Below are 102,830 nucleotides of genomic sequence, written 5' to 3'. Positions count from 1 at the left end.
CAACAACAAAATCTGTTTCCACTAAAAGTTGATACGCCTGTTTATTTTAACGATTAGACGATTAGATTATTTGCAAGTCTCATTGTTTTTGCGATCTGAACAGAGTTTGAGAGCAATTGAGACGCGCTGTTCCAGATGATGCAGATGAGGTAAAGCTTCGTGTTGTTGTTTTTTTTTCAGAGAACAAGGGTGGAAAGAACAGTTCTCTCAAACCGCTCCTGCCCCCTTTTTGCTGCCGACTGTTATTGTCGGTCAGCCACTTCCCAGGAATGTTCCTCTTCAGGCCAGGGAGAAGTCACTGCAATGGAATGCAGCGCGCGCCCCGCTAAACAACAATGTTGACTTAAAAAGGCCAGAAAACGGAATCGATCTGGAAGCGCGCGCGTCACGGCTAATTTTATGCTTTCTTTGGAGCGAAAATAGAACCTAGACAAATAAGTGTTTAATTATGTGGCTTTAAACACAGCTGCATCCCAAGCGCGCATTAGAACAGTGCGTATGATGGTACCAGGTTGTGGATTTGTCAACCACGCTGCGTCTGTGTGTGAGAGGGAGGGAGGGAGGGGGGCGTCTTTTTCAGCAGTCAGATTACTCTTTGTCTGTCCTTTTTGCTCATCCAATAGGAGCACAAAGACGGGCAGAGCTGGCAGAGTGGCATTCTAGCTCGCAATCCGCTCGGGCGGCCGCGCAGTGAGATTAGCCGGGGTCAGATTGATGCGGCGCGCCAAAAGGCGCTATTTGACAGCGCTCATAAGGATCAATAGCCGAGTGCTGTTTGACCCTCATACAGTGGGCGATGTGGTTCGCGAGCGTGTGCGGAACGAGGGGGGTTGGTTGTTCTAGCCTGTGACATTGTTAAATGACTGCAGTAGATGGGGAGAGGGAGGGGGGATGCAGCAGGTCGTGGGGGAGGGGAGCCTGTGGGAGGTGGCATTGACATCGATAGCGAGGAGAAAGATGAAAAAAGGCAAAAGAATCTCAGCACCTGTTTCCAGGGCAACAGGGAGCTGCTGAGCATAAGTCTGACTTATCCCCCCCCCTCGCACTGGCCGCATGCAGTGATGCAGGCACTTCAAACTCACGCGCACACACTAACTAATAAACACTCTGATATTTTTTTTTTTAGCTGGGTTTTTAAGCTTTAAGCAATAAAAATGTTACAGAAACGTCTATAATTGAAGGGATAGTTCAGCTAAAAATTAAAATTCACCCATTTATTTACACCGCTTGTTGTCATTTCAAAACATATTCTCATTGAACATTAAGCAAACAACTTTCTTCCATACAAAAATTCACAGTAAGTCTCGTGAAGTCATTTGACCGCTTTACAACAAATAAACAGGTGGAAAATTTCATATGTATGGATTCAACAAAAGTTTTAATTTCACTCTAATAATGGCATCTGTTTCTGTGAAGAATTGAGCTTTTCCGTTGCACTAAAGGTTCTTTACACTCTCAAAATAAAAGTTCCAAAAGGGTTTTTTTAACAGTGATGTCACTGAAGAACCATTTTGCGTTCCAAAAAGAATCTTTCCCCAAAGTTCTTAAAGGAACCTTTTTTTTTTTTCTTAGTGTGACGAACATTTGATTAAACTAAAGAATGTTTTTCCATTATAAAGAACCTTTTGTTCAATGCAAAGGTTCCATGGAATTCTTCATGGAACAAATAAAGAAGCTTTATTTTTAAGAGTGTAAAGGTTATTCAGATTATTCAAATGTTCTTCAGACTAAAGGTGCGGTCACGTTACTGAAATATCGTGGTTCATTCTACATTGCGAATAGTGTTGTGAACTCATATAGAAGTCTCATCTTTCTGGTGGTCAATGCAGAGAATTTGCATGACCAACTGAACCTGTTTCAAAATCTTCATGGGAAATCTTTCACCCTCTGCTGAAATTCCTGATTGTGTGAATTCCTATTAAAATGACTACATTTCGCTAGCAAAAATTCACTGAACACCAGTAAACATGACTGCACTGTGGAAAAAAATTAAGAATTGTTCCCTGAAAGGTTCACTATGAAAACCCTCTTTTGGGGCTTTTATTTTTGTGAGTATTTGTTTCTTTTGTGTTGTATTGAGATGGGAAATGAGTTTTGAGAGCCGCAGTGCTCTGTTCATCACACAAATAAAGAAAATTATATAATGCATAAGTCGTATGGACTGTTTCTACAATGCTTTTCGAGTGTGATCACAATGAGCATTCGGAAAACCATTGCTTGATGATGCTAAATAATGACAGAATTGGGTGAACTATTGCTTTCAAACTTTTAAAGTTTCCCTATTATGCTATTTTAAAGGTTCAGTATTTTGTTTTGGAGTCTCCTATAATAAGTTCACATGCATCAAAGGTAAAACAACACTTAAATTTTCTCATAATATACATTGTGTCTGAAAATGGTTCATTCGAAGACTCTCTTTAAATCCCTCCTTTCCGAGAACCTGCTTTGCTCTGATTGGTCAGACGGCCGAGTCTGTTGTGATTGGTCCACAGCTTACGGTGCGTGTCGGAAACAAAACGTCCATTACCATATCTGGATTTTCAGCTCCAGATCTTCCTCAGCACTTGATACACAGTGAACAGTATGGTGTTGGTTTTAGTACACTATAAAATGGTGCTGGGTTGAGCATTTTTCTTTGATTATTTTTCCAGTGTTTGGGTAGTTTTTGTGTTACCCAGCTCCGGGTTGAATTATTTATCGCAGGCATTTTGCGCCCTCTTCAGGAGAGAGCAGTGCTGCTCCAACAAATTGTTGCATGTCTTCGGTAAAATACAGGTGTATGTACTTTTTATTTTCTCTAAAAATTCATTATTGTTCTGTATATCATTTAATTTTTTTTAAAAGCAGCATACAGGGGTGTGATGTGAGTCACTTAAACGCGTAGTGCGTCTGTCTTTTCGCCTGATGCCTTGCATAAAATTTCATGATTTTATTCAAAAAGAGAATATAAGAATAGAAATACTAAGGATGTTAAAATATGTTCTCAAAATTGTACACTGATTATTTATGGATTAGTTATGGAATCAGTCACAGCATTTTTCGTCTACGAGTGAAACGCAGGGTGAAGTTCTCCCGCCAAACGTGAGCCATCTCCGGCACGAGATCCAGCGCCAACAGGTGGAAACAGAACAACAGAGACTGGTCGATTACACTTAAATTACTTCTAAATGTTTAATTTTTACTTCTAATATTTGTTAAACGAGCTTAAATGTATAGGAAATATGTATTAAAAACTATATAAAATATGCTCGAAAATAAAGGAATTATCATGCAAACCAGTGGTTGAGTGGAGTATTTAAAAAAAGTTTAGAGATGTAAGTTAAACCGAAAACATTAATTCATGTATGAATTTAAAAAAAACAAAACGAATCAACCCATTATGCTGGGTTAAATAAACAACAGAATTTGCTGCGTTAAATGAATCCAACATGTGTTCTGTCCTATATTTATCCAGCCCTTGGGTTGAAAACAACCAAAATTGAGTTATTTTCAACCCAGTCTTTTTTTGAGTTTTGATACACAGTGATAGAAACAGTAACGATGGCATCGGTTTTATTTATATCAATTCCAACGTGAGTCGTCATCCTTAGAAAGTGAACCAAAGCGACATTGCTTTCTTCTCGACATGAACAACATGAACCAAACTCTTCCAGTCTCAGATACAACTACAGTGTTTGAGGGCGGGGCAAAGTAGACATTGTTCACGAGCAGCCAATGAAGAGCATGGCATTATGCAAATGTGTTACATTGTTTCGTAGGTTTGTTTCGACAGTTCAGAATCATTCCTTTCTTTTAGGAGATAATAACTTTATCTGTCGTGCACTTTGATCTATTCTACATTCACAAACGGCTATATTACACACTATATGAAGGGAAATGTTCAAAAAAGCATCACAGGGGCACTTTAATGAAAGTGCAAACTACCAGAATGCTTAGAAATAATGTGTTTTTCACAGTGTTGGGGTCCGTCTCCTCATTACCTGCTCATCTGACTGTCTTTGTCCTCTCTACCTCTGACAAAGAATATTCTGTACTGTTTCCCTACAGCTCTTCGTCTGGCCCCAAAGCTCCAGACTAACGTTCAGTCATGCTCATCAAGACTGCAGATCTATTGTTCTTTCCTCAGCAGCTCCAGTCTAGCCCCGGCGCTCTCACTCTCCCCCGCCTTCCCTCCATTCTCTCTGCTGGATAATTCCCATGATATGTTCTTGCCATTGGCGTGGGGCGTACCATTCTCAGCGAGGGGTGAGTACAGACCAAACAAGGGCTCTTTACGCCTCCACACTGATTAATACAAACCTTTGCATTTCAAAATCATGCAGAGCTCCTATTGACAGAGATGCTTGTGAAGCATGGCTATAATATTAAGATAGTTTGACAACTGCGGCACTCAAAATGTAACTCCCACCCCTCTGTTGCACAAACATCGCCCGACCCCATCCCCTCACGGCGTAGTAAAGTGCCTGTTTTATTGACTCAATGTCTTAAGGGCAGTTCTCTTCCCGTTTTTCTCGCAGTACCCTGCGAGATCTTAACAGGACAGGAATGAGAGAGGAATAACAATTATGTCACTGCATGAAAGCAAGCGGTTGATAAACTAACAAAATGGACGACGTGAGCGCTGCCTCTTTCTGTGATAACATCACAGAGGCAAAAGAGCATCAGAATGAATCATAAACGTACAAATGTAGGGGCGAGAGAAAGCAGATGAAAGATCAGGTTGATGAACACCGTCTGTCACTTTCACCTCATGCCCAGAAGCTGAATTCAAACCTTAACATGACACCATCACTGCCAAACACAGCGCTGCTGACTGCTGCCAGATTGCAATACATCTGTTTCACAGCTAAACCACTGCTGTTCCTTTCTGCTGGACGCTCAGTCACCAAATTTACTTTTTCAATTCACATTCTTATTCATCATGCATGTTATTCCAGAGAAAATAATGTGACGAGATCATTAATGAAATACAGCGACAATGAGAGTTTGCATCTAAGTGTACGAGGGGTTGGGAGTTTGAGTTTGCCCTTCTCTGACCTCTCTATTGTGAGTTGTACAGCAGTCTGAACCAATCCTTTCAATGCCCGCTGCTTTTTAGAGGACACCACTGCTCTTCTAATTCAGGATTTAAAGACACTTTGGCTACCTGCCCGTGTGAAAAACACGTCCCTGAACACGTTGGGCCTCATTCATGAATTGCAAGGAATTTCTGTATAAATTGTTTAAACATCTAATCCAACAATTTAACAATTTAAAAAGTTTTTTTTGTGAATAAATTGCACAGATATTTGTTCTCTTTGTGTTTTGTGAATGAGGCCAACTCTGATTAAATGATTGTGCTAATTAATTAATCAATATGTATTAATTAATTAACTGCATTTTGATATATACACTTTTGTTCAAAAGTTTGAAGTCGGTAAGTTTTTTAATGTTGTTGAAAGTCTTTTATGCTCATCAAAGCTGCATTTATTTGATCAAGAATACAATAAAAACAGTAAAATTGTGAAATATTATTACAATTTAAAATAACTGTTTTCTGTTTGAATATATTGGAAAATATAATTTATTCCTGTGATCAAAGCTGAGTTTTCAGCATCATTACTCCAGACTTCAGCGTCAAATGATTCTTCAGAAATCATTTTAATATGATTTGCTGCTCAAGAAACATTTCTTGTTCTTGTTTCTATTGTTGCTTCATATTTTTGTGGAAACTGATTTTTTTTTTTGGAGTAAAAAAGTAAAAAAGAAAAGTAAAAAAAATGTTTTTTTTTTTGTTGTAACATTATATGTCTTTACTGTCACTTTAATTTTGAATTTAATGCATCTTTGCTGAATAAAAGTATTAATGTCTTTAAAATAAAAAATTACCAACTCCAAAAATTTGTCTGAATAAATAAATAAATGAGAAAACACCAGGTGTGAAACTGCAGTGGCTTGTCACTAAAATAATAGCATTAACATAGGCTGCCTGCCAAATGTTCTCTGACTGAACGTTTATATAACGCAGCAATGGTGCGCCATTTTGGCTCAAGCGTCTTCCACCCTCCCCAAAAATTCCTTTTATTAACATAACAATATGATCATCTAGAGCCACAATGGTGGCCGTTCTCGTGTCATAGGGTTCATCTACCAACTGGAATCTGGTCTGGTCTCCCTACAAATGTTTTTTAATAAAGTTAAAATGTTAATTTTTACATCTCTGCACAAATTTTATTTTTTAATAATAGCCTATGCTTTTAAAATACATTGTAAAAAGGTGAGAAAATGTACTTTTTGTGACATGGAAAAATTTTGATTCTTTAATACACTTTAAGATCTTACAGACATTTAAAAATGAACTTATTAACTTATGGGGACTTTTCTATAAAAAATCAAAGTATAAACAAAAAGTATAACAAAAAGACTAAAACTATTAAAAGTCATTTTCATTAATTGAAATGAATGTGAAAAAATTAAGATATAAATATTGGATGAAAAACTTAAAAACTTCAAAGAAAGTTTAATTTGAAGTAATAAAATTGTTAAAACTGAAATAAAATAAATTAAAACTTTTTTTCTTAAAAACAAATAAAATAAACTAACAAAAATGACAAAAGCACATAACAAAATTTGAAGTAATTTTGTTATGTGCTTTTGTCATTTTTGTTAGTTTATTTTATTCGTTTTTTTAATAGTTTTAATTTATTTTTATTTCAGTTTTAGCTTCAAATGAACTTATAAAATATAAAATTAAAAGATCATTTGAAATATTAATAAATATTATAATAGTATAGAAATGAAATAACACTTCTGGTTTTAAAGAAAATACATAAGGCCTACTTAAAAATGATTTAAACGTTTCATATAGCTCTTTAATGCATGTTATATATTTTAACATATATAAATATACAGGTGATTCTACAATGAATGGCACTTTATATTCATCATCGAGTGCAGCACAATCGTCACCAGCCTCGTTCGATCGATTCCTCGACGCTCCATTAATCGAGTCTCGCATTCGAGGGGAAGTCAGTCAGCTGGGGAGGGCGATGAGGGGGTGAGTGACAAAAAAAAGAGAGAAAGAAAGAAAGAACGAACGAACGAAAGAAAGAAAGCAAGCAAGAAAGAGAAAAACTGCCTCTCTTTCTTCCGACAGAGCACCTCCATCCCCATGATCTCATGAATAAATTATAGCGACTCATTGTGCAATAGAGGGAGGAATGCAGTCGAGCAGACTCGCGCGCACACATACACACGCACGCGCGCGCAGGAGCAGCAGCAGAAGCAACACGAGAGCAGCCGCGACTCTTTGGATTTACACAAAAACAATTCATTAAAACACACAAATGCTGGGAGATAGAAAGCCTAGGGACGTTTTATCTCACAACCTATGGATCATATAGAAAGAAATACGTAACGAACGGAAACATTCACAGATAATATGATCCAGTTTTAACGGTTTTAACGTACTCGCACGGCTTCCGATTTCTGAGGTAACCTCAGATATCCAAGAAAAGACAGAAACGGCTAAGTTTTTATCCATTTTAACCCAGCGAGGATCGAAATAGATCCTGATCTCCTTTTCCTGAACATTTCGAGAGGATTTTCTCACAAGGAAAGCCGAACACGGAATCAAATCCAGCCAACAGATCAACCTCGGGCAGCCGGAGTGGAAGGTGAGCACGGATCATTTGAGCTTTCTGTATGATCTATTTCACCTTATTCTCTTTCGATAAGTGATTTTGATTATTTTTGTATGCGCAGATGTATGTAGTGCTATTTAGTGTGATCCAAGACTCAGCTCTCAATCATGCTCGGTGATTTGAATGGCCCTGTACAGTCGTTTCCTGCTTTTCATTACTTCTTTATTCCAGCTGTCAAATCAATAATCTTCTTTTGTAAATATGTGTTGCCCTCAAATGATTAAATAGAGTAAGGATGGACCCCATGCACTTGAGCTTCCATTGTAAATGCCTCCTGCTAGACTCCAGAGCATGAATTGGGTGATCAGTCAGGGTTAGCTGTTTTAAAAAAAATGGTAAAAGGCATTAAATGTGTGTTAAAAGAAAGAAATGACACTATAAAATGTAATGCATGCATCCAGTCAGCATTGCTTTGGTCCCTGATGCATGATTTACTCTCATGCAATGTGGTTATTGTGTGAAATATAGAGCTAGACAGTGAATCTCAGTTTGAGCTGGTGCATTCTCAGTTTTTCTCAATGCAAACATGGTTTCAGCTCTGATCTGATGAGTGAAATGTGTGGCATTATATAGCACAGCTTTTATTAGATCAATCAGGATGCTGTTAAGTGAATTTCACAGCTAAATGCATCTAGTGTTGCCTGTCACAGTGATCTCTTCATTGTGGCTTTTTGGTTGTGTATGGTTTAAGTTGTTTGTTATGAATCACAACCTCTGAATTTTGTCATTAGAGACCACAGGATTTGCTCCAAGAGATGTTTCTACACGTTAGTATCGGGGTGTGTTTGTGTGAAACATACAAGATCTAATGCTTGTTTTCCTTGTTTCAGCCATCTTTTTGGGGATTTGAGCTGAAACCGAGTTGCTCCACATACACGGGGCAGCATGGGAGGGGGTTTTGCCTGTCGCATCACAATACCTTTTGCATTAGCATCATGATAGAGCGCTCCACCCAGATGCTTTACATATTGGCAGCACACCTACAGGCAGGTTGGTGTAGCGGGAGGCGTTTTAGGCCAGTAACTACACAGCAGGTGAGATGGACAGATGGTGAAGGTTGTGCACAGAACTCTGTGTTTGCGGGTCACAGACCAGGTAGGCGACAAATGCCGCGCTGCCCATCCCCAGGGGTCAAGTGATGGCCACAGACATCCCTCTGCTGATTTTTCTATTTTTTTTAGGCCCTAATTTGCATGTGGTGTCTCATTCTGAAACACCATCGGTGATAGATCACTTAATTATGATAAGGACCCGAGCCATCTGCTATTCTGGACAAATAGCATAGGGACTCTGACGTTCTTTGGGTTTTTAAAAGAAATGATGACATCATTACATATTGTCATGAATATTTAACTCAGGACGTTGCATTGTCTTTATATGTGCCCTATGTGTTGAGGAAATGTTTTCTAAAAGCACTTCTCGTCGTGAGGAGTTAGTCAATAATTGATGGCGGGCCGGCCTCGGCAGTGTCAAATAAAGCTTCGGTCCTAAAGATGAGAGTCATGGCTTTGTGTCGGCTCTCTCTGGGGATACAGGCCTAAGTCTAATGTTATTAAACGTGCTCAGAGTTTGTTTGCGCTTCTGTGGTATTATCAGGTAATATTTGCGTACATGAGCGTACAGAACTTGCTGCATAGAAGCTCAAAGGTTTAACATTTGAGAATGAAGAAAATAAGACAGCCATAGATATTAGTATTGTAAATTTTACTGTACTTTTTCACTTTTACTGTAAAATTTTGTTGTCATATTGATATATAATGAGAACAATCTCGCAGCCTTACAAGCATTTTAAATCAAAATTTTCAATCCAAGAAAAAAAAAATTACAGCATCCCATCTATCCTCCCCCTAAATTTGAATGTAAGCATCTGCATCATGTCATCTTCCTCCTTTGTTTTTATAAATTGGGCTGTGTTCGAAATAGTGTACTAGCATACTGTGTTATCTGCTGTATAATAGTATGTATACTGTGCAAATTTGAATGCACTGTGTCCCACAATGATCCAGCCACACTTGGTTGAAACTTTTTAATTTCTATATTTATAGCAGATAAATGACCTCTCTGACCCTCAAGATATACAAATATACATACAAAAGTCTAAACTGGCAAATAATGCCAATAAACACTTTAATTTATTTGAGTTTAGACTTAAAATTTGATTAAAAATATAGTGCATTTTTATTTTTAAGATGATAACTAGACAGACTAACACGGATCGAATAATTTTCCGGATTAGCAAAAAAAAAAAAAAAAAAAAAAAAGAATGAATGAAACTTTGTATTTCATTAAAGCTCACTTTAAGTGCTAGCTTAACTAATAAAGTTAAAACTGTATTAAAAAAAAATTACAAATAAAGTAAGAAATGTAATCATTAAATGTAAAATAACACTATAGTGTTTACTGTATAAATTGAATAGATTAATTGTTGTTAAAGCTGTGTTGTTGTTTGATTAACATTAACGACACACAGACAGCAGCAGGTATTTATAGTAGGATTCACAATACAAAGAATCTGGATCGATATTTTCTGATGTGTCGTGATAGTGAGTCTGAACCTTGTTTTTAACAGCAGATGGCACTACGTGCGAAACACCTGTACTTTGCTTGCTTCCATTTTACACACAACACTTAAACCTAAAATAATCATTTATAAAGTTTGAAAAGGTTGAAGCGAATTAAAAGGGTGTTCGCAGTGACCTGTTTACATTAATCTCATGTCATAAAAGCATTCTGAGCTGAGGTGCAAGTATATTTAACCACTTACATGACTCAGCCAAGCGCACGAGCGCTCTCCAGTTGTCTTCTTTGTGATCATTTGAGTGTGCAGTTAAAAACTAGCCTAGAGTGCCATTTGCTGTTAAAAACTAAGCTCAGAATCGATTTGAGAGAAAAAATATATCAGTATTTTTAGTTATTAAAATTAATTTTAATTACATAACATATTACATTTAATTACATACTAATATTATGCATTATTATGCATTGTAAATTATGCAAAATTACAGCATTTAAATAGTTTACGTTTTCCTATGTTCTCCTTGCTGTCATATAGTGTCTCTCTCAGTGAATGGGACACAGATTTTACTAGTAAAATTTAGCCTATGTGTGTCAAATAATGTTCTTAGTGTTTTCTTCCTGTGGGGGAGACTACAATAATTTACCATGAATTAAATGGAAATCAAATTAAATACAATTTGTGTAACCAAAATACCAATAATGCCCAAAAGAAAAAACTTAGCGTGTGATTTTTAATTATAAACAAGCCCGAAATACACCAGGACTCTTATTTTGAAATGTATGTACTATTGCAGGCTGATCCTTCAGATTCTTAGAATCGTCTAAAACATTTTATATAAAGGCCATAAAGTAGACATTGTAATAATTCATCAGCTTGAGTTCATTAGCAATCGCTTGGCATAAATCTGTGCTTTTCATTGATTGAGAATCACTTCTGAAGCAGTCTAAAGCCCCCTTGTGACTTTGTAAAATACAGCGCCTGTGGGAACATTAGCGGGAGTAATTAGCGTTCATTAGCGTTCTGATGCACACATAACGAGCAGGTATGAAACGACTAGTTAATCGATTGCGGATGGTTTCGTTATCTTGCGCGGATATAAAAGAGGATAAAAATAATAAAAGCAAAAATGTGTCTCCAAATATACTTGGGCGGCCGTTATTAAATGTGGGCGGCCCGCCCAAGTAAAGTCTATGTGTGGGAAGCACTGTTTTGTTTGTATGTGTCCGTTCAAGTGCAAGGAGATCCGAAAGAGAAGAGGAGTCAATTTTGTGTTCACGCGCTATTGAAATGTGCCTCTCTGTGTATGCGCGCTTTGGCTGCACATGAAACAGCGCTCGAGTAATGAATTAAGCTCTCTTTTGACTCTTCTTGCGCTGGAATAGTTTAAAACCGCTTAAATGTGTAAATAGGCAAGAAAAAACATGTGCAAATGATAAACTTTTAATCTATGATGCTTAACCTTAGCAATGAATCACAAGCGTGCCAAATTGTGGGGCGTGGTCCTTGATCCCTTACATGTGAACTAATGACTTTGTCATTGGCTAAAATGCATGCACAGGTTTCTTTACTACCCAAACAAGTGTGCACCCGAGTCTGAGTTGCTTTCACAATCATGTGAATCACACCACAGTTCCAGTGCAACCAAACTCAGACCACCTCCTACACTTCAAAAGTACTGACTTCGATACCAAGTCGGTACAGAAATTTTAAAAATGTGACCCTTCGTAAACGCCTCTGATTGGCCATTGTGTTCACGCATTCATCAGATGTGTCTGTGATTGGCTACAATGATCAACGCTTCAAAAACATGTTGTAAATAGACATAAATGATGCTCTTCACCAAACACTCAAACAGATACACACGGGAGCATTTGAAAGCAGGCATCTATCGCGGACCGGTCCATTGATAAATACCTGCTTTCAAATTCAAACACTTCCATGTGCTTTCAAACGCTCTCGTGCGTTGATCACTGTAGCTGATCAGACACATCTGATGAGTGTGTGAACAATGGCCAATCAGAGGTGTTTACAAATCTGCTCAACTGTGCTCAAAGAGTCGCATTTTTAAAATTTCAGTAATGATTTGGTACTGAATTTGGTACTTTTGACAACACTACCACCATCATTCGCCACATGACGACTTTCACGTTACCAATTTTTCATGCGAATTGTGCCCCGTTTTGAACTAAACTGCCAGTGTAAAAACACCCTTAGACTCCACGCGTTCCTGTCATATGTTTGAACTCTGTTTGAGTTGACAGTCGTGACTCATATCAGTCCTTTCATCTGACTTTAATTGACTTGTTAATGATTAGTAGCTTCCATGCACGTGTCTCAGCTATAACAATAAAGCCACATCCATTAGCATGCCATGTCTTTGAGGACAGGAGTCGTGTATTAAAATAGAGTCATTGCACCCGGAAACCTATCGCTTTATTTTTTAACCTTGGTTTGTGCAAACACTGTGCTTGACCTTGGCTCAGAGTGGGAGTGTGAAGACAGCAGTTTTGTAGGGGATGTGTCAACAGAGGCCCTTCTGTACGAACAAAAGGATGAGCAGGTAATTTAATCCAGGACCTCACACAAAGACAAATAAAAGGCCGTCCAGAAAGAGCGATTCCTTCACACATAAATCTTTTCCCGTTAGTTTAGTCTATTTATTTTGAGTCCATAAATTGAGCCCTGTTCATAATGGATTAATCACTAATAATGCTATTTTAGTATGGATACTGTACATTTATTTCTTATATTGTGCCATATTACATGAATGGCTTATTGCATGTGCTAAAATGTGGCGTGTACACCCAGACCACACTGCATGAGAGACTGTATCCCACAGTGCAATGCAAAGAGAAGCTTTGAGAGCCACAATAAAAGACTGATGAACATTTGAAAATGAAGAAAATGTACTATGTCACAGAAGTTAATGCTTTTGGACGGACATCAAATGTGTATGGCTGTCGCACCCGGAGGCTCGCTATTTTACTTTATAAAATTTTAAATAAGGATATTTGTCTTACACAAACTGTGTCGAGTACGTTTTATGATCGATGGATGCACTTTTTTGGACTTCAAAAACTCATCCCCCAATCACTCCCATTATAAAGCTGGGACGAGCCAGGATATTTTTAGTGTAACGCTGAAAAAAGAAAGTCATATACACCTTGGATGGCCTGAGGGTGAGTCAATTATGGGGTAATTTTAATTTTTGGGTGAACTAACACTTTAACTCAATGCCACTTGCTGAGTTAAACATGCCACGTAGTGAGATTATACGATGAGAGATGACAATGTAGCATGCAACCTTTAGAAATGGTTACGGTTGCATACTATGTTTAAAACATATGTAAACCATATGCTTTGCATAGTGTGCATGTATTAAATGTATATATTATAGCTTTAGAAATGGGGTAAAATCTTTAAACTAGACATGGAGCATGTTAACATTTGTCCTGCAGGTGGCTGGTAAGGTTGAACGTTGTTTGGCGCTTGCAAAGAGAGAGTAACGCTCCAGATTGCAGTCGTAAAAGCGCACACAGACAGATTCAGAACCATGCCCTCTCTTTTCTGTCTGCCTCACTGTTTCAGTACTCTGGGGGAGTTTCTTTTTATATCCGCGGAGTGAGCAACGCACGCAGTGTTGAAATCAATGTCCCTGCCACATGTATGGATCTAGCCAGGCTATATTTGGTGTTTTGAAACACAGCTTCAAAAAAAACCCTTCCGTTACGTCAATTTCCTCTCTTGAGTTCTGTGTTCTGCGGTCATCAATTGTGGCGGATTAAATGTCTGAGCGGTCCGAGAGACCGTATGAAGCGCGGACCCCCGCGGTCCGCCTGGGGAGAGATGTGGTTAAAGGGTTTAATGGGATCACATGACTGCAGAGTAAAGGGGGCTGCTTTGTGATTAAACATTAAGATGTTGAGGTACAGATCAATGCAATCGATGTTCGAGCAGCTCCGTGTCCGTTTTCCCTCCCTGGTGATGTCAATGGCTAACCGCTACAAGACGCAGATTAATATGGGCTCTTTGTTGTTGATCATGCTATATCATGGAGGAAAACACATAGGGATTTATCTAGAATTAATCTAAAATTAGTTTTTATATAGCTAACATGTGGAATGCAGTGGAGACGTGCATCAGGGAGGAGATCTTGCATTAACACCACTCAGGCGTTGCACGAGCGGCATGTTAACAGGCGGGTGGCGGCATTACAGAACAGCCTGAAGATCATCGGATAGGCCTGGCAGTAATCCGCCTGTGGTTTTGCCCCTGCAGACAGTGCATTAGAAGACAGGCGCAGAGAGATCTGTAACCTCTTATTGACTAGCTGTGTGCATGCAAGCACGCCGTAACGACTCGCTGCTTTATTAAACACACCTCTGCCTGATCAAAACAAGAGGGCAGAGGTCATAAACCTGGATAAATCGCCCTCTCTGGTGCTCACATTCTCCAGACTGACAAATTAGACGTTTCGCCTCTTTGAGGAACGCTCTGGAAATTGCTGAAGTCAGATTGCAGGCTGCCGGACGGGGTTTGCCAAAGTGTCGAGACTCTCTCATGGCCGTCCTCGGATGATTAGCATTCCCAAACGGCTGTCTGATATTGTCGGCACTGAGATCCAGACCACGTCACTGGAGGCTTCATACCTCGCTAATGCCGAAAGCAAAGCCTCTCCTTCAAATCCGTGTTGGAAAAAGAAGTGTGAAGCTGATGCTTTTAATAAAGCACTTAAATTAATTCTTCTATTTAAACTTGTGTATTATTTGAGCTCTACAGCTGTTTAAATCATCAATTTTACATTTTAGGGTTAATGGTGTTTAGTGTTATTTTATTATTATTTAGATACTAGGGCTGCAACTGATTATTTCGATAATCAATTAGTTGGCCGATAATTTCTTTGATTAATCCGATAAAAACACCTATTTTCTTGATAAAACGCACTATTCCTCATCCTGCCCAATATTGTTCTTCAAAAAAACGTGCCAAATGAATGCTGTGAAAACATATAGTGAATATATCTATATCTATGTTAAATGCAAAAGAGCTTTAAAGCAAAAAGATCCCAAAAAATCCCAACATTAAAAATTAAGATAATAATAAAGAAACAGATAACAGATAAGAGGAATGTTCTGCAGGAACACACACATTCACTCTGGACACAGTAACCTCTTACTGTCATTTCTTTATCCTGTAAATGAAAGAAACGTCTTACATTTATATTCAGTTACGCAGTTATCCCTTTACCGTTATCACTCTCAAAAAATACTTACATTTAAGTTTAAAATTCAACATGTAATTCAACGTCGATCAAAAGATATTTCAGCAAAATGAAAATGTTTGCGTTGAACATTAATTGTCTCCCTGTTTAATGCGTCCCATCTGTTTGATGCGCATATGCGCTCACTGATGTTCATTCAGTAAAGTCAGTTTAACAGATAAGTATATAACTATAAAACAAAAGTTTTGCGCTGAGGAAACCTATCACACACACATCTGTCAAAGCCCCTGACAGGGCAAGCCATGTTAAACATTATGTTAATACATTAGCTTGAAGCTAAAAGTAAAGAATTCTCCCGTTTTGGGCAGCTTGGATCACGTACCTTTCCTGCAGCAGCTCACTATGTTTTCCTCCACTGTTTTTAGATGCATTTTGTCCATAGAAATGCGTTATTCAGTGCTGTAATTTGACATGACTGGCTTTGCAAATTTATTTATTTGCAAAGATTTAAACTGCCACAGTAAGAGAAGGCTATATTCATAATCTATGGCAGAACTACTATTATAAATGAGGTTAGTGGATAATTCACAGCAAAAGTTATTCTTATAGTTATTATTATAGTGAAAAAAAAAAAAAAAAAATCAGTGGGGAACAAATAAAAGGTAAAATGTTCCACATTGCTCTTTGTATTGTTATAAAATACATTGATGAAGAACAAGTAAATGTATTTATAATGAAAAAACATTTCTTTTACATATATAGCACAGCTTTTTAATGAAGCGACAGCATATGATAGATTGGACAGAAAAATATGGTCTATTAATAATCTTTCATTGGGTAAAATTATTATAATATGAAAGGCTGCGATACAGAGCGGCAAAGCGCTGGATTCATGGAGTCACAGCGCGCAGCTCTTCGCATTGAAATGTTCAAACCACAAAGGGAAAAGATATAGATTTGTAGTGTATTATATCTATGCAACAGTTTAATGAGCCTTTTCTTTTAACAGTTTTAAATTTCAGTTACTGTGTGTATGAAGAGCAATGCATAGCACTCTCTACTCCAGTGTTGTGATCTAACAGACACCTGGTTGAAAGATGACGTGATTTAGAAACGGAAATAAACGCAAGATAAAGTGTTTTTATGCAAAACCATAGACCTTTATCAACAAATAAAGTATAATAATGGGAACATTAATCTTGGAGTGAGTTTCAATGTGTTACACTCGTAACCGAACGTGACGTGCTGTTTGAATGCTGATAGAGAATGACTGAGGAGAGATGAGTTTCCATTAACTTATATATTAATTTGTACCTCACATTAAGCTATCGAATGGTTTCAGAAGTCTTGTAATATAGTGCACAAAAACTTTATGGTTCTTTACAATGTTTTTATGCCTTTAGTGGGGCTTAACAATGACACAGAATAGTACGTACGATATCGGACGTCAGAAGCTGCAGCCGTGGATTTTGGGGGGATGAATCTCCTGAGCTCTGTCACTGCCTTTTGCCATGTCTTCTCGCACTAAAAAACAATGTTGCATGCTGCGGCTGCTTCAGACTGATGCTGCCTGGACAGGATATACTGTGAGTTTTAATGATAATTACATTTTAAATGATAATACTAGTTGTCAGGACATTTTATTGTGGTTTATTGTGAAACCGATAATCGTCCCATCCCTACAGTCCTTTTATGTACTTTTATATAGGGTTGGGTAAAAAAAAAATATAGAGATTTCTCGATTTTAATCGATTCTCATTTTTACGAACCAATATCAATTCTTAAATCCCAAGAATCGATTAGGCAAGTGTATCCTGTTTTCAGTTGATGAATGAATGGTACATTATAGAGTGCCTCCCATCTAATAAAACGGAATAAGCTTTGTGCATTGTTACTTTTGATATAGGGCTGTCAAACGATTAATCACGATTAATCGCATACAAAATAAAAGTTTGAGTTTGCCTAATATATGTGGGTCTACTGTGTGTAATTATTTTATATATATATATATATATATATATATATATATATATATATATATATATATATATATATATATATATATATATATATATATATATATATATATATATATATAAAATACAAACATCCATTTATATATTTGAGAAATATTTACAAGTATATGAATTTATTTATATTTGTATACAATTTATATTATATATAAATACACACAAATTAATGTATATATTTAAGAGAAATATGTTATTTATGTACAAAAAAATGTATTTATATATACATATTATTTACACACATTACTCACACATATATTATGCAAACTCAAACTTTTATTTTGTATGCGATTAATCGCGATTAATCGTTTGACAGCCCTATTTTGATATGAAACAAAGTCTTGGATTTCAAATTCTGCCTATTTTATTACGAAAATAAAAAAAATAAATACTGTTTTGGCACCGTTTAATGTGGCGTGACAGATCGCTGTAGTGCCTCAGTTCAAGCGCACATGAACTGATCATCTCCTCCGTTTTGATACCAGTTACAGCACAAAATAAACATTAATGAACATCTGATGGTATGTTAAAAGATAAGAGTACAACTTACCGAAATCTGTATCATGTCTCATGTAATCACTCATTTGGTGTTTCAACCACTGAAAGACGTCAATAAAACAGCTTTCAATGTCGCACAACGTCACACTTACCTCAGGAAAACCACATTTAGTGACCACCATTTAAATGTTTATATTTCAAAAAACGAATTGAAGATTGTAAAGTTAGTATTATAACTTTATTATTATAAAAATCCTTAAGCGCACTGTTAGTACAAATCAGCTAATCAGACTTACAAATCAGACTTCAGTATTATATAATAATGTAGTAATAGTTTACAGCATTAGTTGAGATTTTTTTCCTTCAGAAAATTTGCCATGTACTTTACCTGATATAGATCCAAAATAATCGATATTAAAATCAATCATTCATAATTGAATCAGAATCGAATCGAATCTTGAAATTTGTCAATACCCATCCCTACTATTATTAGTAATTATTTATTATTAGTAATATTATGATTGGATTTTTTTCTATAATTTCGTTTTTTCTGTTTAAGTTTTAGTAATTTTGTTATGTGCGTTTGTTGTTCATATACATTTTTTAATATTTCAATTTAGCGTTAATTTATCTAATTTTTTGTGCTTCAACTTTAACTTTATTATCTGATAACGTTGGCACTGAGATCCGGAGGCTTCATACCTCACTAATGGCGAATGTTGGTGAGATCCTCGTCCACGAGCAAAGCTTCTCCTTCAAAGGCCACGTCGGTAGTGGAAGCACATCTAACGGGATTAAAGGAGGAGAGATGATTCTACAGCCCATCATTTCAAAGACTCGGTGTGAGTAGTAAATTCCACTTTCAGAGGTGTATGGGGGTGGTAATGGACGTTGGGGATGGACGAGCGGAGTGGGGGGTGGACGGCGAGCGCTCTGAGGTGGGGGCAGGTAGCTCTTTCCCTTTCAGTGCAGCTGCCGTTTGCTCTGCAAATTGATGTTCTCCACTCCCCCCTGTATGTTTGAAAACGCAGGAATAGCTTTGATCTCTTTGGGACTGCAGGGTTTTTTGTGTTTTTTTTTTTTTTTTTTTTGACCACTCACGCAAATTGCTCCTGTAGGGACTGTGGCCTGAGGACTGTTTATTCGGCTGTAACTGCAGAGAAAGGTAAAGACACTTTGTCTCGGATATCAATGTGCAAGGGTCGCAGGGGTCACCCCAGAGTACCTTTCCACCAGCTGCTAGGAATCCTGGGAATGTCAGTTAAAGGGGTGCTCATCTAGACAACAAGCAGCTAATGGTTTCACTCACGTTTTTTTTTTTTTTTTTTTGGCCAATCTCATGATTCAGACACACAGTTAGCTGTGGTCATCCGCACGTCCATATGCTACACCCTGCCAGATTGTGCGAACACTCCTGTGAAAAGTCTGGTATTAATGCATCATGAGAGTTTGTGTGCATTTTTTTGTGAATCATTATGGAAATTTGTTAAAGGAATAGTTTGGTTTCAGTACAAGTTAAGCTGAATCGACTGCTTTTTTGCTAAAAAATATTGGTCTCTTCCTTCCTTTTCTTAAAAAAAACAAAAAAAAAAAAACGAATTGCAATGGAAGTAAATGGGGCAAAAAAAAAGTTTCTGGAGGATGTGAAAATTTAAATGTGAAACAATTTTTTTAAAGCACTTAAATTAATTACATTAATTCTTTTGTTTAAACTGTTTAAACTACAGCTGTTTAAATCATAATTTTTGCATTTAAGGCTCAGTGTTGTTTTAGTATTATTTATATACTATATATATTATTAATACTAGGTTTTATTAGTTTTGTTACATGCTTTTATATTTTATTATATATACAATTATATTATTTTATTATATTTTTATATCAGTTTTAGTTTAAGTAATTTTAGCACTTCAACTTCATTTAAGTTTTTCATCTAATATTCATATTTTATTTTCAGCTTTATTTCAATTAACAAAAATGATTTTATATAATTTTATTTAACAATAACTGATAGCATTTCATTTTGACAAAAAAGTAAAATTTATGTATAGCTTTATAGAAAAAAGGTTAGTAACAAATTTTAGCTACCAATTTTTTCACACTTTTATTGTTTGTTTTTTTACTGTTGAAAGAGTGAGTATTTTAACATTTATGGATTGGCCTCATTCACTTTCATTAAGTGCCTCGTTGTAACCCAGATTTTGTTTTTCTGAGGAGGGGAAAAAACATTACGAACTTTTATGCCACAAATGCTGTGAATTGAGCTTGAACACTTTTATTTGCTCTAGTCCACTAGTTTGTCTCAGTGTGAGAAGGTGTAAGGCGTTGATTTCCGCCTCTTATTTTTAGTAGACTGTGGTGACAGCTGGTACAGATAAGGAGGATTAGATGCTGTGTTCAATGTCTTGTAATACACACTCCCAAATACACTACTGTATTGGTGTTTGGCCACCTGAGAAAAGGCTTAGACACACTATGGCAGTTCAAACACCAAATAGTAAAGTGTCTCTCTCTGTAACCTCTTTCATCCTTTCCTTCAGGCACAGACGACCAAAAAAAACATATTTGTATTGACAGCTCTGAATGTTTCTAATCTTGTGCGTGTCTGCCAGAGGGATACTGAGTGAGCATCCTTCTTTTGATAAGTCTGTCTGTCAAGGGAGTTTTCTGACCTCTCTGAGCAATCTGAATGGCTTTCTCAGATTTTTTTATGTGCACACTTAATAATGAACAAGCTTGCAAACCAATAAAGAGACAGAACCATAGTAGTTTAAAAGTCATAATCCGGTATGGCTTGCTTGCTTCATCGTAACACAAAAGTAGATATTTTGAAAAAATTTTTTTTTTTTTTTTTGGGTTCGTACATTGAAAATCAGTGGGGTCCAATTTTGTCTAATCACTTTATATGGACAAAAACAGTTCTATGAATTCTAAATTCAAAAACATTCTATAAATATCTTCTGTGTTCCGCAGAAGAAACAATGTCAGGTTTGGAGCGACATGAGGGTGAGTATTAATTTTTAGGTGAACTGTCCCTTTATATTTGTAGGGCAACATCAGTGTTGTTCATGCCAGTGATGTTACAGGTACAGAACATTTACAATCCTCTTGTGTACTTGCTTACAACCATCAAGAAGTAAATAATAGTCAAATAGATCAATAAAATAACATGGAGCGTAAAACATGAGCTGTCGCTCTTAAAATGAGCCGCTCGAAACTGATAGCACCAGAATCAGATCAGAATGATGACGGTTGTGCGTTGCTCAGGCTTGTGCAGGAAAACCGGACGCTCTGTCAAAATGAATCTTTCCTGCGCTGTCATCTGCAATGTCAGCCGCTGTCTAATCTTCCCATCAGCGTCGCGCCGGGCTCTGACGCAGGTCCTCCACCGCTCTGCCCTGCCACAAGGCAACTCCCCAAACAGGCTTGTTTCCATCTAATCTGGCCACCAGAGAGAAGCGCTCTATGTCATCATTCACACCCTCCATATGGCACACCTCCCCGTGTGCGGGCAGCAAGGCACAATTTATCATTATAAAGACAAAAAGAGGGCAAGGGGGGTTGGTAAGGACCATTGCGTGTGAAATGCACACGATATTGTTGGCCATACAACATAATTTGACAAGATTATTCAGGGGGACTGTTCGAGTTGTTGCAAAACAGACATTAAGAGGGGTGAAATTCAGAATAAAACTGTGTGTAAAATATATATATATATATATGTATATGTATATGTAAATATACAAATGTATATGCTATTTAAAATAAATATTTAAAATAAATATGAATAAATATGTGAGTATATTATTTTCATATATTCATAAAAATATATATATATATATATATATATATATATGAAGAGTTTATTTGCAAAAACAGATAACTCCATTTTTATGAATTCTCACAAATCATGTTTTTTTTTATTGTGCATTCAAAGTAATAACAATCAAACTGCAGTTGGGCTGTTTTGATTAAGTAATGATAACTCTAAAAAATACATGTAAATTAAAAAATTAAAATTCATTGAAAGTATGTTTTATATATATATTAAAAGTTTGTTTTTTAGCAAAAGCAGATAACTCAAACATTCGTTTTTTGGCAGAAGCAGATAACTCCACATTTCATGTTTCATAGTTAAACAAAACCCAAGTAATTGCATTTAAAACACTCTCAAACACACATGTGCACACAAACACCCACCCACGCGCACACACACACACACGCTCTCTCTCGCTCTCTCTCTCTCAAACACACACACACACACACACACACACACACACACACAGATCGGCACACAAGTACACACACACGCACTCATCCACACACGCGCGCACACACACACACACACACACAAGCAAAAGGACAACCAATTTTTCAGCATGTAAGTCGTGTATGGTGTACAAGGACTTACAGGAGTCAAAATTTAAAAACCTCGATCACTTTTAGTCAGCTTTGATAAAACTTCCCTCAGCTAGCGCGTCTTTTTGAAGTGACTAGAAGCCTTGTCACCTGACCTGAACACTGCGCGCTGATTCGCTAAAACGGACTTATCGGTTTCTGTCTGTACACAAACAAGGGCGCTTGTCGGCTTCTGCTGTAAAACGTGAACTTGCGATGCCTGAAAGTGGGCAAAACCGGCTCTTCTGACAAAATGGATTTAGGGTACAGAACGTGCTATATATGGAGAATAATGCACAGCACTTAGTTCATTTTTTAAAAAAATGGCGTTTATCGGTTTTTGCAAATGAACTCTTCATATATATATATATATATATATATATATATATATATATATATATATATATATATATATATATATATATATATATATACATATATATATACATATGCACACATACATTTTTAATTTTAAATAGATAAATATATATTTAATATAAATGAAAATAAAGATTTAATCTAATTTTGTATATTTATATCTAAAATATATAATTTATTAATAAAAATATAACATAATTAATTTTGTGTGTATATATGTATATGATTTGTATATGTGAAATATATATATATATATATATATATATATATATATATATATATATATATTTTTATATATATTATATATATATATATATATATATTTTATATATAAATAAATATACAAAATTTGATTTTTATTTTAAAAATAAATATATATATATATGACACTGATATATACATTTAAATATTATTGTATTATATTTCTTAAATATTTATTTATTTTACTATATTTATTATTACTACTACTATTAGCTGTTTAAATTTTGCACTTTCTTTTCAAGTAAAGTGTTACATTTTTATCGACATTTACAACTTGAGAACCTAGAAACAAATAATTCACTGTAACTATGTCGAGTAAAAATCTATTTTTGACACCTTGGCTTCTTTTGTCATGCAGTTGATCATTTGCTTAGTAGTGCGCCACAGCTTTTGAGTCTGATTTGAATCACAGGCAAATCGATCTGCGACAATCCGAAATTCTCCTTTTGACCAAACCGCGAGTGCACGAATCGCTTCTCACAACCCTTCCCTACCAAGGCTGTCTTTCTGCAGTAATGAGCCGTTCCTCTGGTTCCTCCTCAGGCTGTGGCGGCACTGGTGTTGTCTGGTTACTGTGGAGTGGACACAACCCAGCAAGGTCACTTGGGTTAATGGATTCTCTGTTCTCAGTGACAGGGACACCGTGGGCCCTGATAGATGCCTCATTAGCCCTGCATCTCTATCCTGCTTCTCCGCTCGCCTTCTGTGAGCGAACAAAGCGGATGGTGAAGAAGTGAAAGAGTCTGATTGTCGAGACGAGAAAGTTGTTGTGCAACCGACTGCAGACTCGTTTACAGCAACAGACTGTGTGTCTTCATGGTTTCGCTTAATAATTTACTGATTGGCATCGGCTGAAATGGCATGTTTGTTCTTGCTTTTTTGTTAGTGAAGGTTATCGTTTCCCTGTGCACCCTTGCCAAGACTTTGTCCATAATTGATATGCAGCCCAACAAGTCATGGGTTCTTCATAGAGTTTTCTTAGAAAGCACCTCTGAAAGGAGCCATGCAGGAATGGTCATTATAAAATGCTGTTTTAACTTTCTCACCTGGATGAAAGTGCAAGTTGTGTTTTTTTTTTTTTTTTTGACAGCAGCACCACCCAGGAAAGGGACCTGCCTTAACTTGCATTTTCAAGTACTTTTCTAAGTATCCCGAGATAGATTTGTCACACTAATGCTTTTAACACTCTGCAATTTCTGGGTGAGAACAAAGGTGACTGACGTTCAGGCCCGTGCTGCCCTTAGCACCGGCTGGCAGGATGACAAGGTGAGAGTCCGGACAGCGACTCCCGGAGGCTGTTGGACCAGAACGGCTAAGCCAGCATCACCTCTCCATCTGCTCATCACAGACAAAACGAACAGAGTGTCGGGTTTGGCTGACCCCTAACCCCCTTCCTTCATCATAAGTTGACTGCATAATCCGTCATACCTTAAACTTTTTGACAGGCTTGTTGACAGTGCTGGAGCCGGAACTAGATCTGGGCTGAATAAAATCTGCTCTGCATCAGCCCCTTAAACCTGCTAGTCTTGAACCAAGAACCAGTACAGTCAGAGGCCAGGATCAGGAGAGCATTATTTATTATCATTGTCTGCATTTTTAGCACTTAGATCAAGTTCACTTGAGCATTAGCATCATTTTGTGCACATGCAATTTGTAATATTACACTTATGCTCTGTATATAACTGATTGATCTCATATTTATAGGATGCATTTGGGTGAGTTAAAGGATTAGTTCACTTCAGAATTAAATTTTCCTGATAATTTACTCACCCCCATGTCATCTAAGATGTTCATGTCTTTCTTTCTTCAGTCGAAAAGAAATCAAGGTTTTTGAGGAAAACATTCCCAGATTTTTCTCCATATAGTGGACTTCATCGACTACCAATGGGTTGAAGGTCCAAATGTCAGTTTCAGTGCAGCTTCAAAGAGCTCTACATGATCCCAGATGAGGAATAAGAGTCTTATCTAGAGAAACAATTGGTAATTTTCTAATAAAAAATAAAAATTTATATACTTTTTTTTATCACAAATGCTCATCTTGCACTGCTCTCGATGCGCCATGTATTAGGTAATCACATTGGAAAGGTCACGCATGAAGTAGGCAGAAGTACAGCTGTAGGGCAAAAAACTCCATCTCATTTGCTCCTCCAACTTCAAGATCATCCGACATTTTTGTTCTACCTTTTTCTTTTGTAAAGGCCGTTTGACTTAGTCTATGCACGTTCGCTCTGTAGACATTGGATCGGTACTTCCGCGTGACCTTTCCAACATGATTACGTAATGCGTGGTGCATCACAGAGCAATGCAAAATGAGCACTTGTTTTTTTTTTTTTTTTTTTTTTTTAGAAAATTTCCAATCATTTCACTAGATAAGACCCTTACTCCTCGTCTGGGATCATGTAGAGTTCTTTGAAGCTGCACTGAAACTACACTTTGGACCTTCAACCCGTTGAACCCCAGTGAAGTCTACTACTATATGGAGAAAATTCTGTGAATGTTTTCCTCAAAAACCTTAATTTCTTTTTGACATGAACATCTTGAATGACATAGGGGTGAGTAAATTAAATTATCAGGAAATTAATTCTAAAGTGAAATTATCCTTTTAGTTCTCAAAACTAGGAGAAAACTAGGAGACTCTAAAGTTCAGACACTGATACCTCTTTTACATCAAAATCGTGCCGTGCCTGTCTAGATGGAAAGAAGGTTTTGGTGCCTGAGCTTTTGAGCTGACGGGGGAATAGGGATGGTAACATGTCTATCACTCAGTTGATCTGGGATACGTTGGTTTGTATCTGTTGCCCCTGACAGCTTTAACCACACAGGTGCTCTCAGCGTCTGCTCCGTGTCTGGGTGAGTGATGGAGAAGCAGTACTCCTGGCTTTCCTCCACCTCAGATCTCTTATTTAGACGGCTTTCACACTTGGTGGTGGTGAACGCCTTGCATGCGCACCCAGTAGAGCTGTTAGCAGGGAGGCCGCAGTGTGTGTGCATGGTTAAGGGGGTGTGCGCGTGTTTGTCAGACTGAAACAGTGAGTCAGGGCAGGGGTGGGACACACTGACACACTCTTTACTGAATCTGTGTAAAGCCCCAGCAGAATTGCAACTGACCTGTTCCTCTGACGTCGTTTAACCACGTACACAAACAGTCACTGGCTCCTTTTACAGGCCTCAAAGTCTTGACCACAATACACCCACAACCTGAGAAAACAGAGGTGTAGTGCTGTTTCGTCAAACAGACCCCTCTGACTAACGTTGTATCAAATGTTTACTTTATACTAGGCTACTTGGATGCTCGTGCGCTGTAGCTTCCTGTTACAACAGCAGAATGTTCTTCCTGACTTCTGAGCATTGATATCCTCCTCTTCCTCTCTTTAGCTGATTAGTAGGTCGTACTCAGGAGCATAGCATACAGGGTTCATACACCTGCCACCGGAAGGACCATACTGCCTGATGTACTGATGGGCTGTATGCTTACAAGTGTGTTTGTTTGGAAAGCCTGTGTTTCTTGCCATAGAATCATTGCGTGGTTGAAGATGAAGTGGTGGATCTACTTGTATATAAATATTTGTTAACCAGGACCACAAAACCAGTCATAAGTCGCATGGGTATATTTGTAGCAAAAGCCAAAAATACATTGTACAGGTCAAAATGATCGATTTTTTTTTTTTTTTTTCCTTTAAGCCATCATATAAAAAAAAAATAATAATAAAAATATATATATATATATATATATATATATTGTAATTTCTTTTAATTCATTGCTAAAGACTTAATTTGGACAACTTTTAAAGACAATTTCCAGTATTTTTATTTTTATTTATTTATTGCACCCTCAAATTCCAGATTTTCAAATAGTTGTATCTCGGCCTTTCAGATGACTGGTTTTGTGATCCAGGGTCTCTCTCACACACACACACACACACACAAATTTTTATAGAATTTTTATATTTATTTAAAAAAATCTTTGTGTGTGTGAGATATATATATATATAATTTAAATGTTGGATTTATTTATAAAACAATTACATTATATACATTTCAGATTTCTTTATCTAGTTTAGTAGATTTTATTTATAGTAATAGATAAATATAAATAATAGATAAATAATATAGTAATTTATAGTAATCTATTATGAATGTAATTTTTCAGTTTTATTTATTTTTAATTATTTAAATATTTAATGACATTAAAAAAAAAAAAAAAAAATATATATATATATATATATATATATATATATATATATATATATATATATATATATATATATATATATATATATATATATATATATATAAACCACAATTTGTTTATTGGATATTGGCAAATTTGATAATGTTTTTAATATTCAAATCTATTTTGCAAAAGTCCCTGGATTTCATCAGGGCTTGGTGGTGTGACCATGCGAGTTTTGGGCTGCTGTTTTCTTCAGGCCTTTTGGTCACAGGGCAGGTGTTGTTGTTTTTTCCATTTCAAGCCGCACCTCACCATGAATGGACAAAATAAATGAGCGAAAAGGCAAATTGCTCAATTATTCACAAATGCTTTGGGGTGTGGACAAGCCTTTTCATCAAAAATGTTCTTTTTTGAATGCAGGTGTGATGGTGGTTTGTGGCGTTCAGAATCATCTTGACAAGGTCTTTGCGTGTTCACTCAGCCCAGACTCTGTGAGCTGTCTTTGTGAAGAGCCTCGTCATGATGAGCCCCATGATTGCAGCTAGTCATCAGCAGGGGAGCTTCTTTATGCGAGTGTGTTTGTTGCTTTGCATGAGTAGGGCTCGTCACATTCCTTAGAGTAAGATACGGATGAACCTTGCTCGTTTTCAAGTCCCTCAAATTGATTTGAGAGGCCACCCACTCATCTGTAGGAAGTATCGCATTATGCGAGGATTCGAAAGCCCTGGAAACACCGACAGTCAAAACACTGCCTTTAGAGTAACATCTCTGCTACGATCCAAGCAGAAGCTCTTTTACTGCCGCACGGCAAGCATCGCTCTCTGATAACGGAGCAGGGGGGACGCTGTTGGCCAGCAGAAAGCTGTCTGTATGCAAGTCTCCATCGAGTGGCTCTGTCACCGTTCATCAGCCAAACCATCAGTCAGTGAACCTGTTTTTCCCTCTACACCAGCGAGGGAGAGAAAGACACTGCTGTGTGCAGAGTGAGTCACGTTGCAGCGGAGAGCGAGCGAGCGAGAGAGAGACGCACACGCACGGAGCAGCTGAGCATTGAAGTCAGACAAGTTTATCAAGCGGAGGCCCTTGAACGAACCAGCTAGCTCTGCTTTTGTAAAGGACAGTCAGAGGCGTAACAAAGTCATTAAAGGAGAATCAATACAATGTGATGCAATTTGCATTCGGTGCTGCTTGATTCAAGCAAGCGCAAACGGGGGAAATGGGTTTTAGAGCGGCGAGGCCTGGGCTCTTATAGACCGTTCACTGATGCCCATGAAGAAATCTGATATCGGCCAAATGAATGTGCTCCATTGTGCACTTCCACTCAACCTTTTCTTGTCTCCAAGAATGACGATGCAAATTGATTGCTTTGCTAATAACCTATAAACACCAGTGCATTTTGGCTGCGTTCTTTTGTTTTTCATGTTTTAATAAAAATACAATGTAGGAAAGACTTTATTGATATGCTGAATTGTCTTTCCTAGTCATTTTCCTTTGGGAATGTCTTGTTAGAGAGCAAGTCTTTCCACCAAGAATATCTTTACAAGAGTTGTGATTGGCACTGGAGAATCCCGGTATGCTCCAAGCGGAGGGAAGACGAAGCAGACGCATGTGTGATAGTTTTATGGTGATGATGTAAGCCTCATGGCGACAGGCTTTTCCTCCTATCTTTGGAGCCAAAGAAATGGTGTTTTCAGGGGGAGATTGCTGAGGAACAGTACAGATTTTGAGCTAGAGAGACCCTCTAAATCTGCTGAGTGAAGATAGTCACGGCCTGTTCTGTTTTACCGCTACGTACTTGCTCTAGCCTGGCGCCTTACCGCTCCAGACACAAACAAACCGCTCGCAGATGTGTCTTGTGTTTGTAGCATTTAAAAGGATAGTTCACTCAAAAATGAAAATTCAGCCCACCATTTACTCAACCTCATGTCATTCCAAACCTGTATGAGTGACTTTCTTCTGTGGAACACAAATATGACATTTTGACCAAATGTGTCAGTTTTTTTCCATCTATACGATAGAAGTCAGTAATGTTTTGGTCCCCGTTGTCTTTCATAATTTGGACAAAAACAGTTGAAACAGTCTTCAAAACATTTTCTTTTCAAAATGTATTTAATTCTATACATGGCGCGTTTGTGTAACGCACGCGATTAATTTTTTCAGTTTAACGTGTTAAATATTTAACGCAGCATCCGTATTTTCCATCATATTTGATTAGCGTTACATTATATGATCATGCTCTTATTCAAGCAAATTCTTTTAAATCATTCAAGCACCACAAGACACACGAGATCTTCATCATGTTCGGCAGCGGTAGCTCTTAAAGTCACAGCAGCCTAATAAACCAGTTGCTGTGATGTCTGTCATTAATGTTAATCAGAGAACAGGTAACAGAGAAAATTGAAGCTTTAATAAGGATTCATCTATATTTAATTTATAATTTATGCATTGAAGACTGTAAAGTGTTTGATAACTTTATTCAGTTTCTGTGATGGCCACAGGTAAATATGACATTTATCATTGTAATGGGTTTATGTGAAAATTGTTTTAAGTTCACTTAAATTAAGTTATTTTTTTTAAAGCCTAAATATTAAAATTGATAGCTTTCAGTTATACTGTAATGTTGAATGTCTATAATTAATGTTAAAAAAAATCAGTTTCATAGAGACATCAGTACCAGTGTTAGTATCAGTGATACTGACCTTCATTCGTAAAAAGATGCCATTAAACAAATATTTAAATATACCGTCTTTTAGTTGTTTCTACATTACATTTTGAGAATAACTGTGAAATTATTACAATATAAAAATACTAAGTACTCGATGCAAAAAATGTTAATTAATTTTAATACATTTTTTAAACTGACACTAATAAAAAATTAAAAATAAAATGTTTTTTATATATATATATATATATATATAATATATATATAATATATATATATATATATATATATATATATATATATATATATATATATATATATAACATACTTTATTGTTAAAGAAATATTTGAATGTTATTAAAAAAAAAGTTTTATAAAAGAATGTTATATAAAATATATAGAGAGTGGATCTGTCCAAAAGTTTTGGGTGAAATATCCCTTTATGCTAGTTCTTTGTAGCATTATTAGGCTGCAACTCACCTGTCTTTGACTTCTAAGCAAACTCTTGAACTTCTTGAACTTTAAACTGACTCAGAATAATTGTGTTCAAAAACCTTCCGAATCTCTCGCATCTGGCTTTGCTCTCATAGGTGTACACCAGGACGAGGCCGTGTGCAAAAACCGGTTGTTCTTCACTTTCTGTTTGCAACTAATGAATTTATTCAAAGGGAGGTGGCGGACTGGCTTGTACACACTCTTTAAGTACTGTATGTGTTGGAGAAATACAAACAGCACCAAACATGGGCCTGGACACTGAACAAATAAAGCTGACCTACAAGGTGGCATTCGCTATGCACACAAACAGCAGCGCGGCCGGCGTCGCCTCGCAGCTATACTGAGCTTCCCACTCCTGAAAACAACTCCTCTATATCCATCTACCAACACTGGGATTCAAGTTACGTTTGCATATTTTTCCACGTCAGAGTGTTTGCTGTGCGCTGAACTAAGGTGGCAAGTCCTAAAGGTGGAGCAAGATTATTGGGAATGATGCAGGTATGAGTTTAGCTGGGAACATTATTTTTTTGTGTGTGTCTCTACAAAGAATTAAATTTCTGTTTTCATCAGTTATGCTCATTACAGTTTTGTGGATTGGTGGTGGATATTTGCAATGAATGCAATGTCAATTTATCTGTATTTAAAACTGACCCGGCACTCTGACTTCAGCTGACAAATCACAACACTTAACGGCATAAGCAGCGGCGTGTTTTTACATGTTTTTGTTGGAGTGATGCAGAAATGGCATTCTCAAATATGTATGCGTTGATGCATTTATTGCATCAATCAGGGCAATTTGTTTCCAATCTTCCTGATCTCTCAGGTAAGAGAGATGATCAGTGTTCTTCATAGCCCAGAGTCTGTAGGCGTATATGTATTGCGGCATCCCATTTTTCCCTCCGTTTACTTGCTCTCCTTGAGATGCATGTCTTTTTATATCCACAATGATCTTCATTATACTCTGTTCTTGCTTACAGTTTCAACCCAGCATTCTTTGCTGCAGCTCCGTTGCTGGTGTTGAGACACTTTTAGCCAGAGAGCGGCGAGTGTGTGCGCGTTTGTGTGTGTTTGTGTGCACATGTGTGGAGGAATGCGTTATCAGGCCCAGCCTTCCTGTGGTTCCTAATCCTCTGTCCCCTTCCCCAGCCCCCAACCTCTTTTTCTCTCTCTCTCTCTCTCTCTCTCTCTCTCTCTCTCTCTCTCTCTCTCTCTCTCTCTCTCTCTCTCTCTCCCTGTCTGTTTGGCAGCAGCTTCGGCTTCAGCTACGTGGGGGAGGGTAGGCCTAACCATGTGACCCAAGGCGCTCCCCCATTTGGCAGGCAGACGAATTGTGGATTTTTGGACAGGCGGGTCTTTAGCTACCACTGTTCTTACTGATGCACTGGGATTGTCCTTGGCTTGAAGTCACTGGCTTTCGGGTTTTGCAGATATGTCAACAAATGTTATATTAAATAGAAAAATGTGGAAAGAGGGTGTTCTGTTGAGGTTGAAGCTTTGTTTTTCAACAATTTTTTTTATTATTTTGTATTTTGCATAGATTTCTGTCATAGCTCTTGGATGTGTTTGTATACATTTAGCTGGAGTGAGTAATTTCTGGTAAGACCTTTTTGTGTATTCATTTATTTTCATTTTATAGTTTTATTTTCACTTTTGTTCTTTTCAGTTTAGTTTTTAGTTTTCACTCTGTAATTGTTAGATTTAATTTAGTTTTTACTTAAAGGGTTAGTTCACCCAAAAATGAAAATGATGTCATTAATGACTCACCCTCATGTCGTTCCAAACCTGTAAGACCTCTGCTCATCTTCAGAACACAATTTAAAATATTTTAGATTTAGTCCGAGAGCTTTCTGTCCCTCCATTGAAAGTGTTTGTACGGTATACTGTCCATGTCCAGAAAGGTAATAAAAACATCATCAACGTAGTCCATGTGACATCAGTGGGTTAGTTGGAATTTGTCGAAGAATTGAAATACATTTTATTCAGCATTGTCTTCTCTTCCGGAATCCTTTCCATTTGAATTGATTCCATTGAATTGATTCCATTGAATTAATCTGTCGGTGTTGGTGTTGGTAATGTTACGTTTTCGATGCTTCAAAAACTTCTAACTGACCCTTTGATGTCACATGGACTACGTTGATGATGTTTTTATTACCTTTCTGGACATGGACAGTCTACCGTACATACATTTTCAATGGAGGGACAGAAAGCTCTCGGACTGAATGAATGAAGATGAATGAAGGTCTTACGGGTTTGGAACGACATGAGGGTGAGTCATTAATGACATCATTTTCATTTTTGGGTGAACTAACCCTTTTTAACATATTTTTTTCAGAATTTTACACTTTTTATTATTTTTATTTTTTTTAAGTAAAAATAAATAAAACCATAATATAATAAGTAACAAATGTATAATAATAGTAATAATAGTAATAATTATTATTACTAAAATAAATTTTTGCCCATTTATATATTGTTTTAGTTAGTTTCATATTTTTTATTGTTGTTGTTGTTTAGTTTGTTTTTCACAGTTTAAATTTTTGTTTTAGTTTTGTTTTCATTTAGTTTTTTAGTTTTTTTTTTTAAGGCTAATAACACTGGTTTCTGTGACACTACTGGAAAATAATGCTCCTAAAAACTTGCCTTCCATTGTTTGGATAAACAGGTGCAAACTCCCAGTGCAAACTCAACACACCTTTGTGCCACAGGTGTTAATTCCAGTTGGTGCTGCTAGTGACGCAGAAAATACACTTTGTATAGGGAGCTATGAAATCATGAAAATTATACAATTCAACAACAAAAAAAAGTTTTCTGTTTTAAGTTGTGGATTCCATTCCATTTAATTCATTTTTAATAATCAAAAAGCATGTCTAATTAATTGAATTCATAAAAACAATTCAAAATCAAATAAAGAAAAAAACAACACATTCATTTCTATGATTTATTTATTTATTTATTTATTTATTTATTTATTTATTTATTTATTTATTTATTTATTAGAAACAATACATTCTGTATTGTGTAATTTATTTTTTCTGGCAATCAAATGAAAGCATAAACTATTAATTTAATTGATCTTTTAATATGAAATTAAACTTTTTGTCAGACAAAGTTCTGCACAACTGATGTTAAAATTAAAATATGAGAAAAAATGGATTATTCATTAAAAAACGTCTTTCTTTTTTTAATTATTATTATTATTAGTGTTAGTATTATTATTTCACTGAGACGTAGCTAAATTCTACTGTACAACAGTATTATATTTCTGTCACTATTTCTTCAAGTTAAAACAAACTTTTATTTTGACGGGTTGCCGTGAAGACCTTTTGAGTTTCTCTGTTTACGATATGACGATTTTTGGTAAAAAATGGTAAAATGCTGATGAAGTAACTCTCAGAGCAGCTCTGAAGATGAAGTTGATGCATTCATATCCTCATATAGTGAGGAAGCAGAGGCTGAAAACACCACGAGCGTCACATGCGCTTCAGTGTGTGTGTGTGTGTGTGGTAAATGAAACCACGTGTCTGCGCCATTCATTCACACAGAACATGCAGGATTCAAATTTAAATATCTTTTTGTCGTTTAATATTCACAGACAATAGTCTATATCATGATTTGATTCAAGTTTACTGACCTTTTACTGACTTATTTATTCATCAAAAATTACATGAAATTTTGTTTTTATGACTGGATTCAGCGATTCCGTACGTGTTTTCTGCATCACGGCCCTATTCGTAGCTTTAAAAAGTGACGGAAAATGTGAATTCAGGTGTGCTATAATGATGCTTTTTATCCCAGTCTCGATCGTTCCTCGAACTCTCCTAACCTGTGCTGTTTCAGGTTCTGTCCTCTGAAAGCACAGTCCCTGTAGAGAGCTGAATCTGCACTTCATTTCAAGAGCGCTGACACGCAGGCATTTCTCCGGCCTATCAGAAATCAAAGGCCTGCATGCTTTTGTGTGCTACTTGGCAAAAAAGCAGAGGCGTTTCGTACCCCGAATGATCACACCCCTGCGGTGCCGTCTTGTCCTACTGTCCCAGACTGAACGGTCCTGTCGGATGGGTGCAGGAAGAGACATAAGAGTGCTTGGTGTGGCGCAAGGGAAGTAGGGTAGAGAAAGTTACAAGCGAGGGAAATGGTACAAGAAGGAAAGGATGGTCCGTGTGTTGGAGGAATTGGAGAAAGGGAGGGAAGCCCAGCAGGAGCAGGTCACTGCAGGCCAGGGGTGGAACTAGAGGAAAAGAGAGGAGGGGGTTAGATGGAGCCCAGCAGTAAAGAACAGTGTGTTCTGTTCATTCCAGGGCAAGAACTGTTTGTGCTGTTATCCGTCACACAGTGAAGGGAAAGCAATAAGCAAAGATGCTGAGCCGTGTTATTTCACAGCACAAAATAAGATCTGCTGCTTCAAAAGAGTATGTGTGTCCTTTGCTGAAGGTTTGAACAAACCTTGGCTTGTGGCTGTGCTTGCCACGTGTGTGGTGTTAGGATGTTTACTTTGGTGTCCGGGTGTGTTTTAAAAGACCTCATGTTTGAAATTGGATTTTTCTGGCTTGAGGCCAAAAACACTCATATAAACGCAAGTGTTTCTCTACTAGGAAAATGAACTAAAATGGTTGATGACTCATCTTGCACTTAGGGTCGTGTGCAAATTTTTGTCCAATCAGATTCTCTCTAGAATGAGAATGTAACATTGTAATGGCTAGTAGTAAGTTATGATTTGTTTTGTTGCAATAGGAAATATGTCAACACAGGAAAGAAAGCCATCATGGGGTCCTTAACTGTGTGTGTTCCTCACATGCACCATATCGTGTTTCTAGATCAGATGGATTAGGTTGTCCAATGTTTCAATAGATGCTCCTTCATTGAAGGATTGTTGCAATATGAGAGATTAATGATTACAGGGGTGGGCTGAGCAGCACTGGGCTAATTAAGCACCATTAATGCTCATCACTCGGCTGTTAATTAATCTGGAGAGCTGTAAGGTAATGCATTTCATAGAGACAACCTCCAGAAATCAGTAGTAAAAAGCATTTTGGCTTAATACAGAGAACTGGTACTTATTAGTGGTCTTTGCTATCATATCGAGAGACTTGTGTTTGGCTATTTTGATTCTTGGTCCAATCCAGAATGACCTAGCAACTGCATAGCAACACCCTAGCATTCTGGCATTGAATTTTGCTAGGGCAAACACCATTAAATATATCTTGTAGCTGACAATCGATGTTATATAAATATTTTTTTTAAATGAGTAATCTGTTGAATATTTCTTGAATTAATTGGATTTTAAAATGCCATTTTTAGCATGTTATTGAGATTGAAATGTAATGCTAATCTGCATGCTAATTTTAGTCATTGTTTTCTTAGTATAAATATTCTGTGTGTGTGTATATAATATATAATATGTGTGTGTATGTATTAAATGTTTACATGTTTAAATAATTATACATATTTTGAATTAAATGAATTTTATTATATATATAAAAATAAAAAAATATAATTCTTACTTAAAAAAAATTAAAATATGAAAAAGAAATATATAAAAGTATGTATTAAATTTATTATTTTTATTTATATATATATATATATATATATATATATATGTGTGTGTGTATATGTATGTATTAAATGTTTACATTTAGAAATTATTATACATTGTATGAATTTTTATTATATATAAAAATGAAAAATATATAATTTTTTCTTATTGTATAATGACAGTGTCTCCATGATTCTCCATTAATCAATAGTTAATGTTTTAAATCAGCCTAATCAAACCAAAAATGACAACCAAAAAAATCTCCAGTAGATTTTTTTTTTTGTTTGTTTTGTACCTATATAAACTTACAACCAGATTACTTAATATATTCTGTGTATTTTAAGTTGGATTTTGTTTGTGGTGGGGGTGGTGGATGGTGGGGGTGGATGTCTTTTTTTGTTCGTAATCACCTACATATTATGCATCCCTAGTTGTAAGATGCCTATATGCACCTAGTTGCCTATATGCACCAAACACAAATAGGCAAATCCCTCAGTATAACATCACAAAGAGGCTGAAATCAGACGCAGGTTTAATAAACGGCTCTTTATACGGACGAGGCTGGTGTAATTGCTAATGAAAACGGCCACACGAGCATGTAAATATTGCTAAGCCTGCTTCAGTCAAGTGGTTATCAAAACACGACAATGGAGGATCTCATTTTGTCACTGCCGCCCACCTCCCTTTCTCATCCTCCGCTCGATCCTCTCATTATCCCTGTAGGTGAAGCTCTCTCTGATCAACTCTGTCACTCCTCTGAGTGACTCTTCTTCCAGCCCCCCTCGACTCAACAGCGCTCATCCACCTTTATTTTCCAGCTGTGGGGTGTCTGACCTAAATCTTTAAGGAAGGAGAAGAAAATGGAAGCAGAGAGGGATGTTGAGGGGAGTGTTGGAAGTGTGCCACCACTGATGTTGGTGGCAAAATTACTGATTTTAATTATTATTATTTATTTTTATTTATGCCATATAATGATTCTCCACTAATAATTAATGACATTTTTTGTTAATGTTGGTGTCTGACCTAAAGAGGGGTGTTGAGGGGAGAGTGTTAGGGGTGTGGGGCGGCTGACAGCCACTGATGTTGGCGGCAAATTAGCATGTGTGCTAATCAAGCTTCACCCCCGAGAGTGGAGACAGACGGGGAGGCGGTGGGGTGGGGCGGAGGGGGTCTTGTCATTATTAACGTTGTTCAATCTAAATGGACACGCACAAAGAAGCACCCTCTTTGCTCGGAACAAGCTCCCTGATCGCTTAAATAATTGAGCGGGGTTGAAGGCGTTATCTTTGCAGAGGGCTCGGATCTCAAAGTGGCGGCGGCCATGAGAACCTCAGCATTTTCCACATCTTTTCTTTTTTGAAATCAAAGCGCTATAAATAGCCTTCTCCCTCCTTCCCTCCCTCCCCGGCTTCTCCCGTCGACGCAGAGCGTGAGGATCCTGCAGTAAGACGTAGCGTTCAGGTCATCCACGAACGTACGGGTTGCGACCCGTTGCTCTGTTTTAAAGCTCACGCTTTGCACCGGCTTTTGTCTCAGGCGATGCAGTCTCGAGAATTCTCACACTGGCTGCGGTGCAGCAGCCCGAGAGATGCCACATGCTGTCAAATCTTGCTCCTTTGTGTGCGGCGCTGGCTGCTTTTTAAACTGTGATTGGTGGAAATGCTCCAACTCGAGGAAACGGTTGCAAAACCCACCCTATCAAAGCACGGAGAAAGATGTGCTGGTGCAGTCAGTTGTCGATTAACCCCTCGTGCCTCTGGGCAGAACCGCAGCCATCTGAGAACCCTCCGAATGAAATCGGTTAAAGCCACTACAGCGGCTTACGCGTCTGCCTCAGTGAGTCAAAGCGGAACAGAGCCTTTGTTTTGATTGAGTCCTGTCACTCTAACGTGTCTGTCTTTCTTTCTTTCTTTCGCAGACTGCCTGCTAGGTTGAGGAAATTCGGGGTGCCCCATAGACCCCTAGGTTCCTCCGATGAACCCCATCAACTCCATGAAACCTGCCCTGCCTCCAACGCCACACAGGTCAGTAGCTCCTGCACGTCAAATGCGAGTCAAAATGTGACTCGCGCCCACTGTTTCCTCTCTAACGACATTGTGAACTTTCAAACCCCCATTCAAACTGACACCTGCTTCCCTTAGCGCTGCATCTAACAGTGTAAACCCTACCGCTGATATTTTGATTGTTGATTTTGCATATTTTAACTACTGTTTGGTAATAGCTTCAGGGAAGCAATGTGTTTTAATTGTATTGCAGTCTTATCTGGATGAGATTAACCTTGGCGTGCAGTTCCGTTTATGAGTTAGGTTGTTGTTTTTTTGCACACTTTTAAAATGAAAGGTTCTCAGGTTCACTCTTCATATCAAGAACCTCATTTGGCTGTACAAGGGTCCTCAAGTTTTTGATGTTACACTTTAAGTTAGAGTCCTGCACGGGTCCATTTTTGGAGACCCGCCCGTACCCACAAAGTTCAACACCAGATCCGACCCGTCACCCGTGATAATATCAAAATTAAATCCACACCGGCCCAGACCTGTTAACATTTGTCCCGTTACACGATCCGTGCCCGCGATAAAATACACATGCTAAAATCATTCCAATTAAAGTGCTTTATTTTTTATCTCGCACTTCTCTCAACATCACAACAGCATCATGAATGGGCTAATGAAACGGGCGATTTGTTTTGCACCATTCAAACTTTATGGCATGTTTTGCAAACCACAACGCCGCTTATGATGTTATTTTCCTGATCTCGTATTACACCACACTTTCTCCACACATCCGATTTTGCCTTTAAAGACTCGTTGTCAACAATTTTATACTTTATATTTTTTACTCCACTCGCCAACTTTAATTTTACTTCATCCATAGCTACTCCTGCAACGCTCGCTCCAACTAGGCTACGAGAAGCATCAACAAAAGTCGCACTGTCGCAGTGGTGGTGACGTGATGGGTCAAATGTCATATCGTTGTTGCGTATGTGTTATGGTAATTTAGACATACAAATATTGCGCATATTTTTCATCCTCGCTACTACCCGCCCACAAGGAGTTAATTATCCGCCCGCATCCCCGCCCGTGAATTTTAGGAATGTCACAATCCACCCGTTTTAGCCACTTTTATGCCGACCCGTTGCAGGACTCTGCTTTAAGTTCTTCTAGCTAAGTACCAGTACATGGATGGTTATCTAAAGAACCTGAGATTTAAAAGTTCTTTGTGGAACTTTTTTTTTTTTAGTTCTTTTTTTAATCATCTTTAAAGGGATATTACACCCTAAATTGACTAATCTGGTTCTTTTTTGAATCATTATTTTTTTTTAAGTAATATTACACCCTAACTTGACTAATCTGGCATTTACTCACCGTCATGTTGTTTCAAACACGTATGAATGTTTTTCTTCTGTGGAACACAACAGGAAGTTTAGCAGAATTATGTCATCCATAAAATTAAAGTGAATGCTGAACATAAATAGTTTAATTATGTAAATATTTTATATATACAGTCAAACCAAAATGTATTCAGACACCTTGAACATTTCATTCATTAATACAGTTTATTCACTATAGTTAAAAAAATGGTTATGACAAGATCTTAGAGTTAAACTGTGTCAGAAAAAATGAATCTTAATTATGTCAGATAACACTTAAGCAAAACATGGTCAGGTCTGAAAGTCAGTGTCTGAATAATTTTGGTTCCAAATGTATCAATTTTACTGGTAGTCTAGTGTATGAAGAATATTTGGGTATAATATGTCACAGTTTACTTTATTTTGCTATCCTCTCTTACATAAATGAACTATAGTGTCCTGCGCCCAAGTTGTCTTAACAATATTCACCTGTGCTCAAAAATGTCTTAATATTCACACACACATGCATATATATGTTTTTTTTTGTGCATTCCAAGTAATATCAATCAAACTGCAGTTGAGTTGTTGCAGTTGAGTAAAGTTCATTGAAAGTATGTTTTATATATATTAAAAGTTTTTTTTTTTTTTAGCAAAAGCAGATAACTCCAACAGTCGTTTTTTGATAAAAGCAGATAACTCCACATTTCATGTTTCAGAGTTTAATCTTAATCTTTGTAATCTCCTCAATGTGCTGCAAGGTTCCGTGAAAAAGTTTTTATTTTCCTTTAATGCCCCGAAGAAGATATCACAGGTTCATCAAGTTCGTCAAAATTATCCATCCTCGATCACTTTTAGTCAGCTTTGACGAAACTCCTCTCAGCTAGCACGTCTTTTCGAAGTGACAAGCAGCCTTGTCACCTGACCTGAATACCGCGTACTGATTCGCTAAAACGGACTTATCAGGTTGTGTTCAAAAACAACAAGGATGCTTGTCGATTTCTGCTGTAAAACGTGAACTCACGATGCCTTGACAGTGGACAGTACCGGCTTTGTTCGAAACGGGTTTAGGGTTCAGAATGTGCTATATGTGGAGAATAACGGCGGCAGTCAGTTCATTATACGTAAATGTATGTATGGATTTGTGTGTGTATGTATGTTTGTGTGCGCGCCTAATGTCTATTGTGTTCCACTGATGAAAGGAAGTCGTACAGGTTTTGAATGACATGGGGGTGAGTAAATGATGACAGAATTTGCATTTTTGGGTGAACAACCCTTTTAAGTGTGCTTAATTCTCCAAACCAGCAAAGAGAAATTTACAACCCAATTGCTTAATGTGCTCTGGGTATTTTAAAGTAGATTTTAAGCTTTCATAGTAATTTGGTCCTTTAAATATTTAGTAAATGGTGCACTGCAGGCTCCCGTAGGTAGGTGTTTTTGGCACATTTTCATAAGTTTTACTGATATTTGAGCACATAAAGAGAATTATGTTACTTATGTTAGAGGCGATAATGAAGCAAACAATCTGAACATGTAGAAAAAGTCTAAGTTGTCTTTTCGCTCTCACTGCAGTACACTGAAGATAAATTGCCCACACTGGCACATGCATTGGGCCCCAAACTGAATCCGCACGCCCACATCTTCTCCTATTATTTGCTGAGCTCTCAATCATCTTGAGTGTCGTTTTTTTTCATTTTGATTGGCTGCTTCGTCTTTCAGCTGCTGATTGGCTTCTAGAGGGTTTGGCTTTGAAACCACAGTTTCCTGTTTCATAGAGAAGGGTATCTGGTGGTTTTCCTGCAGAGGAACTTTAAGAGAAACCTCTGCCTCTTATGGAATGTCTCTAAGCTGCCGATAGTTCAGTTTGTTTACTTGCCACAGCAATGCAATGACCAGCCTCAACGAGACACTCGCTTTGAGCCTTTGTTGGAACCTCAATATCCTGTGGGCCGCAGGCCAGCGGATACTTTGCCGCAGGTCGAAGTGGAAATGTGTCAAGAAGGGGATCTCGTCTTTCTTCGAGGGCTTTAAAGAGAGGAGTCTTTCATGTGGCAGTGGGGTTGAGGTGTCTCGGGTCAGTCCGGGTGAGAAGCTGTTCAGAGCCAGTTATCACTCGATAAACCCTTGCTGGTTTAATTTTCTTGATACTCTTGAGTTCTTGCCGCTTGGATAAGTCTTACCTGAAATGCTCCCTTTCGTTGTCCAAGGTTTTTGCCACTCTTGCCAGTGACTAGAGATAATTTACTGGCCACTGTATTTAACTGTACTTAGATTTTTTTTCCCCATTGAACTATATATATATTATACACACAAACATATATGTGTTTCATATATATAAATATACATATATATGCCTTTACATACATACTACTTTTACAATATATTGCAGTGCATCACAATATTGCAAGAGAATCACTGCTGAAACTTACAAAATTGCAAGAGAGACATTTTAGAGCTTATTTAGTGGATTCACGTTTTTGTCAATTAGACTAAGAAATCTTAGAATGTGCTATTATTGATACTTAGTTTTGATACAATATAATGTAAAGAAAAATGTATATTAGCTATGTATGACTAGAAGCAAAGGCCTAATATTGTCATTGTTCAGTGCATCATATACTAGTGAGTATATTGTCTTTTTTATGCTCACGTCTTTTTAAGATTTTTTTTTTTTAATTAAGTTTTGAAGTCTCTTATGTTTACCAAGGCTGCATTTATTTGATCAAAAATACAATAAAACAATAATATTGTGAAATATTATTACATTTTAAAATAACTTTTTCTATTTTAATATCGGTTAAAACTTTATTTATTCCTGTGACAGCAAATCTAATTTTTTTTAGCATCATTACTCCAGTCTTCAGTGTCACATGATCCTTCTGAAATTATTCTAATATGCTGATTTGCTCCTTAAGTAACATTTCTTATTATTATCATCAATGTTGAAAACAGTTGTGCTGCTTCATATTTTTGTGGAAACTGACATTTTTTTCAGTATTCTTTGATGCATAGAAAAATCAGAAAACAGCATTTATTTGATTTATAAATCTTTTGTAACATTATAAATATGTTTACTGTCACTTTTAGTCAATTTGATGCATCCTTGATGAATAAAAGTATTAAAAAATGTACTGACCCCAAACTTTTGAATGGTAGTGTGTATGTTCTGCTTTGGTTTTGAATTTAAACAACAAATTTTGCTTCTTGGATGAGCTTATAATGAGCTTATAAATTATTATAATAAGTTGTTTTAAAGATGCATATAGTCACTGATGTTTATGTGTATTTATTGATTTATTTATTTTTAATATGAGTGTTATAGTGCCGTTTGCATGTTAACAGTTTGACTATGCAATGTTACAGGTCATAAAACAAGATACCAGCCAACTCTGCTTTACCTCATAATGGTCATTTTGGGCTCTGTTCTTTTTTTTTTTTTTTGTCCTAATTGGGCACATTTCTATCCGTCAAGACCTTTTCTCTAGTTAGTAAGCACCCTTAAAATGCATGTTTAGGTGCAAGTTCTGTTAGAGCCATACATGTGCACATTTTTGCCCTTTAATGTATGGGTAGCCACCATATTTAATTTGACAAGAAAAAAGAAGAGCCTTTGTTTGAAGGGTAGATTACACAGCCTTAACATCTTAAACCATGACTAATTTTTACATGCTTTTCAGAATGTTTTTTTAAGATGTACATAACAGTACAACTGATTGAACATTCATCCCTTACAGCCTCGTTTTAATTCAAGTCAAAGTAAATATGGCGCCGACTCTAACTGAGGTACTCGTTTCCCTGTTCTAATCAGCGTGTGATGTAGTTTGGCTAATTATGGAAAGATGGCGAGCGATTATTGAGAGCGATCTGGTTTGATCCAGTTACACAGAAAACAGTAGATATACACACACACACACACTTACTCTCTCACCCCCTCTCCCTTGGCATCGTTACTCTTTCCTGTCTCTAAGTGACTGTGGAGTCGCCATGGAAACATTGTGCCGAGTACCTCCAGAGCATGTGGCTGTGGCATGTCTGAAGTCGCTGAAAGATCCTCTCTCTCTCTCTCTCTCTCTCAAACACACACACACACACACACACACACACACACACTCTTCACACCATATGCTGATATCATACCAGGACAAAAGATGTAGATGGAATAATATGGATCTGGCTGTGGAGAACACGAGGCAGATCAGTGAAAAGTGAATTAAGAGCATTTTCTAGAGGAAGCACTCAGATGCATTAATAACCCCGGTGTCTGTGTGTTTCTCTCGCCCCACAGTGACGCCTCTTACCCATATGATCCTGTCCCCTGGCAGCAAGGCCCCAATCAGCCTGCCGGCTCCCTCTCTGTGGTAACCACAGTGTGGGGGGTAACCAATCCTTCACCCAGCCAGGTAAGAAGGAATCTCCGCCGCGATGACGTCACCGACTTGTTTACCTCAAAGCAAAGAAATCACTGCATGTCCCTGGGATGTCCTAGTCAAGTCTGCTTCTCAAACAAAAAATTCTTGTTGTTGTCAATGAATCAGCATTCAGAATCATTGAGTTGTTCTTGGTTAATTGAGAAATACTTAATAATTATATAAATATAGTAAATAATAAATTCTTATAAATAATTTTTATAGTTACATTTATATTTTTTAATAACTAAAAAAACATATTAATAAAATAAACATCTCTTTTGATCATGTCCAACTCATATACTTATACCTACTTATGTTATTGAATGCACTGCTTATATTTAAAAAGTTAATTATTTAGTCACTTGTATTTGATTTATGTATTAACTGAATTGTTAAATTATTAAATATTAAAAGATATATTTTTAAAGTAATGAATATATTTGTTGGTTGGAAACCTCACATCACCAAAAACGCTACTTTTCAGCATATATAGTCAGACACTTGCATTTGTCACTAGATTATTAACATTTTACCAAAATCAAGCTCAAATAGAGTTACAAGGTTTTTGACCACCAAATTTTGAGCATACGTTTTTTTGTCCATCATTTGAATGGCCGCATCTGAGGCAGTAAGTGCGTTTTCATCAACTTACAGGTAATTAAGTGTACTGTACCTATGTGAGCACTCAGTTTTTTCTGACATTTGGCCAAAATCTCATGTTATTAAAGACGAAGTGCTACTCAAAGGCTATTTAAGACTGTATTGGCTATGATTCGACGACAAATGCTAGACTAAAATACACTTCTCTGCTCCTTGAATACATAAAACATTATCATTTTAAGGTTTGACTGACAGTTTGAGGAGCGAATAGAGTTACGAAGTTTAGTCACAAATTCTTTTTAATACTTTGCTTTGGTTAAATATTTCCAAAACCCACAGACAGACATAAAGGGTGACCAATAGCAATGATTTATGGGGAAAAGAAATAAAAATGACAAAATATGGAGATAAAAGATTTCTACCTTACAGCAACTATTTATATCAAAAAATAGCAAACAAAACATTCAATTACGTTTATGACTGAGCTAAAAATTCCTCCTGTTTTCACCAGGTTTTTGGTGCTCCCATGGGTCCAGGCGGAAACTCAGCCGGTGGTCACATGATGCCTGGCAACAGCCCGGGAATGAACTCCCCTCAGTTTATGAGCCAGCAGGGCTACCCCGAGCCCAACAAGGGCTACATGCAGCAGGGCATGTACGGGCGGCCCAGCGGGGGATACCCAGCCGGGCCTGGATATGGGGGCAGGTGAGGAGAAGCTTGAGAGGGAAAGTAAATAGTGTCCATGCGGTCCATGAGTGTCTGTGTGATTGTGTGGCTGTATTTAGACTCTGCTCCTTGTGGGAGTTGCATGACGTCAGGCAGCCGGCGGACGTCACCACAGTGGGGGATGTGTGCGCTGTAATGTCCCACCCCTGCGCTGACTCATAGAAACACACACTCACACGGTTGCGTCCCTTAAGATCAATTTGCATCGCAATAAATCTTTTGAATCACTGACTCGGAGCAGTCAGCATCCCCCTTGGCTCACCAGACCACTCACACAACACCTTGCTGCTACGACAACATGAATAATCAGCTCCACTTACGTCACCTCTTACAAATATGCCGGCTCACATTATTGAGCATTTAATAGCATGAATGGGATGCACTTCATATCCTGTTTGCCTTTTTGTCTATCCTCTTTAGTTACCCCAATAACGGAGGGGGTTCCCTCGGGATGCCGCCCCATGGAGTCCGCCCACCCACCGACTTCACCCAAGCGGCCGCCGCAGCTGCTGTAGCTGCAGCCGCTGCCACAGCGACAGCCACCGCTACGGCAACAGTCGCCGCGATACAGGAGAAGCAAAACCAGGAGCTGAACTATGGGCCTGTAAGTGACCTGACTTGTTTGTGTTGATGTTATGTGCGGTTGACCTTTGTTGAGGTGAACTGCACTGAAGGGAAGGTCATTGGAATACATCTCGACATGCTTAAATGTTTTGGAAATAAATCGTGTCCCCTTGTTTTTTTTTTTTCTCATGCTGTTAATCTGTTTTCTGATCATTTTTTGTGGTAAATGCTTTGCACTCCACTTTAGCAGTCTTGTGTGACACACAGTAACCTCTGGTTTCATTGTACTCAAATTGCCCCCTGCTGGATGAATGCGGATAAACGAGCCCTGATTCTAAAAACATGGCTTTAATTATTGCAACAAAAAAAGCTAAAGTATTTTCCCCTCATTTTTCCAGCAGATTTCACATGCCGCCTGTCTGCCTGGGTTTAGATGGCAGACATCATGGCCACACAGGATTTTGATTGTTTACGGTGGTGACCTAGTTGCCGTTTCCCTTTCATGCCTAGGGCCCGACTGCCATAAGTCATGGCAGCAGGCACGTCTCCAGCCATTGTTACCCAATGCTGGTTCTGATGGGTGTGGATCTCTGTGTTGTTTTGCTCTGCAGATGGGTGGTGCTTCCTCTTACAACACCCAGTTCCTGTCGCACTCCGGACCCCGTGGACCGCCCGGCATGGCCCCCTCTGGAATGGTCGGCTCCAGACCCCCTTCCATGGGACCCATGTACCCACAGCAGGGCCAGAGGTTGCCCCAGCATCCAGTCTACCCTGGAGGCCAGCAGGGTCCTCCACGCCACCAGCAGGGCTTGAAACGCCCCTACAACTCCGATGTGAGTGGAGACTCGCTTTCAGATGTCACAGTGAGCTGGATGATTTATAAGACATGCTTCTGAACAGTTCCACTAGGTTCTATGATAGACAAGCCAACATTTTCCTAATGGCTTTTGTTGGGGTCAATATTACAAACTAGATGTTAAATTCAGAATTAAAATATCTTACTCACCCCCATGTCATCCAAGATGTTTGTCTTTCTTTCTTCAGTCGAAAAGAAATTAAGGTTTTTGAGGAAAACACAGTATTTTTCTCCATATAGTGGACTTTAATTGTTACCAATGGTTTGAAGGTCCAGTTTAGTGCAGCTTCATAGGGCTCTACACAATCCCAGACGAGGAATAAAGGTCTTATCCAGCAAAACAATCTGTTATTTTCTAAACAAAATAAAAATCTATATATTTTTAACCACAAATGCTCGTCTTGCACTGCTTTGCGATGCGCCACGCATTACGTAGTGATGTTGGAAAGGTCACGCGTGACGTAGGCGAAAGTACTGATCCATTGTCTACACAGCAAACATGCAAAGACTAAGTCAAACGGCCTTTACAAAAAAGGTAAAACAATGTTGTTGTACAATTTTAAAGTTGGAGAAAATGAGATGGAGTTTTTCGCCCTACGATGAGCATTTATGGTTAAAATGTATAATTTTTTTTTTTTTAATAGAAAATGACAGATTGTTTCACTAGATAAGACCCTTATTCCTTGTCTGGGATTGTGTAGAGCCCTTTGAAGCATGTCGAGATCCATTCCAATGGCTGCACTGAAACTGCAATTTGGACCTTCAACTTGTTGGTAACTGTTGAAGTCCACTATATGGAGAAAAATCCTGGAATGTTTTCCTCAAAAACCTTAATTTCTTTTCAGCTGAAGAAAGAAAGACATGAACATCTTGGATGACATGGGGGTGAGTAAATTATCAGGAAATTTTATTTCTGAAGTGAACTAATCCTTTAAAGACAGTCTGTTTGAGGAGTCAACATGATAAAACCTAATTTAAAAATATGAACATAGTGCTGACAACTTGCTTCTATCCTAGAATGACTGTTGTTCTTTTCTTACAGGGATTTCCGGGTCAGCAGTACGGTCCTGGTATGGGAGCTGGGGGCCCGTACCCAGGCCAGCCCATGCAGTACCATGGTCCTGGGCCACAGCGGTCCGCTCCTTCCCCGTCTTACCCAACCCACCGAATGCCCCTCCAGCAACCCAATATGGCCCAGTATCCTGCAGGACCAGGAAACCCCAGCCAATACTACAAGGTACAAAGATCATCAGTATTATTGCTCATACATACAGTTAGTATTTAAAAAACCCTGCTACGGATATGTAAGATACTTCAAATCAATGTGCTTGAGCAGTTAGTAACCACCCTAGTAACCAAATTTAGGTACTTTCTGTAACGTATAGTCATATTTTTCAGTTTGAAATCTATCAGTAAGCTTTCACTTGCAAATTGCAACACATCGCAGGCTGCAAGTGGTATCATGTTTCCCAAAGAACAGGTTCCTTTTGTCCGTATTAGTGACAAACAAGCTGCCATTTTTAGAGAAACACACTGGCATTTGATACTGACAAATACGCCAGTGAACTTTAAAGAGGCAACTAGTCGTGAAAAGATTTTTTGGTAGTACCAGCGAAAGACGAACCAACCCAGGTGGTTTAAATTCCATGCTGGGTTTGGAATTACAGCGGTAGATTATCGCCTTTGTCATATCGCTGTAGTGTGCACCGCCTACGGTCCGTTCCAATACCTAGTGTGGCTTGCAATGCTTACAGATTTTAAATACAAGATGTAAGATACCTGTTTTGGCTAATTTCTAATAAATGCATTGCAACGAGCTCTCCAAAACTATGCTTAACCGGGGGATGGGTTGGCTCACTCTGGTTTTAAGTCTGATGTTGAAAGAGTTGTGTTTGCTTAACAGGCGGACCAGTTTAACGGACAGGGCAACAGCCACAACAGCCTGTCCTCAGGAGTGACAGCAGCTGGGTACAGCACCTTCAACCAGGCCACAGTCAACGGGGTTGGTGTCCTCTCTTGCATGCATGTGTGTTTGGTGAAACACGAGTCGGTAGGAGCTTCCTGTTAATATTTCACCATCTCGTGAGAGCCCCGATCGGACTTTGGCAGCCAGGGTCCAAACTCCACACAGCTGAATCTGTTTTGCAGAGTATCGGTTATGAAAATCTGACTGTAAAGATAATCTGGCTGCAGATCGTAATGCCTATGCATGTGTCTCGTCTTTTTCACAGCCCGGACGTGCGATGCCAGGATATCCCAGCTCTCCTCTCCCAGGAAATCCCACCCCTCCCATGACCCCTGGCAGTTCGATGCCGTATATGTCCCCCGGTCAAGACGTCAAATCGCCCTTCCTCCATGACGTCAAACCCAATATCAACTCTCTGCAGCCCCCTACAGGTAACACACAGCACTGCATATAAGGCAACACCCCTCCTCCTATCTCTGTAGTCCTCGTTTATAATTCTCTGTGATGTAAATGTAAATCTTTTATTGTCACATTAATAAATGCCTAAGACATGGGAAAAAAGTTTTCTCCTCTTTAACACTTGAAGAAATTAACAAAACATGTTTTAGTTAATGAAACATATTTACTCAACATTACTGGTTTTATTGTGAACTATTTATCGGTGTATGTTCTTATAGAGAAAACAGTGCATTAATATTCATAATCTTTTATCAAAATATAGTAATTTGCTCCACTTCTGAAACTATTTTAAGTTTTTTAACTCCTCCTATCCATCCATGTTATTTACATTTACATTTACATTTATGCATTTGGCAGACGCTTTTATCCAAAGCGACTTACATTGCATTATACTATACATTTGTATCTGAGTATGTGCTAACCCTGGGATCGAACCCATGACCTTGGCATTGCTAGTGCCATGCTCTAACCACTGAGCTACAGGAAAGCATAGTTATATAAAGACCACCAATCCAGTCGATTCCTGATGGATTCAAATAAAGTTGCACCTATGTTTTTTTGTTAAATATTCTATTGTACTCAGAAATCCTCACATTACCAAAGCAAAATTGGTTAAAAATGCTAAATCACATGAGATGAAAACTCAGTCATATAATGCTGTTTTATTCCACATAAGGGCAGTGTTGTGAATAGTATTATTATTATTATTATTATTATTATTATTATTATATGCTATTATAATATTTATTAATATTTATATTAGATATGAATTATATATATAATATTTATTGTATTTATATTTTAAGTTTTATATTAAAATGTTTAGTTTAGGAATGTTTTTGTGCTTTTTGTGCATTTTTACATTTTTATAATTTTATTTAGCTTTAACTTATTTTTATTTCAATTTTATTTTTAGTAATTTCATTACTTTAGCTTGATTCAATTCAGTTAGTTGCCAAGGCAGAATTTCTATGAAACATTTCAATAACATCACTGCATAAAGGGTGGTTCCTCTTATGGTGGCCTCCATCTTGAGATCACATGACCACCTGAGTACTAGTATCCTCGTCTCGGTAAGCCCCAATTGTCAGATAGTGTTGTCAAAAGTACCGACTTTGATACAAAGTTTGCTTTCAAACACTTCCGTGTGCATTGATGTCTGTTTACAACATGTTTTTGAAGCGTTGATCATTGTAGCCAATCACAGATGTATCTGTTGAGCGCGTGAACACAGTGGCCAATCAGAGGTGTTTATGAATCCGCTCAAAGTGTCACATTTTTTAAATTTCAGTACCCACATGGTACCGAAGTCGGTACTTTTGACAACACTATTTATTATCAGATGCTTGGTGTTGTGGAATAAATAATGAGCAACAAATGCACCTGTCAAATGAGGTATTATGACATTGTTTACTTTACTTTTAGTAACTGAAGATACTTCAGTAACTGAAACTCTGCTCTTCTGTCTGCAGGAAACCCCAGTGATGACCTGCGTCTGACCTTCCCTGTAAGGGACGGGGTGGTGTTGGAGCCCTTTAGATTGGAGCACAACCTGGCCGTCAGCAACCACGTCTTCCAGCTGCGAGACTCCGTATATAAGACTCTTATGATGAGGTCAGAGTGCAACATCTGTCCCTTGCAGTCTTTGATTTTGTGAATGTTTAATGTGTCGGTGTTGTTGGATTCAATGTTTAATCATCACGTGTTTAACAGGCCTGACCTGGAGCTGCAGTTTAAGTGCTATCACCACGAAGACCGGCAGATGAACACCAACTGGCCGGCATCGGTGCAGGTGAGCGTCAACGCCACACCTCTCACCATCGAGCGTGGGGACAACAAGACCTCCCACAAACCCCTTTACCTGAAGCAAGTGTGCCAGCCAGGACGCAACACCATCCAGATAACGGTCACAGCCTGCTGCTGTGTAAGTACAGAGACTCACATTGCACATTTTCGTGTAGTTAATTACAAACAGCCTGACTAATATTTGTTTTATATGGGTCAGTGTTCATTTCCTGTTTCTTTTTCCCCCGTAGTCTCATCTGTTCGTGCTGCAGCTGGTTCACAGGCCGTCTGTGCGCTCCGTGCTTCAGGGTCTGATGAAGAAGAGGCTCCTGCCAGCAGAGCACTGTGTCACTAAGAGTGAGTGAACGGCATGATCTTTTGCACATGCACTAAAATCCAGAAGTTTAGGGGCAGTAAGATATATTTTTTAAGTAATTAAAATACTTTAATTCAGCAAGGACACGTTGAATTGATCAAAGTGACATTGAAAACATGTATAATGTTACAAAAGATTTCTGTTTCAACTAAATGCTTTCTATTCATCAATTTTGTTTCCACAAAAATATTAAGCAGCATATGACTGTTTTTCAAATGTTTCTTGAGTAGCAAATCAGCATATTAGAATGATTTCTGAAGGATCATGTGACACTGAAGACTGGATTAACAATGCTGAAAATTCAGCTTTGATCACAGGAATAAATTACATTTTAAAATATATTACAACAGAAAACAGATATTTTAAATTGTATTAATATATCACAATATTGCTTTTTTTTTTGTATTTTTGATCAAATAAATGCAGCCTTGGTGAGCATAAGAGACTTCTTTTAAAAATGTAAAAAAAATCTTACCGACCCCAAACTTTTGTACATGGATTTCTCAATGACAACTCGTCTTTTTTCACAGTTAAGAGGAACTTTAGTAGCGGTACCATCCCAGGAACTCCCGGACTTAACGGCGAGGACGGCGTGGAACAGACGGCCATCAAGGTCTCGCTCAAGTGTCCGATCACCTTCCGGCGCATCCAGCTTCCTGCCAGGGGCCACGACTGCAGACATATACAGGTGAGGAGGCCCACTAACTTGAGTTTGAATCACATGACACCATAAAGTGAGTTTCTGTGATAAATAACGTCTTTGTTTGTCCATAGTGCTTTGACCTGGAATCGTACCTGCAGCTCAACTGTGAGAGAGGAACTTGGCGTTGTCCTGTGTGCAAGTAAGAACTGTGTTCTTCTCCTTTGCTTTCTGTCTTCATGCCATTTTTCTTATTTTAAAACTAAGAAAATGAGTAGGGATGCACTATATATCCATACTGTAGCAGTTATTTGCCGATATTACAGATTTTCGGGAATAGATGACACTGGATTTATAATTGTGTATGCATACTTTTGTCACCTTTATCATCATACAAAACTCACTAGAAGTTATTAAAAACTCTAAATTTAATAACAATGCTAAATCTAATCTTTAACAGATCTCAGAATGAATATCCTTTTTTTTTTGTACTATATATTATAATGTTTTTTTTTTTTTTATGATTTGAGTTTTTATTAGTTTTTATGTTATATTTAATTGTTATATTTATCTGGACAAAATATTATAGAACTTTAATATTTATTTTAACAAATATTTATTAATATTATTGTATTAATAATAATGTTAGAATACTATTTAATTAATCTAAAAAAACAAGAAATATTTTACTTTAATAATATTATTATTATTTATTATTATTATTATTATTGGTCATAACATGAAAATAGTTATTTGCTTATCGGCCTGTATAATATCATATTGCATATCGGTGCATGCCTAAAAATGGTATTCACATGGTATATAGCTGACATATTGTTCTTTGCAGTAAAACAGCTCTTCTGGAGGGGCTAGAAGTGGACCAGTACATGTTGGGCATTCTGATCTACATCCAGAAGTAAGTTTCTTTGCAATAATGTAACCTCTGTAGCATCTAAACTGAATTTACTAAATTATACTACTATCAGTTGTAATCTTCCAGTACATTGACTGTTCGCTGACCATGTGACATGTGTTGCACACAAAAATGGCAAAAACTGGGTGAAATAGGCCTATCCAGTTTGATTAGCTGGCCTCTACCCAATTTCCCAGAGTCAGAGTGCACAGATTGTTGTTTAGAAATTCCCAGGCTGTTTTAATGAGCATTTCAAAGGAAGCTGCATTTTCCAGAATTTTGTGAGGTTCATGGCATTAGTATCGCCAGTATTGTCCAGCTGTGCTCCATCAAAGGTGGTCAGTTGATTTATGTGGTGGTCAGACACCCACTTCCTGTCTAAGTTCAAGCTTCTTTGCCAAAATAAGCTGCGGTTGGTTCTGAATTTGTAGTTTTTAACTTCTTTCTCCTTGTGTTTAGTTCGGATTATGAGGAGATCACCATTGATCCGGTGTGTAGCTGGAAGCCAGTCCCGGTGAAACCAGACCTGCATATTAAAGAGGACCCAGACGGCCCTGCCCTGAAACGCTGTCGCACCCTGAGCCCTAGTCATATGATCTTGCCCAGCGTCATGGAGATGATTGCAGCTCTGGGCCCGGCCTCCTCGCCCTACCAGTCTCTGCCACAAGGTGGCAGCAGCAGCACACCTGATTATCCCAGCCAAGGTAGTTGTCTCATCTGGTTGTAAAGGCCTCATAGGGACCACAAAAGCATTTATGTGCTTATGAAAACGTTTCAGTAAGCATCTTATAAGTGAATACTCTGCTTTGGAGTCATAATAGATTTAGATGAAGTACATTTTGACCTCCAGTTGATTTATTGTTGCATATCTTTCAGGTGGGTCAGGATACTCTAACCAACCAGGCTTTTCAGACTTTCCCAATGCCCCCGGCACACCGACCCTTGGGGAGTTTGCCTCCGGGCCGCCCCCACTGTCCTACCAGCCTGACCTGCCGAGTGGGCTCCTTACTCCTGAAAAACCTGTGGGACACCCGATGTCAGGACAGGTGGGTTTGCTTGTAAATATAATTTTACCACAAGGGATTGATAAAGTCTGTCTATCCGTCTGTCAGTCCTTCTGTCTGTCTGTCTGTCTATCTGTCTAGCTATCCATCCGTCTGTTTGTTTGTCTGTCCATCTATTAGAGGTCGAACGATTGATCGTTTTGTCAAATAATCGGCACTGATAACTGATTGCTGGAACAATCAGTTATTGGCAAAAATCCATACCGATATTTTTTTGTTGGTTGCGTCTGTTGCTGGAGTGGCTGAGAAGGGTCCGCTGTCATTATACAGTATGAGAGCGACCTCTAGAGGCGAAATAAAAACGATCACAGACGCTTCGTGGAGTTTGTTTTGACACGTGAGACTGCGCGCTTCACGGAGAGGGACATTTCAGATGCAGATTTAAAGCATAGACATCAAAACGGTATGTATACAGTACACTACACTACATGTTTTCATATCATTATAAATTTGTTGACTAGATGCTGCATTAGTAGAGAAAGAACTGCAGTATGTTTGCCGTCAAGGCTAAGAGGACACTAATATTAGAAGTACCTCAAACAGTAAAACAGTGTTGCAAAAATAGATGCAATTCTGACATCTGTTTGCATTAATCTATATCAATATATTTAATGATAGTGACGTGAGAAAGCAAATTGATCTGTTCATGCTGCTGACAGAAACAAATCAGAAATGCATCCAATTACAGTTGTTGTTTTTTTAATCGTCAACTGTAACACATATTATTAGATAATCATCAAGTGTTCTAAATTAGAAGCAAGTAACGTGTGAGAGTATACATATGTAACTTTTTTTTTAATGCTATGGCCTTTGTGTAGATATTTTAAGATGGCCATCTTTAAGCATGACTGTTTGTTTGGATTTATATGAAATAGTAACAATTTACAAAAAGAGTCCATCTGTAACATGAACTAAGGTTAATAGATACTGTAGAAGTATTGTTCATTGTTAGATCATTCATTTCAGCATTTACTAATACATTTTTACATTTTAAAGTTGTATCTGTTAACATTTGTTAATGCACTATAAACTAACATGAATGATTAAGTACTAATATTTAACATTAATATTAATATTTCATTTAATAAGTACAGTACATTTTCATGGTTCAGTATCGGTTGGTTAATCGGTTATAGGCCAGTGCGGTCCAACCTAGTTATCATTATCGGTAAAATCCACTATCGGTCGACCTCTACCATCTCTCTGTTTGTCTGTCAATCTAACTATCTGTCTGTCTGTATCTGTCTGTCTGTATCTATCTATTTATCGTCCGCCCGTACATCTGTCTGTCTGTTTGTCTATCTGTTTCTCTATCTATCTGTCTATCTATCTGTCTATCTATCTGTCTATCTATCTATCTGTCTATCTATCTGTCTATCTATCTGTCTATCTATCTGTCTATCTATCTATCTATCTATCTATCTATCTATCTATCTATCTATCTATCTATCTATCTATCTATCTGTCTATCTGTCTATCTATCTATCTATCTGTCTATCTGTCTATCTATCTATCGTTCTGTCTGTCTGTCTGTCTGTATCTGTCTGTCTGTATCTATCTATTTATCGTCCGCCCGTACATCTGTCTGTCTGTTTGTCTATCTGTTTCTCTATCTATCTGTCTATCTATCTGTCTATCTATCTATCTGTCTATCTATCTGTCTATCTATCTGTCTATCTATCTGTCTGTCTATCTATCTATCTATCTATCTATCTATCTATCTATCTATCTATCTATCTATCTATCTATCTATCTATCTATCTATCTATCTATCTATCTATCTATCTATCTATCGTTCTGTCTGTCTGTCTGTCTGTCTGTCTGTCGCCAACTAGCTTGCAGATTAAACCTCTAAAATTAAATAATCATGTAGATCCATAAATTCATTTGACTATATGACTTGAAATGGCGTGGCTAGTTTGCTGCAACTATTGTGTTGAATGCATACCCAAATATCTTTTACTGGCATCTTAGTTTCTGTCATCCACGTATGTCATTGCATGTAAGAGCTATTCAAACAGCTCTGTGTACGACGGCACAGTGTTCCTGTCTGTCACTCGCAGCTGCTGCTTTTCACACCCGCTTTAAAAGAAGCACAAGACAAGTCACTTCAAATTACTTTGATGTGTGTTCCAGCTTCACTGACCATCTCTTTACACTTTCCCGCTTTTAATAAAGATGCCCCACTCTAGTCGCATGGACCCTTCCCACAATCCCCTTCAACAGCAGCAACAACAGCAGCAGCAACAGCAGCATCAAGCTCTCCATGGTAACTCCAACATGGGTGGCCCCGGTGGACCCATGCACTCCCGCAACTCCTCCCAGAATCCCCGGATGCACACAGACAGCTTTGGGCTGGGGGGCCCCGGGGGACCTGGTGATGTTCCAGAGCCGCCCCTTGATGTAAGTCAGAATCAATCAGCTATTCCAGATCAAACAGTCATGATTTTTGCCTACTTGAATTAGAGGTGTGCTAAGAGTCTCAATCGAACGCAGCATTTTACTCCGTGTACACCTACTACCAACTTGATTTCCTTGCCAACCGTTCCAGCTTAGGTCCCATTTCTGCAATTAATCATGTTTTGGATAGCGGTCATCCCTTATCTTCTTTGGGATGCATGCTCTGTTCCGCTGTCTCGTCAGCGGTTCAGTACCCAATCAATCGCTTCTTACTATTTACGATCGCCGTTATATTCTAGTCCAACAAATTTTCCTTGCAAATGGCGTGGTCACACTTCACTTATCATTCCATTCATACACATACGAATGCTGGAGACCGGAAACGCAAGTTCATGCAAAGTTGTTTCTTATTTCAGTGTCTTCCAAAGTTCAAGTTTGGTGAACTCTGACCTGCGAATTCGCATCACGTAATGATGTGTGAGCAATAGAGGATTGATAAGTCCTATCGGCTGAATTAGAAGAACAACGTATATTTGTGATAAGCCGAATTTATGTTCAAGCTGGAGAATCTCACGCAGCCAAAATGAGGATTGTCAGTAACTGTGTTCAGCCTTACATTGTTCAAACCGGAGTCGACACTGATGGATGCTGTTGTTTATGCTCAAACTCCAACACTACACACTAAAGTTGTACCACCACCCCTTTAAAGTGACAACAGCTTAATAAACCTGCTGCAACAAAATACAAAGAGAAAAGGAACTTTTAATGATATCTAAAATGTTTCATGGCTGGTAAAAAATATTTATGGCCGGTAAATTTTCTTAAGTCACTGGCCATTGGCGAGTGTGGCAAAACCGTTTTAGGCCCTGTTTGTTGGTATATATTTCATAATGTTTTTAAAAAACCAACTATGTTGTATTTATCATTACGATTATAAACTGAGAGTTTTGAGTGTCCTTGGTATTTCCATAGGCCGATTCTTAACCCCAGACTTCCCTTTTTGTTTTCCAGCTTCTCCCAGAGCTGACGAACCCAGATGAGCTGCTGTCCTACTTGGGTCCTCCCGACCTTCCCAACAACAGTAACGATGACCTGCTCTCTCTGTTCGAGAGCAACTGAGCCCCTTTTCCCGCTCATACATCAGCCGCGCATCACCGTCCAACAGACAGCCTCCCTAATCCCGCACACTCCCGGCTCGTCCAGGGGAGGTTTGGGAAGCGTAACAGATATCCGATTGCGTCTTTGCACTGTTTCCTCCTGAGACTGGAATGCAGTGACTCATGGGAAGGTGCAACGAAGATCTTTTTTTTTTTCTTTTTCCTCCTGTGACAATGTTATCGTTCGTCTGCTTCTCTGAACTCTGTCGAGATTTTATTGTGAATTTCAGTTTAAAAGAATATGAAATCCTTTGTAGAAAGACGCCTCATCTCACATCAAGACTCGTGTGGTGTAAATGACATTGTGTGTGTGTGTGTGTGTGTGTGTGTGTGTGTGTGTGTGTGTGTGTGTGTGTGTGTGTGTGTGTGTGTGGAGGGGGGTCGGGTCATTGTTCGTTTTTCATTGCAGCTCCTGTTTTAAATCTAAATTAGATGAGGGACTATCTTCAGTGCTGATCTAAAGTACTACACTTCAGAAAAAACACGGGGAAAGCCAAAAACAAAACCTAATTCTTTTAATAAACAGGCAAACTTATGTTTTATTCCCTTTTTTTTGCCCAAAGATGACCACAAAGCTAGCTCCATGTGATGTAACATGGTTTTAAACCACAAATGACTTAATCTAAAATGTTCTTTTCTTGAAGGAGACCTCAAGTGTAGCCTTTTTTCCTTTTGAAAGTGCTAATAGAGGCAATCACAATGTCAGACCTTAAAGAGTAGCATTAAAGAAGTGCACTATTACCTTTTGCACACCATGGGTTTGCCTACACACGAAGGAATTTAAAGGCAAAGAATCAGTCACCCAAACAAATACACACACGCACACCTCAAGCCACACTGCGAGTGTGTTTTGGCACAAACTCAGACTAATTTGATGCCACACCCTGCTCTCTGTTTTCGTCTGTCTCTTGTTAGTATTTTTTCCCCCCTCAATGTTCTTTTTTTTAAAAACGGTCTTCCTGCCCTGTGGATTTTAAGCCGTAGAGGTCTGTGGATTTCCACCATTACAAGAAAGGACTAGTTTCCTTGATCATTGTTGGCTCAAATCACACCCTCACTTGCAGACGCATTTCACTCGCCCTTAAATATGCAAGTTTGGGCTGTTATTTGGTAGAAAACAAGTTTTCATTGTCAACAAAATGTGTGAAACCAGACAGAGCACAAGCAGCCCAGTAGCACCTTGTAGACAGGTTACAAAACACACAAATGCACATGAGGAGTCACAACGAGGGCGTTTTTGGACAAATACCTTCCCGTAGTGAGATTTTGCTTGGACAAATCTGGGTGGGTGGGAGCGTCACAACAGGAAATGGACTGATGTTTATAGCCGCACTCATAATTGAGGAGGAAAACATTGGGATTCATGTGAAATATGTACAGATATAGTATTATTATTGTCGCAGATGTGAACTTTCTCTTAACCCCATGATATGGAAAAAAGAACATTTGAAACACTATGACAAGAGCTCATGTCAGACATGCGCTTCATTCCCCCCGTTTTCCATTCAGCCCTCGCTTTCTCGGCAGAGAAACGGTGGAGGGGAGATGAGTCTGCTGTCGATTCCTGTCTTGTCTGATTTTATTATTTATCATCGCTCTTTGGGCACCGTTAGCGAAGTGCAGTTTGTATATTAACAATACAGGGAGCATCATGAGTCGACGGATGTGCTTTTGTTCTTTTTTTCGTTTGTTTGAAGTCATTTGTGTATCATACAATTTTATCTTTGATTATATAATAATTGTTATTATAATTATAAAGATAATTGATGGGCCTGTATGCATCTCTCTTCTGTGTTAACTAGCAGAGTTTATGAATTTGTTAGAAAGAGAAAAAAAAAGAAAATGAATTCATCAAAATCTGTGACCATGATCATGAAAAACTGAGAAACCAGCATCACTTGTTAAACAAACTGTTCAAAAAGATGTTTGACTGTCATGTGTTGGTGGATCATTAAGTTCTATCAATTGAATTAAACATGTACAATTGAAATCGATTTGTTTTTCTAAAGATGTGAAATATTTCCATTATGTTTTATAAGTAAAGACTTAAGCCCCATTGAGTTTCATTGGCTTTATTTGGAGCTGAGCAGCACCGCATTGTGTCAAGACGCGGGAACGCCGCTCAGGGGGCGTGTCCGTTCTGAGGGGAAAAATAAAGCTTTTTTGACTCACTTAGTTCGCTTTATATCTTATTGTGGCACGTTTAAATGTAACTTAAGTTCGCATAATTACGTAATAAATGTAGAAAAATCCTTAATCTAATCTTCAAAACATTTATTAATCGTGATAAAATGTTGTGCAGTAATGGCGAACTCAGTCTTTGGCCACCGCCCTCGCGCCATGACAGATCGCTGGCACCGCCCTCGTTGCTCATTGGATGGAACGCAGTAACGTCATTTCTGCCTACTCTAACGGGCCAATGAGGATGTCAATCAAACGCACTCCCTCTGATCTCTGCGTTCGTGCGCAGCGGTAATTTATTCATCCGCGCCGCTTCTAGTTGGCTAACGCGCACGTCACTCAGCGGTTCCTCGGCTTCATAGGTTCCAATTGAAAAAAGGGTCTGCTGGCTGCTTCTATATATCCCGTTTTCGCACACATCCTACTTCCCGATGAGCTGCGGCATTTTGTAGGATTCATTCGGTGATCAGCTGCTAATACAAATTGATTTTTTTCATCATGGCCAAACCCAAAGTTTTTTTTGACATCACCATCGATGGAAACAGTGCCGGGAGGATTGTAATGGAGGTAGGTCACAGAAAGTGACTGGATTGCGGTGGTTCATGTGCGTTCGCCTCACATCGTCTTTTTAAATCTAACGAATTTTTTCTATTACGTTTTTTTTTTTTTTTTTTTCATAAAATGCTTGTAATCTGATCGAGTGTTTCAGCATCTTGAGATGGATGGATGAGGAAGCAGTTTTTTCCCCGCGCCGAACTGCAACAATGTTTCTTGCCGTTAATCAGACGCCACAGCGTTGCCGGTTGTGATTGATATGTAACGTAGTTCTTCATTCTGATGCTTAATGCATCTAAGAGCAGCAGAAAATGAGCTGTGCTGCTGTGTTTGACAGGAGACTGACAGCTGAGCGCACATGGCGGAGTTTTCGATGATTACAGACGCAGTCTGCGCGTGCGATGCGCTGCACGCGTTTTTTTTTTTTTTCTATACAGACGCCATTTTCACCATTTTTTTCAAAACCCAAGATGCCATTTTGAAAAGGGAGGGGTGAATGCCGGAGTTTAGCAGTCTAGCGAAACTTGTTCACCAGAACTGAATATTTACATTTAATTATTATAATGACTCTTTAAAATGTGCTCAGACTTGATTAATAAACGATTCCCATACGTTTTGATAAATGGTACTGCAGATATGTCAATAAACGCACTCGTGCAGTATCAGTGTCTCGCGCGTTCTTGTCAATGTTGCCAGAGAAACGCGGAAGTCATGGAATTCTAACCTGCTCGACGCGACGTCATAGCATCTTAAACGTCTTTTCCCCCGCTATTGTTCTAAAAGTTATGGTCTAAAAATTACTGTTACCTAATTTTAAAATAGAAATAGGCAATAGAAATAACAAAACTGCAAAGCCTTTAATCCTTTATTTGCTTATCACGACGCAGATATACTCTATGTAATATTATTTAGATAATGTTTGTCTCAGTATTTGATTTGCTGTGATTTTCATGGCTGCCTTTTATTTCAAAATTTTGCATTAAAGAAAGGTTATGGTACAAAAATAAGTCTTAGTCATGCATAGTGGATAAGTGTATTTCTGCACCTAAATTAAAGGGATAGTTCACTCAAAAATAAATTGTCATTTACACCCTCAAGTTGTTCCAAATCTGTGTAATTTTCTTTGTTCTGTAGAACACAAAGGAAGATATTCTGAAGAATGTGTTAAACTGAACAGTTTTGGGGCACCATTGACTTCCATATTTATTTATTTTTCCTACTATGGAAGTTAATGGTGCCCCAAAGTGGCCTGGTTACAAACTTTTCAAAATAAATTCCTTTATGTTCAACAGAACAAAGAAATTTATACAGATTTGGAACAATTTGTGAGTGAGTAAATGATAGAATTTTCATTTTTGGGTGAACTATCCCTTTAAGAAATGCAGACAAAACATGGAAAGAAGTTTTCATATATGTATATAAAATTTTGTTTTATTTTTTTATACATTACACATACTTAAATATATGTATAGAACGCACATTATTAGCAAGTGAAATTAATTTTTTTTTATATATATATATATATATATATATATATATATATATATATATATATATATATATATATATAATATATTTGATAACACCCAATTTTTCCCACACATATACTTTGCATATAAGAGCTTAATTTCTATTTTTTATTTTCCCCCTTCTATTTAAATAGCTGAGAGCTGATGTTGTTCCCAAAACAGCTGGTAAGCATTTTTCCATATTAAGTTTGTTTCTTATAAATAATGATAATATGTAGACGTTCTCTTTCTCGTTATATATTAATATCTCATTATCTACACAGAGAACTTCCGTGCTTTGTGCACCGGCGAGAAGGGTTTTGGCTACAAGGGCTCTGGATTTCACCGCGTCATCCCTAAGTTCATGTGCCAGGTAAGATCTGAAGCCGGTGATGTCATAGGATTCTGTGGTTGACATCACGATGATGTCATGCTTTTGTCATGCAGGGTGGCGACTTCACCAACCATAATGGAACTGGTGGAAAGTCCATCTACGGCAACAAGTTTGCGGATGAGAACTTCACCCTGAAGCATGGAGGGAAGGGAACCCTGTCCATGGCCAACGCTGGACCGAACACCAACGGATCCCAGTTCTTCATCTGCACTGCTGATACCGCTTGGTAAACTGCTTTTTTAAAATTTATTTTTAATTTGTATTTACATTTGGTGATGTTAGTGCCTAAGTATGGTTTCTCCATGAACAGGCTCGATGGCAAACACGTTGTGTTCGGGAAAGTGGTAGAAGGAATGGAAGTGGTGGACGCTATGGAGAAAAAAGGAAGCAGCAGCGGGAAGTGCTCTGCCAAGATCCTGATCGCTGATTGTGGCCAACTTTAATTGTCGCTTACACCTCCTTCCCAACCATGCACATTCCTTACTATATAGATTTCTTTTTTTATTGCCATTCCTGAATGAGATGCTAATTCATGTGTCATGGTCCTGTTTTATGTATTCCGATGGTCCCCAGGACATAATTTGTTAAACATGGATTAAAGATGGATCAAGATTCCTTTCAACAGATTTTTGTATTTCTTTCTTTCTTTCCTTGACAGCTCAGATCTTTTGTTCCTGATGAAACCTGATGTCTTTAATTTCTCATTGTGCTGTTATGTTCATGTAATAGAAGTCATTCATAAGGAGCCCATTAAAGTCTGTTTTGGTTCCAAAATGGCAGCGTGCTGCTGCAGTTCTTTCTGTTGACCAGCAGGTGGTGCCCTGTTCACTTTACTAGTGAAGTGGTTAAAACTAAATCCATAAAAAAAACTCTTTACTTGAATGTTTAATTTTATTTGTTTATACTTTTTATATTTTCATTGGCATACTAAAATAACATCAAAAAATAAACTAATGAATTAATAAAAATAAACATTAAAACTATAAACAAAAATGACAAACACAAAATGACTAAAACATTAAAAAAAATTATTTATATATATACAGTAATAAAAGCTATTTCAGTAAAGCAGTGATGCTTAAATAAAAATGGTTTTGCTTTTAAGGAACATGAATTTCCTTACTGTAGTGATGGGAGAAACGAAGCTTTTCAAATTGCACTATAACTAAAAAATAAGAAATTAATCAAAACTGTATAAACATAAAAATGACTAAAACATTGAAAAAATATATCTATAGAACAGTAATAAAAGCTGTCTCGATATTGCAATCACGCTAAAATAAAAATAATGGTTTTGCTTTTAAGTGAACATGAACACCGGTACTGATGGGAGAATCAATTGAACCAATTGCTTCGCAAAATGATTCACTGTTTCACTAACGGGCATTCGAAACACCACTGGTCAAAACGGTGTAAATACAACAAAACTCATGCCAAACGTGCATAAAACAGCTTTTACAGATCCATTGCAAATGTTTGATTTAAAGTATGATCCATCAGATGCAGTTAACTAATCTCATACCATTAAATATTAAGTGCCTGTATAATATGCATTTTTTTAATCAATTTTCACGGCTTGTTTTGTTCTATGGATGGGTCAGCAAAACAGATACTATTAACTACTATTTTTCTTTTTAATTATATAAATACCTCATTAAAACGTCTACAAATGTATAAAACTCATCAGGAATCAGGTAATAGACAGACACTTGTTCAATGATTCGCCGCTGGGGGGCGATATCAGTGAATCCGCATGATTCATGGCTTCAGGGAATGGTCCCTGCTTTCTGTATTACCAGTGAAGGAGCCAAGTCTTATACTTTGGCTACTGAGAGGTTTGACCCCGGAGAAGTTGGTTTGACTCACTTTTGGTTGACGACGTGTTACCTTCTTGATAAATAACGCTGAGACCATTCTTCTTCTTGCATATAAGTTTAGCTTTATTTTCCTTTGTTATCATCGTGCAAAAGGTTCCATTGAAGCATAATGATGCCTAACACCACATCAAAGCGTGTTTACCACCACATCAAAGCGTGTTTACCACCACATCAAGCAATCAAGCGTGGTTAAGCGGTCAAAAACCTGTTTGCCCTTCCGGGTCAAACACACCTGCTTGCTCACACAATGCAGGCTGCTTATATACACGTACACACATATACAATTCCTAATAATCACAGCGCCACTCAGTGGTCATAATGAGAATAACACATTTGGCTCCTACACACCGACTCCTAATTGTTAATGGTATCATAACAATTCAAAAAATAAAGGAGCCAAAAATATTACCATCTTATTTAATTGTAAACCCTTAGTTACACTTCGCATAATAGACAAAGCTTTGTTATTGGTCTGTCAATAATACTGCTTTTTGTTTGCAACCTTACAGAACGCACCAGACCATTTTTGTCAGGAAAAACCTCTATAACCCTGCCAAGAGCCCAAGAACCACGAGGAGCTGATGAGTCCATAACTACAACAATGTCACCAGCACTCAAACTCCTTTTCTTCTGATTCCATTTTTGTCTTTCCTGGAGTAAAGGTAGGTATTCCTGAATCCATCTTTTCCAGAATAAACCTGACAGATATTGTACCTGTCGCCAACGTCTTCTTGAATATTGATCATGAACTTCAAACAAACCAGGGGGTAAAGCTGGTTTCCCTTTCAAAAGAAGAAGATGATTTGGCGTGAGAGGTTCCAAATCATTAGGATCGTCTGACAGTTTGGTAATTGGTCGATCATTCAAAATGGATTCTACTTCACAAAGCACTGTATGAAGTCCATCGTCATCTAGCCTTTGTTGATGTAGAACAGAGCAGAGAACCTTCTTTACAGAGCGTATCATCCTTTCCCATACACCTCCATGGTGTGAACCTGCTGGGGGATTAAAGCTCCAACGAATTTCAACTTGTGACAATACTCCTTGAATCTTGTCATGATTTACATTAGCCAATGCTTCCTTCAGTTCTCTTTGTGCTCCAACAAAATTAGTTCCATTATCAGATCTTAAATGTTTCACTTGTCCTCTTCTACTAATGAAACGTCGTAATGCATTAATACATGCATCTGTTTCCAGTGAACTTGCAACTTCGAGGTGAATTGCTCTACTTGCCATACACGTGAATATTACTCCATACCTTTTACAGATTACTCTTCTGTTCTTTACTTCCACTGGTCCGAAGTAATCCACTCCAGTGTTGGTAAATGGCGGTAAGTCAGGAAGAATTCTCTCCTTTGGAAGGTCTGCCATTTTTTGTTCAATTGCTCTTCTATTATGGCGTCTACAAAATCCACATCCAGAAATGATTTTCCTTACCAATGCATGGGAATTGGTAATCCAGAATTTCCTCCGAACTGTTGATACCGTATGACTTCGTCCACCATGACCTAGACTTTCATGTACATGCTTCAAAATAAGCCTGGAAATATGTTGATCATTACCAAGTAAAAGTGGATGCTTGACTTCTTCAGGCATTGCTGCTTTACTCAGTCTTCCTCCAACTCTTAACAATCCATTCTCCAGAAATGGATCCAACCGATAAATAGAACTTTGTCGTTTCACTGACCCTTTCCCAGATAAAAGAGCCGCAATTTCCTCACTGAATTTTTGTTGCTGGCAATACTGAACGATGGCTTCCTCAGCTTCCAATAGATCATCCAGTGTCACCACAGAACCTTTAGTTGTTGCTACAAGTCTTGAGCACTTAGACAGTACACTGCAATCCTGTGTGTTCATTGGAAGTCCATCATTTATAGTCTTTTGCTCTTTTCTCAAGCGAATCCTTTTCAACAAGATTCTTTTCAACTTGAGGAACCATGCCACTGCTACTCTAAGCCTCCTCCACTCAGAAAAGTAAGTAATTAGCTGGTCGGTGGGATTAGATATTTCATCCACACTAATAACATTTACTGTGGTTTCTCGTTTGACCTCTAGATCATCAGAATCAATTGAGACATTCAATATGTCCATAGGCCAATTCTCCTCTTGTAACCACAAGAAGGCTGGACCACCAAGCCACCTGTTGTTCTTTAGAAAAGTTCCAACTTTCATGCCTCTTGAAGCATCATCTGCAGGATTATTCTTAGAACAGACATGTCTCCATTGTGAGGGTTTGACTGTTTCTCTAATGGTTGCAATTCTGTTAGCTACAAAGGTATGGAAACGTTTGTCCGTGTTGTTAAGATACTTCAGTACTGCTGTACTGTCAGTCCAGAAGACTGAATCTTCCAACTTAATATTCAGTTCCTCTTTCAGCATTGTATCTACCTTGGTAGCAAGAACTGCTGCTGTCAATTCCAAACGAGGAATAGTTATAACCTTCAAAGGTGTTACTCTGGCTTTACCAAGCAAAAAAGCGACATGAATGTGATTCTCCGAATTCAACACTCTGATGTATGTTACTGTACCATATCCATTTGTACTAGCATCAGCAAAATGATGTAATTGAGCATACTTAATCTCTCCAAAATCTTTAGGCTTGATACATCTATCCACAGAGAATGCAGTTAGCAAATTCAAATCCTCCAACCATTCCTTCCACTGGCATAATATGTCCTGTGGTATGGCATCATCCCATCCACAACCTTTCCTGCAAAGTTCTTGTTGCATCATCTTAGCAGACAACATAACTGGCGCCAGGAACCCCAGAGGATCATACACAGAGCTGGTTATTGAAAGCATACCACGTCTGGTAGAAGACTGCCGTTTTACCTCCAACTTGTATCTGAAAGAGTCAGTTTCCACACACCATTGTAAGCCCAATGCTCTTTCGAGCGGAAGTTGATCTTTGTCTAAATCCAATTCTTTCAAGTCTTTAGCTCTTTGATTCACTGGAACAGTGTGCAAAACTGCACGACTATTACTGATCCATTTTTCCAGAATGAATCCCCCTTTCTGACACAAAACAATGAGAGCCTCCATCGTCTTTATAGCTTCACTTTCTGTAGCAGAGCTTTTCAAGCAGTCATCCACATAGAAGTTTTGCTCGACAGATTGAATCACATGAGCTGGAAACTCAGACTGATTATCATCCGCTGTTTTTCTCAGTGCATAACTTGCACAACTTGGAGAAGAAACAGCTCCAAATAAGTGTACAGTCATCTTATATTCCCCAAGTCTCTCAGAAATGTTTCCATTAGGCCACCAAAGAAAGCGAAGAAAATTCCTATCTTCTTCAGCCACCTTTACTTGATGGAACATAGCCTGAATGTCACCCATAAAGGCTACAGGTTCTTGTCTGAAGCGAGTGAGAACTCCAAGCAAAGAGCTGGTAAGATTAGGACCCTGTAAAAGTTGGTTATTCAAAGATGTTCCTTGAAATGTAGATCCACAATCAAACACCACACGAATAGATCCCTTTCTTGGATGATGGACACCATGATGAGGGATGTACCATACTTTCCCATTTTCACAGTGCAGCTGTTCTTGAGGTATCTGTTCTGCGTAACCCTTACTGATGATATCATTCATGTATCCTGTATACTCTTGATGAAACTCATGGTTATTAAAAAACCTTTTCTTCAAACCAAGTACCCGTTGCTTTGCAACAGCAAAGTTGTTAGGCAAATAGACTTCTTGGGTCTTAAAGGGCAATTTTAAACAATATTTCCCATCTTGAAGAATTGCTGATTGCTCCATAATGTCCATAAACCTGATGTCCTCCCTAGACATTTCTTTCTTCACATTGCTTTCATTGAAATCATGATTGTATTGACTGATTAACATTTCCTCCAATTTGCACACAGCAATCTTATTCACTGTAGCAGTAGAAATCTCCATACCTGATGCACCGTTTCCATTCAGTGGACCATTAACAACCCATCCCAAGACTGTTCTAACAGCATATGGACCAGTCCCACAGCTGTTGACTATCTCCCAAGGTTCCAATATCTTGGGAGCATTGATACCAATTAGCAAGTCGACATTTGCTTTTATGTTTGGAATGCACACCTTTGATAAGTATGGGAATTTTGCCAAATCCTCAGATGTTATCAAGTTGTCAGTACTTACTGGCATTTTCTGCTGAGTAAGAACCTCAGGAAGTTGATAGAAATCATTGTCATCCAAACTGGATACTTCCAACCCAGACAATGAGTAAGCCGGAACTATAGCTTGTTGCCCCATTGTACTTAGCATAAATGTGACCCGTTTACCCGAAATATTCAGTTTCTGCATGAGCTCTTCTGAGCAGAATGTAGCTGAACTACCCGGATCCAAGAATGCATATGTTTGTATAACCTTGTTTCCTTTGGTGGATTTAACTTGAACTGGGAGAATAGACAATGCACATTGGTCCTTACCGACTCCTGTATGACCACATACTTTGGAAGAACCGAACTTGTCAGATGAGAACTGTTTCATAGATGCTGATTGCCTTTTAATATGAAGCACTGTAGGGTGAGCTTGATGACAAACTTTGCAATTCAGGCGCCCTTTGCAATCCTTGCTCATATGTCCAGTACATAAGCATGCAAAGCAAACTCCTTTTACCCTCAGAAAGTCTATCTTGTCCTTATGCTTCTTTGAACTGAACTGATCGCACTCCTCCAATGAGTGATTGTTAGAACAGTATAGACAATAATCCTTATCAGCATTCCCAGAGTCTGTTTTTAAACTCTCAGATCCCAATACTGAGTCCATGTTTGCTACTGTAATAGCAAAGTTATTTCCCTTCATTCTTTCTTTAGACTGTTGTTTAAATCTGGTCAATGTTTTCATACCAGTGACACCAAATGATGATTCCTGAATATCACCGAACAAAGGGTCAGAAAGAATTCGAACATGACGTTCTATGAATGTAACCAAGTCAATAAAACAAGCTCTACGGTTACATGTTTCCATTATGTCATAAGCAGTTGCTCTCCATTGATCTCTCAGCTTAAATGGCAATTTGGAAATGATACTTCGCATGTTTGCAGGCATATCCATTTCTTGCATATACTGAAGCTCCTCCATTGCATTACAACAGCCACGTAAAAACAAAGCATAAGCTTGCAGTGACTTTACATCTTCAGACTTCACAGGTTTCCAATCCAGAGCCTTTTCAATATAAGCAGTAGCAATTTTATACTCGTTGCCAAAGTGTTCTTGTAAAAGATTCTTTGCTACTGTATAACCACGTTCTGGAGCCATATGTTGACAGCTACGCACCAAATCTTGTGGTTGTCCACGAGTAAATTGCACTAAATAGTACAAACAATCTGCTTTATTGGCCTTTTCTTCCACACCTTGTTCGAAAGCCTTTATAAAAGTTCTGTATTGAAGTGAATCTCCATCAAATGTGGGAATATCTCTTGGTGGCAATGACATTGAACGTTGTTGTTGAAGTAACGCATTTGAAATCTCATTTTGCTTATGCATGATGTCAAGTATACCATCAGGTATGTTCTGACCAGCGACGTCATCATTTTTGTTCCTTGATTGAGAGGTTGTATACAGTGAAGTTCCATTTGCAACTGTTGTTTGTTGTTGTTGTTGTTGTTGTTGTTGTTGTTGAAAAGCATGCTGTTGGCTTGTAAAAGTATCAATTCGACTCTCACTTGTTTTAGGTCGTACATCAAGTACTTTGCCAGATGGTAATGAACAGACACTTTGTTGAACCATTTTCACTGTTCCTGGATTGTATTCAGTTGCCATAGGATTTAATCCGTTACCAGACTTCCTTTTAGTTCCTTCCTTTTCCAAGTCAGAATTCATGACACTGGCAGATCCTTGAGAAACGCTCTTTTGTTCAAAAGCTTCCAAAACAGCCAGTTTAGCAGTGGATGCAGCCAATTCAGCCTCCAAATCAAGCTGCTCCCTTTTCCTCCTTATCTGCTGCTCCTGCTCCTCAAGAGCATGCCTAACCTTCAAAGCTGCCACACGAGCAACAAGCGCAGCTTTGTCTGCTTCTGCTTTTATCCTTGTAGAGGATGTAGTACTGATTCTACTATTGCTCATACTGCTTTTATTTGAACGTTTACTTTCTATATTAGACACACTGTCATTAGGACCAACACCATCATCAATAACATCACATTCTCTTTCAAATGCATTTCTTTCATTACACATGACCCATTGATTTGTATCAGCAATGCACTCATCATTAAACATCATTTTTGCATTAAACCATGTCTCATGTTCTTCCCTTTCATCAGGTGACAATAAACCCAACACAGATTTGTGAATGTTTTTTGCATGATCACATACATCAATGAGCTCTTTAAGCACACTTTGTACCTGTAATACATCACCCTTTTTAACACACTCCTGCAAAGATTTTCTTATATTATCAGCCTTATTCAATGTGGCTTTTCTACCAGCTTTCAACTTATCCAATTTATCAACTAATGCTTTATATGAAAGCTTAACCACACGTTTTTCAGTTTGCACTTCCACATTGCTAACCACACTGTTTGTTTTACTAACAGTTGACACACCAGAACCCACAGCTGTATTTGATATTTCTTTGCATGTCTCCATAAGAATTAGTATGTTTCAAAAGTTCGTTGCAACAAAACAACCAATACCCAAGTTTATCATCTGATCGCGTCGGCGATCAGACCAAATTATTGTTACGTGTGCACACAACTGAATGGCCATAAAACAGTGTAGCGCTACACATACCTCAGTTCGTTGGGCGCCGTTAGATGATCCGTTGTTGCGATGTTTCTGTAGACAACTTTAAAAGCATAATCCAGCATAGCGATGTCCTTTAGAATGATGACAAACAGCAGGCAGAAACACTCTTTACCGCAGGCATTAATCCAGCAACTCCTGTTAGCACCGCGTCCTCCTTCCTCTTCGATATTTCCAAACGTGCCGAAGTTTCACACAAAGTCCCACACGATTGCGAGGGTTTCCACAAAGTCCCACACGATAGCACAGGTTTTTGACTTAAAATTGAAGGAGCCAAGTCTTATACTTTGGCTACTGAGAGGTTTGACCCCGGAGAAGTTGGTTTGACTCACTTTTGGTTGACGACGTGTTACCTTCTTGATAAATAACGCTGAGACCATTCTTCTTCTTGCATATAAGTTTAGCTTTATTTTCCTTTGTTATCATCGTGCAAAAGGTTCCATTGAAGCATAATGATGCCTAACACCACATCAAAGCGTGTTTACCACCACATCAAAGCGTGTTTACCACCACATCAAGCAATCAAGCGTGGTTAAGCGGTCAAAAACCTGTTTGCCCTTCCGGGTCAAACACACCTGCTTGCTCACACAATGCAGGCTGCTTATATACACGTACACACATATACAATTCCTAATAATCACAGCGCCACTCAGTGGTCATAATGAGAATAACACATTTGGCTCCTACAACCAGAATAGGAGAAGGTCCTTGGGATTTTAAGGGACCTCATGGGTACCTGACCAGTAGACAGTGGCGTAACTTTGTTTTAAAAAGTGGGTGGGACAGGAATGTGTATGTGGGGGGTATTGTAATTGTATTATTACAATAATAATAATATGATATTAAAATTAATATGATAGTTTTTTCCTTACATCTGCTATAATACAATGGCTCGAAAGTATATTAATAAATACGTGGATCCGCTGTTGGAAATAGATTGTTCTGATGGACTGGAGGCAAAATTTTCGTTTAGCATGCAAGAGATTCTGGGTTCGAATCCAACCACGTATGATTTTTTTTTTCTCTCATTAAAACCCAAAGATGTTCGTCAGTGATTGTATATCAAGAGCAGGGACACATTTATTTGTATTTTGTTTTGTGATTCAACGTAACGAATAGAGAGTCTCTGCAACAGTTAAGCGATAGATTGAAGCGCTCGTCCGTGTGAACACTGCGCAGTGTGCACGAGCGCCAAGAGAGCACTCAACTTGATTTCAAAAACGACACATCCCAGCGCCAGATCACCTATTATTAACACAAATTGATAATCAACTAGAGGTGGTTCTTTTGTATTAGATATCCGCGAGATGCCGCGAGATTTTTCAAAAAGTGGTGGGGACAATATCGACCCTTTCAAAAAGTGGTGGGGACATGTCCCACCCGTCCCACCCGCAAATTACGCCTATGCCAGTAGATGACCATATTTAGAATTGTTTTTCTATATGTATCACATTCCTATACCATAAGCTATATGATGTATTCTCTTTCTCTTTGGCTGAAACTATACTACACCCCTTGTACTCTTTCTATATATTCTCTCTTTTCTTATTAATAAAATGAGACTATATTCTCCCTCAGCGCTGAGTGATTGCTCATTCAATTGCCAAATAAGAGGTCTGGGATGAATTAGGAGCAAAAACCTAACAATTTGGGGGCTCGTCGGGATTTCTCCAGACAGGTAAGAAATAAAATGCTTAAGTGCATCTTACTGTCTGTTGAGAAATTGATCCTTGTATTTTTGTGCCGCACTTTTTTCATATTTGTTAAAAGTGGATATCCTCGTATTTTGATAAATACGGGAAGAGTGAAAGAGGATTGATCACCCTTTCATTTTTTGGTGTTATCCTCACGGATTTTATGCGTGGGAAGGGAATAGATGAGTTTGAGTTGAAGATTTTCTCTCTCTTAGTCCATTTCATGGTGATATCCTCAGGTCCTTGTTGGCGGTTGAATGAATAATACTGAATTTAAAATTTTTCTTTTTGCCAAAAATACTAAAAAGTTAATATAAAGCTGCAGACTTTAATTTGTATTTTGTTTGGCCATTCTCTGAAATTGTAAGGCTTTTCTTTAAGCAAAGGAGAGATCTTTGTTGGCTGTTTTAAATGGGTGAAACGATTAGTCGACCGTTGATGGGGGAAACCCCGAGGGATTTCATGAATCGCAATAATAAAGCGTTTTTTACTGAACCCTATCTCTCTAATCTCGCGGGATGGTCAGAAGGGAAAATACAATTAGATCCGTTTCCCTGCGATGGTTCTTTTAAAGATGAAGATATGCGTGCTGCAAAAGATATGATCTTTGGTTCTTGGGGTGACCCAAGATGGTCCATTGATTATATGAGAGATGCGTATAAAGTTTGGATGAAGATGAAAACTTATTGGGATAAGGGTCCAGAGTTGAAAAAACAAGACAGCTCTCTCTCTCAGTCTCAGCTGAAAGCTGTTGCGTCCCTTCCTCCATATGAATGTGTTGTTTCTGCTGAAATTCCAAAGCCCTTGACCAATCGATTGTATCCGCAGTTGCCGTCCACAACTGAAGTTTTTTTGTTTGTACAGCTTCCAGATGGTTACAAAATTACTCCTCTGAGTGTTACGGAGGCAGTGGCTATTTGCAAAGATCTGCCTGATCCGGCTAGGTCACCACATTAATTTGTGGCAGTGCTGCAACGGTTAACTGCCTACAGTCAATTGACGGGACGAGATTATCGTTTTATTTTGACTAAAACACTGCCTGCGGAAATCTCAGAGGAGGAAATGATTGAAGAAGTTGATTACTTAAACTTCATCTACGATACACCGCCTGTTCGTCGTGTTGTATCTCAGAAAGCTGGAGATTCGAAGCCCCTTGATTTGTCTAAACCTTCACAAGTGCTTCTAATGACTGATTCTGACGATGAGGACGAAGCAGGTGATTGGATTTGGGCCAGCTCAGGTAAACTTAAAGTTTTTTTCAAACAATTGACTGCTTTTTTGTTAAAAGTGTCTTCTGCTAAACAAGACATCTCTCATGCAGCCAATACCAAACAGAGAACTGGTGAAAGCCCTGTTGCATTCTTTAACAGATTTAAACATGCATGGGTTGAGGAATCTGCAATTCCTATTGAACAAAATTGTCCATTGTTCTTAAATACGTTCCTAAATAATATGAACAAAGACACTGCGCAGTTAATTCGTATAACAACTCCGAATATTACTACCATTTCTGTTGATGAATTGGGACGACGCTTGCGTGAGCTTTCCTCTGCTGGAGCTTTTGATGTCTCCAGGGGCAAAACTCCTGCAATGCTTCAAGTGAATGCTGCTGTGAATCCTCGTCCACAACAATTTGGAAATGTGAGACGTTGTTTTTATTGTGGCAAGCCAGGACATCTGGAACGTGACTGTAGGAAAAAGGCTTGGGATTTGAGGCAGAGGTCAGAAAAGCAGAAGAAGAAGGGCTCTGGTGGTGGCTTGAAGCAAAAGCCCCCACTTGCGCTCCCTTCTGCAAAGACTGACAGACAAAATCCAGTGTATCCCATTTCCTGGCAACAATGACTGAGTTCGACTGAGCCCTCTTCTGATAATTTTTCATTGATTTCTTTGAGTTATCCGAATGTGTCAACTGTTTTGCCATTTATTGAATTAAATGTTGACCATAAACCCTATGTTTTTCTCATAGATACGGGGGCAACGATGTCATCGTTATCCTCTCTTGTCTATGAGGGCTCCATTACAGGAAAACATGTAAACTCTGTGGGAATCAACGGTGTACCTGTGAGATGTGAAATGACACCAACATTTCCGGTTACTTCTAATGATATCCCATCATTGTTTAAAATGTATGCTTTTTCGATAATACCGAATTCCCCATTTTCTCTTCTGGGACGCGATCTCTTACATAAATTAGGTATTCAATTTAATTTTAATGCTGACTCTCTACAACTTATTTTTCCTGCAGCCTTTTCTCTCACTGTTGATACAGGAAATGCTCTCCTTGAGGATGATTCTGCAACTGAGCTCAAACAGGAAATTGAGGGCGTCAACCCCAAGTTGTGGGCAGCCCATAAGGATGATGCAGGATTCATTGATGTCCAGCCCTATGTTGCTAAACTAATAACAGACAAGCCTGTGTATCAGAAACAGTACCCCCTCTCAAAAGAAAAGGTGGAGGGTATTCTTCCTGTTATTGATAAATTACTGGCTCAAGGCATCCTGGTGCACACTCATTCACCTTATAATACACCAATTAATCCAATTAAGAAAGCAAATGGATCTTGGCGTTTAACTCAAGATTTGAGAAAAGTTAATGAGTTGGTAACACCATTGTCTCCTATTGTACCTGATGTACAAACTATAATTAATTCTATTCCTTCTGAACATTCTTTTTTTTACTATTTTAGATATTTCCAGTGCTTTCTTCAGCATTCCTGTTGATCGCCAAACACAGCCATTGTTTGCTTTTACCTTGGAAAATTCACAATTAACGTGGACAAGACTCCCACAAGGGTTCAGGGATTCTCCGGCTGTTTTCTCTGCTGTCGTGCACGCAACGCTGAAAAATGCCAAACTTCCTCCAAACACCTGTCTGCTTCAATACGCAGATGACATCCTCATCACAGGAGCAACTGAGGACATGTGTGCTGCTGCCTCTAAAATTGTCTGCAATATTTTGGCAGAGGCTGGTTTCAAGGCATCAAGAGAGAAACTACAGTGGGTACAGAGGAGGGTCGAGTACCTTGGACATGAACTGTCACAGGGCAAAGTGCAATTGTCTGCTGACAGAGTGAAAGCTATTGCTACTTTCAAGCACCCATCGACACGGAAGCAAATGCAAAGCTTCCTGGGACTGGTTAATTATTGCAGAATATGGGTGCCCAACTGTTCCATGTATGATAAAATCCTACGAACTGCTACTCTGGGGGACACAGAGGACATTACATGGACAGCTGAGATGGATCAAGCATTCAGACATTTGAAATCCTCCCTTATGAAACCTCCTGCCCTTGGCCTCCCAAATTACTCTCAAGACTTTCACTTATACGTGCATGAAAGTGGGGGTACAGCCGCCGCAATCCTGGCCCAGGAACATGGGGGTACTTTTCGTCCCATAGCTTATTTGTCTAAAACTTGATTCAGTAGCCAGGGGACTTCCTGCTTGTTTGCGTGCAGTGGCTGCCACGGCAATCATGGTTCAAGATGCTGAAAAAATTGTGTTATCACATAAATTGATAGTGCATACCTCTCATCAGGTTGCTGACGCAAGGTGAATTTGAGAGTGATGACCACGAGTGCCTGGACAGAATCCAGATTTCAACTGCCTGCAGGCCAGATGTTTCTACATCTGTCCTGGAGGAGGGGAAGAATTGGTATATTGATGGCCTGTTTCAAGCCAAATGATAATGTATACTTGTGTGGGTATGCTATTGTTGAATTACCTGATCGTGTAATTGAGGCATACTCTTTGCCATACAGGTCAGCGCAAGTTGCAGAATTAATTGCTTTAACGAGAGCTTGTCAATTGGCAAAAGATCAGTGTGTTAATATATACACTGACTCTAAATATGCGTATAGCATAGTACATGATTTTGCTAAATTGTGGGAAGAAAGAAATTTTAAAACCTCAGATGGAAAGCCAATTGCTCACCATAGTTGTAACGAAGCGGGACTGAGCCAGAGATCCATTTGCAAGCTTTATTAAGAATGTCGTACAGGCAGGGTCAATCAGGAGCAGACGAGAACAGCAAGGGACAGGCAGAATCGTAATCAGGAAACAGGCAACGGTCAGGACAGGCAGCAACGGGTCGAGAAACAGGAACAGGCAGTAACGGTAACAGACAGGCAGACAGGAATAATAATGCTCGGAAATGATACAGGAGTAATCAAGACTTCGCGGTGAGGTGGTGTGTGTGTGAGTCCTTTATAGTCCAGGTAATGCGTATCAGCTGGGTGTGGTGATTAGTGTGGAGTGTGCATGACTGTATGTGGCAACAGGTGATTGGTGATTGAGTGAGTGCATGTGATTGACAGGGAGGATTATGGGAAATGGAGTCCGGAGTGAACAGGAACAGACTGTGATCGTGACATAACGCCCCCCTCCCGGAAGGCGCGTCCTCGCGACGTAAAGGAACAGCTAGGGAGGGGGGGGGGTGGGTGCATTGGAGATCTAACAGCAGCCGGGAACGGGATCTCCAATGCAGCCCCAGGGACTCAGGCAGCCACGGCGGGTCAGGTGGCTCGGGCGGCCACGGCAGGTCAGGCGGCTCGGACGGCCACGGCAGGTCAGGCGGCTTGGACGGCCACGGCAGGTCAGGCGGCTTGGGTGGCCATGGCAGGTCAGGCGGCTTGGGCAGCCACGGCAGGTCAGGCGGCTTGGGCAGCCGCAGCAATGAGACCATACATGGCCCAAGTGGGCTACAGTCCATGAATGGCCCTAGTGGGCTACAGTCCATAAATGGCCCTAGTGGGCTACAGTCCATAAATGGCCATGACAGCAGTGGCTGGGCAAGCTCCCCACCCACAAGCTCCCCACCCACAAGCTCCCCACCCTCAGGTACACTGCCCCCCCAAAAAAAGTTCTTGGGGATTTCAACGGGGTATGTTGCGGGCTTGTGGGCAAGGAGTTCGGGTGGCTCTGGCAGGGCAAGACGCTTGAGTGGCGCTGGCAGCGCGAGGAGCTTGGGCGGTGCTGGCAGAGTGAGGAGCTCGGGCGGCGCCAGCAGGGCGAGGAGCTCAGGTGGCGCCGGCAGGGCGAGGAGCACAGGTGGCGCCGGCAGGGCAAGGAGCTCAGGTGGTGCCGGCAGGGCGAGGAGCACAGGTGGCGCCGGCAGGGCAAGGAGACTGGATGGCGCTGGCAGGGCTAGGAGCTTGGGCGGAGCAAGAGAGGCCTCTGGAGTGGTCTCTGGACCCACAGCGGGTTCTGGGAAGTTCTCCGAGCCCTGACGGAAGAAGGAAGCCTTTTTCCTCCTCTTTCTCCTCTTACGTGGAAGAGGTGGTGGCACTGTGTTTACCTCCTCCGTGGACACTGCAGTGGGCGCACAAGCTGGAGCAGGCTCTGGAACAGACTCCCTGGCTGGCACGGATTCACTGGCTGAAACAGACTCACTGACTGGAGCGGATTCCGGAACGGACTCACTGGCTGGAGCGGACTCAACGGCAGGAACGATCCCTTTGTTTACTGACACTGCAGGGACGGCCATCTTGTCCATCGTGTCGGGGGCGCTTGAGTGCGTTGCGGCCGGTGAATTTGAATGTGTTGCCCTTGGCAACTTTGAGTGCGTTGCAACCGCTGAATTTGGGTGCGTTGCTACCAGCGAGCTCACGTGCGAAGCGTCCGGCGGGCTTGAGAGCGAAGGGTCCGGCGAGCTTGAGAGCGTAGCGGCCGGCGGGCTTGAGAGCGTAGCGGCCGGCGGGCTTGAGAGCGTAGCGGCCGGCGGACTGGAGTGCGAGGCGGCCGGCGGGCTTGAGAGCGAGGCGGCCGGCGGATGCGTTGGAATGCAAGCCGCTCGTACTGAAAACAGCGGTGGATCAGCCACACTGGAACGTAACCCTCTCCGCTCCCTGACTGATCTAGAGACGCGATGTGATTCTGGGCGATTAGCGGAGACGTGCCGTTGTTCTGGGCGATCAGTGGAGACATGAACTGTTGCTGTTGTGATGGTAGCCGCCATCTTGTGCGTGTTACCTGGCACGGCGGCCATTACGGGACTCACCATGGTGTCGCATTCCTCCGCGACACCCACAGTAAACGGAGAGCCAACAGTCAACAATGCATAGTCCATAAAGCTGCTGAGTGATGAACGGGGCCCTTCACGGATGAGTTGAGATCGGAGTGGTTGGTTCACGCCATCGCAGAAGAAATCGATCAGAGCACAGTCCGGAAGATCAGAGAGGTAAGCAATGTTTAGATATTCCTGCACGTATTCCTCCAACGATCGCATGCCTTGCGAACTCCACAATAGCAATTGATTAATGTCCATACCGTAAAGAGATCCTCCGGGAAAGCTGTTGGATCGTGGTGGTGGCGAAGTCTTCTGTAACGAAGCGGGACTGAGCCAGAGATCCATTTGCAAGCTTTATTAAGAATGTCGTACAGGCAGGGTCAATCAGGAGCAGACGAGAACAGCAAGGGACAGGCAGAATTGTAATCAGGAAACAGGCAACGGTCAGGACAGGCGGATATCATTCACAGAACAGTATAACAGGCAAGGGTCAGGACAGGCAGCAACGGGTCGAGAAACAGGAACAGGCAGTAACGGAAACAGACAGGCAGACAGGAATAATAATGCTCGGAAATGATACAGGAGTAATCAAGACTTCGCGGTGAGGTGGTGTGTGTGTGAGTCCTTTATAGTCCAGGTAATGCGTATCAGCTGGGTGTGGTGATTAGTGTGGAGTGTGCATGACTGTATGTGGCAACAGGTGATTGGTGGAGTGAGTGCATGTGATTTACAGGGAGGATTATGGGAAATGGAGTCCGGAGTGAATAGGAACAGACTGTGATCGTGACAATAGTATTGTAGCGGAGCTCATTAATGCAGCACAACAACCATCAAAACTTGCTGTTATTAAAGTAGCAGGACATACGTCAGGAGAAACAGATGAAGCCAAAGGAAATAGATTTGTAGATGAAGTAGCAAAATGGGCTGCTAAAGAAGTAATGTTAAGTCCACATGTAAGCGAAAGGGGCACAGATGTGCCTATGATGAATTCATTATTGACTAATGATTTGGACATTAAAATATTACAAGCTAACCCTATGCAAGCTGATTTGACTTACTGGTCAGACGATGAAGTAAAACCAGATCAAGTTGGAATCTTGAGAGACAAACAGGGTAGACTTGCATTACCTGCATCTGCGATTGTTATGCTATGTAGACATTATCATGGTGTATCACATGTGTCAAAAAAGAAAGTGATACAAATGTGATACAGATGCTTGTCTGGTGTGTGCTCAAACCAACAAGCACAAGGCAACTAAACATGACGCTTTACCACATCCTGAGCTACCATTCCAACACTTGCAAATTGATTTTACGCATATGCCTCCTTGCGGAAATAATAAATATTTGCTTGTGATTGTTGACAGATTTTCTAAATGGCCTGCGTTTTGGTATACGCGTTTTGGTATACCAATGGTTATAGATAGTGATAATGGAACACCGTTCACTTCCAAAGTCACACAACCTCAGAAGACTACAGAGGGTAGTCCGGTCTGCTGAGCGAATCATTGGCACAACCCTCCCCACTCTCCAAGAACTGTACTTATCCAGAGTGAGGAAAAGGGCAAAGAAGATCACTCTGGACCCCTCACATCCAGCACACTCCCTCTTTGAACTGTTGCCATCCGGTCGACGCTACAGAGCCCTGAGCACCAGAACGACCAGACACAGGAACAGTTTCTTCCCTCAAGCAATCCATCTCATGAACACTTGACAAACACGGAACACACAACACTATTACACATTATTTACTTAAAACACTTATTTATATCTCAATTTGCACACATAACTGTACATACAATTGTCTATAATATATATTGTCTTTTGCTTTTTTTGCACTTTGTCTACCTTGTAAATTTGTATATTATTATTTTATTCTTTTTACTATGTGTCTTGTCTTGTCGCTGTCACTCTGTTGCACTGTGAAGCTTCTGTCACTAGAACAAATTCCTAGTATGTGTAAACAACATACCTGGCAATAAAGCTCTTTCTGATTCTGATTCTGATTCTGATTCAATTGTTAGCCAAAGAGCTTAATATTACCTGGTCATTGCATATACCGTTTCACGAACCATCTAGTGGACAAGTTGAGAACATGAATCGTGTTATTAAAGATCGGCTTAATAAAGCGTGTCTTGATACAGGCAGAAATTGGGTTGATCTGCTGCCTGCCGTATTAACAGAAATTAGAATGTCACCATCAGCAACAACAAAGATGTCTCCGTTTGAAATTCTTATGGGTAGACCTTTCCCGACCCCATGGGTCAGAGGTCGCGCTGGCAATTTTTCCACAGGTGACACGGAGGTGATCATCACGGATTATGTGGATTCCCTAATTAAAACTTTGAATAGCATCAATGGTGATGTGTCTCTCTCTCTCCCTCTTCCTGCAGAAAAACCCACTCATCCTTTCGTTCCAGGACAACAGGTGCTGATAAAGTGTCTGAAGCCCACAAAACTGGGTGAGCCGAAATATCTGGGGCCCGCCACGGTGATTGCTGTGACGAGAACAGGAGTGCTGACTGACTTCCAGCCGCAGTGGATCCATGCCAGTCGACTGAAAGCAGCTCCATCCCAGGGGAACGTTCTGGTCAATGAGGAGAAGGAAGCCAGTGAGCCAAGGAAAGATCCGAAGGAAGGTGAACCAAGACGTTCAACGAGGAGAAGAAGAAAGAGATTGCTAGAGATCTAAAACCAGCAATAATTATCATTGAAGCTCTCTAGCCATGATTGCTAAATTGATATTTTACCTGGTTGTGCTGACAAATGTGTTTATTCACATACAAGCTGCTATTAGCACTGGTAATGAAACTTGGGTACATTATGAAGAAGAACCACATGCCTTTGCAGCTAACATGTGGTGGAGATTAGCCAACTACACTGCCAAATCTGAAGGAAAAACAGGTGACTGTTATGTTTGCACCAAAATGCCACATAGTGCTTCTGGACCACATGTAGAGGTTAAATCACCAAGGACAGAAGAAGAATTAGAATGCCCTATTTTTGTTAGCATTACTGGAATGATGGCTCCAAATAGAAGTGCAATATGGAGTTGTGGAAAAAGTAAAATAATGATGCTTGCAACACAAGTACATGCTAAAGTGACAACAATTGGCTCTATTCCAGACTCACTGTTATGTATGGAAAGAGAAACTGGAACAGTGAGACTGGGGGTAATTCCTAAAAGTAAATGTAATCGAACATACCATCATTGTGAGATAGAAAATATGTCTTGTTGTATGAGTTGTATTTTGCATTATCCAAAAGCTAATATGACTGAGTGTTCTAAAAGAACACCACATCCTATATCTACTATGATTGCTTATGGATGGGCTAATCCTTTTATTCAAGATGTGTGTTCTAAATATTATGCACTTGTGCCAGGTCAAAATTGCTACAGATATGCTCCTTCTTCACGGGGAACTAGAGCTGTCAAAGATTGGTTTTGGCTGTGTGGACATAGAGTCTACACTACTCTTCCAGAAAATTGGAGTGGAAGATGTGCTCTAGTAACTTTGGAAGAATATTCCATGGTTATTAGACCACACAAACCTCATCTTATGACAAAACAAAAACAGAAAAAGAAACGCTCCCTCTCTAGCCGCAGTTCAACTAGTAGTTTGAGTAGAGATAATCCAGTACCAATGCAACATCGACTCTGGACGGGTACTGAAAGATTTTTTGAAGCAATGATTCCAGGAGTAGGTGTTTCTAGTCTTCAAATTGAAGTTGATCTTACAAGATATGAGCTAATTTCATTTATCAATACTACAAGAGACACATTGGCTGGTGTTCAACAGGAACTCCGAGGGCTCCGTTTAACTGCCCTGCAAAACAGGCTAGTTTTAGATCAATTAACCGCGGCAGGAGGAGGAGTTTGTGTTATTGTTGGTACCTCTTGTTGTACTTATATCCCTGAAAATGATGCAGATGGTCATTTAATTTCAGAGGGTTTAAAAAATATGACTAGAATTGCTCAAGAATTACAAGAACGAGAAGTTACTGATAATCAAAGTGGGTTCTTAGCATGGCTCACAGGATGGCAACAAATGCTTGTATCTGCTTTGATTCCTATAGGTGTGATACTATTAATTATGACATTTATTATCTGTTGTATTATTCCATTTATTAGAGCTTTGATTAATCGTGCCATGAACAACTTTGTATCCTCTCAATATGCTTTGATGAATAGAACTGTTAAATGTTAGTAATTTTGAAGGAAAATGAAGGAAATGTTTGCTGAAGAATGTTATGATTTCGAAAGTAAAGAAAGTGATTATATTTGGAAATGAGAAAAGTAATGCTGAGACTTGGGTGTGGCAATTTTATTGCCAAAAGGGGCAATTGATAGATTTTATGTTGGTCTCAGCATTGAAAGTATGAGGCTCCTTTTTTCCTCTGTCAAAGCTGTATTCTATGTTCTAACATATGGTTTTCTATGTACCAGAACCATTTCCATATAAGGCTCTATTAGGAGTGAATGTGAGACAGGGAATGGTCCCTGCTTTCTGTATTACCAGAATAGGAGAAGGTCCTTGGGATTTTAAGGGACCTCATGGGTACCTGACCAGTAGATGACCATATTTAGACTTGTTTTTCTATATGTATCACATTCCTATACCATAAGCTATATGATGTATTCTCTTTCTCTTTGGCTGAAACTATACTACACCCCTTGTACTCTTTCTATATATTCTCTCTTTTCTTATCAATAAAATGAGACTATATTCTCCCTCAGCGCTGAGTGATTGCTCATTCAATTGCCAAATAAGAGGTCTGGGATGAGGCACGAATTAGGAGCAAAAACCTAACAGGTGTAAAATACTGTAATTTTTTACTTTGCATCTAACGGTCACTTTTCTTAAATGAGACTGCAGATGACGAATGCAGCCTTCAAACTTACCTCCGGAGGACGCAGCCTTCGAAATTAAATGTAGATTGACATCACTTTGTAGGCCAAAACGCGGAAACGAGTTAACATTTTAGCACTTCTGGTTTCATAGTGCTGAAGCCAAAGTCAATAGGTTTTTTTAAATTGGATTTTGGTTAAATGGAAATAAGGTCTGTAGTAAACACAAGCTCAAGACACTTCACGTTTTATCCTATGACATAAAATACATCAGTATTAACCCACTTGTGATTTTTTTTTAAAACCGTTATGTGCCTTGAAAAAGGCGGTTGCTAACAAGTGGTTAAATGGGACTACATGCTACATAGGTACTCAGGGAGATTTAACGTCATCACAACGAAAACGTAAGTTCAGTCCGCTTTTATAGCCTCATTATGCTTACCTTCGCAAAGACCCGCCCCCCTTAGTTACTGTTGCTATGTCCGACAAGCCATGGCGCTGTCATGCCACACAGAGTGAAAAATACATCGCAGAGCAAAGAGGACACTGACAACACGTCGACAGACAAGACAGAGTAGATTACTTATGATATTAAACAAAGTCCCAGCTTTCAAACTGTCATTTTTTAAGAAATTCAAACAATAAAAACTGTTTTGTGGCTCTTTAATGTGTCGTGACAGATTGCTGTAGCGCCTCAGCTCAAGCAGCTCATGAACATTTCATCTCTTCCTACTAGTTCATTTAAAGCATCAAATAAACATGAATGAATAGAGAAGGAATGTTGTTTGAAATGCGGAAAGACGTAAACACACACCATTTTTCAAGTTCAAGTCCACCGATGTTAATCTTCTAACTCTGGACTGCTTTGTCGGACAAAATGGCAGATTCGACGTTATGATTGGTTAGAACGCTTGTCAGTCAAACTCCCAGCGAAGGGTCAATTGTGCACTTACAGTGGGTACGGAAAGTATTCAGACCCCCTTAAATTTTTCACTCTATGTTATATTGCAGCCATTTGCTAAAATTATTTAAGTTCATTTTTTTCCTCATTAATGTACACACAGCACCCCATATTTACAGAAAAACACAGAATTGTTGACATTTTTGCAGATTTATTAAAAAAGAAAAACTGAAATATCACATGGTGCTAAGTATTCAGACCCTTTGCTGTGACACTCATATATTTAACTCAGGTGCTGTCCATTTCTTCTGATCATCCTTGAGATGGTTCTACACCTTCATTTGAGTCCAGCTGTGTTTGATTATACGGATTGGACTTGATTAGGAAAGCCTGACACCTGTCTATATAAGACCTTACAGCTCACAGTGCATGTCAGAGCAAATGAGAATCATGAGGTCAAAGGAACTGCCTGAAGAGTTCAGAGACAGAATTGTGGCAAGGCACAGATCTGGCCAAGGTTACAAAAAAATTTCTGCTACACTTAAGGTTCCTAAGAGCACAGTGGCCTCCATAATCCTTAAATGGAAGACGTTTGGGACAACCAGAACCCTTCCTAGAGCTGGCCCTCTGGCCAAACTGAGCTATCGGGGGAGAAGAGCCTTGGTGAGAGAGGTAAAGAAGAACCCAGAGATCACTGTGGCTGAGCTCCAGAGATGCAGTTGGGAGAAAGTTGTAGAAAGTCAACCATCACTGCAGCCCTCCACCAGTCGGGGCTTTATGGCAGAGTGGCCCGACAGAAGCCTCTCCTCAGTGCAAGACACATGAAAGCCTGCATGGAGTTTGCCAAAAATCACCTGAAGGACTCCAAGATGGTGAGAAATAAGATTCTCTGGTCTGGTGAGACCAAGATAGAACTTTTTGGCCTTAATTCTAAGCGGTATGTGTGGAGAAAACCAGGCACTGCTCATCACCTGTCCAATACAGTCCCAACAGTGAAGCATGGTGGTGGCAGCATCATGCTGTGGGGGTGTTTTTCAGCTGCAGGGACAGGACGACTGGTTGCAATCAAGGGAAAGATGAATGCAGCCAAGTACAGGGATATCCTGGACGAAAACCTTCTCCAGAGTGCTCAGGACCTCAGACTGGGCCGAAGGTTTACCTTCCAACAAGACAATGACCCTAAGCACACAGCTAAAATAACGAAGGAGTGGCTTCACAACAACTCTGTGACTGTTCTTGAATGGCCCAGCCAGAGCCCTGACTTAAACCCAATTGAGCATCTCTGGAGAGACCTAAAAATGGCTGTCCACCAACGTTTACCATCCAACCTGACAGAACTGGAGAGGATCTGCAAGGAGGAATGGCAGAGGATCCCCAAATCCAGGTGTGAAAAACTTGTTGCATCTTTCCCAAAAAGACTCATGGCTGTATTAGATCAAAAGGGTGCTTCACTAAATACTGAGCAAAGGGTCTGAATACTTAGCACCATGTGATATTTCAGTTTTTCTTTTTTAATAAATCTGCAAAATGTCAACAATTCTGTGTCTTTTCTGTCAATATGGGGTGCTGTGTGTACATTAATGAGGAAAAAAAATTAACTTAAATGATTTTAGCAAATGGCTGCAATATAACAAAGAGTGAAAAATTTAAGGGGGTCTGAATACTTTCCGTACCCACTGTATACTATTCTTACTCAAACTTTCTGGGGAAAATGTTTTTATATAAAAACTGAAAGAGTTGTCGGAAGCTTTATTGGTGGTGAAGTTCAACTTGTGGGACTGTGGTGTAGTTCGCTTACACCCTTTAGCTTTTTACTTCTGGCGACTGCATTTAGGCTTCAAAATTCATAAAAGTAGTGTTCATCTGTGAAAATTATATGGATGGACAAAACGTGCAAGTATTATAAAATTTGTTTATCACAGAGCTTGTTTTTTTCTTCTTCACGATAATCCAAAAGCTTATGGAAAAATCCTATTGGGATTTTGTCGACGGAACCAGTGTGATGTTAACTATTGGCCGACAAAGTGACATCATACCTGCACCATTCTATTTCGAAACAGTTATGAGGTAGCAAAGTTAGAAACACGTTCCGAACCACTGATTTGTAACAGAAGCTGTGTAAAGGTTTCAATGCTTCACTAAGCAGTTTCAAAAGCGTAGTGGACCTTAAATTCCAGCCATGAAATGTTAAAGTGTAACCTATTAAATTACCATGAACTGCATAGGCCCAGCAATATGCAAAGTATTAAAATATATTTGATTTCAAATTAGCTTTGTATTTCTGTCCCTCCAACTTTATGCAAATACCTAATTTTCCATAATAATACAGGACACCAAAGAAAGAAACTCACAATATTTATTGTGTAAACATTCTGCAAACATTTTTAACCACATATACAAAAACATGATGTTTTACAACAGCAGTGCTTTTAAATAAAGGCCATTTGCTTGAACTCTAGGAGATTTCTAAAAATGTTGTCCGTATAGCATTGGAAGTGTCCGTAACCAGGTGTTTGGCAGAAAGGGAGGCTTAAAGCAACTCATCCAGCAAGTTTCCCGGGCTGTGTGTTTGTCCCAAAGCAGCGCTGATGGGGTTGTCGTTGCACATGGGACATGAACATCTCACCTCCAGCCACTTCACCAGACACCTGGTAAGACAAAACATCTGAACCGCTATCCTGAAACTAGTCTGGCTGTTACAGTTCGGAGGCCCAGGCTGTGTTGAGCCTCTTTTCTTCAATGGCATTAACATGATAAAAGGCAGCAGAGGGATTTACCTCTTGTGAAAGGAGTGTTGGCATGGTAACACTCCAAGCTCATCTTTTGTCCTGAAGTCCTCCAAACAGACGGCACATGTTAACTGAGAAACACGAGAGGGAAAGTCGGAAGAGTTTCAAAACTTTCCAAATAGTCAAAAAGACAGAAAAAGTTTTACCCCATGTGTGTGTAACCGTGTTGTTTCATCTTTAAATACGACCTGTAATGTAAAACAAAGTACATTTGTCTTTTGTTTTAAATGATAGTGCAACAAAAAGTATTTAGACACTTAAAAATGTCTGAATGTAATTGCATCAAATAAAAAAATCACAGCAAGTGTAATTTATTTGAAACAGCACAAAGAATACATTTGACAAAGAGAAGTTTGTAAATGAGGTCAAAAAGTAGGCTATTGAGTGGATGATGATTAAGGTGACGGTTTAAGATCAATTCCATGACTTTCCAGGTCTAGAAACCTTTTAAAATTCCCTCATATCCAGATTTTCCAAGACCATGAGAATTGTATATAATCCAAATAATTGTGTGTGGTATTTTCACACATTTCTTTTCAATTTCAGCATGTTTGCGCAAGAGAGAATTCTGGTTCTTAGGGTGCACTGACACGACAACAATAAACTAAAAACAGAAAAGTTTTTCATTTGCATTTTTCACATACAGACAAAACGATCCCCGTTCACATGGATCCACAAAAATGACTAAAAAAAGCTGTATTTTGCTGCCTGGCCAGTAGTTGGCAATGTCACTTTGTAAAGAAACACTAAACACCTATAGACTGAACATGAAATACGCATGCGCATGACATCTCTTTTTCACAAATTCATGTTTTTGTTGTTTGCACGGAGATGATAACGGTATTGTTTTCAAAAACTTGCATTTGGGGCTGTTTACTCGACACCATTTTCAACTAAAAACAGAAACCTTTTATGCATTTTGGCCATTCATTTTTGGGGCCTTAAAACAAACTTTTGAAAATGGGTCCAAGTTACTAAGTTAATGTACTAACTTTTGTACATGGATGTCTCAGTGACAACTCATCTTTTTTCACAGTTAAGAGGAACTTCAGTAGCGGTACCATCCCAGGAACTCCCGGCCTTAACGGCGAGGATGGCGTGGAACAGACGGCCATCAAGGTCTCGCTCAAGTGTCCAATCACCTTCCGGCGCATCCAGCTTCCTGCCAGGGGCCACGACTGCAGACATATACAGGTGAGGAGGCCCACTAACTTAAGTTTGAATCACATGACACCATAAAGTGAGTTTCTGTGATAAATAACGTCTTTGTTTGTCCATAGTGCTGTAGCGAATTAACTCAAAGGGGAAATATTAATAATTATTCATAACTCATTATGATTATTAATTATGATTAATTATGAATATGCAAATCCGTTAATCAGATTAACTGGACATAGCTACATTAAAATTAATATTACAATCAGTTAACCTGTTCGTCCAGTGAACGCTCAGTGTTGATTGTTTATTAATTCTAAGAAATGTTAATTTCCAAGTTATGAAAAATAATATTTCTTATTGTACTGTACTACTCAAAGCACGTAGTCCGGATCTATCACTTAAGAGGCAATTCATTAGCAGACGGAGTCAGAACCAAACATGTCCTGTGCACAATCTTTATTAACTAACTCACAAACACATAACTAAACTAACAAACACGTAACATAACATACACAAAGGGTCACACACACATACACAAGTCAGAATGAGTAATGATAGAGTTGAACCGGAAGAGATGCTGTTACTAGAGCTACATGAAATGTCAAAGACAATCTGGAAAGGAATCATCAGTTTCTTCAGCAATAGCCAAGGTAAGTCTTACAAATTAATACTAAATCGCTATTTAGTGTTAAAATGTACGATACTTGCAAGATGCCCTTAGGCTGAGGAGCATCGGCTCTGCCATCTGAGGAGAGGTCTTGAGGATTCAGTCCGGAGTTTTTATCAGTCTTTTCCATGTTGGATGAGGAGCACATGGCTCGTTTGTAGGCCGAGGCCTACAGGCCTTGCAGGCCTCGCCTAGGCCGGCCGCAAGGACAGTCCGTTCGGTCGCTCAGGAGCAAGGAGAAAAAGAGGGAGTGGCACTGTTCGCTGGTTTTTAACCTCTGGTCAAAGTCACACCTCTCAGTTGTTGACTGGACCAATGAAGATGTTGTAATTCTGGGTGGCAACACCCCTCCTGTCAGGGCTTTTACAACCCAGAAAGATTAACAAGCTGACTTCTTGAATCAGAACTATTAAATATTATTTTAATACTGATGTGTTGCACAGGTATGGATGTACCGCATACACAAGCATTTAAATCTTCCCGCTACGAACGTATAGACACTAAACATGGCATGATTGAAGTTACCGTGAAGGTCATAACATTTAACAATCATCAAACATGTAAATACAATGAGTACAATACAACATCAGTAATAATGGATACCATTTCCTGAGAAGGATTCATTTATAGCACAGTCTGTCTATACATTAATGCCATAGAGTCTGTGTTCTGTGTGGAAAATGCAGGGAAGATGCAGATATTCTGTGTCTACTCTGTTCTCCATGCAGCAACCACATTCCTCAGCGCAATAAACTTGTAACTGAAAACTTCCCGGGGGATGGGGACAGACTCCAGAGTGAGCTTAAAACTATTGGTTAACTAACCAAAAATTGTGTCTGATTTGCCTCAGTCATTACAGTGCTTTGACCTGGAATCGTACCTGCTGTCATGTGATGTGATGGTGTATTGATTCAACACTGTTGCTTTAAATCTGAGCGAAGAGAAGCACCTGGGGGTGTGTCTTAAAAAAGGAATGTTCGGGGTCATGATGTGGACTGGGTGATGCATTGCTAGTTGTTAATAAAGAAGTGTTCATCTGCAGGAATTGCCTTTTTGCGGTCATTTTACACCTACAGCTCAACTGTGAGAGAGGAACTTGGCGTTGTCCTGTGTAAGTAAGAACTGTGTTCTTCTCCTTTGCTTTCTGTCTTCATGCCATTTTTGTTATTTTAAAACTAAGAAAATGATTAGGGATGCATGATATATCCATACCGTAGCAGTTATTTGCCGATATTACAGATTTTCGGGAATAGATGACACTGGATTTATAATTGTGTATTAGGGGTGTAACGGTACACGTATTTGTACCGAACCGTTTCGGTACAGGGCTTTCGGTACGGTGCACGTGTGTACCGAAGCATTACATTGCAACCAATATTCACCACCAATAACCGCAATAAGCTCTGCGTTTTGTTACTTTCGGTAAGAAACAAAGTGTCATCCTTCAAATTCTGTCCACGAAATCATGAAGTTTAAACAGAAAATGCCATTTTGACGTGCTTTGATGTGGGGTGACAGATCACTGTACAGGCGCCTCAGTTCAACCGGCAGCGCGAGCGCGGAGCGCAAGTGAATGTGTTCATCTCTTCCTCCTTAATACTAGTTACAGAATAAACATGAAAGAACATCTGAAGGTATGTTGCAAGATTCAGTACAACTTACTGAAACGGTCATATCTCATGTAATCGCTCATTCAGTGTTTCAACGGTGGAAAGACATCAATGAAAGCGTCCGTATTCAACAATATGTCATGATGCATTTACCTCAGAAAAGCCATTCAGTGTTCACAGCTTGTTAGTTCGCTAGAGAAATGAACTCTTTCGCTTAATATATGCACTGTATTAGCCAATATATTCATTATTTTACTTAATCTTTTAGTGATATCCTGATTAGGCTATTTAATGTATGTTTAAATAAATCTGATGTTAAAATAACAGCCACTGTGTAGAAATGATTATATTTCAACAACGAATTGGAGTAAAAACATTTAGAAGTTAATGCAAAAACTGCCTTAGGTGCAGCTTACAGGTTTGCATACAATTTGTTATTTGAGTGTTGATTATTTTATCTAAAAATAAAAAGCAATTGAATTTAGGCTAATAGTTTGGGCTTCTTTCAAGTTAGGGCTCCCTACATAGTTTATAGCATTAGCAGAGATCATTTTTTTTATCCTTAAGAAACTTTTAGTTTTAATTTAATTTAATATATTTAAAGACAAAAACACAATTTGTTCAGTAAACCTCTGTTTAATAATAAAAAAAAGCAATTTTATGTTTAGTTTTCTCTCCACCTGCTGTACCGAAAACTGTACCGAACCGTGACTTCAAAACCGAGGTACGTACCGAACCGTGAGTTTTGTGTACCGTTACACCCCTATTGTGTATGCATACCTTTGTCACCTTTATCATCATACAAAACTCACTAAAAGTTATTAAAAACTCTAAATTTAATAACAGTGCTAAATCTAATCTTTAACAAATCTCAGAATGAATATCCTTTTTTTTTGTACTATATATTATAATGTTTTTTTTTATGATTTGAGTTTTTATTAGTTTTTATGTTATATTTAATTGTTATATTTATCTGGACAAAATATTATAGAACTTTAATATTTATTTTAACAAATATTTATTAATATTATTGTATTTATAATAATATTAGGATATGATTTAATTAATCTAAAAAAACAAGAAATATTTTACTTAAATATTATTATTATTATTATTATTATTATTATTGGCCATAACATGAAAATAGTTATTGGCTTATTGGCCTGTATAATACTAAAAATGGGATTCACATGGTATATAGCTGACATATTGTTCTTTGCAGTAATGTAACCTCTGTAGCATCTAAACTGTGATTGGACAATACAGATATCCTAAATTATACTACTATCAGTTGTAATCTTCCAGTCCATGGACCGTACATTGACTGTTCACTGACCATGTGACATGTGTTGCACACAAAAATGGCAAAAACTGGGTGAAATGAGCATTTCCAAGGAAGCCGCATTTTCCAGAATTTTGTGAGGTTCATGGCATTAGTATCACCAGTATTGTCCAGCTGTGCTCCATCAAAGGTGGTCAGTTGATTTATGTGGTGGTCAGACACCCACTTCCTGTCTAATTTTAAACTTCTTTGCCAAAATAAGCTGCGGTTTGTTCTTAATTTTTAGTTTTTAACTTCTTTCTCCTTGTGTTTAGTTCGGACTATGAGGAGATCACCATTGATCTGGTGTGTAGCTGGAAGCCAGTCCTGGTGAAACCAGACCTGCACATTAAAGAGGACCCAGACGGCCCTGCCCTGAAACGCTGTCGCACCCTGAGCCCTAGTCATATGATCTTGCCCAGCGTCATGGAGATGATTGTATCCCTGCGTTCCATTCGGAAGGGCTCATCCCTATGCCCTAATCCCTTCAAAGGGTTTACCCTCCGGAGTGAGAGCTTCGAAGGGATGAAGGGTGTAGGGGTAAAAAAAAAAAAACTCTTCTTTTGGAACGCACTTCTGCGTCATCTTAACGAGACAATCAAAGAGGAGTAAATTGTGCAAGCTGCGCCATTTGTTTAGCGTTAGTTTATTTATTTATTTACTTATTTTAGTTTTATCACATGTAGGCTATATTGTGTCTATGTATTTTAAACATTTGAATGGACTGAAAAAGGGAGCTGTAAAGTATTTTTGTTGAAGTACAATGTCGTTTTGACCATAATAATGTACCAAATCTAACTCGTATAAATATTACAGTAGTATAGAAAAATACAATATATACATTTATAGGTAAAATTGAACTCCTAACCTCCTGTACCCATTCTGTGACGTCAAATAACTTCCCTGTACAAAGCACGAAGATGGGCCCGAAGTGTCCATCAGTTGTACCCTTCGAAATCCTTCATTCCGAAGGGCCCTTTGAAGTGGCCAGTTTTGAGCACTTCGGTTTGGAACGACCCTTCAACATGGCGGCCATGATTATTTTAACTCCAAAGTGCCCTTCGGAGTGCGATATATCCTGTTTGGAACGCACTGCAGCTCTGGGCCTGACCTCCTTGCCCTACCAGTCTCTGCCACAAGGTGGCACCAGCAGCACACCTGATTAACTCAGCCAAGGTAGTTGTCTCATCTGATTGTAAAGGCCTCAAAGGGACCACAAAAGCATTTATGTGCTTATGAAAATGTTTCAGTAAGCATCTTATTAGTGAATACTCTGCTTTGGAGTTATAATAGATTTAGATGAAGTACATTTTGACCTCCAGTTGATTTATTGTTGCATATCTTTCAAGTGGCTCAGGATACTCTAACCAACCAGGCTTTTCAGACTTTCCCAATGCCCCCGGCACACCGACCCTTGGGGAGTTTGCCTCCGGGCCACCCCACTGTCATACCAGCCTGACCTACCGAGTGGGCTCCTTACTCCTGAAAAACCTGTGGGACACCCGATGTCAGGACAGGTGGGTTTGCCTGTAAATATAATTTTACCACAAGGGATTGATAAAGTCTGTCTATCCGTCTTTCAGTCCTTCTGTCTGTCTGTCTATCTGTCTGTCTGTCTGTCTATCTATCTGTCTAGCTATCCATCTGTCTGTCTGTTTGTCTGTCCATCTATTAGAGGTCGAACAATTGATCGGTTTTATCAGATAATCGGCACTGATAACTGATTGCTGGAACAACTGGCAAAAATCCATACCGATATTTTTTTGTTGGTTGCGTCTGTTGCTGGAGTGGTTGAGAATGGTCCGCTGTCATTATACAGTATGAGAGCGACCTCTAGAGGCAAAATAAAAACTATCACAGAGGCTTCGTGGAGTTTGTTTTGACAAAATAGAGGATGGATAAGTCCTATTGGCTGAATTAGAAGAACAACATATATTTGTTATAAGTTGAATTTATGTTCATAAAAAAGATGACACAGAGTGTGACATCATATCACAACCGTTGCAGTGTCCGTAGACATTTCACATGCTCAAAATCTAGTGTGATCATGGCTTAACTCTAAGTTTAAACCATTCCACAGATTTTCCCCCCGAAATCAGTGCAAAAATATTCCATTCAGGCCTTGTGATTACTTGAAAGGTTCACTGATTCAGATTTTCATTGCAGCAAACAGTTAAAATAGGAATATATTATAGAAAAATAACCACCCATTTCTGCTTTGCAATGTAGTGAGAACGTGAACAACGCTCAGGACAGTTGACGGGTCAGTGCTGCATTTTCACTAAAGTTTAAGCCTTGCCCATTGGAATATATTTAAGTGGAAGATGATGCAAAAGGGAATTCGCTGTGTGGGTGTGAGAAAAACACACCATTTTTGTATGCCCCTTTAAATGCAAATGATGTGCTGCTCCCGGCCTGCTCCCCAAAAGAGGGCGGAGCTTTAATAGCTCGTGCTTCGGTTGTTTAACAACAACAAAGCTGGAGAATCTCACGCAGCCAAAACGAGGATTGTCAGTAACGGTGTTCAGCCTTACATTGTTCAAACGTCAGACACTGATGGAGAGACTCAGGAAGAAGTTACAACTTTTAGAATGAAACGGGACGTTTCTGAATGGTTAGTGGATAAATTTATGTAGTTGCTGTGGAGTTGATTCAACTAGCATGTGCCGTCATGTTAATCTTTTGTGCAAATCCAGCATTGAATTGACCCTCGTTTGTGAAGCAGTCCGGTGTAAATGATGACATGGCAACAACACTCTACTACAACAACTACGCAGTTCTTGTTGTGTTCTCAGGGGCGGGGTTTATGTAAATTTTAGTGATGTCACCAACCCAGGAAGAAGCTCATTGTAGTCCCTACCAGCCGTTAGTCCATGCTCAAACAGCAACTCTACACACTAAAGTTAAAAAAAGTGAAATCATAATGAACCACCCCTTTAAAGTGACAACAGTCTAATAAACCTGCTGCTGTCTGTGCCTCTATTGTTAATCAAACAACAAAAGACATAGAGAAAATGAATTTTTACTTATATCTAAAATGTTTGTGTCATAACTGCCTGTTTTAGCAAAAATAGTTTCATTGCTGGTAAATTTTCTTAAGTCACCGGCCATTGGCGAGTGTGGCAAAACAGTTTTAGGTCCTAACTATGTTGTATTTATCATTACGATTATAAACTGAGAGTTTTGAGTGTCCTTGGTATTTCCATAGGCCGATTCTTAACCCCAGACTTCCCTTTTTGTTTTCCAGCTTCTCCCAGAGCTGACGAACCCAGATGAGCTGCTGTCCTACTTGGGTCCTCCCGACCTTCCCAACAACAGTAATGATGACCTGCTCTCTCTGTTCGAGCTCATACATCATACATCAGCCGCGCATCACCGTCCAGCAGACAGTCTCCCTAATCCCGCACACTCCCGGCTCGTCCAGGGGAGGTTTGGGAAACGTAACAGATATCCGATTGCGTCTTTGCACTGTTTCCTCCTGAGACTGGAATGCAGTGACTCATGGGAAGTTGCAACGAAGATCTTTTTTTTTCTTTTTCCTCCTGTGACAATGTTATTGCTCGTCTGCTTCTCTGAACTCTGTCGAGATTTTATTGTGAATTTCAGTTTAAAAGAATATGAAATCATTTGTAGAAAGATGCCTCATCTCACATCAAGACTCGTGTGGTGTAAATAACAGCTAATTTTAGGAGATGGGTCTGTCTGCGGACTGCAAGAGGGGGGCATAACAAGAAAGGGGCGTAACTTGTTGAGGGGGCGTAACTTGAAGTTGTCCAAATCACACAGAACCACGCGAGATGTCAAAACGGCAAGATGGTTGCTCGTAATGAGACAACGGTAAGAATATTTTCCAGAGGTAACTTTTTGAAATTGAAGTGTATAAATCATTTTAATACAGTAGTAAGGTATATTGGTATTGTTTCTGAAGTTGAATATCTATCAAAGTTTAACCTTTCTCTCTTATTGTTGTTAAGTAAGCATTTTATTTTAGGTTCTGGCGGGTTAACAACTATTGGCGGGCATAAATAAGCTAGCTAGCCCGCTGAAAATCGTAACGTTGCTTGTAGATTAAATTAGTTTAGCATTAGCTGTACGTTAATGAAATAATATTAGTGGTTGGTTGAACTGAGGTTTACAATGTGCTGTATTAATTAACATTAGGGTAACGTTAAGCCCTATCTGTAACATTCTATTTGTAACGTTATTTTTTCCTTTAGAGAACATGACTCTATTTGGAAAATGTTATTATTATTATTATATATTTTTTTTTAATGTTTGAGGAAAAAATAAAATATGTATTAAAAAAATCTTAATTTATTTGCTTCCAGCTTCATCCAACAGTTTGTAGGGAAGGTATATTAAAAAATCCAATTTCTGAAGGCCCATACTACAAATGCCAGTTCTGCAGCAAAATGGAAGAGTATGCATATGTTGTGGCACATATGCAAACCCACAAGAAGACAGCTGTTAAACACGGAGGTATTTATGTTTCAATAAATGTTCCAGATCTTGTAAAATTTACAAATTGTCCACTAGTAATGATAAGCTTTTTATTCCAACGTTAATTTGTGTACACGTTTAATTTTGAACATTACCATAAGAATAAAGTAGGTATGTATGAGTAAATTGTAAAACTGAATTTCTCTTAGTTTTTAGGGTATAAAATGTACAGATGCCATGGTGGATGTTTAAAAAGCCATCATTATCACTGCTGCTATTGTGCAAGGATTATAACTCGGCAAAATTTATTTTTGAACCATGTGCAGAAATGTGGGTTGGCTGACGCCTCAACAGGTCCCTGTGTCTCTGCAAACACCAGCATCTGTGCACCCTCCAGCGCCTGTGCACTATCCAGTGCACCCTCCAGTGCACCCTCCAGTACACCCTCCAGTGCCTGTTGTCTGGTGGATTTTGTAGGCAGGTTAAGACATTAGATATTTAAAATTTACTGTAAAAGGAATACCAGTGTTTTGTTTAATAAAAATATAAGAATAATAATAGCATGAATATTCAACGAATAGGAACAGGTAGTTTAACACTGGATTTAGATTTTTAAAAATGTACTGTAAGGGAATATTTTTTGTTTAAAAAGCTATTACAATTATGAAAATTACATGTTTTTGGTGAGTTCATAATGTAATAAATTTCTCATAATGTAATCATTACATTGAGCAAGATTTTATTAGGTTTTGAGAAAATTATTACATTATGAACATTGTTACAATAATAATGTAATACTTATTACAATATGTGCAGCTATTTCATGAGTTGCTACACACCTGCTAAATTACTAAATGTACCTGATTTTTCCCTAGTTCACCCACAAATTAAAATTCTGTCATTAATTGCTCACCCTCGTGTCATGTCGTTCCACGCCATTCATCTTCACACAAATTAAGATATTTTTGATTAAATCCGGTTTTTTTTGTTTGTTTGTTTTTTTAATTCTCTATTGAAAGCAATGAATTTACCACATTCAAGTTCCAGAAAAACAGTTGATATAAATGCAGTGGTTAAATCTTAATTTTATGAAGTGACAAGAATACTTTTTGTGTGTGAAATAATATCTCAATTTGTATTCTGAAGATGCATGAAGGTCTTACGGGTGTGGAATGACATGTGGGTGAGTAATTAATGACAGAATTTTCATTTTTGGGTGAACTAACCCTTTAACCACTTTGAACCTTAACAGTAACCAAGATTCAGTTCTTTAAACCATGATTGTTCATTAATTTATGACACCGAATGCTGTAACTTATTGTAGTTGTTTTTTTTGTTTTGTTTTTTTTTTTTTTTTAATTTTAAAGGTTGAAGTAAATGGCTTAAACAATAAGTCAACTGTAACTGTAACTTTTGTTACCCAAAATGAAATATGTTGAAATGGAAAAATTGTCTTAAACATTTGGGTTGATGTTTTATGTGCTTTTTTTTTATGGTAAAACATTAATATTCATTGTTAATTCATGACACCTAATGCTGTAACTTGTTACCAAATATGAAACATTTATTGGAATGGATTTTTTTTTTTTTTTTGAGGGAGAGAGACCGGTGACCAACGTGAATGTGTGTGCATCTGTGTTGACAAATAAATTCATAAATACTTCCTCAAAAGTAGCTTAATGTCATTTAATTTAAGCGTAGTTTAAGAAATAAGTTTCAGATTCAGACGTCCTTTTTTATATAAGGAATAAAAGTTTCTTAATAAACTTTCATATATATTATTGAAAAATGGCAGGTTGAATACATAATTATGTTGGATTTTATAGTCAAGTGACCATATTAAATTATTAAACGATGCAAACAAAATTCAATTCTCCTTTAATGCATTAAAAAGACAACAGTTTCATCGTTCAGCTTAAGTCCGGTGTTTTTCACAGTCAATAACTAAAGTACATAAATTATGGAGGAAACAGGTGGCATCACATTTCAGAATATTTCATCCATCTCCTGCTTGAAGATCGCAATATGTCATGCCGACATATGACGATACTGACCACGGCACGGTACGACAAATAATGTTAAATAAACCATTTATAAGTAATACGATTCTGTAGCGATTTATCTTGCCGACATTTTGCTTTGACATCACGCGTGGTTCTGTGTGATTTGGACAACTTCAAGTTACGCCCCCTCAACAAGTTACGCCCCTTTCTTGTTACGCCCCCCTCTTGCAGTCCGCAGACAAAAGGTGTGTTCGACATCGGCTGCGGCTGGATGTAACCGATCGGCGAGATTAGCCGCGTGCAGGCGGGGAGGAGCTGAAAACGGAGACGTGAAGTCGGACACGCTGTGGCTCCCGTAGTTTGCTGCAATTACGTCAGTCATGGCAGATCACGTGGCGTTTGCTTACTTGATCGCAGACGAGCTGGAAGCAATAGAAAATCCATTATTTTTGCAATACATTGAGCACGATGAGCAACGAAGGTGAGTAAAGGTTAAATGTAAAAAGTATATTTTTAAACAAATTATAGACACATTATCAATTTAGCTTTAAAGTTACTAGACCTATACCTAGAATTGGAAAATTATATGTTGAATAAAAATACTGTATCGAAAGTCTAAAGTCTTTGCAATGATGTAATGGGTGTTTTTTGTAATCAATAGCTCTTGTTGCTTGCCTTTTAACAATAATTGTTATTATTTTGGTTTAATTAGAGAGAATGACTCATTCTGACAGATAAATAATTGAGTTTTACTCAAATTTTAACACTTCTGTATAGACTAATTATTTAATTAAAATACCTATTCAACATAAAACACTGATAATAAATGTTTGACTAATGTTACATGTGTGTTCAGGTAGGCTACATGTACTGTATATAGTGAGTACAATTCCTCTTGTTCTTATATAGAATGGTTCCAAGAATAGAGAATTTTGTGGAGGATGTTGTCCCTCTCTACAGTCTCTCAGAATTTAGAAGTCATTTCAGGCTTTCCAGAGAACAAGTGGAGGTTTGTACTGGACTGGTTAATATAAAATTCATTGAACTATTACAAGTGTTAGCATGTTGTCTTGATTACCTATTTTTCTACCTTTGCAGGATGTCATCACTACCCTTGGTCCTGTGTATATGAATTTACAACAGACCAAACTGCCACTCACGAACAGTGTTCTTGCCTGCCTTTGGACATTGGTGAATCAGGAGTCATATCGTGGGGTGGCAGATAGATTTAACATGTCAAAATCCACTCTTGCCAAGCATCTCCATGAGTTTTGTTACAATATTAACACATACATGGCCCACCACATATCCTGGCCCAGAGGTCAAAGGCTGAAGATGTCAAAGTTAGGGTTTGACACAGCAGGTTTCCCCAACACTGTATGTGCAGTAGATGGGTGTCACATTCCTATAATGAGACCCCACTGTGATAATCCCCTAGCATACATGAATAGGAAACAGTTTTATTCTGTAAATTTAACTGGGTTTTGTGACAGTCAGCGGCGCTTCTGTCACATTAGTGTGGGTCACCCTGGGAGTTGGCATGATGCCAGAGCATTTCGATTCACAGAAGTTTGTCGTGTTCTTGAAGAAGATCCTCATTCACTTGTTCCACAGGGAATGCACATAATTGGGGATTCTGCCTACCCTTTGTTGCCTCAACTTATGAGGCCTTATAGAGACAATGGCCACTTGTCTGCTAGGCAAAGATATTTTAACAGAAAGCTCAATGCAGCTCGCGTGGTCATTGAGCATGCATTTGGCATTCTAAAATCTAAGTTTAGGAGGCTCCATTACCTGCAAATGAGAAGCATTTCTAATATCAGCTCAGCAGTCTCAGCCTGCTGCATTTTGCATAATCTTTGTTTAGAGCCCAGTGATCAAGTAGTTGTGGTAAGTGATGGTGTTGATGATGAACCATACCCCCAGCAACCCCACAACACTAATGCATGTCATTATAGAGACCAGATTTGTGGCCAGATCTAACTTGTATGTGTATAGTTAACATACAAAACAAAAGATGAAAAGTAAAGATTTGAATGTTCAGAAATATTCAAAAAATGATAAAACAAACAAACAGATTTTGTGTTGAAATAAAGAAATTTGTTTTATTGAACAAAATTAGTTTGTCATTAGAAATTGTTATTTGGGGAAAAAAAAACATAGGACATTTTGGGGAAAGGTGTAAATCAAAAGAGATAACATCTTTAGATTATAATTTTATTGGGGTTCATGTGGGTTCTGTAATAGATGCATAATTTGCTCTTGTCTTTTCCCCATTTTTTTAGCTCCTCCATAATTGTTCCCAAGCTGGTCACCATCTTTTTTCGAAGGACCTTCTCCGCCTCTCCTTAAGTCGCCGCCATCTCTCCAGATCTGGCCTTACCAGGGACTCAAGCACAGCAGTCCTTCTCTCTGCATGCTCTTCATAAGCGTCCAGGAATTGTAAGGGTTGTGGTCGTCTTTGCCTTCTTGTGATGTTTGCATTTTGTATGGTAGCAGTTCCTGGCTGTTCATCCATACTAGCACCTACCGGCTGGTCTTGAAGAGAAGACGTTGTGGGCCTGCTTGTGGAAGAGGTCTCTTCCAAACCCAGAGGTGTGGAGTGAATGGTGCCAGGTGGTGCAGTACCGATCCCCGATGACCCAAATAACTCATCCATTAGCTGGTGGGGGTGGATGTAAAATGAAAATGACCAATGTTTCAGTCTTGTAACACATGACAATGTTATTTCAGAAACAAAGTAAAGCAGTCTTCAACTTACTGTATAGTACTCCCAGGTGATCTTCCCTTCCCCAGTTGCACGGCGCCTGTCTTTCACTCTCTTATAAGTAGTTAACATGTTTGCTAGCTTTTTTTCGAATTTTCTCACTTGACAAGTTGTAGCCCTTTAGTGAGAATAAGTTTTGTATTTTTTTATAGAATGCCATTTTGTTCCGAAAATAAAGGTGCTGATGAGTTTTTGTAAGGTCCAGTAGAAATAGTGTCATTGTATGTGTTATTTCTGTAAAATGGAGGGGATAAGGAGAGAAATAGATCAACAAAGAAAATTATGTAATTTAACAACAGTATTGCCATTTATCTTCCTTACAGTATTTGATGCAATACCTTGAGATTCATGCCTGTCTGACTGGAAGGAAGGGGATGAAGGTTGAATGGATGCTGAAGGGTTTCCACACACTGCACCAGGTTGCAGAGTGGAAGGTGGTGGGTCCTTGACAGTGGAGGTAAGTAGTACAGGGGGCCTAGTGGTAGTAATGGGACACTGGCTGGTGGATGGTGGAGGAGGTACAGGGGGGCCTAGTGGTAGTAATGGGACACTGGCTGGTGGATGGTGGAGGTGGTACAGGGGGCCTAGTGGTAGTAATGGGACACTGGCTGGTGGATGGTGGAGGAGGTACAGGGGGCCTAGTGGTAGTAATGGGGCACTGGCTGGTGGATGGTGGTTTCACAAAACTGAGGTTTAGTGGTGCCGGCGATCTAGTGGAGGTAGTGGGACATGGAATAGGAGGTTGGAGAAGCTTTGCAGCACAAGCTGGGCCACTGAGGAGAGCTGTTTGGAGATGTGGTCAGTGTCACTCAAGAATTATTTCCTGTATATTCTTGTTCATTAAGTAAATGTGTACCTTTTGTTTCAACAGCTGATACTTTCTCCATGACAGAGGAAAGGAACATTTGATCTGGGGGAATAAATGATAAATAAAACACTTGCACAAATCATTGGTGACTTGTAATTATTTCACAGTCATGTGGTTTACTTACCATTTTGCATCCTTTCAGCAATGTCCTTGGAAACCGTTAGCATGACAACATTGCCTTTGCTGTCTAACACATTAATGGTTACGTTGTCCATTTTGTTGTGTGTTACACAGGGTAATGCAGGTTCTTTATATATCCTAAGGAACCATGGGACCATAGCCAACACCTGTTCCATTCATTACTTATAGTTAGCAACAATTGCAATTACCATTTTAAGTCCACTTTCAGTTTTGGCTCAACATTTGTATCAGTGACTTCCATTGTTTTCATGATTTAGTGATTAAGTAACTCTATGTATTAATGGTATTAACACGCGTTTAAGATGTGTGTATAAGTGGTGTTTTGAAGGGTGTCTTCCAAAACAAGATAACATATTGGATATATACTTTAGCAGTATGACATAGGTGTTTCTGCTAATACAAAATTATAAAAGTAACCTATAAAAAAATTCCCTGGTGGGTATGTGTTTTTTAAGAAGGTTTCAGCAACAAGATTTACAGTACCCTCCAGCTGAGCTCTTTTTAACATTTTAAACATAACACCATTGATTTTCATATACAGAAAAGCACAATTCTGTTGGATTTATATTGTGATTTAGACCAACTATTTGAAAATGAACAGAATGTTGTCAAGTTGTTAAGTTGAAGTTACAGCAAGTTGTTAGCAGTTTGCTAACCACATGCAGGTGAAGTATAAACACAGCAAAATAAACTAGAGAATATGAAGAAACCAAACAAATGGAGGAACATAATGTATTATGTATCATTTGTATAGGAGCATACATTTATGACCACATTAGATTGTATGTTTTTAAGATTAACATTTTAGTTATTAAAAATGCTCATTTGAATAGGTTGCTGAATACTGTAAAAGGTCTGTATAAAAAAGAAAGTCATGCAAAATAAACATACACAAACTCTATATTAACAATAAAGTAAATACAGTAAAACAATATTTAATAAATATGATTTATAAGATGAAGACGACATAAAAACGTATTGAACTGATTTAAAAGTCCATATGAGAATTTCTGAAACTGAAGTCGTCGCAATAAACTTGAAACGCACGTCATCGGTGTCATCAGTGAATCCAGCCAATCGTGGATCAGTTGTGTCGTCATCAGAACCTGTGCAGCCGCTCTTGAGAAGCTGCGCTGGCTGAGTTCTCCGGCTACTCTCGAATCGCTCTCGCGGTACTTTGATGGCATACGTCACAGTCACGTGGCGTCGGCGCTGTATCAAGTCGGACAAAATTTCTAACCGGCATGCACTGCTTC

At 38.9% G+C, this 102,830-nt stretch overlaps 4 protein-coding genes and 1 long non-coding RNA gene across 12 annotated transcripts; 4 read left to right on the top strand and 1 right to left on the bottom strand.

Moving 5' to 3' along the window:
* Positions 1–7,034: 7,034 nt before the first annotated feature.
* Positions 7,035–59,496, top strand: zmiz2 (zinc finger, MIZ-type containing 2). Of its 5 annotated transcripts, none has more exons than XM_067397425.1 (19): positions 7,035–7,655; positions 37,769–37,874; positions 43,479–43,593; positions 44,714–44,907; positions 45,349–45,532; positions 46,104–46,325; positions 47,391–47,585; positions 48,252–48,350; positions 48,580–48,745; positions 50,246–50,387; positions 50,487–50,697; positions 50,810–50,915; positions 51,465–51,622; positions 51,709–51,776; positions 52,422–52,490; positions 52,947–53,191; positions 53,364–53,533; positions 55,730–55,954; positions 56,963–59,496. In XM_067397425.1, the coding sequence occupies exons 2-19, from the start codon at positions 37,825–37,827 to the stop codon at positions 57,068–57,070; spliced, it is 2,727 nt and encodes a 908-aa protein (XP_067253526.1). In that variant the 5' UTR covers positions 7,035–7,655; positions 37,769–37,824; the 3' UTR covers positions 57,071–59,496. The 5 variants fall into 5 exon arrangements, with proteins under 5 accessions (XP_067253526.1, XP_067253528.1, XP_067253531.1 ...); XM_067397427.1 differs by having other exon boundaries at positions 7,035–7,681; XM_067397428.1 differs by lacking the exon at positions 7,035–7,655 and adding an exon at positions 18,582–18,791.
* Positions 59,497–59,649: 153 nt separating this feature from the next.
* ppiab (peptidylprolyl isomerase Ab (cyclophilin A)) lies at positions 59,650–62,372 on the top strand. Its single transcript, XM_067397431.1, has 5 exons — positions 59,650–59,856; positions 61,508–61,538; positions 61,637–61,725; positions 61,800–61,972; positions 62,057–62,372. The coding sequence occupies exons 1-5, from the start codon at positions 59,788–59,790 to the stop codon at positions 62,187–62,189; spliced, it is 495 nt and encodes a 164-aa protein (XP_067253532.1). The 5' UTR covers positions 59,650–59,787; the 3' UTR covers positions 62,190–62,372.
* Positions 62,373–86,180: 23,808 nt separating this feature from the next.
* Positions 86,181–88,710, bottom strand: LOC137029416 (RING finger protein 122). 3 transcript variants are annotated; one of them, XM_067399015.1, is made up of 5 exons: positions 88,462–88,710; positions 87,592–87,810; positions 86,746–86,787; positions 86,588–86,670; positions 86,181–86,458 (listed from the first exon to the last, which is right to left on the bottom strand). In XM_067399015.1, the coding sequence occupies exons 1-5, from the start codon at positions 88,570–88,572 to the stop codon at positions 86,341–86,343; spliced, it is 573 nt and encodes a 190-aa protein (XP_067255116.1). In that variant the 5' UTR covers positions 88,573–88,710; the 3' UTR covers positions 86,181–86,340. The 3 variants fall into 3 exon arrangements, with proteins under 3 accessions (XP_067255116.1, XP_067255118.1, XP_067255117.1); XM_067399017.1 differs by having other exon boundaries at positions 87,592–87,806; positions 88,462–88,705; XM_067399016.1 differs by having other exon boundaries at positions 87,592–87,777; positions 88,462–88,694.
* Positions 88,711–92,749: 4,039 nt separating this feature from the next.
* On the top strand, positions 92,750–97,588 carry LOC137029415 (uncharacterized). Of its 2 annotated transcripts, none has more exons than XR_010896292.1 (4): positions 92,750–92,872; positions 94,603–95,192; positions 95,684–95,834; positions 96,122–97,588. It is a non-coding gene; the product is annotated as an uncharacterized lncRNA (long non-coding RNA). The 2 variants fall into 2 exon arrangements; XR_010896291.1 differs by having other exon boundaries at positions 96,012–97,588.
* Positions 97,589–98,073: 485 nt separating this feature from the next.
* Positions 98,074–100,081, top strand: LOC137029414 (uncharacterized). Its single transcript, XM_067399014.1, has 3 exons — positions 98,074–98,279; positions 98,708–98,807; positions 98,897–100,081. Exons 1-3 carry the CDS (start codon positions 98,179–98,181, stop codon positions 99,779–99,781), a joined length of 1,086 nt encoding a protein of 361 aa, XP_067255115.1. The 5' UTR covers positions 98,074–98,178; the 3' UTR covers positions 99,782–100,081.
* Positions 100,082–102,830: the final 2,749 nt, after the last annotated feature.

Source organism: Chanodichthys erythropterus, chromosome 10, assembly GCF_024489055.1.
Source record: "Chanodichthys erythropterus isolate Z2021 chromosome 10, ASM2448905v1, whole genome shotgun sequence".
Classification (NCBI taxonomy): Eukaryota; Metazoa; Chordata; class Actinopteri; order Cypriniformes; family Xenocyprididae; genus Chanodichthys; species Chanodichthys erythropterus.
Note: the sequence above shows the minus strand (reverse complement) of the source record. Positions and strands in the feature narration are given on the sequence as shown.

Excerpts from the sequence above, each read along its gene's own strand:
- zmiz2 (XM_067397425.1), top strand. The coding sequence starts at position 37,825 with ATGAACCCCATCAACTCCATGAAACCTGCCCTGCCTCCAACGCCACAC. Across the intron at positions 37,875-43,478 it reads CTGCCTCCAACGCCACACAG|TGACGCCTCTTACCCATATG; the intron begins GTCAGTAGCTCC and ends CTCGCCCCACAG. Across the intron at positions 48,351-48,579 it reads ACCAGGCCACAGTCAACGGG|CCCGGACGTGCGATGCCAGG; the intron begins GTTGGTGTCCTC and ends TCTTTTTCACAG.
- ppiab (XM_067397431.1), top strand. The coding sequence starts at position 59,788 with ATGGCCAAACCCAAAGTTTTTTTTGACATCACCATCGATGGAAACAGT. Across the intron at positions 59,857-61,507 it reads CCGGGAGGATTGTAATGGAG|CTGAGAGCTGATGTTGTTCC; the intron begins GTAGGTCACAGA and ends CTATTTAAATAG. Across the intron at positions 61,539-61,636 it reads TGTTGTTCCCAAAACAGCTG|AGAACTTCCGTGCTTTGTGC; the intron begins GTAAGCATTTTT and ends TTATCTACACAG.
- LOC137029416 (XM_067399015.1), bottom strand. The coding sequence starts at position 88,572 with ATGTGCTCCTCATCCAACATGGAAAAGACTGATAAAAACTCCGGACTG. Across the intron at positions 87,811-88,461 it reads AGCCTAAGGGCATCTTGCAA|TTAGTGGGCCTCCTCACCTG; the intron begins GTATCGTACATT and ends TTCAAACTTAAG. Across the intron at positions 86,459-86,587 it reads CAACACTCCTTTCACAAGAG|GTGTCTGGTGAAGTGGCTGG; the intron begins GTAAATCCCTCT and ends TTGTCTTACCAG.
- LOC137029414 (XM_067399014.1), top strand. The coding sequence starts at position 98,179 with ATGGCAGATCACGTGGCGTTTGCTTACTTGATCGCAGACGAGCTGGAA. Across the intron at positions 98,280-98,707 it reads GAGCACGATGAGCAACGAAG|AATGGTTCCAAGAATAGAGA; the intron begins GTGAGTAAAGGT and ends GTTCTTATATAG. Across the intron at positions 98,808-98,896 it reads TTTCCAGAGAACAAGTGGAG|GATGTCATCACTACCCTTGG; the intron begins GTTTGTACTGGA and ends CTACCTTTGCAG.